We start from the raw sequence: 144,179 nt of genomic DNA on the forward strand, positions 1-144,179 counted from the left end.
TATTTTCGAAAGGAGAAAAGGACAGAAAATGTAATTCTACGAAAAGCAGAATCAATTGATAAAGGATTGAAGGCTTATTTAAAGAATGTGGATAAGCAAATAAAAAAATACGAGAGTGAAGGGCATGTGATAAAGATAAAACCAAGAAAATGTAAAGGTAGGGATGATGTCAAAAAACAATTTAACAAATGGAAAAAGAAGGTCAATTGGAATAAAACTGGGCTAGCCACAGATAGTTTTGAAAAGTAGTTTTCGAATAAAGTTTTGTATAGATGAAACTCGCAGTTTTTTTCCCTGTTTTTTATATTGATCACAGCATTTGATTGATTATTTTACAATTTAATTCTGTAGTTCAGCTTGTACAATTTTACAAGCCATCTTAGATACTGTTTAGGTACAAGTTTAAGTTGACTACACGAAAGAAAAGGCCAAAAAAAAAACAACACATTTTTGTTATCGGTAAATCTTTATTGCAAGAGCAGATACAGTGATTTTAAAATTAACTTAATAACACAATATCTAAGATATTAATAATTGCAGTTAACGGAGAAAAATGTAATGAAAAAAGGTTAAATAAAAATGTAAAGTTTCTTAATAAAAGAAAAACAAATGAAATTGACGTAAAAGCAACACCACCTGTGTTAACTGGAAGCCCGAGCTTCTACAGCTGGAGCTTGATATTCTAGATTCTAGGTTCGACAATCAACATCTATATCTGAATTGTTACATGTACCAAGATGTCATAAAACACAACGTTCATGTAAGAAAAACAAAAGCATGACCAGAAAAATAATCAAATACAATAACTAGTAATCAGCTATTAATTGTCTTATATCAATACATATGGCATGTGCTGTTAATTTATATTGTATGTGCTGTTGAAAAGTGTGCTTGTTTGTCAGTACATCTGTATTCTTGTTATTATTGATATGTCCTGTTTACCAGTAGATGTTATCGTTGCTTCTGATATGTCCTAATTGTCAGGAGATGATATCGTTACCTTGACATGTCTTGAAATGTTTCAATTTCTAGAAATGATTTTACGTCGTCATAAATTTGTAACCTTTTGGCGGCATAACAATACACGTAGTGTGCTTAATGCTTTTATAGAATTTGAATTTGAATAGTATTAAGTTAAGAGTACATGTTCAATATTTATTACGCCATTTGCTATTTATATCAACATGGCCATTTTTGTGTACCTAGGTTTATAATACTGGTTTGATATTTTGAAATTAAATTACGATTGATGCATTCATATAATAAACTCATCTTAGATACCAGGATTAAAATTTTGTGTGCCAGACGCGCGTTTCGTCTACGAAGGACTCATCAGTAACGCTCGAATCAAAAAAGTTAAAAAGGCCAAATAAAGTACGAAGCTGAAGAGCATTGAGGACCCAAAATTCCGAAAGGTTTTGACAAATGCAGCTAAGGTAATCTATTCCTTGAGTATTTCGAAAAATACAAACTTTTATTAACATTTAATTTATGATTTTGACCATATCAATGATAATTCATGTCAACACAGAATGTGTTACCTTGTGACATTACTAGTCTGTCATAAAAGCTTGTAAGTCCTACAGGTTTTGTTGTTGTTGATATATGATTTGACGTGATTTAGGTCCTTTACCGTCATATTTTACAATAATTGAGGTAACATTTGTTACAGTATTTATCATATGTCGTTGCAGCAGTTGACAAATAAAATATTTATCAATTCTATATTATAGATATTGATTATCATGATTAATGTGTAGGTTATAGAGATGTTTTTTATCATACGGAAGTTTAAAGCGATCAGACAAGGCCATGAAAATAAGTTGCAGAGCATCACTTTCTTCTTTCACCTCTTCATTGTCAGATATTGAATACTGTAGATATTGTGCTATTTTTCTGACATTTGAATGGAGACTTATAACCTTGTACCTTGGAATATCATACAATATATCATAAATATTTTCAGTATCGATGTCTATATAACTGAACGGTAAAATTACCGAAAACTGTTCATAGTCTATGAGATTTTGAAACGCATACGGATTGGTTGATTTTGGTATCATTACAGGAATACAACCACTCATCAGTGAATCATAAAAAGATTTTCTGGAGTCTGTGTCACCACGTGGTTGTAGACAAAATACCGAATGTTGCATCCATTGTATGACGTGTTGGGTAATAACTTGGGGACACTCTCTAGTGATATAATGCACTCTATCGAATGTCATGTTAATGTGTTCTTTCATAAAGTAGTCGTAAGATAAATCTGTATAAGTTGTTACGTCTCTTAAGAGTTGACGACGTTTAGAATGCTCATAATATTGTTCTCCAATAGGTAACAAAATGTATATGTTTCTGGATTGTAAGGGATTAGTATAAAGAGTTCTTTCCCTTGAATGTAAAAAATGCCCGTATGAAGGATAAGGAATAACTATTTCAGATAGTGGATCCATTGATTCTATTTGCACTGATTCTAAAGTTAAAAATGTCATCACTTGCTTACCATTCTTTTTAAAATGGGCCCCCAGATTTACGTCAGGAGGCATCCACACGTACAATAAACCAAGTGTTGATATATGAGGTTTTCCACTACTGAAGTAAACATTGTTGGTCAAAAGTTCCCTAAGAATTTGAAACTTTTTACGCGTAGTTTCTTTATAACACAATTCCAGTAATCCAAAATATGCAGGCACGTAAAATAAATCAGCTTCATCCGGATTATACGTCCTTAGCCTATTGGTCTTAAGTTTATTATGGATAATCATCTCTATACTAAACATACTTGTGGCTCGGAATGATATCTCCTCACCAAAACCATCTTGGAACGTTTCTGAACCAAAACCTTTATCTTCAAAGTCAACACACATAAACGGTTGTACGAATTTACAATGTGTTATATTTCTATTCAAAAGTTCAGGTATATCATAAATATAGAATCTAAAAGCTTTCCTTTGTCCTTGATCGGAATCCACATGTTTGGTCACCTCTTTAGGGGTTTCACTCTTAACCGATCTCATGACGTAAGAATAATTACTTTTAGGCATTTTTCGTATAGAATTATTTTTTCGTATGATTTGTAGCGGTTGTTGATTTGGCAGATTTTGCATACACCTGTGGATAGAATAAATGTATATTTCAATGTTGAACTTAAGTAATACAGAAGTTGACTTATCATAAATTTAAACAACTGCTTTGAAAATTGGTGTACCAGTAAAGGGGTAATTTATAGAGTAACACTGAGGAACACAAGATAAGTGACAACCAGCGGCATTGCATAGATAAATTTTCCATAAGCTCAAAACAAGATATACAAGGACAATTCGTTCCATATAGTTGATCGAGTATTTTTTTCCAAATGAGAAATATACAGATTAAGAGCTCAAGATTTAAGTAAGTAAATAAAATACATTATAAAAATAGCTAAAAAGATAACACCAGAAAAGGGGGCACTTTAATTGTTGTTCTTCGTCTATAATTCACAGTGATGCTTTTAACTCAGAACAAAGATCAGTGCAAGTTCAAGTCGGTCACTGGCAACAGTTTGAGCACAAAATTTTAAAAGATTTTTATACGCTACATATTCGCATTGAAGGAGATATATGAACAAATTAGAGACTACAACGGGCAATGATATCTATCAATTACTGACCATATAATGCTATAAACAATCATTGAATTATTGCGTATAACATGTCAACATTATTTATTCAATATCATAGTCGAGCACGGGCGAATACTGAAGAACTGGTAAATTGGCTCCTTGTTCCTATTTTTAAAAAATGGAACTAAGTGCAGGACTTCGCCTGATAATTACAGACCAGTTAGTTTACTGTCCAGTATTAAAATAAGGAGATGTGGTATGACTGCCAATGAGACAACTATTCAAATGAAGAAAACATCGAAATCAAAAACCTTGGCGAAAGAGTATTAAGGTTATTACAATTTCACATTAGAGGGATATTATACCTTCAAGTTAGATTGATCAAGTATATATTACATCTTGACGTTAGAGTGATCAGGATACTACACCTTCACGTTAGAGTGATCAGGATATTATACCTTCACGTTAGAGTGATCAGGATACTGCACATTGACGTTAGAGTGATCAATATATTACACATTGACGTAAGAGTGATCAGAATATTACACATCGACGTTAGAGTGATCAGGATACTACACCTTGACGTTAGAGCGATCAGGATATTATACATTGACGTAAGGGTAATCAGGATATTCCATCTTGACGTTAGAGTAATCAGGATACTACACCTTCACGTTAGAGTGGTCAGGATATTACACCTTCACGTTAGAGTGAACATGATACTTCACATTGACGTTAGAGTGATCAAAATATTCCACATTGACGTAAGAGTGTTTAAGATACAACATCTAGACGTTCAAGTGATCAGGATACTACACATTGACGTAAGAGTGATCAGAATATTACACATCGACGTTAGAGTGATCAGGATACTACACCTTGACGTTAGAGCGATCAGGATGTTATACATTGACGTAAGGGTAATCAGGATATTCCATCTTGACGTTAGAGTAATCAGGATACTACACCTTCACGTTAGAGTGGTCAGGATATTACACCTTGACGTTAGAGTGAACATGATACTTCACATTGACGTTAGAGTGATCAAAATATTCCACATTGACGTAAGAGTGTTTAAGATACAACATCTAGACGTTCAAGTGATCAGGATACTACACCTTGACGTTAGAGTGTTCAGGATACTATAACTTCACGTAAGAGGGATCAGGAAATAACAACTTCACGCAAGAATGATCAGGTACTTCACTTTCACGTCAGAATGATATTACACCTTCACATTAGAGTGATTATGATACTACACCTTGACGTTATAATGATCAGGATATTACACCTTGACTTTAAAGTTGTCAGGATATTAGACATCGACGTTAGAGTAATCAGGATACTACATATTGACGTTAGAGTGATCAGGATACTACATCTTGACGTAAGAATGTTCAGGATACTACACCTAGTCCTTAGAGTGATTAGGATACTACATCTTGATGTTAGAGTGCTCAGGATACTACACCTGGAAGTTAGAGTGTTCATGATACTACACCTTGACGTTAGAGTGTACAGATACTACACATTGACGATAGAGTAATCAGGATACTTACACATTGACGTCCGAGTGTTCAGGATACAGGACATTTTAAGAAAAAATGGTTGGTTGAACCTGATTTTATGGCTAGCCAAACCTCCCGCTTATATGGCAATATTAAAAATACCGCTAAAATGACAACACTACGTGACAGGAATACAGTACAAATAAACGCAAGAACACTCAGGACAGAGAAATACATAAATAAATAATATAATAGTACATTACAACATGTAAACCGCAGAATAATAACGGACACCTCTCACGAATTAACGACAGTACACCAGGACACCACAAACGAAGTATAAACTGCGCGTCACATGAATGTATCAACGCCACAAAAAGTGACGTATTTTTGTGACATAAGAGTGATCATAATACTACATCTTGACGTTAGAGTGATCAAGATACAATACATTGACGTTAGGATGATCATATACTTCTCCCTCACGCTTGCGTAATTAGGAAACTGCACCTTCAATTGAGAGTGTTCATAATACTACACCTTGACGTAAGAGTGATTTGGATATTACATATCGACGTTAGAGTGATCAGGATACTACATCTTGACGTTAGAATGTTCAGGATACTACACCTAGTCCTTAGAGTGATTAGGATACTACATCTTGATGTTAGAGTGTTCAGGATACTACACCTGGAAGTTAGAGTGTTCATGATATTACACCTTGACGTTAGAGTGTACAGATACTACACATTGACGTTAGAGTAATCAGGATACTTACACATTGACGTTCGAGTGTTCAGGATACTACACCTAGACGTTAGAGTATTCAGGATACTACACCTAGACGTTAGAGTGTTCAGGATACTACACCTTGACTTTAGGGTGTTCAGGATATTACACCATGACGTTTTAGTTTTCAGGATACTATACATTGACCTTAGAGTGATTAGGATATTACACCTTGACGCTAGAGTGATCATGATACTACACAATGAAGTTAGAGTGAACATCATACTATAAAGTAATGTTAAACCGTCAGCAACAGTTAACATATGGATCAACAGACTTGTTATCAGTTTTACACTATTCTATAAATTCCTGATTACATACAATGTATTTAAATGAATAATGTTTTTTTTTAAATGAAAATGAAGTTACCTATATTTTCACGTAAAGAAGTTTAATTATAATATTATTTTGCCGCTTCTCGCAGATGATATATCTGTAACTGTTCTTGAAAATATTTTTGTTTTTGTGACTGAAAATGTTGAAAGTACTATAGTTGTGTTTGAAATGAAGTAAATTATCATGAAATGAGAAGTGGTACAACTTGAAAGAACCGGATTTAATATGTTTGTTACCGTAAATACATGTATATTAAAATATTCTTTTCGAATATTCTCAATTCTGAAATCCATCGACTGTTTATGAATATTGAGTACACAAAGCAAAATAATCTTGACCATCATCAAGGCCGGTAAGTGCAAACTAGAAACTTTAGTCTGGGAAAACATGATTTATTTATTATAATTTGTAATTAGCTTGGGACAAGCGTTTGGTTACTAAGACTTCTCTTATATCGGTACTTTGTGTCTTTTGTTTTTATGTTAGTTGGTTTTCGTGTTTAGTACCAATATGTTGAGTAAAGACATTTCCAACTAATTTTATACAGTTTGTTCTTATGTTATCCTGAAACACCAATATCTAATTTTACGGGAAGGATTTAGCGCACACAAACATGTTTAACCAAGCCTCGATCATCCTTACGTGACTGTCCCAAGTGAGGAGCCTGTAGTTCAAATGTTTTCGTTAGTTCATGTCTGTCATATTTATTTTTTTGTTAATTGTTTTGGAGGAGATATGGTATGATTGCCAATGAGACAACTATCCACCCAAGTTCAAATGAAGTGGATCTAAGCAATTATTATATTCAACCGTATATATTTGTTTAAATTTGCAGAAGTAAGAAAAATCACATATTTAAAAGTTCATAAAAGTGGTTGGAGTATATTTAGATAATCCTTTAAAGTGTGTATTTCACTCAGTTTAATAAAAGATGATGAATTGCATCACAGATTCTGTTGTTCAATCCGAGACCTTAATTTTGAAACTTAAAAGAGACAAGGCGATCACCCCCCGATTTGAGTGGGGTTCGTGTTGCCAGTCTTTGGTTTTCTATTATGTGTTTTGTATACTGTTGTTTGTCGTTTGGTCCTTTTTTGTTTTTTGGCCATGGCGTTTTCAGCTTGTTTTCGACTTGTTAGTTTGAATGTCCCTTTGGTATCTTTTGACTCTCTTTTACAAAATATATTCTTTATTAGGGCCCCGCCTAGTGGTGGGTCGCCATATAGTGATCAGTTTGTGCGTCCGTCCGTCCGTCCGTAACAAATTTGTGTAACCTCTATATCTAGAGAACCGTTATAATTTCATACTTTATACTTGACATGTATATCAACCAACACCAGAGGGTGTGTCAATATGTTTGTACAACTTCCTAGGTCAAAGGTCAAGGTCAAAAACTTTGGTTTCCGTTGACAACTGTTATTTACAGCGGGGCCCACAGAGATGGCTCCCATCTCAATGATGTCTAGTTAAGCCTTTGTTGAATGTATTAATATTATGTTTTGTTATCACAATAGAACACTTTGACTAGACAATAAGCATAACTAGACATTTGGCAAACATAATTTGCAATACTGGTTATTTGTAATAGGATAGACAGTACTAGTTACAGGATATAACTTTGTGATATATAGTAAATGAACGTTCTCTGTTACCAACACCATAATGACAGAGGTAAACGATATGTAAGGGGAGTACTTGATGTGGGTTTTATTTGAAAGAGAATGAATTACTGAATACTATAATACTATGATTTGGTATCAGACGTACATTGTTCAACTTGGTTGTCATTTTCACAACTTTTGCAAACCAATTTTTAGAGGTGCTTTTTTTCCGGTACAAAATTTAAAATAATCTATCAATAAACAAATAGAAACTATGTAGATTTTTGTTCTTGAAAACCACTTAATTGTTCATGAAAAACAAGCTAAAAATTTATCCATACATTACAAAATTAATACACGAAAAAGCCTTCTGAAAATGGTAACAGGATAGTCAAAATAGGGCACCATCTATCGCAAAATGTCTCAATACATTCTTGTGTGACATTATTGTATTTTTTATGTTGTGCAAGAAGTATTGTATGTTTTGATTGCTTAGAGAGATTTTGTTTTAAACTACGTAAATGTAATTTAAATTTGTAATTTCAAATTTCGAAATAAAAATAGACCAATATAAGTCAAGTTATTGACATTATATGCAGATCTTTAAAAACTATGTCATTGAATTTCAGAAAAATTGAAGGGCTTTAACCAGTAACCTCTTTGAAATCTATAATAAGGCATATTAAACTGAAGCATTATTAATATCAACTGTATTGATATACTTTATTAAATAAGGATATGTTGTACGATTACGAATGAGACAACTATCCAACATGCTATAACTAGTCCAGACATGACAGAATGTGAAACAGCTCAAACCAAGAAGACAATGGCCCGGTTAATGATAAAACAGCAAACGAAATTTAACACAGCAGACAGCAACCAACGACAACCGCTAAACCACAGGCTCCCGACCCAATATATTTTGACTAAAATCTTAATGCTTAAACTCAAAACCAATGTGCCTTACTTGCATATAATGAGCTAGAGGCTAGTGACGCGCGCGCAATTAATACCAAATCCCTATAACATCCATTTCTGAACGATTTTGTAATAATTATACACTGTCTACCTGGCGATTGTAGGTTTATACAATTTACATGTACATACTATCTTTTACAAGAAGTAATAATTTCTGATGCAATGAATAGAACTTATCAATGTATTACTGAATAGAACAGACACACATATACAACAAAAGTTACAGGGTTTTCTACTTACCAGTGTATTACTGAATAGAACAGACACACATATACAACAAAAGTTACAGGGTTTTCTACTTATCAGTGTATTACTGAATAGAACAGACACACATATACAACAAAAGTAAACAGGGTTTTCTAGTTACCAGTGTATTTCTAAATAGAAAACACACATATACAACAAAAGTATACAGGGTTTTCTACTTACCAGTGTATTACTGAATAGAACAGACACACAGATACACAAAAGTATACAGGGTTTTCTACTTACCCGTGTATTACAGAATAGTACAGACACACAGATACACAAAAGTATACAGGGTTTTCTACTTACCAGTGTATTACTGAATAGACCAGACACACAGATACAACAAAAGTATACAGGGTTTTCTTCTTACGAGTGTATTACTGAATAGAACAGGCACACAGATACAACAAAAGTATACAGGGTTTTCTAGTTACCAGTGTATTACTGAATAGAACAGACACACAGATACAACAAAAGTATACACGGTTCTCTACTTACCAGTGTATTACTGAATAGAACAGGCACACAGATACAACAAAAGTATACAGGGTTTTCTACTTACCCGTGTATTACTGAATAGAACAGACACACAGTTACACAAAAGTATACAGGGTTTTCTACTTACCCGTGTATTACAGAATAAAACGGCACACAGATACAACAAAAGTATACACGGTTCTCTACTTACCAGTGTATTACTGAATAGAACAGGCACACAGATACAAAAAAAGTTACAGGGTTTTCTACTTACCAGTGTATTACTGAATAGAACAGACACACATATACAACAAAAGTAAACAGGGTTTTCTAGTTACCAGTGTATTTCTAAATAGAAAACACACATATACAACAAAAGTATACAGGGTTTTCTACTTACCAGTGTATTACTGAATAGAACAGACACACAGATACACAAAAGTATACAGGGTTTTCTACTTACCCGTGTATTACAGAATAGTACAGACACACAGATACACAAAAGTATACAGGGTTTTCTAGTTACCAGTGTATTACTGAATAGAACAGGCACACAGATACAACAAAAGTATACACGGTTCTCTACTTACCAGTGTATTACTGAATAGAACAGACACACATATACAACAAAAGTTACAGGGTTTTCTACTTACCAGTGTATTACTGAATAGAACAGACACACATATACAACAAAAGTAAACAGGGTTTTCTAGTTACCAGTGTATTTCTAAATAGAAAACACACATATACAACAAAAGTATACAGGGTTTTCTACTTACCAGTGTATTACTGAATAGAACAGACACACAGATACACAAAAGTATACAGGGTTTTCTACTTACCCGTGTATTACAGAATAGTACAGACACACAGATACACAAAAGTATACAGGGTTTTCTACTTACCAGTGTATTACTGAATAGACCAGACACACAGATACAACAAAAGTATACAGGGTTTTCTTCTTACGAGTGTATTACTGAATAGAACAGGCACACAGATACAACAAAAGTATACAGGGTTTTCTAGTTACCAGTGTATTACTGAATAGAACAGGCACACAGATACAACAGAAGTATACAGGGGTTTCTACTTACCCGTGTATTACTGAATAGAACAGACACACAGTTACACAAAAGTATACAGGGTTTTCTACTTACCCGTGTATTACAGAATAAAACGGCACACAGATACAACAAAAGTATACACGGTTCTCTACTTACCAGTGTATTACTGAATAGAACAGGCACACAGATACAACAAAAGTATACAGGGTTTGTCTAATATTCATTGTGTATTGAACATGCTTCAAGTGTTTATATTTTCCGATACAGCAAAACTTTGAATAAATATTGATGACCATGGATAAGTAATAATTGATAACGATAAAAAGAACAATTTTAGGAAATGGACAAACAAATGAGCATTTATATTGAAATTCAGCAACATTTGTTGTATTACTTCGTAATTACAGCATATGTGTACTAGTATTTAGTGAACGCAGTACAATTAAAGGACAATTGATCAAGAAACGCGTTTATTTCTCGTGAATTTTTGTTCTTAAATGAATTGAGCATTTTGACTAAGTTAATGTATGAAAATTACGGAGCAAGTTAGATGCATTCGATAGAGGTAGAGCAAGTTTCCCAGGTTTAAAACCTAAAAGTTACCAAATCCTACTGAAAATTGAATATCAAAGTCTTTACCATAAACTTATAACAATTTTCAACAATTAACATATTATTATAGCAATATAATATTCACTGCTACATATTTATGGTGATACCAAGTTGCAAATTTGTCATTTGTTGTAAAATATACCTCGAAGGACGTCTCTTACAAAAATTAATTGATCAGTTTTCAAAAGATAATAAACAGCAATTATTTTCTTTCCCGATTATTTTGGTTTTGATTAAGAATGTCCTTCATATATATTTTGGGATCAATTGTATAAACTGTGGTTTTGTTACCTGTCTATTGTTGAAGACTGTATGTTGACGTGTCTTTCTGTTACTTTTTCAATGGGTTCGTACCTGTCTATTGTGTCTGATACTTTTTCAATGGGTTAGTACCTGTCTATTGTTGAAGACTGTATGTTGAACTGTCTTTCTGTTACTTTTTCAATGGGTTCGTACCTGTCTATTGTGTCTGATACTTTTTCAATGGGTTGGTACCTGTCTATTGTTGAAGACAGTATGTTGACCTGTCTTTCGGTTACTTTTTCAATGGGTTGGTACCGGTCTATTGTTGAAGACAGTATGTTGACCTGTTTTTCTGTTACCTTTTCAATGGGTTCGTACCTGTCTATTGTGTCTGATACTTTTTCAATGGGTTGGTACCTGTCTATTGTTGAAGACTGTATGTTGATCTGTCTTTCTGTTACTTTTTCAATGGGTTCGTACCTGTCTATTGTGTCTGATACTTTTTCAATGGGTTCGTACCTGTCTATTGTGTCTGATACTTTTTCAATGGATTCGTACCTGTCTATTGTTGAAGACTGTATGTTGATCTGTCTTTCTGTTACTTTTTCAATGGGTTCGTACCTGTCTATTGTGTTTGATACTTTTTCAATGGATTCGTACCTGTCTATTGTTGAAGACAGTATGTTGACCTGTTTTTCTGTTACTTTTTCAATGGGTTGGTACCTGTCTATTGTTGAAGACAGTATGTTGACCTGTCTTTCTGTTACTTTTTCAATGGGTTGATACATGTCTATTGTTGAAGACAGTATGTTGACATGTCTTTCAGATACTTTTTCAATGGGTTGCCGTCCTTTGATTTGTTACTGACATCACTTTTTGTTCATATTTAAAAACAAAATAATAATCCCAAAGCTTTAAGCGCACGAGATGTATTTTGTTATTTTGTATATATTCCCGATTGCCGCAAGGATTTTGATTCTCATCACATACATGGTTGTATTGGTATTTACAGTACTTTCCTTTGCTCTCGATGGGCCCTCCATTGTAATAAAAGTTCTTATTCTTATTGCAATTTGAAGTATTCTTTGTGAGATCAGACAGAAATCTTGAAGTTATGACCATCAATAAAAGATTAATTTTGAGTAATGTTGAGTATGCATGGGGTTATTTTATTCATGTCTTGATTAAAATTGAAAATAGAATTGTGACCATTGACTCATCACTGTATATATTTCAGATTATAACAAAATTAGACGGAACATGAAACTCGAATCGTTGATGACAATGCTCCATGTTAAAGCATCTTTAAAAAAAGTTTCAACTGGTACTTATAACACATTATAAAGGAATGCGGACGAATAGCTAACTGGTTTCTCGTCAACTGGATTCATATGATAAGGCATCAATGTTTGGATTTTTTTTATTTTCAATTCTCTTAAAATTCAATATTGATTTGGACTTTCTTCTTTCTTTTTTATTCTAGCACAACAGACGAGTCTAAATTGTAGACGTGTCTTGTGTACTAAATTATACTTCTGGTATCTTTGATGGTCTTTTTTGGCTAGTCCAGATTTTGAGCACCTTCATTGTATATTCATGTTTCGTATTTGTATATTAAATCACCATACAGATCACATGGGCAGCATCATAGTGGCTTAAATCAAAACTTAATTAACCTATTAGATATTCAAAGATGTAGGGTCAATTTACCCTGAATTTATTTCACAGCAGGTCAAAAAGTCTGTCCTTCAATCATCATTTGTATTCAATATATTACAGTACAATATGTGTACTTTAAGGTTCTAACAATTCTATGACTTATTTTCAGATAGTTAGATAAATTATCAACAGGAAAAATAAGCCAAAAAAGCAGCATTTTTGACCAATTGTGAGTATCGATGCCCAAAATGTATAAAATTGACACCAAACAAAAACGATGCTGTAAATGGGTCATTATCAAAAAACATGCAAATTTCGATGAAGTAATATTTGGAAAAACGATGTCATTGTTTAAAACATTTAAATGTGTCCCTCTATTCTATAGTATGGTAGCAACTATTTTCAGAAATATGCAATGGGAAAAAATGAAGGGTTCCTTCAATTTTAACAATTGCATGTAGGTCATCCTTTGATAGAATCGTGTCAATGGTGTTACCAATTTAAAACATGCATTTAGGTACTAAATATTATTGTTAAACATCATTCAAACAACTGTTCCAATTTGTTGTTAAGGTTTAAATTACTACTTATTGACATTATTCCTCTAGCTATACATTATTTTTAAACATAAATTTCAGAATACATTGTCGTAAAAAAGTTGGCTGTCCTAATTATGGCTGTTGTAAATACTAAAAAATACACTTAAATAGAATATATGTATAATGTATAAGATGAAATGATAAGAATATGCTTAATCCTTCGTATACAACCTAAAAACACTTTCATTTATGAATAAAAATTAAAAAGTATCGCATTTTTATATAGTAACACCACTGACTCTTCAGTAACTCCAATGACACAAAAGTATCACCATTGACAACACATTTCAAATTTTACTTTTATTAAGTACTAAACACAAAACAGAGAACACTGAGCAAAAGAAAAAGAAGAAAAAATAATTCTTAGGCTTAAAAATCTCAAATTATATAACATAATATCAATAACTAAAAATGTCAGTAGTGTTACTAAATAGTGTCATTGGTGTTACCAGCATACACCAGTTTTTGAAAACTTTGTATATGTAATACATGATATTGTTAAAACATTGTTAAATAAGTATTGTTTGTTATAAATAATATGATGTATCGCTTGTTAAACATGAAAGAAACACCAAAAAATGCTGATTGTCATAATATATTCAGTGGTGTTACTAAGCTGGTCAATGGTGTTATTTTATTAAAATGGTCTCACCATTGACAGTAACACCATTGATTTTCAGGTGTATTTTAAGATTTAGTTACAAAATAAGGGCTCCATTCCCCTATTTTATATGGTGTTCCTGGTGCATGTTTCTTCAATCAATATATTTCATAATTCAAAGTTCAGGAATTTAAAAAAAAAAGAAGATTTTTATAAGGGTACACCATGGACACTATTTTCAATTACGATATAGCTTGTACTTACTTTTAATATTTTTTTACTAAATTTTCAACATAAATGTTTGTTTTCTTTTGCATAACATGCTTACAGGTAACATTGCTAAGGGAGAAACTATTGTAAATGCTGAAATATTGAGAAAGATAACTCTTACCCTACCAATTTGTCTTTTGGTTACACCATTGACTTAAAAAATGAGACTTTTCCTTTTGGTTAAATTTTTTATTATAAAACCAACATACACCTTCCAAGTCATTAAAAAAATGTTTGTATGTATCAAATGCAATAAAAAGTGATAATTTCTAATAACAAATTATATGAATAATAGCCCTATTTCAGGTCTGAAGGGATTTATAGTAAAAAATAACAGTTAATTCTGGCTATATCCAAGGGTTTGAGAAAAAATTAAGAATGTTTTTATAACATTTCATACTGTAAACTGTGTATAGTGTATCACAAAACATTCATATCTTTCATATGCAATAGTTATTTTGATACATTTTGATATAGTTTCATGTCTTTTGACTTGAAAAGACCAAATAACATAGTTTTGCATGTTTTTTTGATAATGACCCAAGTAAGGCTATCCATTGTCTTCCGGATACACATGATACATGTATGTGTTGCAATTCCTTTTGGTTAGTGACATCCTTCGAGGCAAATTATGACATAAACTTGTTAAACTGAGTTTTACTGTGCGTTTTGCTGTGTGTTTTTTTATTCTACATTCGCTAGAGGTATAGGGGGAGGGTTGAGATCACAATACATGTTTAACCCCGCCGCATTTTTTCGCCTGTCCCAAGTCAGGAGCCTCTGGCCTTTGTTAGTCTTGTATGTTTTTTAATTTTAGTTCATTAATATGTTTTGGAGTTTAGTGTGACGTCCATTTTCATTGAACTAGTACACATTTATGTTAAGGGGCAAGCTGAAGCCCGCCTCCGGGTGCAGGATTTTCTCGCTGTGTTGAAGACCCATTGTTGACCTTCGGCTATTTTCTGCTCTTTGGTCGGGTTGTTGTCTCTTTGACACATTCCCCATTTCCATTCTCAATTTTAAATTTGCAGTTTTTTAATCAGAATGCTTTCAACAACAATACGTAGCCCTGAATAAGATTTTGGTTTTATGGAAATATGAAAAAATGTGAAACAATATTTTAAGTACAAGCTCTTTAATATTAGATTTCCAGTAAATTTTTGTTTTGACCGTGCGAGTGAAAAAATACAGGGGAGAATGATCCTTTCTCTTTAGTATCGTACAACACGGTTGCAGGTATTAACATTTTTATCAACATAAAAAGAAATTTTATTCAAATTTTATTTTTAAATGTATATAAAATATTATGAATAAATAGGTAAAGCATATGACTAGTAGTAATAATCTGTCCTTTCAGGACTGTACCGAACATTTGAAGGGTATGCATTTCCGTTTATGCGTTGTCTGTTCAGTTGAGCAGGCGGGGGAAAGTTATGTGGATGATTGCCTTCACATTCTAGTATACAGTTGTGTTGTGGCAGGTAGCCTACTTTGTGTCTCGTAGGCGATTGACCTTTGATTTCCCGTGGCCGTTCAGCACCTGAATGTGTATCTAATACGGAAGAGTCACACGGAGAATTCCGAGAATTTGAGGCACTAGGAACATGGTCATACATTGGATTGTGAGCTTGTTTCGGTTTTGGCACTACTTGAGGTTTTCGTTTAGGTTTTTGCACAATAGCATAGTCATCGTCATTAATTTTATAATGCTGAACTCCTTGTTCAGTAGCACCATTCTGATATGCATTGTTCTCTTGATGGTAATATTCATTACTCTGAATTTTTAGTGGAGGGGGTGGAGTTGGGGGTCCTGCATTTTCCAGAAATTCTTGAGGTGGGGGAGGAGGGAAGTCAGCTTCAGTTGTTTTTGATATCGAAGAAGTTTGCATATTTGAACTAGGATTTGTACTTCTACCTTCCTCTGCATCTTCAAAGTCTAAACTATCATATGATGCATACGGATTTTTTACTTTTTGTGGCCTGAAGCTTGATGTTCTATTATTTACCACTGAATTATCATTAGAACAATATGTAGATTTACCCATAGCGGTATATGGTCCTTCTGAAGAAACAGATGTAAACATTCTTGTATTTCGTTTTTCTATATGATTAAAACACGATTCTCGATCGGGAGATTCTTCAATGCCTTCTGAAAAAGTTTGCATAGACGTCCCGCCTGGGTCAGTCCGACGTCCAGAATGTCCAGAGTCTGTATCGGACTGTGTGGCCAATTTGTATTGTCCAGTTTTTCTTAATGTGCAATACCTAAAATAAAAAGTTGTTTTTTAGAAATAAATTAAACCAATAGATGTAAATATGATTTACAAATGTCTACAACAATATCAAACCAACCGGTCTCTTTTGTATATACGATTCAACTACGAAAATATGCACACATCAATCGATATACCGGGATCCTGCAAACAGAAAAGGATCTTCTGTGTAGTTTAATTATTTCCCAACTCCTAACATTTTGTGAATGTCTGCTAACAGGATTCCTTAACATAGTAATATAATTCTGCAGTGAACTATTTATGACTTATTCCTCTTTTGATCAGTTTTTTATAATACAATTTTCATACAAAAAGGATATGGGTTGGGTTCACGATATTTCGCTCATGGTGAGCTAACCCATTTCAGAGAGAGTATTGCTGACGATTTAAAATAAGAAGATGTGGTATGATTTTCAATGAGACAACTCTCCACAAGAGACCAAATGACACAGAAATTAACAACTATAGGTCACCTTAAGGCGGCCTTCAACACAGCCCATACCGCATAGTCAGCTATAAAAGGCCACGAAAGGACAAATGTAAAACAATTCAAACGAGAAAACTAACGGCCTAATTTATGTACAAAATAATGAACGAAACACAAATATGATAGACAGCAACAAACAACAACTACTGAATTACAGGCTCCTGACTTGGGAGAGACACCTACAGAATATGGCGGGGTTAAACTAGATAGATGGCGCCAAACCCTCCCCTAACCTGGGACAGTGGTGCAACACCATGTTTATCTGACCAATTACAACCACCCGTCGGATTTTATATGAATCGAGAACTTGCACATGTTCAACAGGCAGTTCAGACTTGTAGTTGTCAATGCTTAGATTTGGAGATGAAAATCTTGCGATGTGTGTTCTTGTTTTTATACCACAGATATAAACTGAGCGGTCGAATTTATTTATCAATATTAATGTTATCATTGGGAACAGCTATATTCTTTCCAGCTATATAGTTGGTCATGACTATAACTTACCGACAGCAAACCAGACAAATCGCCATTACTAACCAGAAAGCAATAACAAACAGGAAAAAGTTGATAACAACTATTTCTGAAATTAAAAAAAAAGCAGCTAGACGTAAAATTGCAGATCATTTTGTTTTCAGAGTAAATTAATGAGAATACAACATGTACATAGCTGATTATCTGTAAAAACAAATGAAAATGCTACGAATATATATAAATTCATGTAAGAGGCAACACAAACTAAACAATTATAAAAGAGGACCTACAGAAAATGCAACTAAAGGCACACTGAAGAATCGCTTTCTGTAAAAATTAATATGTTTTGTTCGTTATCAAATACTGTATTTATATTATAATTGGCTAGACTGTCAACTTGCAAATTTTTCATTTAAGGAAAACTTACTGAAAATGTTATAAAATCTTTCTGGGTCAAACGAAGATATCGTCACTTCATCTGTGTTATTATCTGAAATAGATTAGAATTATCTCTCTTTGATCCGTCACAAAGTTCTTGGAGGAGCATTATGTTTGTTCTTAATTGAGAAAACGGCCTTATATTTCAAAATTGTATGAAATGGGTCGATTTATTACCGCCGAACAATAAGTAGATTAACTTTAATTGAAGCTTTCCATTAAAGTTACTTCTCAGACTGCAAATCTCCATTCAAAGCATATTATAAAAAGTAACGTGAATTACGTTATAAAAACTCAAGTTTTATTATATTTTTGTAGAATAAAAACTCAAGTTTTATTATATTTTTGTAGAATAAACTGCCATGAAATAAACCCTCTTGTTAAAGAAGCTTTTGCAGTAAATAAGTCTACGTCTGAAGATGGAATATATACTTGGTATACTTTTGCCAAGCATATTTTTAAAGAATTTAATATTGATGAAGAAGAATATGTTGATTTTGATAAACCTTTTAAACTTATAAAAAATTCACTCAATAAAACTTTTAAAAATATTGTGAAGGAAAAGTATAATAACACCACTCTTGAAAAACTTTCAAATATTGATAACAGTTCAAAACTTTATCTTTATAGTAAACTTAAAAATGAAATTAAATTGGAGGACTACTTGCACAATCTAAACAATTTTAATAGTTGTCAACTTTTAACAAAATTACGTGTAAGTGATCATAATTTGGAAATTGAATTAGGACGTTATAAACAAATTCAAAGAGAACACAGACTGTGCAAAGTTTGTAAAATTTTAGATGATGAGGAACACGTTTTCCTTCATTGCCAAATTAACAGTAATGTAAGACATTCCCTTATAAATGCAATTAAAACCCATTATCCTAATTTTAACCAGCTTGACTCAAACTCTAAACTTAAAACTATTCTAGATCCCATTAAAGATATTTTGTCTAGTGTTGTAGTCTATATAAAGCAATCTATGGAATTGCGAAAATAAGGTCCACATTGGTCAATTATTATATATATATATATATATATTATTAATATCAACTTGACTTGTTTAAAACATTTATCATGTATTATGTTTCTTGTCACTTGTGTATACAATGTACTATGTTTGCATTTTAACCCGCCAGGGTTTCATGTTTTGCAATAAAGTTAATGTTATAAGGTTTAGATTTATACTGCACTGTTCTTTACCAAAAAAAGTAAGAAAGAAAAGAAAAACCGTTATATTTATCTTTGAGTTAACCTTATTCATTCCCCTTCCATTTGATTGATTGATTGATTGATTGGTTTGATTTGATTGTTGCTTTACACATACAAAACATGTAAACATGGTTTTATTGTCGACGGTTGTTCAGAAGAAAAAAAAGGTAAACCAAAATTGTATTTTTTATGTGTAAACTTGATCAATCCGATGACAATTAAATGAATTTGTAAGTAAATTGCTCCAGTTTTCATATAAAAATACTGGCAAAAATGTTTTAAACCTTATAGAGTCGGGAATATGAAGACGGGTGAAAACGATCGTATGTTGTCAGATGTGTTCCGTTTAAAAAAAAAAACTTACTTTTTTACAAAGTTACATGCTCAACCACTTATAATAAGATGTACTATGCCCTCAATGCAATGTTTGACAATAAAATAACTTAATTAAAACGTTTCTATGACCTCTGCTATACTAATAAAACATTTGTATGAACTATGAATATTTATTGACTCATTTTACAGTTCATTGTACCTACAGTGAATCGTTACAGACAAAGTAAGATAACTAAGCTATTATCCTATGTTTTCGTTAAGATAAAACAGATATCAAGAATACTAATGTATCTTTGTTTTGCAAATAAATACATGTATAAGTACAAAGCAATTAAGTTATGGCGGTTTTTTTTTAAAAATTTGTCCGTAATTTCTTAATTCTAGACTTTTACATGTTTTTCAATATTTCGGAGATAAAAGATACGGTAGACCATAATGTATTCTTTTAGAAACTAGTATACAGTGTTGGATAGTTCATTTGCTCTTTAATTCCCTGGAATAGTTTCGATCATAGGAAACAGTTCTGAGCAAACTGGTTGATGCTGAAGTATTAAAGATTTATTCCCTAATCAACGTTCTGAAGAAAAATATTTAAAGCAGAATTATACATTTTGTGATGAGGTAGTGTTGATTTAATTGTAGTTAATCAGATCACCACTAATGGATTGTAAATGTTTTATGTAATAGAAATGGTCTCTCTGGTATATAAAGACGATTACGTAGAAATTCATTTGAAGCAAATGTCATGGAATCGTGGTAAATAATCAATATTAATACAATTTTACAGAAAAAAGAACAGCTGCCAATCTGGGTTCACCTGGAAATTGTTATAGATTCAAATGCTGACAGGAACACATTGTTTCAAATTTTTATTAGGCTATAACTCAATGATAAGAGAAACTGCCAACTATCATTTGAAACAACAGCTACTAATTTACCCTGCATTTATTTCATTAATGTTCCTATGTATGTTTTACAACTTAGGGGTATGCAAATTGAGAATTCCAGTGATGCCATCCTGGCACATGCCATTTGAAATATTTTGATGGCGAACAAAATCAGCCAGACACTATTATACATAAAAATTGGATTGTGTGTGCTGTAAAACCAGGTTTTAAAACATCAAATAGACCAATTCAATGGAATTCAATACAGTTTCACACTGTATTGTCATTTTTTAAAATTTTTATATACGTTATCGATTGAGATGACAGCCTTGAAAAAAAATCATAAACTATCAAAATTCATTCAATTTAAACAATAGAGGTTTCGCCTTACGAAATTATGCGTGTGCTACTGCTGTTTAAGATGCCAGACTTTCAGGTTTTAAATATTTAATGTCCCAACGTTAACAATATGGCTACCAGAAACTCCACAAAAAGTAATGAAATTCAATGTTAATTGCAAGACTACAAATGCTGTGCATCTTCTACTTAATCTTTGTCAAAATTATTATTATTATTTTTTCTTATAATATCATTATCAAACTGCTATTTATTTGGGATGTTTAAATACGCAGCCTCTGTTGTAATTACTTTACCGTCGTCAAATTTGGAATATTATACCAGCTCAAATCGGTCAGTGCTTTTCATAGGGAATGTATTTGTACTCAGCCTTTGTTGTAATATTATCTTAACTGTCGTCACCTTTGAAATTTTAGAAATGTCCTAGTTCATATCGCACATAACTATTAGAAGCATATCTATGCAGTCTCTGTTGTAAATACCTACATAACCTACGTCGTTTTTGAAATTTTAGAATTGTACAAGAGTTGTTGTGTTCGGTTTTACTTGTATAAATTTCAAAATTGTTATAGTTAAATCAGAATAGATTGATATGATTCATTTTACATCATAATCATACTGATGAAGGATATCTGTTATCCGAAATATTTATAAATACTTACATTTATTGTTTCCTTTTTTTAATATTGGTGTTGTTTTGTACACTTTTAGCGTTTATATATTATAACTTTTCATTATATATAATATATATATATATATATAATAAATTGCAAATTTGCAGATTTAACATTGATGTGCTGATATTTAGAGTAATTATGAATATAATATGTGTTTTCAGCCGTGTATCACCTTCACTGGTGATCCCATGGATGGATTTGTCGTAGAGTTGTCACTTGTTTAGACGTACTTATTGTATATATACAAGTCTAAATTGAAAACAACGTTCAAACCTATGATTGCGTTGGATAAAAACCGCAATTTTTATACGTGTGCATGCAAAACAAATTTCTTGGTAGAGGGGTCTAAATACAGCACAAACAACATTTTCCAAAAGACCAAAGTGAAAAGGTATATTTTAACAAAACGCATTTGACTAACAGGTCGAACAACTGATGTTCTTAAACCATGCTGACTGCTTTGGCGATTGCCAAATAAACGGATCACAAGATGTAACAAAATGGATCTTAACTATTAATTTAATACCAAACAGAAAACAATAAACTTGCGGAAAAGATGGTATACCGCAAACATGAGGTGCAAAAATTTGTACACCATATCCGGATTTCGACAATTAATGTCTCTTCAGTGATGTTAGGAATCTAAACAGTAATTGGAAGGCCATATAATTTACCTCAATTTAGGATAGACTCTTGAATTTTGAAGAGTAGAAATAGGATGAACGGATCATATAAACCCAAAGGCAAATATAATACAAGCCCAAACGAAAAAATATAAACAAGTCTAAATTGAAAACAACGTTCAAACCTATGATTGCGTTGGATAAAAACCGCATTTTTTATACGTGTGCATGCAAAACAAATTTCTTGGTAGAGGGGTCTAAATACAGCACAAACAACATTTTCCAAAAGACCAAAAAGTGAAAAGGTATATTTTAACAAAACGCATTTGACTAATAGGTCGAACAACTGATGTTCTTAAACCCTGCTGACTGCCATTGGCGATTGCCAAATAAACGTATCAAAGTATTGTATATTTTACCTTAATAATTGGATATTTATATCACAAATGAAAGTTGGTGGGGCAAATCTTGTGCATTTTACTAAATGATCAATGGATAGTTAAATTTGACAAGAATTTGTCATTTGAATAAATTCAATTTTGTAAGAAAACATATCTATGAATTATCTTCAACAGTTGTTCTTAAACCCTGCTGACTGCCATTGGCGACTGCCAAATAAACGGATCACCAGATGTAACAAAATGGATCTTAACTATTAATTTAATACCAAACAGAAAACAATAAACTTGCGGAAAAGATGGTATACCGCAAACAAAAGGTGCAAAAATTAGTACACCATATCCGGATTTCGACAATTAATGTCTCTTCAGTGATGTTAGGAATCGAAACGGTATTTGGAAGGCCATATAATTTACCTCAATTTAGGATAGACTCTTGAATTTTGAAGAGTCGAAATAGGATGAACGGATCATATAAACCCGAAGGCAAATATAATACAAGCCCAAACGAAAAAATATAAACAAGTCTAAATTGAAAACAAAGTTCAAACCTATGATTGAGTTGGATAAAAACCGCATTTTTTATACGTGTGCATGCAAAACAAATTTCTTGGTAGAGGGGTCTTAATACAGCACAAACAACATTTTCCAAAAGACCAAAAAGTGAAAAGGTATATTTTAACAAAACGCATTTGACTAATAGGTCGAACAACTGATGTTCTTAAACCCTGCTGACTGCCATTGGCGATTGCCAAATAAACGTATCAAAGTATTGTATATTTTACCTTAATAATTGGATATTTATATCACAAATGAAAGTTGGTGGGGCAAATCTTGTGCATTTTACTAAATGATCAATGGATAGTTAAATTTGACAAGAATTTGTCATTTGAATAAATTCAATTTTGTAAGAAAAAATATCTATGAATTATCTTCAACGGTTGTTCTTAAACCCTGCTGACTGCCATTGGCGATTGCCAAATAAACGGATCACCAGATGTAACAAAATGGATCTTAACTATTAATTTAATACCAAAAAGAAAACAATAAACTTGCGGAAAAGATGGTATACCGCAAACAAAAGGTGCAAAAATTAGTACACCATATCCGGATTTCGACAATTAATGTCTCTTCAGTGATGTTAGGAATCGAAACGGTATTTGGATGGCCATATAATTTACCTCAATTTAGGATAGACTTGAATTTTGAAGAGTCGAAATAGGATGAACGGATCATATAAACCCGAAGGCAAATATAATACAAGCCCAAACGAAAAAATATAAACAAGTCTAAATTGAAAACAACGTTCAAACCTATGATTGCGTTGGATAAAGACCGCAATTTTTATACGTGTGCATGCAAAACAAATTTCTTGGTAGAGGGGTCTAAATACAGCACACTTGAACAACCAAAAAAGTGAAAAAGTATATTTTAACAAAACGCATTTGACTAGCAGGTCGAACAATGTATATATATATATATATATTTGTGTGCTATAATATCATTACTATATTTGAATTACTTTCAAAGTGCACACATATAATCCAGAAAAGATATAGGTCGACTTACTTAACATGTGACCAAGAACTAAAGATTCATCGAGCTGAGTGGTTTTTTTTTTAATAAACTGAAAAATAAAAAGACAAAAAAAAAACCTAAAACTCACAGGTATTGTCGGACGGTTTATTTGGCTGTCACATGATTTCCTTGATGGTAAAAATAAACAAAGAAACGTTTGCTCGATCGCAGTTTTCTCTTCATGATTTAGTTAAATAATACATACATGTACCACCATCATTGACTAGAAACTTTCTGTCACCTCTGGTTGTATAAGCCGATGTTTGGTTGTGTGTGACATATAACGATGAACATGGTGTCATATAATGTGCATATGATGGACGTAAAGGTCTGTATTTTAGTACTGTAATAGATAGAACAATTAACAATAAAACTCGCTCAAAAGTAAAACAAGGAGCGGGTATGTATCTCATTAATGAAATACTTGTGTATCGATTATCATAATCCACCATTACTACAGGTTAAAAGGAGAAACTGTATATTATATGTCCAATACCCCTTGAGAGAAATATATGTTTCTCGACACAATTTATGCGTGCAAAACACAGAACATTCATTTTTTATGCTGCTATGATTCAATTACTGGTAAGGAGAAAGTGCTATGATATTTTTAGTTCCGTTCTCTAAGGGAATATTTTACCAAGTGTGCAATTCCTTATCCATGAATAAAACATTATTTGCCTTAAGACCTTTTCAAGAAACAGATTAATCGTCCATGCCAAAACGAAGATTACTGTATTTCTGATTTTATTTATACCAAGGGAATTTTAATGCATTTTACTGCATCTGAATAAGTGTATCATGCTTTAAGCAGGGACATTTTCTCATTTACATAGGAAACATATAAGGAATTGATATTTAATGATTCAGTATCCCTTACTCTAATGTTTAATGGCATCACTGCACAAGATGATGTTATAGCAGTTTTGTGTTTTGCACTCCACAATGTGTTGTTATGTTCAAATACCCCTTGTACAGATTACTTGTTCGGTCTTTAGTTTTCTTTGATGTATGTTGTTTTTCTTTTCGTCATTTTTCGTGGTTTTGTTTTGCCATGGCATTGTCAGTTTGTCTTTGATTTATGAGTTTGAATGTCCCTTCGGTATTTCCCGCCTCCCTTTTATTTGAAGTTGATCCCATTGCAGGTCATAAGTGAACGCAACGGCAGTTTTATGACAGTTCCACATTCTGAAGAATATAATTTCATACATGTCATGTACACCGTCCTATTTCGTCAGTGGAAATCAACTTTGGACAAAAAAGTCCGTGATATAACCAAAGGTGTCACGAGATACCCAAATTTTACGCATTTCTGTTGAAAAACACCTAGACCTACTAATATGATTTCTTTGTTATTCTTACTATTATTTCAATACCATGTCCTTATTGCGTATACAAATATTGTATTGTAATTCCGTGCCTTTCTCAGCAAAGTACACATAATTGGCCGATATTTCGGATTTTGATGAAAAATTGTAAGCATGTAGAACTCGTTGATCTGCGTTTGAATATCGAGAAAAAACTCATGGCATCGAAAGCCGAAATTTTAGGCCATTTACTGTATTTGTAAGTAAGCAGACAGATTTTTCAACAACTATCCATAAATCAAAATGTTGTTCAGCGTTATACATTGCTGTTGAATAAGATTTTTATTCCATGATGCAACTTTCACTAGGAAATAATGTGAACTGTTGTATCGAACACTTGCATCAGAAACAAAATCAAGTTTTAATTTGTATCTTAAAGACAATATATAGCATATATGTTGACAGAATTTTTGTTTTGGTAAGGAATGCTCTTGTTGATTTTTTCCAATATATATTTAAAGGGTAGGTACAAGAGATGACGGTACATCATGATCAAAATCTCATGTTGCCTTAGCTTTAAAACGCAAATGATTCAGACTTGCAGTTTTGGGCGATCTTGGAATATTTATGATTTAATAACATGTAAAAAAACCCGCCATCATGTTTTTGCAAATAAAGAAACTACAGTGTAAAATAAATTCAGACAAAATTTGCACTATCCCTTTCAACTTGGATACTTCCCTGAAGACTAGTTTTTTCCTTAAATCTACCATGCCGTTCAGGGTTTGCAAACGCTAAATATGTAGGAATGATCTATAAAGAAACCCTTTTTTGTATGTGCATTTTGCCAATGTTTCTGATCTGGATTAATGATAATACTTTAGTACTGCTTTCTGCAATTTTTTCTTGGATCGGTAAATTACCTTGATATGATATTACAAAGCGATTTCCATGTTCTTCCCCGGCAGGGTATTGGTTGTGTCGGATGTACAATGCACCACAAGACTTTTGTACAATGTTTGGAGTTTTCGTAAGACAACAATAATCTTTCTTTTCGACTTTTTGTGTTGGACAGTCAGTATATGTTATATGTAAAAATCTCGCACTATCGCGTGAGAATAAAACGTGAATTGTAACTTCCACAAATTGATTTCTTCCTGGAACAATTGCCCAGAAACATCCTTTAGGGTTTCCATAAGGATTGCTAGGAAAACCAGGACTTTTTATAATGCCAAATGCATTTGGTAATGTCAACATCTGCCCTGTGCATAAATCGTTTGAAAGTGTCTCTGAAAATATAAAAGCAGAATACAAAACATCAAACAATTTCAATTCAACAGTTCAAGGTCAGTGCATGGTTATTTTCGTTAAACATCAATTTACTAATATAAACGCTAGCTATGAATACTGTTAATTGCTGTAGTGTGAATAAATTGTACGAATGATGATTTTTTCCCCTGTCCAAAATGAATATAATAAATCCAGGAATAACATTAACGGTACCAAATTTACTGCACGGTGACAGGCTGCCAAGTTTTACGCATTTTCATGCTTATTTGGCGGCATTTTCCTTAGATCTATTGTTTTTTCTCTTTGATCTTTACGATTTTGGCCAAATCTCACGCATATGCATTATTAAAAGTTGGCAGAACTGCTGCACCAGATGCGCATTTTGTTAATCAATTTCTCCTCGGTGATGCTAAAGCTTAAAATGTTTGAACATCCAAAGCCTAATACAAACATTGAAGAGCCATAAGTAAAGCCAACCCCGGTCAAGGATGTATCAAAATATTTTACTTACAATAAAACTCTGGTTACTTTGTTTGGTTTTTTTTTATTTTACAAAACGTGTTCTTTCATTATGATTTAACATTTAATCACTGACCAATACAATTGCCTTACCTGGTATGCATATGTAGTCAACTAATAAATTGGCATTCCGTGGAAGACTATTAAGACAGGTAGAATTAGGCATAAACAATTTTAATCCAGACGCATAACATACAACTTTTCCTTCGCAAAGAATGTACAATGTGTGTAGAATATTCCATTTACACTCAGTATCAGGGTTAACACAAAAGGCCTTCCGAATATGAATTACATTTCCAGGTTTACAGAAGAGACCTTCGCTCTCGTCACTGCATAGATTTGTTCTGCATGGATGTGGTGATAGAGCTGAAAAAGAGAATGAGGGTAGTAATGAGCGAACAGCTAACGAAATGATACCTTCGCCTCCACGTAAGAGAATAGCAAGTCTTACACTTTGTCAATCAATCAAGGACCATAACTCATGAACGTCACAAGTGAAAATCGTAAATATCGAATTTAACCTCAATTTTGTCACCAGTAACAGCATTTAAAAATTTGAAAAACATTGATTGAACAGTTCATAAGTTATTGCACGGATACGATATATAGTGCCCTTTTCCAATCGTAAAGGACCACAACTCATGAACGGCAATAGTGAAAATCGTCAATATCGAATTTGACCTCAATTTTGTCATAATCAACAATGTATTTAAATTGGAAACGTATTAGTTGAATGGTGAATAAGTTATTCCGAGGAAACGACATGAAGTTACAGATTAGAATCAATCCAGGCCAGGACCCTAACTCCTGACTAATCAATCCAGGCCAGGACCCTCACTCCTGAACAATCAATCCAGGCCATGACCCTAACCCCTGAACAACAAAAGTGAATCAATCCTGGCAAGGAACCTAACTCCTGAACAACATAAAAGAATCAATCCTGGCAAGGACCCTAACTCCTGAACAACACCAGTGAATCAATCCAGGCCAGGACCCTAACTCCTGAACAACACCAGTGAATCAATCCAGGCCAGGACCCTAACTCCTGAACAACATAAGTGAATCAATCCAGGCCAGGACCCTAACTCCTGAACAACATAAGCGGATCAATCCAAGCCAGGACCCTAACTCCTGAACAACATAAGTGAAGCTCTATCGAACTTAAGTATAACTGTCATGTGCATTTAGTCTGACAAACATATATCTATGACGCAGGTAGTTTCATCGATAACGATCTGGGATCTTGGAAGACCTGATGTCGATTTTTATCAGAAATTTTGAGAATTTGCGGTTGGCCAACGAACAAAAATAAATTTTTAAACATGAAATTGGTCACAATAAAGAGAAATGAGCAATGGGATAGGATAACCATGAAATATATAAGATTGTAGAAAGACAAGTTTAACTGGACGGGCTATAACAACGGGAGAAAGAAGGGAACATAGAGATTCAACTGATTGGACTCACTAGGGGTTACAGAGTTCAACAAATTAGTATCTATTGATGAACAATTAGAGGTTAGGTTTGAAAGCCCGCTGCAGAGTTATACAGCTGCAGTGTACAGGCACAGGAACAGGCTAATGGAATAATCCACGTCCTCTTCCTTTGGTCTCTGTGGTTAGTTGTCTCATTAGCAATCATACCACGTCTCCTTATTATTATAATATACAGGTGAATAATTAGTTGTACCAATTGTTTACATAAGTATAGTTATTTGTTCAGGTAGATTTTAGGCATTTTTGCGCCTGTCCCAAGTCAGGAGCCTCTAGCCTTTGTTAGTCTTGTATTATTTTTAATTTTAGTTTCTTGTGTACAATTTGGAGTTTAGTATGTCGTTCATTATCACTGAACTAGTATATATATTTGTTTAGGGGCCAGCTGAAGGACGCCTCCGGGTGCCGGAATTTCTCGCTGCATTGAAGACCTGTTGGTGACCTTCTGCTGTTGTCTGTTCTATGGTCGGGTTGTTGTCTCTTTGACACATTCCCCATTTCCATTCTCAATTTTATTTAGTCAGCTTCCTAGTTCATAAGGTTACCACTTCCAATGTACCCTCATTTTCCAGTGGCATTCCAAATTTCCCGCCTTTCGTCCCTGTCGACCCCCTATTATAGGATCTATACCCATTGTATTAATTGTTTGCCACTGGACATTAAGCAAACAACAATCAATCTGTAAAAAGACAATGTTTGCGGAATAGGTAAACAAATATAATTTACATGAAAAACTTTCCAGGGGTATAAAATCGCTAAGTGTTTATGATTTGTGCATTAGTTTCGTATGCATGTATAAAACAAAGAAGCTTAGTGAAATAAACCAGGAACTATTTAAATAACCGACAGAGCTGAATGTTCGATTTAATCGCTTTAAAGCTAAATGATGGAAAATAACAAATTGAAAACGATACATGAATATAAAAGATGTCAATGAGAATTATCTAAAACTAACCTCGAACACATCTGTACGATATCATCATCTGTTTGAGGGTAAAACCTTTACAGTAAGACCAGATCTGATCTTTAAGTCCGACAGTTCCGCATGAGTTCTGTCCATCACATATACTGAGGATTCTTGGTTTTTCTGGACAGGTATAATTGTGAGGTAGACAGGTTACATCAATAAGTCTCAAAATACGACCAGGTTCACAAACAAGTTGTTTTCCACTGTTTTTACATGCATCTGTGGTAAGTATGTCGGTTATTTCTAAAAAAAAAAAAAGGAGCTAAATAAATAAATATGTTACATCAAATAACAATAACAAATTCCACATGACAGCCGATTCTTTACTGCAAATGTATATGTACATTCTAGTAATCATAACACAACTAAGTAACTAGTTAAACGAAAACAAAATGGTCATGAAAGTATCAATATATTTGGTACTGCATTAGTGGGACAGAAAAGAGAAATAGAGAATATTATCAATTGTATTTTACGTTGGGCACAACACATCTTTTAGAAAACAAAGCAATGATTTATAACAAAACAAATGCCACAGGAATATTTTCTTGCTGGCTGTTTAGGTAATATTGATATTGATGATAGTAAGATTCAATTCAAAAAGAAATATTTCCCTAAAGCACCATGGTCGGTATAAACATGGTTTGAGTTTTGCTGACAATTAAGAGCATTTATATTGAAAATCAAGCAATAACTCTTACAATTATCTCCATTCTGTTTTGTGTTATGACAGCATAATATAATACTGTGGTGAAATAAAAATCATATCATGAGTTACACAAAGTTTATTAGAAATATATCAACTTTTGAATACCAATAATATTGATTTCGAATATGTACATAATGAGTACTACTAGACATTGGCGGGTTTTTGAAACAAGCGTTATGGTTTCTGAGTTGTGGATCAATGGCAGATAGTTTTCTTTGACTAGTTTTATGAATCCATTTAAGAAGCAAAGTTAGACCTGCTGATTTTTTTCGTGGTGGTAAGTTTTTTGATCACTGTGAAAGACAAATAAAGTCTGTGTTTTAGGAAATTTTAAAACAATATGTGATATATTTTAAGGTGGTCAGGTCTCAGAGTGTTAGCACAGATTTTAAAGAACTAAAGTATATGTTATATATCTATTTGAGGTATACTGTATGTCCGTTTTTTAAACTCTTTAAAAAATGTTGATATCAAGGTATAAGCACATATTTCATGTTTAGTTTAGTTATCTATATGACGTGTACTAACCGTCAACTTTATTAGGAAAGTATACATGAATATAAAGATATGATTGCCAATGAGACAACTGTACAGCAGAGACCAAATGACGTAGAATTTAATGAATTTTCTTATTTCGATCTGTTCTTCAATTCTTCAACTCCTATATATTTTTTACGTTAAAATAACTTATTGGTCAAGCTAAAACAAATAATATCATATGACTTCCGTTCACACACCATGTGTTTCTGGAATAAAAAACATCAGGTTCAATCCGTGTCAACAAATATGTATAATGTATACTAAATGCGCTAATGGATATGTAGAGAAATTGATATACATATAAAATTATTTCTCTAATTCTTCGTCAATTTATCCCTTTCTGTACCCATTGTATAAAAAAAATTTAATCAACGTGTTGTTCGTTTGATCTCATGCAGTTCTTCATTGGTTAAAATCCGATTATGACGTCGAATTTTCTTGCTTTCCTCTGAATTTCCTATTGTGACGGCATGAAAAAAGGCGACCATGCCTGATAACGTCACATAGAAAGAACACATCTTTTTGCAGATCATTCGAAAAGAAGGAATAAATTTGCTTGCGTATTGTTTGAAAATCATTAGAGAAACAGATTCCACCACCAAATCTCGTGTAATACGATATTTATCCACTCTCGACAGTTAAATTTTAAATATTTAAAACGCTCGGCGAGCCTCGCGTTTTAAATTTGAAAATTTAACTGTCTCGAGTGGATAAATATCGTATCACACTCGATGCAGTGGTAGAATCTATATGTATTACAGTTACAGTAACTGCTGTTATGTATAAAATGATGGTTAATATATTGAAAACAAGGTTGCCAGTGTTCTTTAATTGTAAGTTTTGTTTATATCATAGCATCAATTGTTGCCTAATTTATTTTGATTGATGTTCCTTGTTGCTTCAGAGCTTGTAAAGTGCTGTCTGTTTGCCATACGACGGGACAACAACAAATGGTTACTGTAGTGGTTTACATGTTTACTATTTGGTGTTTAATCATGGTCACTGGACGTTAAGCAACCAACAATCAATCATTTAATCATGGTCATGTCTTGTAAATGTAATGCGATATTGACTGTCTGTGTTGTAACTTAATTTCTATTTTACAGAAGAGCAAACAGAATGACATTTCACTAAAAACAGAGTCGATTCCAATTATTTCTGTTTGTTTACATAGAAAGTTAATGTTATTCTGAGTTTTACAGGGAATGATTTTCGTGACAGAATCGATTCCAGTGTCAGTGTTGTAACATGACGTTTACCATAAAAGTCGGAAATTGGTTCTCGAAGTGCCATGCTAGACCAATTTTCTAGAGGATTCACACAAACATTATGTAATCATGAATAACATTTAAAGAAAATGGAGATTTAAGCCCAAATACCAATTCTAAATCAATAAAGTGATAGTTTGCATAATAGACTGAAGAAAAAAACTTCCTATAGCTTTAATATGATTTCATTTTAATATTGCCGTTATATTATGGGGTAAGCGCTGATCAGGTCTTTTTAGCCATTAAAACAGTATGCATTATTTCATATTTTGTACAGATTAACAGGAGTTGAAAATATCATTCATTGTTACAACTAAAAAACCTTTCACTGATCCTTAAGACGACATACCACGACAAAGAGATACTGTCATGCAAATACGACAAAGAGATGCTGTCATACAAATCAGCAGAAGAGATATCACAAATCTTAAGAATAAGAAAATAAATACACTACACAGGCAAATTTTGCTCACGTGAATTTCACACGAATCTCGCGTGAAATTCACGTCAAAAATTTCACGTGAGATTCACATCAAACGAGCTTATATATGAAACTCACGTGAAATTTTCATGTGAATTTCACTTGGATTGAGATTCACATGAATCTGACGTGAACTTTACAAAAAAAAAAAATATTTTTTATAATTTTAATTAAATTTGAAAATTTAGATGTTATTTAAATAACTTTTTTTCTGAAAAAAATTCATGTGATTTTCACGTGAAATTCACATGAGATTCACGTGAAACTCACATGAACTGATTTCACGTATAAACTCGTTTCAGGTGAATTTCACGTGAGATTCACGTGAATTAATATTCACGTGAAATTCATGCGAGTGAAATTTCCCGGTCTAAGAAAATAAACTTTGGTATTTAAAAACTGTTGTAATTACTGAACAAAAAATCAACTTTAATTAATCTAAGCTTCGAGAAAGTTTATTTAACTTTGACCTCATCATTGTTTATCGTGAAACTAATTTTGTATCATCTTTTAACACCCATGCATTACTACTTCTGGACACCACAACTGTTGGACTGTTTTTAATCAAGGGAATCATTCTCCCTGCAGTCAATTGTTGAGACATAAATCATATTTTTTAAGAAATGGTTTGCAAATTGTAACTCATCCAAGTTAACAGTATATTTGAGATCCAGTTTTACAATACAGAATCTATATATATTTTCCCACTTCGGCATATTTGGATAATAAGAAGAATTTAAGTATGGCGTCAACATGGTTATTCGGCTGAAAAAGTAACTTCCTTTCATTACTTCTTTAATATGCTAGTTAAGTGCCAATCGACAGTCAATTACGTCCAAAATAATTATCGTAATAAGACCATGTACTGCCATGAATAATGGGAAACAATTATATATACTGTTGTGCCTTTGAATTATTCACAGTACATGCAGATAATTAAAGGTTTATTGACCACTTACAATGCATGGTTTACTTCGAAGTTAGTATAACTTTTGAGGAAGTTCACGGTACAACGGTACAAAAATACTAATTCATCAATGATCAAACTTTTATAAAATGCTAAGTGATCTATGATTAAGTGTCCTACCTAAACCTTTAGTTTGGTGCGTACCTGATGGCTAATATTACAAACACGCGGCGTCGTGCATACAACTATCGGTATCATTTAAGAATTCAATGCTCCCTTTTGTAATTTTATTGGGATGTAAAAGCGTTGACCGATTCTTATTTTTTTACAGCGCTTCATACTAAATATGTGCGCACGATCAACGCTTTTACAGGCCAATAAAATTCCAAAAAGAAGCTTTTAATTCTTGTGCTATGCAATTACGAGTTTTTATCAAGATTTTGTTGGGTTTTTTGCCTATACATAATAGTGACGTTTTAATTGGAAACACGTGAATGTTGAATTTTATTCAATAGACAATAGACAATACTTTATTATTAAACCTCAGACACATAGGTGTACAAGAGGACATCGTATATACACGTATACACATTTTTATACTCAATACATTTACACTACACATAATAATGCATGCATGCATGGTAAAATACAGCAAAATGTCAATTTACAAATTACCATAACATTCAACTCAAAAAAGACAAATATAAATCATAAGTATCGTGTAAGTATTTTTAAAAATATTGCTAAGTTTTTGTAAAGTTCTACATGACAAAATGTTAGAAGCTGTTTTAATTTGTACTCCGTTGGATTTGCAGTATAAAATTCTGGTATATATTTATTTCTAAGCAGTTTTATTTCCTGTTTTTGACATTTGAATAGATAATGAAATTCATCTCCTATCCCGTTTCCACAGAGATGACAAATTCGCTCATTTTTTGGTATTCTAGACCATCTTCCCGTTTCTACAGGAAATTTTAAATTTGAGCATCTGAATTTTGCTATATAAATCCTGTCACACAGCTTCAACTTTATTAAATAGGTTTCCAAACGAAATTCCTGTTTGTAATGTGAATAAAATGCACCTCTTGAAGAGTTATTCATTTGGGAAAACCAATGTTGGATAAATTGGTCATTCAGTTTTTGTGAAATAATGTTCTTTAAACCCAGTTTATCTAATGAAAGTTGATTTTGCCAAATAAAACTAATTCCATTTTCGTCAAATATGGATTTAACGTACGTAATCCATTTAAATTTTGTGGGGTATTGAAAATGTAATTTGAGCATTAATTTATACATAATGGAAGATAACTTGTTATTCTCCAATAATAAACTATTCCAAAACTTCACCATTTTACGTTTCACAATAATTTCCAAAGGGAATCTTCCGAGTTCCCCATACACCATATAATTTGGTGTACTGCTTCTTAATTTCAAAATATTTTTGCAAAATTGAAGGTGTATTTTCTCAATGCTATCTTTACTTTCAAATCCCCATACCTCTGAAGCATATAATAAAACAGGACTAACCAATGAGTCAAAAAGTTTAAGCTGCAAATCGACGGGAATACATATATTTTTTATTTTTCGGTATAGAGCATACAAAGACTTCTGTGCCTGATCAAGAAGTTTTTTTCAGAAATATTTAATTTTGGAAAGCATCGCAATTGCTTTGAGTCAATCAAAAGTACGGATTCTTAAGAAACATACATATAATGTAATAATAAGTCTATGTAGCGTCCACTGTGGCAATACAACGGTAGTGGACAGTCAGTCCTCGGAGTTATGATCTTTACACAAAACCAAGAAAAAAAATGCACCAGAAACAAAAAAAAAAACGAATTTCAGCATAAAAAAAGCGCAAATTTCATACTTAACGACTAACGTATATTTTCATTCAGGTCAGAGTTTGTGTTCTGCTTAAACGACGAATAAACATGTTTGAAAATAAAATTTGTCAATGGTGGAACCGAAGCAGTAGTAGCAATAGAAACTAATAGTTCCACCCGTGATACGATGATATGTAGGCTTCTGATATAAATTTTAGAAGACACAGAACATATCGGAAAGAAAAAGACAGATGAAACTTATGATGGCAATGAAAATTATTCAGTACTTTATTTAAACGTGTTGTCTAAAATCAAATCAACAGTTGGTTCATGTCTGTCATATTTGTTTTTTGTAAATGTTTTATTATAAATTAGGCTGTTAGTTTTCTCAATTGAATTGTTTCACATTTTTCATGACGAGGCCTTTGGGTTTTTCTCATTGTCGAAGGCCGTACGGTTGCATATAGTTGCTTACTACCACCTCAATTGAACTTTGGTGGATAGTTGTCTCAGTGGCAATCATACCACATTTTTATGAAATAACACTAGAAGAACACTCCCGTGAACATATGAATAGGATTATAGTGTTATTTAATATCATTGTCAACGTATAAAGTAGATTTATTTAGTAATCACTGATGATGAAAGAAGTAAGAGTTCTACTACGTCAAGTTCAACTGCTTCATTACGTTTGTTCTGAACTAAACGTATCTAGTTTTAGATCAATCTTATTTTTATTTTAAAACGATGTGTTATATTGTTTGAAATTCTTGATTGGCATTAAATGGCCGATTTTTTTTATGTCGATACCTTGTGATGCGTTATTGTTTTTTAACTCACGATATGCTTAGATGGAAAACAGGACTATTGTTTTAAATCATAATCGGATAATGGAAAGGACCTTCGGGAATAATTTCCAAGCTATTCTCAAAATAACACCAACCTAAATAATGAAAAGTGAGGATAACAAACAATAGCCTTAGGACACCTTAATTGTCATATCGATTCATTCAGTGTGATAATTAAAGATGCGACAAATAAAAAAAGGCCTCCTCATAGAGTGTAATATAGATTATTGTGCACATAAGAAATGATTTTAAAAACTGTTACAGGAACAGATTACATCTGTAGCTGATGCATATGTTACATGTAAGTTGCGATCAGATATGGATCATCTGATCTATCAAGATTTTTCTCCTCCTGAAGTATGTTTACACAACAGGTCTGACGACCACCTTTTATACTTCTATGTCAGACCAGTGAAATGATCGCCCTAGAAGATGCAGTAATCTTAATTCTTCAGAAGCATTAACATTTGTCACAATATAATTGCGTGAACCCCCTGAGTGGTTCACGCTTATATATATTGGCGAGTTTTGGATGTGTCTATGGGCTAGCCTGGCATCCTGGCCCAATCATATGTAGCGGAGCAAATTAGTAGCCAGGACCCCAGGCTATCTATGGGCCACTCGATATCCTCGGAATCACGATTCTCGGAACGTCTCGAAAATTTTCAATCATTTAAACAGGTAGTTATTTATGCCTTTTCTATGGATAGACTACCACGTGACATTGTATATTTCAACAGTTTCAACAATTAGGAAAGGTTCATTTATAGATTTGAATGTAAAACAATAAAGACTAGGTTGCGTTCTAAAATCATTTATATGTTAGAACCTATTTGCCTTTTGACAAAACATATATGTATTTAATAATGTGCATGTTTATTAAATATCAAGTGTAATGATAACGCAATTATATAATTCATGCCTTTGAGATGGTCCCTCTACGTGTAGTGTGTGTAGTATTCAATACACCTGGGAATAGTTTATTGACATACAATGACCCAGAATAAACTGATTATTTCTAAAAGTTTATCATTTGATATTTAGTATTTCAATCATAGCATGAGAAAATATCGGAAAGCATGAAGAAAGTTAAGAAAACGATATTTCTGTTAAAAATATTTATCTAAGGTCGGAAACACAGTTGTCGGAAAGCAGAAAGGTAATCAAACAAAAGGATTTTTCTGTAAAAAAATATCTAATTTCATTAATAGATACTACCAGACTAAGAGAATATTCATTGTTAAGGTAAAACTGAGAATGAATTTATTCCTAATAACTATAGAATATAATTAACAGACTATAAGAGAATATTCATTGTTCAGGTAAAACTGAGATTGAATTTATTCCTAGTAATTATAGAATATAATTAAAATTGTAATGTATACGTGCATTATGTCTCTCAGGTTTGATCAGTCATAACATTTTTGAAAATTATGTGTAACGTATGAGCACCAATGAGCAGGGATGCGTCCCCAAGTTGAGCTAAATATCTGAATTTTAAACGGTCGTGAATGAAAAAAATACTTGGGTGGTTTCAATTCACAAGGATTTCAAATCCTTGCATTTCACAGAAAAAAACGTAATTAATATTTTACAATAATCATAACAAAATTAATTACTATCCTAATGCCAATTATTTTATACTGTTTTAGTATGGATCTATAAGTCTCTGCTTATATTTTGTATAACAATATATTCATATAGTGGAATGTTAGACATTTGAAAAGAGATTCATTTGATAAATAAAATGTGCATCCGTAAATACTTGACATTTGTGTTTTTTGATAATATATTCAAGCTATTTTCGGAAAAAAAAGTTCACTAACAGGAATGTATGTTTATTATAAAAAAAAATTTTGTTTTTGTTTTATTAGGTAGTTTGACATCCGAATTCAACTATCAGATTAATATATGTGATGACGCAAATGCGTATTCTTATCCAAAGTATCCGTACGTGTGCTTTCTATTTACTATTTCTTGCGCAAAAACAAAAATACCACGTTCATGCATGAATATTGACGTATCTAAATTCAGGACACAGCAGTAAGAGCTTGACATGTGACTTTCAAGCACGGCCATCATTGCTTACGGTATTCTGACCTCTGGCTGTTTCTCTTTTGTTTTCTTTTTTTTTTTTGAGTCACTGTCCTTTTATAAACTTTGACATTTTCGAAATGCCAAGGATTTTCTACCCAAGAAATATATTACTTAACTTCGTACTTTATTTGGCCTTTTCAACTATTTTTATTCGAGCTTCACTGATGATTCTTTGTAGACTTAACTCGCGTTTGATTTACGACATGATAATCCTAGTATCTTTTTATATCTACATGTCTTTTTATATAAATTGGTTCTTTTGGGAGTATATACATAAAACTTCTGAAAATAAGATATTTTCAAAACCAAGTTTCCCTGTAGAATATTTTGATTGATTTAAGTAAAATCAGGAAATCCTTAAGATTTGAGATGTTTTGCGAGACCAAAATAAGTCTCTTCATAAGAGGTCCAAATGAAGCTGGTGTGTTATTCTCAAGACAAATATACGAAATCTTCTTATAAGTTGCATGCCATAGGGTTTCTCTTCACACGTAAAATCATTAAATGGACTTTAAATTTATCTATACAACATCTACCATGAGTACAGACAACTTCAATAACGAGTTGATAATATGAAGGCATCCATGCAGGAAACAAAATATAAAGATATGATAGATAAAATAAATGCATCAAGATTATAAAGCAAACTGAGTGCTACCTAAATTTAAATTGCGATTGGCCAAGTTTGTGCAATTTGCATTATACATCCGGTTTGTAGAAACTGGGATATGCAATAGGATTATAAAAAAATGATGTGCAATCCCAAGTAATAAATGCAATAGTCGAGCTTTAAAATTTATATTCAAATGGTAGCTGTATATACACTTTTCTATTCACTACTACCCAACATTGCTTTCAACTGACTTGTGCAAGAATATACACACTATTACATATTTTTAATAAAAGTAGTTTAACTTCATCAATATCTTCTTCTATTCAAAGTCAATTATTTCAATTGAAAAGCAAACATAAATTCAGCAACTATCTTTTTGTGACCAGTCAGCGGTCTTAGGTTCACGTATTGCTTTTCTTTTTTTTAAAGAAAGCAACTTGTTTTTTTTAAATTTGCAACAACTGAAAACATCTTCAAAATTGTAATGTTAGCATTAAAGTTATAGTAAAGGTTTCCCTGTTATAGTACTGGTTCCATAGATATTGAAAATTATCAATTTACTTTCATTTTCAATTTCAAATGTTAACTTATATTAAATAAGCTACAAAATAGAGGCTATAAACACAAGGAAGTCCTGATGTATAAACTCACTTCAATGGGAGGGAAATTTAAAGTTCATTTGATGATTCAAATTTGATTGCAGTATTCTTGTGCAAGTATTAGAATTATTTCAAAAGGTGGTAAAATGTTATATGCAACTTCAATCTGATTTCGTTAATTTGCTTTTGTCTAACCATAAATATATATTTACATTAGCGTTATTCTCTAAATAAGTTTTATATTCGTAAAACAATATATAAAACAGAATATTTGAAATATAACTAAAAGAGCTGGCTCTGTTTGAAAAAAAAACTGTGACAAGAGAATACATCATTTGTTCTTTATAACGTTTAGAGATTATAAATATTAAAAAAAATTCTGTCTTCCATTTTCTTTGGATTTTTCATTTTTGAAAAAGCAAGACGTTTGAGATGTCATTAAAATATTTTATTGACGGCTGGTGGGAACTCATATTACCCTTACAAATGCAAAAAAACGAACTCTGATGACAACAAGTGATGGGAACCTAGAACTAATTCCAATAGAGTATTTCCCTTGGGTACAATGATCGGTATAAGAATGGATGAGTTTTACTGACAATGACGTGATGTGTTAACTTTGTGAAGATTAGGTAATAATTCTTACATTAAATTTCTTCTTGTCTATGATATGTCAGCTTGATGTAGTATAATAATGTAATAAAAATCATTTCGATGGTTACATAACTCTCTCTGTAAACATCTCAATACCAGAAGAACATATTTAAATGTGTAACAAATAAGAAGTACTAAACATTTGAGATCAATTCAAATTATCCCTTAAATCACAAATTGTCCTTACAATTACAAACTATCTTTACAATCACAAACTACCCATACAATCACACACATCCCGTACAATCACAATCTATCTTTACAATCACAAACTACCCGTACAATCACAAAATACCCATACACCCTACAAGCACAATCATAGATTTGTTGTTATGATTTGCTTGAGTATTCTTGCATGTTATTGAACATCACTAAAACACTTGTATTGTCGACTTATCATCATAGATACCAGGATTAAGATTAACTGCACATCCGTTGCAGAAAATTGATACCTTTAAAGTAATTCTTTGACTTAATTATGACGTCTACATGGTTCTTGTGCAGAGGCAGTTAAATCCTATCATTACTCAGGTAATATACAAGTAATGAGTCAATCGACAGCTAAATGTCCCAGATAATTACTGCAATAGGACCATGTATAATGGGGAACATTTATAGTGCTATTGAATTCTTTACAGTATAAACAGATAATTGAAATATATTGACATTATAAATATGAAATTTAGTGTCCACCGATACCGTTTACTTATGTACACGTATCTAATCATAAAACCAGGAGAAAGGCATATACAAAATCTATATTGTTATTTACAAAAGGTCTACCAATAAAAGTTCATAAAAGAAGTAAGGATAATTCCCTCTGAAATTATTTTACACAATATATAGATAAGCACCTATAGGTCACATTAAGGCCTTCAACAATGAACTATACCGTATACTCAGCTTTAAAAGGTCCCGACATGGCAAAATGAAAAACAATTCAAAGGAGCAAAACAACGGCCTGATTTATGCCAAAACACTAAACGAAAAACAAATATGCCATACTGCAACCACCGACAACCATTGAATCACAGGCTCCTCGCTTGATACAAGCATTAAAAGAATGTGGTTTGGTTAAACATGTTTGTGAGCGCTCAACTCCACCCTAACCTTCGACAGCGATATAACACCAACACATAAGAAGAAACAGAAAACATCAGTTGGCAATGGCTTGCCTTATCAGATGATTTAAGCTTCCAAATTGTAAACTCTCTATTTGTATGTAGTAAAATTAAAGCAGCGCCTGCATATTGAGTATATATCATACAGTTAATAGTAGTACGATATTCCAGAGCTTGTGTTTCCTATCATGATTTAATGATTGCTGCTTACAAGGAAGCTATTAAGCCAAGGGTTCCAAGTGGTAAAGATGATCAGTGTCGTTCATTTGAAAGTTTTACGGACACCATCACAATCATGTTGGTTGACCGTTATGAAATATTTGTGTAACAGATGAACAAGTATATGTTCCTGTTGTCGCAACTACATTAATCCCGTCCTCTCTTCCTCTATTGTGACATCATCGAATGAGACTTACAACCGGATTTGTACTTGGTTGAATAAAGCGACGATAGCCACATGGAGAGCAGGACCTGTTTATCTTTTCGGACACCTGAGTTCATCCCTGGATTTTGGTGGGAGTCGTGTTTTCTATGAAGTGTTTTGTGGACTTCTTTTCGTCGTTTTTTCGTTCTTTTGCCAGGGCGTTGTTAGTTTTTCTTCGACTTATGAGTTTTTAATATCCCTTGCTATCGTTCGCATCTTTTTTTTAACATAAAATCAAAACACACAAAGTACCGATCTAAGAGTGCTCGGAGTTACTGAAAACTAGTTCAAAGTCAATACAATTAATAAATAAATCATGTTCTCCCAGAACAATGACATTTTCCCAGACGTTTCTTGTTCAATCTTCATGTGTGCTTTGAGGGGCCTCGGTGGCCGAATGGTCTAAGTAGTCGAACTACTGTATCACTATCCAGTCAACACTGAGGTTGTGAGTTCGAATCCCGCACGGGGCAGGTGCACTCGACTCCAATCTTTATTGACTAGGATTGTCAGTTTTCCTACCGAACCGAAGACCGGTGGTTCTCTCCGGGCACTCTGGCTTCCTCCACAAATAAAAACTGACCGCCACGAAATAGCACAATAGTGTTGAAAGTGGCGTTAAACACCAATCAATCAATCAATCAATCAATTAATCATGCGTGCTTTGAATTTTTAACACCATTAAATGGCATTATCTTTAAGAACATGTAACCAAACTATAAATGCTTAAAGATGGCTCAACTCTTTCATTTTGAAGGGTTTTGACAAAGAAATTCATCAAATAATTCAATAAGACTAAAATAAACTAAAAACCACTAAAACCAAAATTACACCAAAAGTAAAGTTATGAATTGTCTTTCAAATACAATCTGGATTAAATTACGGATGTACTGCAATGTAACATCATGCAAATACACGTAAAATGCAGATTTTATTAAGACTCTTGAATATAAAATCCTAGTTACGGAACTTTAATCCGGTGAGTGAAAAAATGCTAGGAAAATTGATCCTGTAATTGTTTTCGTAGGTTATGATCTTGAATTAAACAAGAATATTAAAGAAGGAAACATGCAAATGCTATACTTTTCTGTTTATGCGTCCTTGCCTTGAAATCGTGCATTGTTTTGAAAAGATGAATTTTTACTTGTTGTCTTAGTGGTTGTCATTTATATCAAATCTCCTTATTTTTATATTGTTTCATTCTTATAGTACATGATAATTTTCACTATCATTCCTTCCGGTATATTTCTTCTGCTATTGATTAAGCCGTCAAATTCTCACCGAAATGATTGTCTATCAAATTACTACTGACAAATGGAACTTCGTCATTCTACATATTTATTGATTCTTATATCTAAAAGCGAAAATCCATGTACAAATTACGTGTTCAGTACTATTGTGGTATACATGATATTTCATTGGTTTGTAATGAATACAGAAAATCTGACTCTCAAAACACCTTATTTTTCTCATTTATGCAATTTTTCTGTAAAAGGGTTGAATACGAAACAATCTGAATCATTTCGTGATTAATAAGGCATGTACAACTAGTACTCTCTATATAACCCAAGGTGGTAGTCTTCTGACTCTTATAAGTCGATTGACAACCGCTTAAGCTACAATTATTTTTTTTTTATTCAATTTCAGACGATTCTACTTGAATGTTAATTTGTCACCAGATAATTGCTTGTGGACAACTTAGATGAATGATAAATGATAATGCGACAGTGGACATGGTAATAATGTCAAATTGTATCAGGAAATGGTATTCCTGTTATTAGAAGGATGGTTAGTATACAATCAGATACAACAAATTGTCTTGTCTCTGATTTATATGTCTGAAAGTTGTTCAGGCAAAAACCCTTAATGCATTTTTCATTGACAATCGTAATTACTGTAATTCACTCTATGAAATTCTACTGCCCAATATTGGTCGATTGGAATCAAAAACTGGCGCTTACGACCGTGATTTTATGGAACCAAGACCTGGCCGCTTATTACCCTGATTTTATGAGATGAGGATTTCTGGCGCTTAAGACCGTGATTTTAAAAAATGAGAATTTCTGACGCTTACGACCGTGATTTTATGAGATAAGGATTTTTTTTACGAAGTACATTCTACATTATTCCTGCCAAATTTGGTTTGGAATAGCAATTTGTTTCATTCCAGAGAAGAAAACAAAATTGGTGATATAATATGGGGTTCAACGAGAATATGTGTGGCAATATTGCGTCCCTGTACATCACCCGATCAGGGGAACAAAGAAAGATTCTTTGTAAAATATCTCGTGATTATTATTCTTATATAGATACCGTTTAAGATTGATTGATTTCTTGTTGGTGTTAAACGTCAATTTCAGCACTATTGCAGCTGTCAGTTTTTTTAAAGTGATGGAGTAAGCCGGGATTCCTGGGGAGAACCACCGACCTTCTGTTGTTAAAACTGACAATCCTAGTCAATACTCTAGTTCAGGGAAAGCTTGTTCGCGACCTAGAATTCTGAGTGGGTCAAGCGTTTAATTAAAATTCATGCGAGAATATGCGAGATTTGGATGAACTGGGGGCAAAGTCATTTGGTACAAATCAATATTCGATGTTAAGGACGTCCTTTTTTCCCGTTTACCTGTGAAGTCGTTGAGTGTCATCTGTTTTTTTGGTTTATGTTTAATAAAGTAAAAAAAATATTGTGAAGAATTTCGAGACCTAGTGTTTGAAAATTACGGGAGAAAATTGGGAAAGAAATTTGAAGGAAACTTGAAATTTACCTTGCAAATAACCAAAACGAAATGTTTGATAAAGAAGGAACGAGGGCCTACAAGTCCCTGGAAGCTTCTAAGAACTTTGAGGAAGTTTATGTGCAGAAATATCATCTTTGGAGATTGAGAATAATTTCCTGATACATGCTGACGTAATGGCATTAATTGCCAAAACAGTATATCATTCAACGGTGACACTATACATAATTTATTCTCTTTGGCATGTGTCGGGCGGATATAGATAAACAATTTAACCCATATGATTGTCATGTAAAACGGAGCTTTTTGAAAAGTTGTTGCTGGTCATAACACAAAGTCGATATCATGAATGATATTATGCGATGTCACATGATTCAATAAAATATAACCATGGATTCATAAATGTTATGTTTTCAATATTGTATAAATAGTCTGATCGTTTAACCTTGGAACAGTAAATACGTTCCTTGTTCAACCCATAATAAAAAAAGGTTCCCATTAAAACAAACAGCTACAGGTCGTCGTATGGAATTAAACTCTTAGCAAAAAAGCCACACCCACTAATAAGCTGTACAATGTCTTGACTCGGACTGTTGCATTTTGAACAAACAAGTGAAAAGTCCAGCGCAATATAGAACAAAACAGTTTCAACATTCATATATCATTATCATGATCTTGACCTGCATGGATATGCATTTAACTTGCAACTGGACGATTAAACAAAACGGTTATTGATGACTGCATGAAAAACTTTAACCTCAGACAAAACCTGAATTTAGCTGTTAAGGAAAAACGAAATCCATCTAGTAGTAAAATACGGAAAAATGAAAATAAATATTTGCAAAATTTTGCCCTGGATACTGTATTTTGGACATAAAGAAGCTTCTGTCCCAATTTTCCGAAATTCCATTATGTTTGACAAAGATTTTGATGTAAAACAAAACTTTAACCACAGACTGAACCTAAATGCTGACGCAGTCGGCGTTAAGGGCATACGATACAGTAGAGATCCCTCGTTGATTTTTTCTTGAAATTTTTGTACAAGGTCAATTTCAATGTGTACTTTTGATATATGCAAGGAAAAATACACCTTCATGTCTTACTTTTTGAGATAATTTGGTTCGAAATTTGCATATTTGAAGGAAAAACCATGAAATTTCATAAATAAGGACTTTTAAGAAAAGTAACAATACTTTTGAACGAACAGTCATAACTTAACCGGGTTTTATGTAGAGTGTTCCCTTGATCCATGGCATCAACATGCTGTAACAAGTTTAAGGTTAAATCAAATTATTATTGTCTGAATTTATATTACTAATAGTGAAATAAAGAAATTGACAAAATTTTTGCGTCTATTCAGAAGTGCAGAAAAAATTCGATCGTTGATTTTTTCTTAAAATTTTGGCGGAGCGTTCTTTAAACATTACTTGATTGATTGCAAAAGAAAAAGCTGGGGGTCCATGTGCTTGTTTTTTCAATAAAAGCAATAAACCTTGATTTCTAGTGGCAAACGGGACGTTTGCCAATAAGGCGCTAAACTACGTTGAAATAAGTTTTAATCGTTCACAACGTCGTGAAATCATTCCCGCCGTTCACGACTACGCTGTCAAGTTCAGTGGTATAGCCAAGGTTTTTTTTTTCGAAAGCAATGATATAAATTTTCAAAATTTATAATGCTTGTTACTCGTAAAATAGCATAAAGTATTTGCCAAACCTTTATAAATTGTTACGAAACTTGAATAGAAAAAGTATTCTTAGACTAGTTAATTACTTTTAGAAAAGAAATGTTAGGAAACAAAAAAGATAAATGTGATAAAAAAATTAATTTGCATCTCTGTCCGACATTAGTCCTACAATTCATGTAGACAACACAGCTTGAGTATAGTTTTAATTATTCAAAAGGCCCCGACATGACAATATGTGAAACAATTATAAAGTAAGTGGGATAATATAAAAATAAGGACATTTGGTATGATTGTTAATGAGGCAACTATCAACCATAGTTCAAATGACGAAGATAAACGCAATTGATGATGGGAGTTTTTACCGACCTTGACTGGCTACACAGCCCTCGCACGGTCGGTAAACGCAATTAAATGTCACCGTACATGGCCTTCAACACAAAAAAAAAACCAAACCGTATAAAGTCAGCTTTAAAAAGCCATATGAACACAAAACCCAACCTTAAAAAGTGAATATTTAGAGCTGTTTCAAGCAAATTCATGTCGTAATTGTCTCTGTATAGTCCATTACGGTGTAGTATAACATTTCATAGGAAGTACAGCAGTCGGTATTAGAGCATGATTATTGAAATTGCATGATTCTGTATCAATAGATAAGATTGTCCTATGGGTATTTTTTTTTTCTTACGGTACATATAATTATTGACTTACTTGTCTGTATTATACCTCCAATCTAGGAGTGGATGCAACCACATTGATTGTCCGTCCGTCCGGTGGTCCAACAAATATTTTATTTCTTATCTGAGAAACTACCTTACAGTAAGACTTCGAATTTCGCAAACAGCTGACATCAATGAGTTGAAACTTGTGAACACTATTCTGGTCTGTCAGATACCTAATTCCTGTGTGTCGATACTTCGATTTTTTTCTCCCAATATGTACATAAGGGATATGCTTGGCACATCAACGGGTGCGTTTTTGTTTTGTTACGGGGCTTATAACTTTGTCTTTTTAACTGACAGTTTTTCTTCATACACGTATATATTCCACTGGGTTAAATTCTAAAAATGCCGTTAAACTTTTTAATTTACCTATTCAAAGTCAGGAACAGTATGATGCGTTGTCTTTATTTATTATGTTATTTTGTCATTTTGTTGATATTCTCTGTTAAATTTATCCGTACAATTCTCCATACGATTTAGAGTTTGCCAAATGGTGTAGATACTATGTTTTGATCAAGACATTACGTTGATATCTAAATTAATTATTGGGCTTTTTGTGTAGTTGGGTTTCTGTCTCATCGACGTATTATCATTTACATAGCTTTTATTCATTTCCTATATGAAGTAAAACACATACAGTTATGAATGTGGATTTGATTTTTTTTTCACATTTCAAGTTAACACTGTAGACTTCATTATTAATGAATAAATATAACAATTCTCGTGATATGGCCGATTTTCTTAGCAGGTACTTTTCTCAAAATCGCGCAACCGTATTTATGACGTCAGTGGATTTTCCGCAAAAGTGACTACATCTAAAGAAACGTCGCGAAATGTAATCGTCTTTATTAGAAACATCGCGAAATAAGAAGGTTCTGATTAACAACGTCGCGAAAACAACACAAAAAGAAGGATGTATGTCAAAAGATCCAAGTAGGCAGTTATTTCACTCATAAATCTTGAAGATCTACTTGCTTTCGACAAGACGACAATCATTGTTTTTGTTTTGTCTAGAGGGGGGGGGGGGGGGTACTTTTTCCTAAATTAATTGTAATATTACCAAAATTTTTTTCACATTTATTATCATTTTTCTACCTATAAACGTGAATTTTCTGACACAAAAATAAATATACAACAGCACTGTTCATTAAAAGTATGTAATCAAATGCCTAACTATATATATATGCGTGAAAATTTACTTTTTGAAGATATAAAAAAATATATAAAGTATCTTTTATTCTGTTTAAGATCTTATAAAATCTCACTGAAATTAATTAGGTATTCTGCATACTATATAATGTATGCTTCACGATAAGACAAGATAAAATGCTGATCGACCCAGATCCCCCTCCTTTCAAAATTGTCAATATCTGATGCATTTGAATTAAGCACAACAATACCTTTATGTAAATTTAATACACGCATGCAATCAGGGCTAGTATTTTGAACATACGTTTTAACGGTAAATGTCAAACATGATTATAATTATATAAGGGTATATTAATTTTGTCCAACTGTCGCCTGGTGAGATTAATAGTCTAAGGTAAAACTTTATGATACCATATGGCCAAGGTGTTGATTGACTTTTATTTTTATGACCTAAGATATGGTAATGAAATAGCACCCGTAACTTATTGAATATATCTGCTAAGTGTACATCACAGCATGAATCTGTCCATTTTTGCGTGAAGGTGACACGCAAATTCAGGTGACATATCAAACCGTTTCTTTTGTAATTAAGGTTAATTAACATAACAGTCAAAAATAATCTGATTACAGTAATAACGACGCCGATCTGATAAATCAATAAACTGATAATGCCCCCAGTTCATCAAATCTCGTATCTAATCAGTCGATAACGCAAAATCACGATCAATCTTGCACATGCGCATTGTTTCCCTGAACTAGAGTATTGAGAATGGAGTTGAAGGCACCTGCCAAGTGCGGGGCTCGAACTCACAACAACCTCAGTGTTGACAGGATAGTGATAAAGTACATGATCTACTTAGACCACTCGGCCATCAAGGCCCTTACAGTTTAAGAGGGTTTAGCCTAGCAGTACAGAAGAAACATACATTTTAATAATAATCAATTAGAATCAAGAATTCCTTCTTTGGGTCATCTTTTTCTGATTGGAAAAAAAACTCTTCGTAAAGGAACATTCAGACATTCTGTTAAGTATATCGTACAATAAATATATATATTTATTAAGAAACTATCCCTTTACAAAAGGACACATGCAGGCAGGCTACCCAAAAATGCGTATTATAGCATATACAATAAAAGTTTTAAAAAGATATTTCCAAGTGTGATATCCCATAGAGTTTTGGCATTATAATCACTATGTTACCTTTATTGGATGCCATATTTCATATGGTATCCCGAAAATTCATCCGAGTATATATGAAAATGTCTCAGCTTCGAAACGAGCCATCATACACTACCAAGTTTACGATATAAACAGAGGATTTGAAGAACATGTTACTATTACATGTACCGCCTACCTTAAATGAATTTGCGCATATTGATCCAGTTGGGATCTTGTACACGTTCATATTATTACAAATGGTCAAGTGAGTATCGAAACTTAATTTTTAAGGTAGTTACCATGAAGTTGTGGTCACATCAACTTGCAACTTAGTACACATCTTCATTTTGATGTAAAACATTAAATGATATATGCCAAATTAGGGTTTTGACCCGGTGGTAAATTAATTGGTTCACTGATCATAGAAAAGCATCGCCATTTTGTCCTTTGGACGCATATTCTGGCTTTAATGTGTCATCTTCCTATATATCAATGACTTTGAACTAGTGTATAATCTGTTTGCCCAGTCTGTTATCAAGTTGCAATTAAGATTACTCTTGAATGGACTTTTTACGTCAGGCGAAACAACCATTTAGATAAATGTTTTGACAGGAAAATATAGAAATGTCTATTGATAAATACCGAAGTTTTCTTTGAGATTCTTTGTTTACACACATGGTAATGATGTCAGAATATTCACCATGTTGAATGTGGGCAGTATTTAGAAGAAGAAGAAGAAGAATGTGCTTTGATTGATTGTTTGGTTGCACATGTGTTGTTTATTTTCAGTGATAATAATTATCCAGTAGTTTTATGTTAGTACTATGTGTTGATTGTTAAACAGACGATGAAATTATCGCTGACTAGTAATTTACTGTTGTTTTAATTGTTTTGGTCTTTTTATTTCCTTACTTTCAGCATAACATGACTTTGATAAGAGGGTGTCTTTTGTATTTATAATTATTGTGTAATGTTTGATGGATGCAAAATGAATTTCATTATCACATTAAATTTTGTTATTTTTCTTTGTTTATTATTTATTAATATTTCTTTATCTGGTTACGGTTTCAAGTTGGTTAGACTGTTAACAAGAATTAAGCTATAATGGTTCTGCCGTTGATATCCAGAGAATTGTGTCCATTTCAACCATTTATTTAGGCCTGTTCATGACAATATTTTCTGTTGTGTATAGCTCATATCAGATGAATTTACATTTGTGATAAACTGTTTGCTCATTTATTTTTCTTGTCTGTATACTTCTCACAGAAAAATAGATATTTAAAGCATCCGAACTCACTTCAAGAAACGCGATCACTTGATAGATTGTCTATAAAAGCTGTGAATTTGAGGCTGGTTAACATATACACGGCGACTGTGGATATTTTAATGTTTTCGATGATATTTTCAAAATGCATATAAATAATTCTGTTTCTCTGCAAAGAAGTTATGATAATTTCGTTCCTAGTTGATGACTTCAATAAAGCTGTCTGTCCAAGATGACATCTTCTATAAAGCTCATTTTAACAAAAGTGCTTGTTATAAAATGACTAGTAATGTAAGAGCTATAAATGCTCAACACGAGTGTTGATTGTTTCATATCACAGCATTTTGTTATATACTTAAAGATTTTTTGTTTTGTTTTGTTTGTGAGGTTTTTGCTTCTCCTTAACGTGTTCATTTTTTATGGATACATTGTGTAACTGCGTCATTATTAACACGTATACTTTCCAAAGGTCTTGTACGTTGTAATGGAAAAGATACGTTGTTATGTGTATGTGTAAATGATGTTTGATATTGTTTGTAGTTTTCAAGCTATTTTTGGTGTACAAATCATACCCAATTATCTTATGTTAGAAAATGTAAATGTATGATGTAATGCATCTTTACAAATACTCTTGCAAATAGGGTCCTATTCATTCAGATTTCCGGGATGTACAAATACGCAGCCACGTCCGAACTATTTGGGGACAATACATAAACATATAAACATGCATGAGTGGGATAAGAGGCTTTGTAGTTGCTTTTTCCGACAGGCGTCCGTTTGGCTGTGCGGAATGTATAACTACACAGCTATGTCTGTTTTTGTTTGGGTGTATAATATTACACAGCTGCGTGTGTGTTTTTTCGGATTTGAATAGAATATCAACCGCTAAACACACGGAAGCTTTTTGCCCGTTCGGTGCGTTCACTCGCCAAAAAGGTTCACATTGTGGCTAACCATATCGATGAGCAGAAAATCAGAAAATCTATACTTATATGTTCCTGAGATATATGTATGTGTGTTATTGTGACATGCATATAAAAAATCTTTATTTAAGTTATATCTGAATATAGATCCATATTGTCATTTACTGTTTATATATTTGAAACACTCCAGATCAAATAATAAAGACAAAAAGGTGCCATCAACGAAAGGTAATAAATAGAATTCAATTTTCTTCAAACAGACCAGAGGAACATGCGTTCTTGATAAATAACATAACACGTGCGAATCAATTTAAAGAATAGACAAAACCAGATAAAAATGAGTTTAGCTGCCAAGACACAACTTAAAATTCTTTAATAACTACTACTAGGTACGTAAATATGATTCAACCTTCATAAATACTTGATGTGTAATACTTCTAGGGTGGAGCAACACACTTATAAATCTCAAAACAACTCATTCTGTATCACAGTACTTCATGTTAAGTTGGGCAGTTTTATTTTTTTATTCTGAACAACTGTACCGTTAGCTGACCATACGCTTATTCTTCACAAAAAAAAGATAGATGAGTGTTGTCTTTTTCTTACAGGAAAAACCAAAGATGTAATGCTCTTTCAAATATCCAAGTCTTTGAATAGAACCGAATTTTATAAAAAGAAAACAAGAATGTGTCCATAGTACACGGATGCCCCACTCGCACTATCATTTTCTATGTTCAGTGGACAGTGAAATTGGTCAAAACTCTAATTTGGCATTAATATTAGAAAGATCATATCATAGGGAACATGTGTACTAAGTTTCAAGTTGATTGGACTTCAACTTGATCAAAAACTACCTTGACAAAAAAAACTTTAACCAAAATCTTTAACCTGAAGCGGGACAAACGGACGGACGGACGGACGGACGAACGAACGGACGAACGAACGAACGAACGGATGGACGAACGAACGGACGCACTGACCGAAAAACATGATGCCCCTAGGTGGGGCATAGAAAAAAAGAAGGAACGTTTAGATTGTTAACCGTTTCTAAGACAACAACGGTTGCCCAAAACTTGTGTACATTATACAGCTACAGATCATTTGGAATATTATCCTAAACTTCAAGACGTTTTGAATTATTATTATTCAAAACTTGAAAAGAGTCGCAAAGCAATAAAAGAATTAAAAAAACCCACATAAATGATTTATGATTATAAATTATTAACTAAACAAGTGAAAAAAATATATCGAAATCTCCTGTGTACAATTATTTCAATGTCTGGTGATTTATGTCGCTTGATAATATCAGTTAAATAGTTTTGCTAATGAATCATCTATACACTGACGTACTAGAAAAATCAATGATACACAATAACATTTAATTACAAAAACTTAAATACATGTATGAGCTATATATAGTCTTCTCTTAACTTTTGCTGATAAATGATAACACTTTTATGTAAATACTATTATATAAGTCAGTTGGAACATGAGTATATTCGTCACTTCTCTTGGCCAAACAGTGACAAGTAATGAAATGAAGTTATTATTTTGTTTATTATTATTATTATTATTATTATTATTATTATTATTATTATTAGCTTCTTAAAAACTGAACATAAACATTCATTAAGCTTTTTATAAAATTTCCGTAAGTTATATAAGTTAGAATAGATTCACCTTCTCTACTGTTTAAGAATGTCTTCCTTAATATAATATATACAGAAACCCGTGGGCTATGTGTTTGATTCTTCGAAAAAAAAAGTAAAATCACAAAAATACTGAACTCCGAGGAAAATTCAATCGGAAAGTCCCTAATCACATGGCAAAATCAAATGACAAAACACATCAAACGAATGGACAACAACTGTCATATTCCTGACTTGGTACAGGCATTTTCAAATGTAGAAAATGGTGGATTGAACCTGGTTTTATAGCGCTAAACCTCTCACTTGTACGACAGTCTTATCGAAGAGATACTTTCGCCATTTTCAACACAAACACTTGTAAAAGAGAGGCGAAAGATACTGGGCAAAGGGATATTCAAACTCATATGTCAAAAAACAAATTGTCAATGACATGGCAAAAAAAAGGATAATTGATACCAGAGTGAGCTCATGTGCACCGGAATTTAAGCAGATCCTGCTCCACACGGTAGTACCCGTCGTGTTGCTTATATAAGTTTAAAGTCAATGATAGGTCTAATTCGGTAGGTCAGATTCGAGGAAAATAGAACGGTATTGTCGTTACGGCAATTGGAAGATTTCCGTTGTCATCTCTATGAAACAGATTTTACATAACGGTCAATTATATACAGGTTGAAATACTATCATTAAACAATGACACCATTAAAATTGGTTGCATCCAGTAAAAGCAAATTAAACTCAGCATAACAGTTTAATATGTATAACATATTTAAGCATTACAAATCTTTTCATACTTTGAAAATATTTCGGTTTTTTTTACGTATATATTGTATTGAAATGCTTTTAAACAACGTAAGTAACGGAACTGTATCACATACCAATTACAGAACTGAGCTAATTTACGAAGTTACAAAAGGCTTTGATTATTTCAAACCATAAACGAGGACCGTATTTAATAAGAATCACACAATAGACAGTGTAAATGTGTTATACTTAACGACAACATGGATATAATGTAATTGTTTGTCAAATTAGAAACTCTTCTTATCAAAAAGCATGAATACTTTTAAGGAACATGGTAAACTGTATACGGACAAGGCGCTATATTCTATGAACTCTGAAGTCCCTACTGTGAGCTTAAAATTTGGTTTGTCTGTTCGCATAAGAACGTACGCGCAGTTACTTTTTTTTAAAAGTCATTATAGATACCAGACTTATTATTTTAAATAGTCTTGACACGCGTTTGGTCTATACGAGACTATACGAGACTAATCAATGGCATTTGAAATCAAAACAAGTGGAAGACAAAATCAAAGTTGTAGAAATAAAACAAAAGTTGTGTCACATTAAACATCTTAAACCAGCCTTTAAATATAACACTCAGATTTAACTGATCATCAGTTTGGCATAAGAAACCTTTTATATCCTTTACCGTAACAACAACTTAAGTGGAATCTACTTCCAGAAAATTCATTACAGACACATTGCATGATTGACTGATAATCATACGACATTGGAAACAGTAATTACATGGGAACTACATTTAGAAAACTGTTAATGTATAAAGTTTTCATGCATATAACCTTGTGTGTATTAGGCAACATGGAAATTTGTCTCAAAAGTAATGTTCAACCAACTCGTTTGAAATCATATAAAGAAGCAAATATATCTACGTTTATCACTATGTTTTAAATAAAAGTTTGATCGATACAAAATGAATTGGCATTCTGGTCTTGGGAGAAGAAACAAGAGGCTCTCAAGAGCCTGAATCGCTCACCTGTAATTTTTTGCTTAAATCTTTCATCAATGATTATTTTTGCTTTTTAATATATATTAATGAGTGGCTTAACAATTCCATTGAGATGTTCTTTGTATCTGTCATATTTTCTTCAAAAGCAAACAAATACATTTTACCCCTATGTTCCATTTTAGCCATAGTGGCTATGTTTCTTGACGTACAAGAAATAAAATACAAAATTTATACTAGATACTCTGAAACTCATTCAGCCCAAGTTTGGCTGAAATTAATTCAGCAGTTTCAAAGGAGAAGATTTTTTAAAGTAAGCAAACTAGATGAACAAATTGTGAAAAATTGTCTTTAAAGGGCAATAACTCCTTAAGGACACATTTGACAATTTTGGTCATACTAACTTATTTGTAGATCTTACTTTGCTGAACATTTTTGCTGTTCACAGTTTATCTTTATCATTAATAATATTCAAGACAATAACCAAAAAATGCAAAATTCCTTAAAATTACCAATTAAGTGGCAGCAACCCAATAATGTGGACTGTTAGATTCGTCTGAAAATTTCATAGCTGATAGAACTTGGCCTAATGAACATTTTAACCTCTCATCAGATTTGCTCTAATTGCTTAAGTGTTTGAGCTATATTAGCCAAAAGCTGCATTTTACCCCTATGTTCTAATTTTAGCCATGGCGGCCATGTTTTTTTACGAAACAGAAAATAAAACACAATCTTCATTCTAGATACCCTAAGGGTCATTCAGCTTAAGTTTGGTTGGAATTGGTTCAGTAATTTCAGAGGAGAAGATTTTTTAAAGTTAGAAAACATTATAAACAAATTGTGTTAAATTGTCCTTAAAGGGCAATACTCCGTAAGGGGTCAATTGACAATTTTGGTCATTAAACTTATTTGTAGATCTTACTTTGCTGAACATATTTGCTGTTTACAGTTTATCTTTATCATTAATACTATTCAAGATAATAACCAAATACTGCAAAGTTTCCTTAAAATTACCAATTTAGTGGCAGCAACCCAACCATGGGTTATTAGATTCATCTGAAAATTTCAGAGCTGATAGAACTTTACTTTATGAACACTTTTACCTCATGTCAGATTTACTCTAACTGCTTTGGTTTTTGAGATATAAGCCAAAAACTGCATTTTACCCCTATGTTCTATTTTTAGCCATGGCGGCCATGTTTTTTTGACGAAACAGAAAATAAAACATAATCATTATTCTAGATACCCGAAGGATCATTCAGCTTAAGTTTGGTTGGAATTGGTTCATTAGTTTCAGAAGTGATGTTTGAAATAGTTTACACCAGACGGACGACGACGACGGACGACGACGGACGCCAAGTGATGGCTAAAGCTCACCGTTCGGAACGGTGAGCTAAAAACGACAAAAGCAGTTCCGTAAATTTTTAATTAGCTTCCAAAGCTATCATTACACATTGGGGCTCAAGTATATTTGATGAAAAACCAATTAAGACTAATCTACTCATTATATTTGACATATATATGTTACAGTAAATTGGATCCAGAATCCTCCTAGAAGAAATTGAAATTCCAATCCGTACTAGTAGAAGTTGGCATTCTGATTTAAACATACTAAAACCACACTTCAAAGTTTTAGTGCATTTCTCAACGAAAACAATGTTTTTTTTTATATCATATTGTTTTTTCAACTTTTGTATGGAAAGACATCATTAACATTAATAAATTAGTTTGTATCTGATAGACAATATATATAAATACTTTCAATATGTTGTTAAAACTTTAAAGTATCTAATTTGAACTTATGGTACGGTGAATTTTAGTAAAGATTGCAGGACTTCAATGAAAATGCTCTACTGTGAAAACGATCAGTAGATATTGGCCCTACCTCTTTTTCTTTTATTATTCAAATTTATCATTAAAGTTTAGTTTATTCTTCTATTTCATTATGAAGGAGATCAAAATATTTTTATTATTGTGTCGCTTTAAGTAATCGTCTAGTACAATACAGGATCCTATTATTTCAAACCTAGATATCCCAATTTCGACTAGTAGATATTGGAATTCGAAATTGTACTAGGAGGATTACGGATTTTTCTGAATTCCAATTTGTACTGTAACATTATACCCCGTAGATTAGACACCTTAACTCATTGCCTGAATGTAACGTAATGTATTTTTTGTTCTTCCCTAAGCGGGATTTGAACCCTTGTGTCTGACATCGTGGCAACACCGCCTGTACCGTATCCAGCGCCCTAGACCACTCGACCACATAGGGTACATAAAAATATAGCTTTCGGTGGTCGATGTAATGCCTTTCCTAGTCGGCTTTATCTAGGGTTGTAACACAGTACATGATGTATAGTGGCAAGTAGATGGTGTACCTTTCAGATCAGCTATTTTGTCTGTCGTAACGGATGCTAATGTTAATTACCATGCCACCACATCAAAATTTTAATTTTACTATACACGTCTAAACATGTGAGCTTTATGACAGACATTATCCATCGGATAACACCTAGTATATATATATATACAATATATGTACATTGTCGGAAAATATAAAATTTATTTGTATGAGCTTCAGAAACAGGACGAAAAGCGAGGCTCGCCGAGCATTTCTCCTGTTTCGTAGCGAGTACAAATAAATTTTATATTTTCCGACAATGTACATATATTGTTTTTATCCTGAAATTTACACCCAACACTTGAAACATTAGTTGTTAAAATCTAAATCATTGTCTCTAATTTTTCAAAGAAATCGACATAGTTTAAACGCGGACCGCGAAGAGGACCCCAAAATGAACTGGTACGCAAAACGAAATATATCCACATTACCGCTTGCTCAACATGGAAGCGGGGGTAACAGGAGACTTTATTTGTACAAGTACAAATAAAGCAAAAATTTATTTGTGTACCTGTTATTTGTACAATAGTTAGCTAATTGCAGGATAAATAATTCGTCTCAAATTTAACCCAACAACGTTAGATCTTCAAATTTGCGTAGCAAATTTTTTTTGTTCTTCTCTCAGCGGGATTCGAACCTTTGCGTCTGTGACATCGTGACAACACCGCCTGTACCGTGTCCAGCGCTCTAGACCACTCGACCACCTAGGCTACATAAAAATATCGCTTTCGGTGGTCGATGTAATGCCTTTCCTCGTCGGCTTTAACTAGGGTTTTATCTATGTGTATTTATATATACTTGGAAATAACTTGTTTCTCTGATAAGGAACCTTTGTCAAGACGCTGAAGGTGTCTTAGCAAATGACCAATGCTGAGTTTTACAAACATATGGTTGAGTTTTGTATTCTACGTTTTCGCATGGTTTATATATCTATGGATTTTGTTAATACAAAATAACAAGTTGTAAATTTTATTCGACCAAAGGGCTTTTCTGGAACGCTCAAAGCCAAAAGTTTGAAAGCCATTGAGGTATAAGTACCGAAACACGTGGGGAGCTTTATGACCAAAAGGGGCCTACAAAATTATAGCCAAATCCATATAAGGTCAACACTGCATGAAGGAATTTGAACCTAATAGTTCTTTAATAAATCCTTGTCAGTATCGTTCCAAACATTTTCAATGTATTGGTATAAAATGTATGAAAATCTATATACTATACGATATTGGGTAGATGTTACCTTTAAATATGGATCGTAGGGTGAAATTACCTTACAGACTTCATTTTATGTATTCAGATACCCGCAAGTCATTATATAGATTAATACATTTTTTCTGTCATTCTTCCAGTTTCTTTACATCGTATCCCAATATGTTTAAAATTAGCATAATCTAATTTCGATAGTCTGTCGAATAATAACATTTCTTTAGTTTGCATATTTGTTGCTGTAAAATATTCTCCTATCACTTACACTTGATTGACATTTGTTGGCAATTTTATTTGAAATAACAGCAACATTAGAGCTAGCCAAGATTACATCTGAATCCAACAGTTTAATTTGAATGAAAATATTTTAACAGTTCATTTAAAGGCGTGATGAAAAGTGATTCCCAACACTCTATTATTGATTTCAGATTTATTTTATTCTTAGCAATATTAAGTAGAAAATCTGTTCTTTTAATAGTAACACTTTGTCGATACAAATGAGGTCTCAAGCTGTGACTGACATCAAATTCGTAAAAATAAGTATGATTATATTTGAGTTAATGTTTTTATTTGCATAATATTATATTCTTTCTTTCTTTCTCTTATTATGCATGTAGAATATGTTGCCTTTGAATACAATGTTTATGACATGTGGCAGATTGCGAGTGACCCAAGCACGTGGTCATCTGTGAACCATTTTCTTATTGAAACACTGCATTTATCGTTTTCCATGCATTGCACATTAAATATCCAGTCCTTAGTTTAAAATAATTTATTCATAAAAAAAATCGAAAAGAGTTGTAACAGGTGTGACATTTGTACATCAACCGACATAGAATATGGCCGATATCCGGGTACTTCGTGAAGCCAAAGTATCAAATTCAGAAATATCCGCTCATTTGGCGACTGTCTCAAACCATGTATGTACAATAGAATAAAGTATGTTTAACGACTGTCATAGCGTAATACGACAGGCTAAAAGTATTTATATTGACATCGTTTGGTGATGTTCCAATTTAAACGATGGCATTTGTAATTAATATTTGATCTCCGGTTATTGATAAATTAAATACAATGTGGTAACAGGTTAAACCTTTGTACTCTTGAATTAAACTTAGCTAACATTGTGTGACTTCATGTTACAAATGTCTTAATTATCTGTCGATAGTTATTTGATTTGATGATAATTTTGCTTTACGAAGCAATCATCGTTTTATATATGTTTTTAAGGACAGCTACAAATTAACATATGCACATATAAACCAATTTGCTATAAATTCATTTTTTGCAGTTTTTTTTCTTCTTCAATTGGCTTCAATTTTCTGATATTTGATTTTGTATTACCCCATTGCCGATTGGTATGTCGACGTCTCCCCCTTTTTTCTTCAGAGTCGAAAGAAGACAATGTAAAAACACAGTGTATAGATAATATTTATGCAACTTGTTCTTACTGTAGTCTGCCACGCTTGTTTTTTTCACATTACTGAGAGAGTAAAGAGATGGTACATGGAGTAGACAAATTCCTATATTGGGATCCTATAAAGAATCTTTATCAATTCTACCGTGTTAAACCTAAAAATAAAACACTGTTTTCGCAATGTAGTACATGAAGCGTTTAATCAGACTGAATGCGACCAATATACATCCAGAAAGGATAAAGTGTATGATTTTTGATTGTTGTGATAATATCAGAAAATTAGTTAACTACTCTAATAGATAGCAAAATTATCTCCCCTTGACCACTGACCCTTTCCTCATGCATTTGAACTATTATTTTATGTTTCTTTAATCACTCTGAAATGTCTATGTCATGTTGTTATTAATGTTATGCTCTTAATGGGCCCTTTAATTTGGAAAAATAAATATATTGTATTGTATTGTATTGTATTGTATTGTATTGTATTGTATTGTATTGTATTGTATTGTATTGTATTGTATTGTATTGTATTGTATTATTGTATTGTATTGTATTGTATTGTATTGTATTGTATTGTATTGTATTGTATTGTATTGCATGGCATTGCATTGCATTGCATTGCATTGTATTGTAATATCTTATTATTAATGGATAGGTTATTTATCTATATATTTATATAGAACATCCCAGTGAGATCGTTAATACTATATATTATGCACTGATCTTAAACTATCATTCTATCAGAAATCCCATTGTACCAGTAATTTTAGTTATTTATACTTATATTTTCATAAAAGTGTATAAGATGTCCTCCGATATTCGCATTATACTACCTTTCATATATAAAAACAAGAATTATGCGTCCATAAGACACCATTTTATTTTCATGTTCACTCTACAGTAAATGCAAAAACTGGAGAAAACTCGAATTTGGTATAGTTTAAAAAGTTAACATCATGATGAACATGTGTACTAAGTTTCATGTTGACATGAGCACGCCTTCAAGGTTACCCACATTAAGCCAAAATCTTTAACCTAGTACTTTAGCCTAATATGGCATGGGTGGATGAAAAAACAGACGGACTGACATAGTCTTATAAACATTATGCCCGCCTACTACTTTCCCAGTATTTTGTTTCAGACACAGGTTCAGCAATGTTTAAACCTACTGATAAGATGAGTCCATAAGATATTCTCACACACATTTCAAATATATAACATGTTGATCAGCGTAAATTCTATAAATCTAGTGCTGCAATAACTTATTCCTGTGTGTCATGTGTGTAAATATCTGGTGCTAATCAGATAAGCAAATGCATTGTAATCTGTTTTCAAAACTATCAAGTTTATCATTATCAGTATTATTATTATTATTTAATAATCAAGTTAAGTGCATGTTCGATGATAGGGCAAATTATTGCTTAAGCATAATCAAGCTATTTTTTTTATCAATGAAAATATATATCACAATATTTGTTTGATGAGTGGAATTCTCCACAAGTTTTAAAACTATGAAACATGATAAATACATGCATGTACATGTATCTAAATAACATGAAATCAATAAGCTAAGTTATTATAAGATTGATATATGGTATAGGGGGCATGTTTATCATGGAATAGCTGCTGTAACACTGACGTTCTCCCTAAATCTCCTTTAAATTTTATTTACATACATATGGTACAGCATATTGTGATTTCGTCCATCAGTTTGTTATTCACAAATCTGTTTTAGTATGTACATGTAATCATCGACCGGTTATTACACATTTGTTATGCCTTTAGTTAGAATTACGATATATTTATTCTTATATATACTGGTTATGCAGTAAAACATTGAGCATAAAGTTCTTATTTAATCTCGAGCGATTAATCCATAAAATACTGATAAACGTTAATTTTTACTATAACAGATCAATCTAGTATTAATGAACGAATAATGGATACAAACTTTAGTGCATATTAGACATCATTGACGGGTATTATTTTTATTTCCATCATTTCATGAACAAATGATTATGCATCTTGTATTTATTTTAAAAGGAAAACCAAGTTATGATTACACAGTTATCGTGTACATATTGTTTGGAATGCCATATGACTTTAAATACATTCAAAATAATGAAACAAAATTAAAAAACAAAACAAAAAAACTGAATTATTGATTGTTCCTCGAAAAGTTGCGAATCCTTAACCGTTACGTTCTTTTAAAGTTTTAAAACGTTCTATCCTTGAAAATGAGTTTTAAAAAGTTAAATCTAGGAATAGTTTTGTTTTGTAGAAGACAGTGTATTGATTTTCCTGGAAGTAGATTATACACCATGCATATTAAATTTGGTTCCCTAGTATGTCATGTCTTCCTCAAGTATAATTTAATTTTAAAAGTAAATTAACAATTTTCTAAACCAACATTCGCATTCTTTAGTAAGATAAAGATTAAAAAACCTAAGGCTAAAAACGTGAACTTTTGTTTTTTTATCATTTGCAAATGGATTAAGGTAAATTTTCGTATTATTTAAATAGATCACTAGTGGAAATCAAATTGAATTTGAAGTCGTGTAAAAGATCAGATAACTTAATGAAATGCTGGTTTCAAATCTAGTCTGCTGTGATTTTCATCCAAATATTTTTCATTTTACAGTATCATACAGTATCATACAGTATCATATAGACATCCAAGGATAAAATACAACGTTATTATTTAAATTAAGCAGAAGAATAAGTCTATAATAGACGTTATCGTACACCATCATAACATACCGATGAACAACGATACGTATCTGTTTTATGATCGTTAGGGGGACACATTAGGGGAGGTACCGTTAGGGGGACACATTAGGGGAGGTACCAATGGCATTATGCTTTTCATTTTGTTTTCTGTAGAAACAAATGTTTTATTTTTCAACTTAACAGTGATTTGTAAAGTTTACGGATTAATATTGCAGTAATTCCTATACAATTACAGGCTAAGACTCTAGAATACACTTTGTTTATGAAACTTTTAATTCCCCTTTTAAATATCTTAGGTACACATATTTGGCTTCATAACGATATAGAATTTCAATTTTATTTTTTTATTCTTCCTCGTGATTGTCAAAAATAAACATTCTTAAACGATTTACCTGACATCCAGTAAAACATTGTGTAACGATTTACCTCAGGAGATAATATATTGTATTGCTAAGTATCTATAAATTGAATTATTGAAGTTAAACGAGAAGGTTTTTGATAAATGTTATAACTATATTCATAACCTGCAATACCCCATAATGAAATTATCAATGTCACATTATTGTAACTAACAATTCAACAAAACTATTGGCAAATTTAATAGTGAGACAAGAACATCTATTTTGCACGCTTTTCCACAAAATTTGAAGATTCTTTCCAAAAAATCTTCAAAGAAGGATATGTGGACCGAAAGGCTTATTTATAGTTTCATTCGTAATATCGTATTAATACGGTATACATTCTGAATTCGATCATGTAATGTAGAGTGAAATTGATACATTAATGTCAATGATGTAATGTTGAGCGAAATTGATACAATGATGTGGTAATGAGCGAGATCGGTACATTTGATGTCAATAATGTGGTGTTGAGCGAAATTGTAGTTGATGTCAATGATGTAACGTTGAGCGAAGTTGATACATTTATTTCAATGATGTAATGTTGAGCGAAGTTGAAGTTGATGTCAAAGAAGTAATGTTGCGTGAAATTGTATTTGATGTCAATGATGCAATGTTGAACGAAGTTGTAGTTGATGTCAATGATGTAATGTCGAGCGATATTTATAAATTTATGTCAATGATGTAATGTTGAGCGACATTGATACATGTATGTCAATGTTGTAATGTTGAGCGAAATTATATTTGATGTCAATGATGTAATAATGAGCGAAGTTGTATTTGATGTCAATGGTGTATGTTGAGCGAAGTTGATACATGTATGTCGATGATGTAATGTTGAGCGAAATTGATACATTTATGTCAATGATGTAATGAAGAGCGAAATTGATACATTTATGTCAATGGTGTAATGTTGAGCGAAGTTATATTTGATGTCAATGATGTAATAATGAGTGAAGTTGTATTTGATGTCAATGGTGTATGTTTAGCGAAGTTAAAGTTGATGTCAATGATGTAATGTTGAGCGAAGTTGAAGTTGATGTCAATGATGCAATGTTACGCGAAGTTGTATTTGATGTCAATGATGTCATGTTGAGCGAAATTGTATTTGATGTCATTGATGTAATAATGAGTGAAGTTGTATTTGATGTCAATGATGTAATGTTGAGCGAAGTTGATGTCAATTATGTAATGTTGAGCGAAATTATATTTGATGTCAATGATGTGTGTTGAGCGAAATTGTATTTGATGTCAATGATGTAATAAAGTTGGTACATAAATGTCAATGATGTGGTGTTGAACGAAATTATTTTTCTGGTCAATGATGTTATGTTGAGCGAAAATGTATATGATGTCAAATAATGACCTGTTTGCAGTGTTTCTTATTTGCCTATAATTTTTCATTTAACGCACTATAGAGCAAAATCAACGCGGAAATCATAACTATAAACGAATTTCTAATATACATGTTATATTGTGTCGTTGGGTTGCTGCCTTAATTAACGTTTATTCCAAATCTCCATTACTTCATAATATACTATAGCATGTGGTGTACTTATACGATAAGTTTGATAACTAATGTAGTTATAATTGTTGTAATTGGATTTAAAGACTGTGTAATGACATGAAACTCGACATAAGTGTTGCATAATTATATAGATACAACATGCAATCATTTGGGAAATGAATAAAGAAATTGTAAAATTTTGTAAAAAGAACATGATTTTTTCTCTAAATTATCTTAAGCAAAATATTGTTAAAGTCGTTTGTGGTCCACGTTAAATACATATGATATAATTTTTCAGTTTTCAAACATTGGGCACAAAAAAATCTGATTCTCAGCGTTCACTACTCCTTGCATATTTGTTTTTGTATATTCATATGAGAATAACCCAGAAGGACAACGAAACAGTAAATAACAAAAAGGGTGTTTGGTGTCTGGTGGAGAGTTCGTCTCATTGGCAATCATACCCCATCTATTATTTTTATATCTTATCCATTCGAGATCACGTTAGTGTCACAGTTGTTGTGTTGTATCGTTTGATATGGAACGCCGACACTGTCTTATTATGACATTTCTCATTATATGATGTTCATTTACCATTATATGATGTCATTTTACCCTTATATGATGTAAAAATGACATTATATGATGTGCACTTATCCTTATATGATGTACACTTGTCATTATGTGATGTGAACTTGTCCTTATATGATGTACACTTGTCATTATATGATGTGAAGTTGTCCTTATATGCTGTCCAAACACATTTATATGAGGTGCAAACATCTTTATATCATGTCCACAATTCATTGAATGATGTGCTTTTTCCATTATGTTATGTGATTGAGTCCTTATATTATGTGATGCTTTCCTTATACGATGTAGAAACGGCATTATGTGATGTACAATCACCTTTATACGATATGCAATCACCTTTATATGATGACAATTTGACATTATCTGATGTGCAAATTATATTATATGATGTGCAAATTATATTATATGATGTGCAATTTATCTTATATGATGTGCAAATGGTCTTATATGATGTGCAAATTATCTTATATCATGTACAGATGTCTTTATATTATGTGCAAACTTCTTTATATGATGTGAACTTATCCTTATGTTATGTGCTAACATCGTTATATGGTGTGGTTCGGTTTACATCTTTATATGATGTCAGAACATCATTATCATGATGTCGAAACATCATTATGATGATGTGCATTCATCGTCCTGATGGTCAATGAACATGATTACGATTAAAGCGATTACTCACTACGTCAGAACTGATTCCAATCTGCTTCTGCGGAGTAACAATTAATCAGGCTCAAATTTTTAGCTGTCGTTTGGAAAATGGTTGAGATTTAAAAAGAGATAAACCTTAGCATATTAGTACCTCGTTTTAAGATGTAAAAAATCACACCTGATATTGTTGGAAAAATACAAAATATATGAATTGCAACGTTTTGTTTTAATCGATTGGTCTAAAATAATAAACATACGGAGTCTGCAATAATGAACATACGGTTGAAATTATTAAATTTAAGAAATAATTCTTTTATTTCATGCTCTTTGCTCATTTTAACAAGGGAGGGCATTCAGTGGCGTAGCTACCATTGACGCAACGACGCACTTGCGTGCACAAACGAAATGGCCCCAAAAAAAATTATAATTAAAAAATCATAGCAGTCAAAAAAAGAAAGAGTGCGATTGACTGTCACTTTATATATATAGCTGGGATATTAATCCATCTAAGAAACCAGACCATCTCTGTGCAACATTGAAGATGACGCCGAAAGAACTTTGCCCAAATATATTCTGTATTCTGCAAATACTTCTCACCATGCCACCCTCAACCTCTACTGCTGAACGCTCTTTCGGCGCTCTGAAACGCGTAAAAACGTATCTGATATCGACCATGGGACAAGAAAGACTTTCTTCACTTGCACTGCTGCACGTTCATTCTGATTTTGACATTGACACTAAAGAAGTTATTGACACGTTTAACAATGCTAGGCAAATGAAAATGTTACTCTCCTAAAGGACCTCGGTTGTTAACTTCAGTCTTACATACGGTCTTACATACGAACGTCACATTCATATATCACCAAATTAAAAATTGATTGTTTGAATTGCATTGTTTTCGTATGTTAACATATATGTCATGAGATGATCCAGTTCTCTAGCCCTTTCTTTCTTTGAAGCATAATAAATTGGCGAGCGTTGCAAAGTTTTTAGAATTTTTTAGTCAGTTTTAGGTCTTTGATTTGATATACTAGTATAGCAAAACATTCAACTGTGCATACTTCACTTCAAAATTAACCATCTTAGATCGAAAAAAGATTCATTTTCTGTAAAAAAAAAGGGTCCAAAATTTTTGCTCCGCTCGTCAACTTCTGCGTGCAGATCATTATAAGTCTAGCTACGCCACTGGCATTATATTTGTCAATTTCTGTACACCATAAAAAAAAATCTATAAGAAGTTAATACACGAATTTCTAGTATGTACATTAATGTAAATTTTGCCTTGCTGATTATTTTAGCTGTTCGAGTTTCTCTTTATATATTCTCAAGATAGACACAAAAGAATGGGAAAAAAATCGGACTTTGATAGGGTAATGGCTTATATAAGGGACAGTCATTTGTAACCCCAAAAAGAGGGATAGGAAGAAATAAAAGGGGCCTTTAATTTCATCATTTTTTTAATGGAAAGGTGCATTCAATTTTATATAGTTATAGATTTGCGGTATAATGTTATGGCGATGTCTTCAAAATCCGTAGGCATCAATTTTTACGCCTGGTTCCGCTCGCCTCAATTGTTAAAACCTGAATCCTTAGTTTCAACAATTTCACTAGCAGAAAATTTTTCATCTGAAGCTAATATCGAATGAAGGTGTGGTAAATATAAATGAGACCATAACCGGCAAATCTAAATTAAGTTCGTGAAGTCGCAAACAACTTCCACACTTGAAGTTCTAGATTCACTACTGACGCAATATTTTAAACTTATACTGCATTTAAAAACTTAATACGATTTTTTTGTTATTACGAACAAAAGTATTGAAAATGTGTGTATGTGCGTTTGTGTGTAATTGTCCGGTGGTGGCTTTTTTTTTTTTTGGGAAGAGGGGGGGGGGGGGGGGGGGGGTTGAAATTTGTAGGTCTTTGGAAAAGAGGGTATTTATTGACTGTTTTTCCTTCTTCAAGGTGTAGACTTGAAAAAAAATAAGAGAAATTCCACTGTTTCCTCACACGTCACCACCCCCAATGAAAGAAAATTACCATAATTATTACTTATTTATTTATTTTAACATTCCGATATATTGTTACCAAAGAGATTTCTACTTACGTAGCTTTCGTTTTTGACTGGTTACCGATTTATAAATACGGACATTATAGAGTGCAAAATAACATTCCTTATCGCTTGTTATAAGTTTATTTCTTCAATGAATACTCATAAAAAATTATTTTTTTTAGATCACAGATTAATAATATATAATTTGTACCACTACAATATAATAGTTATTACGGTGAGGTTGAATTAACGAACATTTATTCATCATCCACGCACGAACCTGTCTCAGAAAAAAAAATATATCTCTGTACATTAACATTACTTTCAGGTACAGATATGATTTTTTTCTGGGACAAGTGCTTGTGACCATCCACAAGAATTTGCGGTCATCCGATGATCAGTACTTCACTACTTTGATTATATCTGTTCTTGTCTATACCAGTTTTCAAGAAAAGGTTTCTTTATAGATAATTAAGTTATCAAAATAATAGCCAATAAAACAACAAAACTCAAAATTGCCCAAAAAGGACCTGTACTATAGAGTTTACTCAGAAACATTGCACTATTTGTTTTTTTAAATCTATTATAGTTTCCAGGATAAACGCAAAATGTTAAAAGCCGCTGCCGTAAATCTTCACTTTGAAAAATTCAAAATACAACTCTCTATCTGTAAGAGAACAACAGGTCTCAGTAAACAAGAAATAAATGCAGTGTTTAAGTTCATTTAGACACCAATCTGATTAGATTTCAGGTATTGTGTGTTCAAGCTTTGCTTACGCCGATCTGAAAACGCTCAATTCAAGACCATTGGGATTCTCTGGTTTTGTCGGATTGATCCACACCTTCAAAAATATGAAGGCTGAAATTTTATTGGCTGATGTAATATTAACCAGGACAGAAAGTAAAACGAAGTGTTGTCAGATCCTTGTAACCAAAGCTTAGACAGATGATCTGTACATTATATATTAATCATTTGTTAGACACCGTCCGACTGTAGTGTGGGTAGGAGCACGTGTATTTCCTTGATGGACTTTAATAAAAAAGAACATGGTTATTTTTTTTTTAATTTCATTATTGTTTTATTTTTCCCTGATTTAAAATGGAAACAAACTATTTCGCTCCCCTTCTGAAAATATAAAATCTCTTTCAAGAAATTTGGAATCAAACATTTTCCAAAAATGTTGCCCCCCCTCACCAAAAAATTAGCGGCTTCCCACAAAACCTTTTATATTGCGGGTTACTGCATGTGGTGGTGCTTTCGTGGTAGCATGTTCGCATAGAGTGGGAGAGGTCATGGGTTCGACCCCCGGCCGGGTCAAATCCAAAGACTTTCAAATTGATATTTGCTGCTTCCCTGCTAAGCCCGCGAAATTAAGGAATAAGAGCAAAAGCTGGTCGGCTCGGAATCAGAAGAATTTGTCCGGGTCAGGTGACATGTCTTCCTTCGGAAAGTTACCTTGTGAACTAGCATGTTAAAAATCCGGCACAGGGTGTCGGTCTAGTACAAAGCAGGGTTAATATTCATATCACATTACAGCTATTTTCCTAATGCATGTAGTTTAAAGGTTTGATTGGCTTGATTGCTTTGTTTTTATAAATGTTTGCTCATGCATTTTAATTAAGTTTTACAATTCTAATCAACAGATAGGCTGGGTTTCAGCTTGTATGATGTTATTGAATGCTTGAACAAACATTTATACAAACAAAGCAAGCAAGCCAACCAAACCTTTAAACTACATACATCAGGAAAATAGCTGTAACATGTTCTTGTACGAATATGCATATCAATTTGCCGCTGCACATCAAGCATCCATCCATAACCATCTATATTGAAGTTGTGAAATATATGCACGGAAACATAATAAAAAGCTGAAAGCAAATGAAAAACACCGAGTTGAAGTTCATTCCATATCTCCTTTAAAGCATTTTGGATGAAAGAGATGGGCGCTCGCTGGTCGAGTGGTGTGAATAGTCGAACTACTGTATCACTTGTCTGTCGACACTTAGGTGTGTGAGTTCGAATACCGCATGTGGCAGGTAAGCTCAACTCCTATCTTAATTGACCAGAATTGTCAGTTTTCCAAACGAAGGTTGGGTGGTCTCTCTGGGAACTTCGGCTTCCTCCACCAATATAAACTCACCGCCACGAAATAGCATGAAAGTGTTGAAAGTGGCGGTAAATATAAATCAATCAACAAATTAATCAATCAATCATCCATACCGGTATAATTATGGCCTCTAAATCTATATCTTTATTCTCATAAAGTCAATGTATGACATCAGTACAGAGATAACAATAATAACTTTACAATATATACAAAACAAGAGAGAGGTTTCAAAAGTCTTTAGTCAGGAGGATAAAAAATTTAAGATATATTTCTAATTCTCTTTCCAGATCTTCTGGTATAGTTCTGTTAAGTCCTGTAATATTTTTACTCACTAAGAATTTTTTTTAGTCAATCAAAAGTAAAGAAAATAGAAAAGGTGATAAGTTTACTCCTTGTCGAACACCATTGTCACAAGCAAACAAAGTATTTCGAATTATAATTACTAGAAGATGCCAGCGAAAGCGCGGAACAATTGGGCAAGTGTTGAAACAAAGAGTGTGGACACAGTAATAAGGTGGACACAGTAAGGATTTGGACACGTTTAATGCATTTAATTCTTTTTCTTTAAAGAGACGAAAACGAGGAACATAATGCAAAAGACGGGCATCACCCCATTCATCTCTGTTGGAAAATAAAAATATCAAATACCCTAAATTGAAAAAGTGTGGCAAAGTGTGATTTTCAGTGGGTTTTTTTCCCTTTTAACTAAATAACCGTATGAACTACGTAAAGTCCTTTGACATTACCGAAAAGGATCAAAATGAGTACACAATGAAAAAAATCCCATCTAATCGGATGAAAAATAAAATCCAAAACACTTCACCAGGAATCAACCCCTCTGTATCTCAGAAACCGTTGACGCCACTCCAAATCTGTTGTCATACTCAAGTTGCAGAATTTTATTAGCAATTAAAAAAATCTCCATTAAAATAAGTTGAAAATAAACAATCTGTATATTCAAATATGTGAACATTACCCAACCTGACCATTTCGCATTTCGCGGGCAGTACGTGGACTAAGCATGCGGTCTCCAAATTTGGACATTTTGGCTTTTTCTGTGGAAAAAAGATTGTTTCAAAGACAAATTAAGGAAGTACAAAACACTACATGTATACGTCATATCACAAATATTTCCGACTTTGTATGGTTTTGTAGGAGTAACACTACATTATACATCTTACCATTTATATTATTCAATAACATTTTATAAAACAAACCATCTCGCCATATTATGCACGAGTAGATAATTTTATAGCTATTGTTGTGAAATATTTTTAAAACTGACTGTGAGTTCAATGGTGCATTTTGCAATGAATAGAAATAAGAAGATGTGGTATGAGAGCCAATGAGAAAACTCTCCATCCAAGTCATAATTTGTAAGAGTAAACAATCATAGGTCAAAGTACGACCTTCAACACGTAGCATTTGCTTAACCCAAATAACAAGCTATAAAGAGCCTCAAAATTTGTTTTATCATATTTTCGCCACAGCCGCAAATATCTCCAATTAGCTCCTGTATCAATTGATCTTAATCTCCCTCCGAAATGTTTGAAACGTTGATTTTGTTAAATTGCATTGTCTCATTTTTCCTATTAATTGCACTCTCGCTAGCGATAGACACATATTTGAGCTGGGTTTATAGTTTACAGAAGCAGATCGGAATCAGTTATGACGTAGACAGTAATCATTCTAATCGTAATCATGTTCATTGACCATAACGACGATGAAAGCACATCATATAATGACGTTTCGACATCATATAATGAAGTAAACCAAACCACATCATATAAGATTACAAGCACATAATATAATGACACAACCACATCATATAAAGATATTTGCACATAATATAATGGTAACTGCACATCATATAATGATATGTACACATCATATAAGTATATCTGCACATCATATAAGTGTATTTGCACATCATATAAGGATCTTTGCACATAATATAAGTACATTTGCACATCATATAAGAATGTTTGCACATCATATAAGAATGTTTGCATATGATATAAGTACATTCGCACATCATATAAGTACATTTGCACATCATATAAGTATATTTGCACATCATATAAGTATATAAGCACATCATATAAGTATATATGCACATCATATAAGTATATATGCACGTCATATAAGTATGTTTGCACATCATATAATGATGTTTGCACATCATATAATGATGTTTGCACACCATATAATGATGTTTGCACATCATATAAGGATGTTTGCACATCATAGAAAGGTGTTTGCACATCATATAATGACAAGTGCACATCATATAAAGGTAAATGCACATCATATAATGAAAATGGTCATAACAAGACAGTGTTGGCGTTCCATAGTTTGAACTGTTTTATAATATCTTGTCATGTCGGGGCCTTTTATAGCTTGCTATGCGGTATGTGTTTTGCGCATTATGAATGCGTACGGTGATCTGTAACTGCTAACACCCACGTCATTCTCACGGTCTCTGATGGATAGTTGTCTCATTGGCAATACTATCATATCTCCTTATTTTATATAAAAGTAATGAAAAGTTATCATATTGTGTCTAGGTAAGTTTGTTTTTCAAACATTATTTACCAATTCTCTAAATGTGTTTTGATCATCTATTTAGAAATGACATTTCAATTTCTCTTATTTCGTTAACTTATCATGACACCGGTATGGCAAAAACAAAACTTCTTATAAAATCATTGTTTAATTGCCAAATCCTGTAACAGTTTGATATAATAAGTTCACAATTCCTGTTGAGTTGATTGGATGGGACAAAATTCGCGGTTACATGTGATTCAGCTATACTTTGCGTATGTAGAAAATAAAGATACAGATTGGTTGGCCATAACACTTTCTGATTATTATCTCAATTTTTATGACCTCTTTGACACATCTGTAATTACGCTAGGAATGTTTCTTGTGTTATTGATTACGCCGTTACAATCTAATATCGAGTAGTCTTAGAAATAGATGTTCATCAAATTATTTTTGACAAATAGAACACCATCATTTTTATTTTTATTGATTCTGTATCTAAACTGTATAACGCTGTCTGTCCGAGAAAAAAAGAGAATTTATCTGAATAATTACATGTCAACTATCTGTCTATCAGATGTAATTTTATATTTTATAATTTTCATTATCATGTGACTGAAATATAATACTGCCATTTGCGTGACGAAAGGTGGCGATCTTGTCACCTCGTTATGTCCACTTTCGTCTCGGAGACCCAGAATGTTCTCCAGATTTAACCCATCTGTTGTATTAAACTCCTAAAATCAGTTTTACTGGTCAAATAAAGAAATTAATGTAATGTGTTTTTGTGCTTAAGTGAGCGACAAATCTACATAAAATCTCGTTGTTTAAAAGGCCATACGATGAAATGTAGTTGTCTATTGCTTACATCCACGTCCTTTGGGGAATATTTGTCTCAATGGAAAGCTTACTACATCTCCTTTTTATTATATTAATTGCTGGGTTTGTAGCTCCAGTTGTGTCGATGCAGTAGAATGTGTGTCCCCGTGCTTTGTGTATATGTCCTTATTTTTAGTTATGTATTTTTTACTTGTGAGAAGGCTGTGTACCTTTAATTTGTATTATCAGCTCTGTTCTGTTACTTTAAATTTATTACCGTGTATTATCTTTGCCCCCTACTATGGTTTTACTATAAGAATTCTTATATGTTGTGTATTTGCCCTGTGATTGTTAAATGTATGTTTGTGATGTTTTACTCACATCTTGACACCGGGCAGTGTATTACATTAGAGTAATTCTACTGCGCTACCTATCGTCGACATATTCAAAAATTGTGTTCCTCATTCAATGCTACGAATTTGAAAGTATTTGTATGAGTGTATTTATAATATATACTCCCACAACAAGAAAAAAGAACTGTATTCTATAGATATCATATTGAATATATTACGTTACTGTTCTAGTTGACAATGTTATTAACCATGTCGTATATATTGACAAGTACGAACATTTACAGTTTGAATTTAAACATTTTCGACTTTCACTTCAATACCTATTAAGAGATTTAATTCCCTTAAAATTGCATCGTCATTTGTTTCCTAGAACATGTCAACAAGATGGAAGAAATGTATGTTATATACAATGACAAAAGCACATTGTCCAAGGATTAAACTCAGTCCAATAACTTAAATAGTGATAAATATATTAACATAAGCTTTGTTAATGTTTAAGTTAAAGAACTCTTGAAATAGTTTGTGCCACTGGGCGTTTACCAAATAATTATCAACCAGGCAATAGAAATAGTCCAAATCGCCATTTACAACAGTTTTGTGACAAAAATATGATTGAAAGAGCACTGCATGGTGAGGAGAAGAGATCAACTTTTATTGTATCTCATTTAGTAATCTTATCCCATATATGTAATTTCATACGCAAAACATAAAATTAGAAGGTAAAATATGTGGCAGGTGTACTTTTTATTCTAAAAGAATGTAACTTTTTATCGTGTTTTTTTTTCCTGATAAATATTTTATATGGTGTGCAATAATAACTTCCAAAATTTAATAATGCAATTCAACAGTAAATAATTGGTAAGTATAAAGTACCTTAATTTAATATGGAAACGTAAAGTTAGAAATAAAACTTTACAAAAAAGTTAGCGATTGAAAAATGGAAGAGGAGATATGCTATGTAAATCTCATTTGCATTATTAATATAAATAAAGAATTTAATCAGTTATACAGCTGTCTGTTGTCGTTATTTACTTGTTACATAATCGATGGCTTCATAACAAATGGAAAACTGATAGAAACGTGCAATGTTTGTCTAATTTTATATTCATATCAACACGCGCGAGCCTCTTTCAGAGAAAAACTGTCTTAGACAATCAGACGAGTATTGATTGCCAAATAAGATCTTCAGAAATGCTTCTCTGCAAAAGTTGTATAAATGTTATGCAAGTTATTAACGTTTCTAGCACCACTTAACTAACAGTTAACTAACATGCAAGATAATAGACAAATGGCTTCCAAGGACACTAAGCAATCATTCGCCCCTTCACACGTTTTTCAAATTACAAAAGTTCAGCAAAATCATGTTACGAAGTGCAAACATCTTTACTATATCACATTTCCAAATACATGGGTAAAATGAAAAGTAAATTTAAAGAGTAAAAAAATTACAGATGCTACACAAACGGGTTCTTCAGTTATCAGATACAAACTCCATAAAGTCTATACGAACGGTTATTAACAAAATATCACAATACCGAAAACTGGATACATCACAAAGATCAAGATTTACGATATTATTAGAAAACCAAATTGGAAAAATAAGTAGATGACAAATTGAAAGCTCTGGTGTTTTATGTTGATGACAGAAACAAATATTGCATATAATGATAAACATGAGGATCATTGATTCAATGTTTGTGTAGTTTGGAATTAATAAACACAACAAATTCCTCCTATCTATTGAGTAGGAATGGTTCCTGTGGATTTCTGCCATCAGGCCAGATGAATAATGTCTAACACATTTCTTTGCTATTATATTAACGAATTACGTTAAGCTTTGTAAGCTAAGCACGTTCAAAAGTCAGAAAAAGTCCAATACCAACATTGAGAACTTCATTAAGCATTATATTAAGTCATACATTTTGTATGATGTTTTGTAGATATCACACAGCAGAACAGCAGTAGCACGAAGGAAGAAAAGGGGAAATTTATTTGTTAATGGTTTTGTTTTAGAACGATAAGAATAAAGAATTAAAATAAGAATAAGAATTTTATTAATCTAATCAAGAACCCATAAAGGGCATCATTTACAACAATATTATGCACAATGTGATTGGAAAAAGAAAAACTAGATCCTAATATAATACTATCATGTTATGGACAGGATCAGAGCCTAACGCATCATGTGTCTTACATAACTATTACAATTATTCATAATAATTAAATATTATTTTATATATTTTGTATCCAACTGGATCTTATTTCTAAACACTTAATAATATAATTGCCTAGACACATAAGAGTTGGTAAATGCTCATTTGTGAACAGCCAGAAATATTTTTTATCCTTGGGTAATTCTTTAAAATTAGTACAAAAACTGTTTACTTTATCCCATAATAATTTTCTCTGTTCGTTATACAAAGGACAACTTACTGTAAAATGGGTCTCATCTTCAATAGAATTTGAACCATGTGATAGGCAGTGATGACATAGACGCTGAGTTCTCTCTATGTATTTTTTACTATATCTATCTTCCTATATATTAGACCATGTGCATATCATGCAGGGTTTGAATAATGATACGAACGATTAGTTTCGTTATTTATATGTTTATAAAGACTACATCTTTTTGTCTGTTTGGGTTCAACGCCACTTACCATGGTACGGCGGTCTGATTTATCGGTTGAGAGTGGGTTCAACTCCACTACCATGGTTCGGCGGTCTGATTTATCGGTTGAGAGTGGGTTCAATGCCACTACCATGGTACGGCGGTCTGATTTATCGGTTGGGAGTGGGTTCAATGTCACTTACCATGGTACGGCGGTCTGATTTATCGGTTGAGAGTGGGTTCAATGCCACTTACCATGGTACGGCGGTCTGATTTATCGGTTGAGAGTGGGTTCAATGCCACTTACCATGGTACGGCGGTCTGATTTATCGGTTGAGAGAGTAACAGGGGTAAATTATCTTCAGAGAACGAAGTCCAAGACTATCTGTCATCATAAATATTTTCGAACAGACTGAAATATTTGTTTGTTTTAACGATGGATTGTTGAATCGTAAACTATGGTATACTATTACCTATGTATTTGATGATGGGAGTTTTAACGACCTTGACTGGCAGCCCTCGCACGGTCGGGATGTATTTGATAAACAAATTATAATTTTTCAATTACTGCCGACTGAAATTAATGTATGAATAGTCATTCGTCTAGTATTTAATCTTACAGGAACGAAATTGGCTCCTTAAAATTATTCTTTAAGTTAAGTCTTTAATTTTTAATCTCACCATAATGCATTTAAATATATGATACCTTTAAGACATAATTAGTTAAGTTGTGTATAATAGTAAGGATTACAAGTAACGGTCTTGTTCAGTTATTAAAAGCATATTTAAAAAGAAAATATGAAATAGTATAACAATCTCTGAATTCAATGTTAATTTCACCCGAGGCGGGATATGTATATATATTTTAAAGCCAGTTTTGGATTGATGCAATTATAGTTTATATGAGTTAGCTAGATTACGATACGGTGCTCTAAATGGAATGTGTAATCGTGCACCAATTCCTTGTCTTATAAACCTAAGGGATATTCAAACTCATGTGTCGAAAATAAACTGACAACGCAATGGGAGAATGATTTGTAGCAATAATTCTTCCAAGGGAAGTAGGGTGACTTCCTTTTGTATAAGATGGAAGTAGATTTTACTGGATTGGATCGTTATGATCCCCTTGTGCATTATACATCAATAACAGAAGAAAAGAATTATTGATAATTTATAAAATGTCGTCACTTGAGGGCGGGATAGAAGATCTTAAGTCAATAATTGTATTTATTTTTCTCTCAACTCAAATATTTTGTATAACAAAAATCATTATGTCATTAAAATAATTTTTACCATTCGTCAGTCTGTTATTTACAAATGTAAACTTACAAAATATGGCACTTTATAACATAAGGCTCATCCATTTTAATTATGTTGTTTTAATAAGTCATTAGTTTCATTCAAAATTTCTTCAGTCATTAGTTGCAATCGAAATTCTTAGAAGAGAAATAGACACTGTGTAATTATTAGATGGATATTTTAGATTAAAAGGAAAATGTCATAGTAACACCATACACAGTATGGCCAAAACCTGAAACGAGTCAGTGACAACTATTGCAGCACTACGAATAATGTATTTATATACATAAGAACTAAATACACAATTCATCTCAAGTTTTAATTGGGGGTATAGATATATGGTCATCGTTTTAACTGGGGGTATAGACATATGGTCATCGTTTTAACTGGGGTATAGACATATGGTCATCGTTTTAACTGGGGGTATAGATATATGGTCATCGTTTTAACTGGGGTATAGATATATGGTCATCGTCTTAACTGGGGGTATATATATATGGTCATCGTTTTAACTGGGGTATAGATATATGGTCATCGTTTTAACTGGGGGTATAGATATATGGTCATCGTTTTAACTGGGGGTATAGATATATGGTCATCGTTTTAACTGGGGGTATAGATATATGGTCATCGTTTTAACTGGGGGTATAGATTTAACTGGGGGTATAGATATATGGTCATCGTTTTAACTGTGGGTATAGATATATGGTCATCGTTGGATTTTTCCCGTCCGGTCGAAAACCAGAGTTAATTTGGGAGTCGCTAGGCTGTGCGGAATGTATTTATAGCAGGCACGTCTGGTCAAAATGGGAACGTTTAATCCAATGCACCTTGAGTGCCACGCTCTGTTCATGTTAAAAAGCCTTTCGACACTTACGTAGCCTGTTGCAAGGCAAAATTTCTGCCCCTATTGATCTTACCCTAATTTCCCACCCTTCATTCCAGTCGACTTACATTAGAGAATATATCTTGTATTTTAATTGTAAATTTGTTCTCGTCCTGGATACGCATGAACTATTCACCACTGGACGTTAAAAAGCAACAATCAATCAATCAAGCCATTATTTGTTAATAACTGTGTAAAATTATGGCAGAAAGCTTTAAGAGTTTTAACGTTTAACATAATACACTGTTAATTCTACGTGTTTGGGTCAATCTTTTACTGTTAGTGTAAGTTATGATCTTTAAACGAATGGGAGCAAACAACACAGGACGTACATAAATGGGAGAAAACAACACAGGACGTAGAGTAATGGAAGAAAACAACCCAGGATGACAGAAATGGAAGAAAACAAGACATAGTCACACATCTTTGCCTTCGTATGGAATTTTAAGCAGGTTTTCAGTATCTGCTGTTTTATTAGTGTAAAACACCGAAAGTAACTAAAATACACATATTTTACTGTCGAAGCCTTGATTTGGAACTGGCATTTTCAATATCTCCAGATTGTATTACAGTCATCTTTTAATTTTTATACGTGAATTGTGTCGTTTTTCAGAACAAATCCACCATGTTAATTCGTAAAATTATTCGCTCACTATTATTTAGATATTTTGTATATATACATCTTTAGTCCCTACGAGTACACGCAAATTGATATATTTTCATTCAGGCGGAACAGATTGTATCGAAAATTCAAATTTATTCAAATTTAATCATTAAAAATTGATTCCTCGGGTCACAACACAAAAAGCCACGATTCTGATAAAAAAATTAAAACATAACAGAAAGGTACATTTTTACTTCAATGGATAAATATTACAAACATGATGATACACAAGATTCAAAACGCAGTCACTGTTATAATTCATCCTACAATGAATGCATTCAGCCACGAAATGTTCCTTACTCAAGCAGCAAAGCTGTTATAGAAACATTCGCTCACACACTAAATGTGGTCAATTTAAGTGGCTTGATATTGTCCCTATATCATAACAAAAATATACTACACTTCTTCAGAATTTGTGGTTGGAACATCTTAATATTTTACACAATTGCGTCTCCTGCTTCCCCTATTAAAAAAGTGCAAGTAACGAAGGGCTTTAATCATAGATCTCTCTCTTTCTCTCGTTGTATGCTATAATATAATTTACTTAGGGAACTACCATTTGATTTTTATGGGGGGGTGGTGGCTAGGATGAAAAATTTTGTCCTGCATTTTTTTCTAGTTGTAATCTCTGTCCTGCCTTTTTATTTTTCAGTCTATACGGTCCTGCCTTTTTTTTTATTAGTTTATCCTGACTTTTTTTACATAAATTGTCATCCCGACTTTTTTTTTTACACTTCCAACATAACTTTATGGTTTTATATTTCAATGCATGAGCTATAAATTGATATATCTAAGATGTGTTTTGTATTTTATTAGCAGCAATATACATAAGAGGGCCTTATGGGGGATTAGTATTGTACTAACTGAGGTTACCTCTTAAATACTCTTATTATTATACACTATAATTTCTGTTGGATATAAACTAAACGGAACTGACAGGGATGCAAGGTTGGCCAAGGCTCGGGCCAAGGTCTTAAAACGGAGATATCTTAAAGTTATCTTTTTACTATTCCTTTTACAATTCTTGAATATAAAACTCCATTTCCTTTTTAAAACCATTACATGCTCCTTATCAATTAACATATTACTTTTGATCAAATAAGGTGTTATGTAAATAAACGTTCAATACAATCTCAAATATTTCAAATATATGTATGTATGAATGTACGATATCAATGTGTAGAATGTAAACAAAGGTATTTTAAAAATATAAAGGTACGCACACACTTGCAAAAAAAAATATATGAAATTAGACTTCTTACCTTCAGTGGACTGTGATAAAATCCATGTCAATGAAAATGTTAGAAAAATCACGGCAAATTCCATTTAAAATGTGAAATAAAGTTAGAATATGTAGTGTGTTGTTATCCTACTGTTTACATTATATACTGCCCACTCAACTGTACAGAATCGTCCCTTTAAACGGTGAGGCGTGTCGTGATTTTTATAAGTTATACATTTTATATCCCATATTTCCTGGGTTTAATTGAATAAAAAATATCATGGCAATTACATCACCGTCGTGCGATACGGTTATCGCTACACCGCCAGTAAAAGTGCAACAAATGAAACGACAAATTAACGTATTTTCTTTTTCAGTATCTCGTCTGTTTGTTTCCAATATAAGAGTCGTGTTTTAACGATTAGTTTAGCCGTAGCCATTTCCTAAGACTAATAAACACTAAAATTATGGATTTCTGTCATTTAATGAAGCTTAAATACTACATACAAGAGGTGGAAGAATGAATCGTATGCAGTTTTAGTCCGGAATCCTCATGTGTGCAACAGGCTTTACTATGTCACTAACAAGTGCATTCATAATACTTCTTGACTTCTATACCTCAAATTATATTTATTGAATACTATCTTAGTAGTTTTGTTATAAAAACTATACTTTTTATTATAAACTTAAACAATGTTTTACCAGAGAAGAAAAGTGTTTGCAGGTGCACGTTTTCTAATCTAAAATTAATTTCATTTCAGTTCAAAAATGTCATAATGAAACACTTATGATTATACTAATAGATGTAAGCCAGATACCGTTATGTTATGTTGTTTATTAAACCCTCCTGATGTTAAACATATGTACAATTCTTGACTTTTGGTGGAAGGAAGGGGTAGGGGCTATAACACTAAACCAAAACAATTCCCCTCTAGATTCAAACCATGTACATACATCTATCAGACATGTTGTGACAGCAAATATACGTTTACGTTTAACTTATAAAGGAGAAGAATTCGCGGTTTTTCGTTTTAACCGATGCCTAGGCCACCTTAACTCAAAATATGTCTGCCTCTATATACTGAGCCTCTTACCGCACGACGTTAATAAACATTTAAGACATAGCTTATGTTAGTAGCCGAATCAATTTATTCTGAGGTTTCAAACTTAAATAAACTGCGTTCCTTTCAGGGGTAGTTTTGGTTGACAATAATGGTTTGGCAGCTCTAAATTATTTATAAAACGTTAGTATCTACTATAGACGTCAAAATTTCGTTTTAGCTTTTGCTTGATGATATTTATGTTCTTTTTTAGGAGCATCTTTACTGTAAAAGTATTCTGATTTAAACATTGTGTCCTCCTCTCATCGCGTATTGGCTTATGTGCTATTATTGTTCGGCTGGAATACGTAAAGACCCAACAAAAATAAACACCTATAATTTTTCTTTCAAGATTATTACTGGAATCAATGATTCTTTGGTTTAACAGACTTTAATAGATAAAAGTTATACTAATGTTAATGCGAAATTGTTGGGTTTTGTATTTAATTTTGAAAACAAATTGAGTGGTTCAATTCGTATTTTTTTTTTTTATTTTTTTACTGTACTGTAAGTCTGTACACAAATAAGAATACATTATTGTACAAATGCTGTTTTTTTTAACTGTTCTGCTGTTAGAATAAAGGATGCCACGATTTTCATTTTCAGAAGATCCATTATTTTAAGTTTCTTTGGTGCGGTTTTTTTTAGTGTTAATTTGTTTTACTTCTTTCATTTGTCTTCTGTGTCTTCTGTGTATTGTATTAACGATATTGAAAACTTTTTCTGTAATTGTATTTAAGATATTCGAAAGTAAAATGCTTCATATGCGTTCATTTTGTTATTCCGCAGATCGGTAAAAAAAGTTGGAATGTTGATTTATAATTTTTTTAAATGACCCTTTATATGTTTCTCTCAAGATTATTAAAATCGATTTAATATAAAGTTATTGATCTAAATTGAATACAAGGTATTTTTGGTGCATAAACTATAAAAAAATAAAAACAGCCATCGTTAACACTCGTTTCTCGAAAAAAATCGTGCACATCTAGATGGATGCACATATTTAACTATAGCTAAAACTGCCTTTCACGAACCCATTTTAGGCCATGAGCTGACACTATGTTTGTTGAATGATGCTTTTAAATTAGAATGCCATTTGAATGTAAGATATTTTGTTCGTACAAATGCATTTATTTAGAAATTTATTTTATTTTATCACAATTTTGATTTCATTAGTTTCTAAACCCCTGGACGATTCAGCTCAAATACATGTATGAATAATTATTCAATTCTGAAGTGAGAGTTTTCCTGGATCCATATTCTAGTATACGTCTCGATACATTATTTATGCAATGAATCACGAATTAAAATGTCATCATTATGATTGATTATGAAATGATAGTTTAATAACAAAGAAATCGATATCTGCACCTGGAATTACATCTCTCTAAACCGGTACTACAACTTTATCACTAAAAAGCATGCACATTCAACATTGATTCCGTTCGTCCAGATTGGCACGTGCCTCTTAGTGCAGCTGGTTTACTATGATTCATAACTGAGTCCATCATTACAATTATAATTGGTTTTCTGGTACTAGTTATACTGTTGAACACCTCAATAATGAATTCATTTATAGATAACATTTGTTTGACATGCCGAAGTGTTTCACTGTAAATTATATTCTATATATTCAATAATGTAATTTTACTTGGGGTAATTGGTGTTATCAAAGCGATGAATTACTGTAAAATTATATTTAAATGCTGGCTGACGACATATTCAATATTGCGGTGTGTTGAAATAAATGAAATATATTGGAAAATTGTTTTGATGTAATTCGGTTGCCGAATTTCTTGTAGAAAACGTTACTGATTGATTATTTGTTGCTAAACATGAGTTTGTAACTATTTCATGTCTTTCTTATTCGAGATGAAAGCAAAACAATATACATTGATTAATATAACTAGAGGCTCTGAAAAGCCTGTGTCGCTCACCTAGGTCTATGTGCATCTTCGGCAATAGATACTCTCCATCTTTGTGGCCTAGAATAGAATTCACGACAAAAATCTTTTCTTTGTTGATCTAGTCTTGCTGATCATTTTTGCTCATTTAAGTTTCTATCTATCTAATGTAGTTTTTCAGATAGTAGACAACAACACAAAAAAATGATAAACATCGTTATTAAAGAGAACAACTCCAATAAGGGATCATCAGACGATTTAAACCATGTTGACTTATTTGTCTTATTTGTAGATCTTGTCTTGCTGATCATTTTTGCTTATTTAAGTTTCTATCTATCAATTATAGTTTTTCAAATATAAGGCAAAAACGCAAAAAACTGGTTGGAACCATCATTTATGGGCAATAACTCCAATAAGGGGGCGTCAGACGATTTTAACTATTTGACTTATTGGTAGATCTTGTCTTGCTGATCATTTTTGCCTATTTAAGTTTCTATCTATCTACTATACTTTTTCAGATATAAGACAAAAACGCAAAAAAATAGTAAAAATCGTCAATAAAGGGCACTAACTCTAATAAGGGGTCATCAGAGGATTTCAACCATGTTGACTTATTTGTAGAACTTATCTTGCTGATCAGTTTTGCTTTATAAAGTTTCTCCTTATCTATTATAATTTTCAAGATAATAGACAAAAATTTAAAAAGTTGGTAAAATTCGTCATTTAAGGGCAATAACTCCTATAAAAAGTCTTCTGACAGTTTGAAAGTAAATGGACAATAGGTAGATCTCATCATTTCAAACCTTTTTGCTCTGTCAGATTTTCTCTATTTATAGATGTCTACAAGATGATAGACAAAACTTGTATTTTATCCCTATGTTCTATTTTTAGCCATGCCCACCATTTTGGTTGGCAGGCGGAATCATCGGACACATTTTTAAAACTAGATACCCTCATGATGATTGTGGCCAAGTTTGGTTAAATTTGGATCAGTAGTTTCAGAGAAGAAGATTTTTGTAAAAGTTAACGACGACGGACGACGACGACGACGGACGACGGACACCAAGTGACGAGAAAAAAAACTCATTTGGCCCTTCGGTCCAGGTGAACTAGAAAGGGAAATAGAAATGCCGTGGTCTGTGAGGAAGTGCAGAAATTTTGAATTGTCACTTGATACAAGCGCATATACTTTGTAGGTCCCAACATTGAAGAAAAAAGACCTGCATGGCGTGACATTTTAGCGAAAACAATTGGACGTTCAAGCGCCGATATATAACCCATTTTAGCAAAAACAATCGGACGTTCTAGCGCCGATATATAACCCATTCTAGCGAAATAACTATTGCTGGCACATTTTTTCGGAAAACTAAAATTATCAATCGTCGTTTTAGCTACAGAAAGTCAATCCATTTTTATTCATTTTGTAATAGAAATACAGTAGGATTATATTTTCAATGTCAAAGCATTACACTATTAGAACTTTTGCGAAAACTTATACTGTCGATACCCATCTTATCGATAGAAAATTAATCCAATTTACTCATTTATGATATTAAATAGTAGAATGATTTTTAATGCCAAAACAGCACACTATTTAAATGTCGTATTCATAAAAATGCCACACTAAAAGTCTGTGTTCAAAACAATATATTGTGCGCACAATTTAAATACATTGTGCACACAACTTAAACATATTGTGCTTTCACATGGTACGGTGCTTTAATGTCTCCTTTTCAAAGTGACATAATGGAGAAATACATAAGGATTTATTTTGAAATGGGGTTAGATTACATGGAGATACTCGCACTTTTAGCAAAAAAATCATCACTGCATTGTTTCTTATCGACACCTGAAACTAATACTGAAGAAGCTACGTTTATTTCGTCTGAAACTTGGTTTACCAACAGATGCGTTTGAAGCTGCCACTTTGTATCGGTGTTTATTGGAACGGTTTGAAACAGACTTTGTATTAGAGTGATAAAATGGTTTTACCTATTCTCTTGTAACAATTTTAAAACTACTATTGTGCTTATATATTATACTTTATGTCTGCAAATCTCAAGGTTTTGTTTATGTTGATTGACACAAGACTGACATGCTGCTCAATTCACGACTTTGATTTGTTATGCCCCGTCGACGATATAAGATGGTCATTATATTTAAAAGTCTTTGCGTCCGTCCTTTCGTCCTTCTCTTTTTAGGATAAATGTTTTTCTCATAGTAGTTTATGATGAAGTTGTAATGTCATCAACTTAAATAAATTCTGTGGTTTCTCTGAAGATATCATTATCAAATCGACTTAAAACTAAGTACGCGTACAAGTTCTTTATTAAAAGATTACTATGTTTGATCATGTTTAAGTTCTGTTTTGGCCCAAAATTTACTGTTCATAATTGAAATGTGACGGTAGATCAGTCTAAGAAGTTCACCATGAAGTTGTGATCAAATAAAGGTAAAACTGAGTACATATATAAATCAGAAGATGTAATATGAGTGCCAATGAGACAACTCTCCATCCAAGTCACAATGTATTTAAAGTTAACAATTATAGGTTAAAGTACGGTCTTCATCGCGGAGCGTTGGCTCACACCAAACATTAAACTATAAAGGGTCCTAAAATGACTATTGTAAAACAATTTAGATGGGGAAACCAACGGTCTAATCTATAAACAAAACGAGAAACGCATATGAACCACACCAACAAACGACAACCACTAAACAACAGGCTCCTGACTTAGGACAGGTGCATAAAAATGCAGTGGGTTTAAACGTTTTAACAGGCACCAACCTTAACCCTAACCTGATACAGTAGTGTAACATTACAACATAAAAAGACACACTATAAAATATCAATTAAAATGGCTTAACTTATAACATAGACATTACAGGTATTATCAAAAAAAGATGAATAAGAGTGGTTTGTTTAGGTGCATCATTTATTCAAATATCGGTACTTATGGCGCGATTGATCGCGATCGGTGCGATTGTCAATGAGACAACTACATATCCACAATAGCCCATACAAAGAAACAATCAACAAAAACAAATTTGACAGACGGTATCGATGCAAGCCTTGAATTACGGACCCATGACATGAAACAGGCAAACATAAAATGTCATAGTTTAAACATGTTTATGAACGAGCAATCATCCACAAAGCTGTGATAAAGCTGAAACAGCACAAAAAAAGAATAACTTGTAAAAATAGCTGAAAATGGATTTATTCATCAAATGAAGAAAATGCACAAATCTTATAATTAAAAAAAACAAAGTATCGCTGTTCGAGTTCTGAAAGCTAGTTTAAATTCAATTGCAAAAAATGGAAATCATGTTCCCTGGTCTAGGATATTATCAATCAATACACATCCAATTGACTTATCATATATAAGTCTGTATAGACATACTGAAAAAAAACAAGAGTGGACACACTGAAACGTCTCGACTGTTCTTGTGTTCATAATTGAATTTATGTTGAAAGTTAAAAAAGGAAGTTTATACCCCAAGCATTACATCAAATTAACATTATGTTAAATTAATATTTAATTTTCAATGTACATGATGTCGAGGTGAGATAAACTCTTTCTGACAGCCATGTCGGCCATACAATCATTGCGAACAACATATTTAATTAAACAATAGCTAAAAGTTTTTCAGAAACAAACATTATTCGACATACGCGCCTTATAATTATTTCATACATAAAATACAGTTCTACTATATCTTTACTATCGTATCTGAAAAACAGACCAAATCTGAGATATTTAGCATTGACCAATAAACCATGAAAATAAGGTCAAGGTCAGATGATACCGACCAGACAAATATATAAACCTTACAATCATTCCATAAACCAAATATAGTTCACTTATTCCTTATAGTATCTGAAAAAAACAGACCAAACAAGAATAAAATAACATGGACAAATGAACCATGAAAATGAGGTCAAGGTCAGATGACACCTGCCAGTTTGACATTTACACCTTAAAATCATTCCATACCAAATATAGAAGACCTATTGCATATAGTATCTGAGATGTCTACATAACTACGAAAACTTAACCTTGTTCAATGATCCATGAAATGAGGTCAAGGTCAACTGACAACTGTTTTACTTATTTTGTGCGCACAGTATATTATTTTGTGCGCACAGTATACTATGATGTGCGCACAATACATATCTAAACTGTGCGCACAATATATTATGTTGTGTGCACAATATATCTAAATTGTGCGCACAATATATTATGTTGTGTGCACAATATATTTAAATTGTGCGCACAATATATTATTTTGTGCGCACAATATATTATTTTGTGCGCACAATATATTATGTTGTGTGCACAATATATTTAAATTGTGCGCACAATATATTTAAATTGTGCGCACAATATATTTTAATTGTGCGCACAATATATATTTTTTTCTTTGCATGTCTCTAGCGGGGCTCCGTAGATATCTAAAATAATCCGTACTAGCTTAAAATGTTTGTTCAAGTGTTGATACATAATCACTGTGTTTAAACTACCCCGGCAAAAATGTTTAGACTCAATAGTATCTTATATCCGGTACGGTGACGGACCATCAACAGACAGCAAAAAGGTAGGATTTGTGTTTATCTATTTGTTATTTTTATATTATTAAAGAATACAAGACACATATATAACTATTTTCGATTGTGAGGTGTAATATTTTCTACAACCGTTCTAGATCAACGGAGAAACAAGTAAAAAGGTAGGTCAAAATGATGAATTGAGTGAACCTTGCCTTGAATTTGTTTGATTTCTCGTTAAATTGTGCACATTGTACGGAAAGAAAGATTTTAACATGGAGATTACAATACTTGTCACTTTGAACATCTCAATATTTGTCTTAATGTGCATGGAACGAAAGAAATGGGTCATGTCAAAATTGTAGGACCCGGTTTCGTCTTAAAATTTCATAGAGCAGGACCCGGTTTTGTCATAGAAAATAATGCATAATCGTTATAACGTAAATTAAAATCCGTTGTTCATCAAGAGTTTGATGGCTCATTGGAAAACGGTTTTTGAAGAGAACAACTTATCATTTATTTAAATCCGTAAACACTTGAATTCCTGCTTTATCGAAAAAAAAAAATATTATTGCTTTGTATAAAAACGAATAATTTAACGGCGAAATACAAAGTAATTTAGGTTGTAATGCAATTTGAGGTTTAAGCTCTCTATACGATTTTTTATATGAATTATGTAAATTTAAGTGTTCAGACTTGGATAGTGTATATGTAAGGCCTTGAAAATTGAAGGAAGCACATTTGATATGTTATTTCTTAGACAACAGGATGGTTATCTTAATAAATATTCCACTCTACCAATGGGGGTGTTATCTTTCCTATATTCATCTGAAAAGAAAAATTCTGAACACTAAATGTTCATTATATAAAGCAAGAGAATAAGACAAATGTGTATGAATTAAGTTTCATGCGGCGCAATATATCACAATAATCATGTTAAAAATCTGTTTACCCCTCCTTGTAACTATTATACTAAGTATAAATTAGTAAAATAGTCTCAGGCCATCCAGAAAATGCAATAATGAGTATTTTATTAATAATTTCATAAATAAACGGTTCTTTATCTCTCCGTTGTGTTATGATGTTCGTACATTGACAAATGTTTTACATTTTAGTGACTTTGGTCAAGTTTATAATTGCCAATATACAAAGACGGATCCAGGAGCCGATCGTAGCTAGTAGAAATTTTTTGGGACGATTTTATGCTAAAAGAAATCATTTATAAATCGTGAAAAAACATGATATAATAATATTTTGGTCAATAAAGGGGGCGTACGCCCTCTTCGCCCCCTGGATCCGCCACTTATTATTAATTTAACTATATCGTATACCATCTTAAAACTTTATAATAAACGAGAAAACAGAGACATCCGCCAAATCGATGTATGTGAATTGGATTATCATGTTTATTTTCAAAATTCACATTGGTATTTTGGTCTCGTCGGAATGCGAGACCAAGGGATACAAATTCGTGGCGGCTTGAACTATTTGTATAAAACAACAAATAACCCCAGACTAATCATTGTTTAAAGCAGCTTTAACTGCAGATGAGTTTTCATGAATAAGCTCACGAAATGACTCATTTGTTCCCTCATAGTCACATTTAAAGTAATTAAAAAAGATTATTTTGGTGTTAGAAATGTTTAACAATATGGAAAGTTTATACATTTGGGGAAATCGTAATATTATAACCAAGTTGAGTTTTAGTCCCCTCTTCCCGCCGGCCCCCAAAAAATAATCATCGAAATCCTTGCTTTCTTGCCATACATATATGTATATATAATAGTAAGAGGTAATCATAACTAAGATATAACTTTTAACGCCAATCGCGCATTTACTATACAGACTCTGTAATCGGATAAGTTAGGTCATTTTCGACTGATTTTTATAGTTTGTTCTTATGTTATTACGCCACTGTAAGGTGGGGTTGGCGCCAAAACATTCAACCCCGCAATTATGTATGTGCCAGTTCCGAATCCAGGAGCCTGTAATTCAGCGGTTGTCTTAGTTTTCTCGTTTGAATAGTTTTACATTTGTCATTTCTGGGCCTTTAATAGCTTGCTATGCGGTATGGATGTTTCTCATTGTTGAAGGCAATACGGTTACCTATATAGGCAAACTTTTACGTCATTTGGGCCCTGGTGGAAAGTTGTTGCATTGGCAGTTTTCACGGGGTAAATGGCTACTTAGGCTTCTCTAAATAAAACGTAGATATTGTTACGATAATATGCTGCAAACCAACTTTTATTCACATTGAACATACATATATATATAATAGTAATATACATTTATTTCAAATGTTAACTTGAAGTTTCCTTGGAATTTGAACTGTGAAATGTGCCTGCTCAAGTATTTGTATTACCAGAAGATTTGGCGGCGTTGGAATGCATAATGTAAATTTATTTGTAGATCATGTCTTACTGATCATGTTTGCTATTCAAAGTTTCAATCAATCTGTTACACTTTTTACGATAATAGTGAAAAACGCAAAAAGAAAATGGGTATAATCGTCATTAAAAGGCAATCACTCCGAAGTCGTCGAACAGTTTTGTATATAGTTAGTAGATAGTTCTCAACATTCTGAACATTTCTGCTCCTGTCAAATTTTCTTTTTTAAAGCGGTTTTCAAGATAAAAGAAAACACTTGCATTTACCCCTATGTTCTATTTTTTTACATCGGATGTGACCTTGAGAGGTCATACCGGTGTTATGTTGCCGCAGAAATTTCCTTGCGCTTTTGACTGATAACCGAACGTATTTCGTATTAATACGCGGACATTATCGATTGCAAAATAACATTCCTTATCGCTTGTTATAAATTCATTTCTTCAATAAATACTCATAAAAATATTTGTGAAGAACATAGATAAATGATATGAAAATGTTTTGTCGTGAGAAATATATTTATCAGTAACAAATCATGAATACCGAAAGTTTGTGTTAACCGCATGCGCAAGAATATCTCGAGAGATGATCTGATATAAATATATATATAGGTTATTTGTGTTTGTAACTATGTATACTGTATTGTTTATTATATTTGTAAAAATAATATTATAATGATATTATATTATGCTCCAGAACATGTATACTGTGAATTTTTAAAGATTTGTCCAAAATGTATCAAATTGAAATAATTGTATTAAAAAGTTCTATGTGTATCTTCGTCACCATAGTTTCTTAATTAATTGTATAAACCTGGTGAAATGAGAAGTACAAATATTCCTTAAATAGTTGGTCCTAATCGATCAACCGTTTATCTGTAAGAACATTGTAAAGGAGGCCCTACTCCGCGGTGCAATTTGATTGCTATTTTTAACCAGTTTGAGTGCCCTTCATACTATGATCAGTGATCATTCTTTTATTTTGAATATCACTGTCATGTATGTTGTAAAAACAAAGTACTAACGATCCCTGTAATCATTATTTTACTTAATTATCCACACTCTAAATTTATCATAGAAATAGACTTGAGTGTCCCCATACAGAATTACACGTAACCTTGAAAATAAACGGTTTGTTTCAAATTGACGTTATACATCCATAAGCCTGTAAATGTCATAGCGGGTCTTCTAATAATATAATATATAACAACAAACCATATTATACTGATAACAAATGTTTATATCTCTACAATATAATAATCATTACTTTGAGGTTGAAATCCCTGTCAGTCATTTATTCATCATGCACACATGAACTTGTCTCAGAAAAAATATACCTATATACCTTAACCTAACTTTCAGGTCATGTCGGCCATGTAGGTTGGCAGGCGGGGTCATCGGACACAATTTTAAACAAGTAACCCCAATGATGATTGTGGTCAAGTTTGACAGACATTCTCCATCGGAAAAGCCTGGGTAATAAAGGGCTAATGAAGTTTATCGACATGTTGAAGGTATATATATTCTTATGGCCATCAATTGCACCCCTTTAGTAGCAGACTTGTTCCTGTACTGTTACATATCCCAGTTTACGTCCACACTCAGTAAAGACTCGTCTAAATTCCACTTAATCGATAATTTCAACAACACTTACCGTTAGCTGATGATATTATTTCGTTAAATAATCAAGAATTCTCTAAATCTACAGCCGAATTTATCCAAAGGAACTTACTTAAATAAATCAAATATAAACAGCAATAACTGTCCTTTCTTAGATTAAGATACCAGTATTTCAGTTTTACACGGTAAACTCTACACACAAACCTACGACAAAAGAGAACAGTTTTCGTTCCCTATTGTTAATTTTCCTTTTTTTTTGCGATGGTGATGTGCCTTTGGTACCATCTTACAGTGATTATTTATCCCAACTCCTTCTTTATACACTAAATCCTTTGGAAGTTATATGTGGACTGATGGATATGTTAGTCCTAGATATTTTTTTTTGTTATTAGTTGTTACTGGCTTTGGACTATCTTTCAGTAACTGCGAGTACTCTCAAATCTGTACTTTTTGTCTTTTATGTCTTTTGTGTTTTTGTTAGTTGTCTCTGGTGCTTCGTATCGATCTGACGATTGATTTTTATGGTTTGTTGTTACAACACTCCCCCAGGTTAGTGAAAGGTTTGATGTACCCGCAAACATGTTTAACACCGCTACATTCTGTATGGGCCTGTCCCAGCTCAGGAGCCTGTAATTCAGTGTTTGTCATTTGTTACTGTAGATCATATTTGTTTTTCTTTTATGTTTTTTTAATCAGGCCTTTAGTTTTCTCATTTGAATTGTTTTACTTTTGCCATTGTGGGACCTTGTATAGCTTGCTATGCGGTATGGGTTTTGCTCATAGTTGAAGGCCATACGGTTACCTATATTGTTAAATTCTTTGTCATTTTGTCTCTGGTGGAGAGTTGTCCAATCATACCACATCTTCTTATTTTTATATATTCAAAAGTTCCAAATCAATTGTTTTGGTTATTATCAAACCAATATAAAATGGGCTCTTCTATTATTTTTGTCTTGCTATTTTTATCAGAAAAATATTTTCAAAGAAAAAAGATTTATACATACTATAAATCATTGATTCAGTTTGATTTTAATATGTATATATATATATATATATAATATATAAGCTTTCAGATTACCGTAGAACAAAGATTTTGATGAGTTACACAAAAACTAAAAGAAAACTACATTCTACTCAAAACTGTCTAAAAGGCTTACATCTGATGATCCAGCCGACAGTGAACATGTAATATTGGTTAATATCCAAGCATGACTATTGAGGCTCGGAATGGGGAGTCATGTAGTTATAAAATTTAAGAAAATGTTTCCAAGACGACGAAGAAGAAAACAAGATCAATGTTTCATAAAACTTGCTTAACAGACACCACCGTTAATCAACAAATGTATTTTCCATTTTTAAATAACACTATGGTTGATATTTAAACTGTCCTTAGTTAGTTCCGATATATACGAGTGTTAGCAGGGATGTCTCAGATGTCAAAAAGCTTAATATTTTAATTGGTGAAAACAGGGAAAGATTAAATAGCATAAACTAGGGAAAACAAAACATTACGAAATTTGATCAATTTGCCAAGATTTATTCTGGGAGTATGATCGCAGCAGTACAAATTAATTATAAGTTGTTTATTCACATCCAGCCTTTGACGGTTATATCGTTTATAAAGCTATTTTCCTTTAAAAGTCTTTCTTTTTAGCTTCATAGACTTATTCATAAAGGTTATTATTGTACTGGTGTTATTCAATCATTGCGTCTGTCGTTTTTTTTATGAATTGATTGTTTGATTCAAGACTAAATGATCCGGTTTTTTTTGTCTTTATTGTTTTGTATCAGTGTAAATATTTTTAATATTTGGAAAAGACGAAACATTCATCAGATAGTGCTTTTCTTCTCACCAGATCAAAGAAACAAAGAGAGATTACCCAAAACTAGTCAGTGTTCTAAAATTAAACAAGAAAATGTGCTGAATAACTGCGGTTTATATGTACATGTAGATAAAATTTTTATTTACTGAGTTTCGATAAAGTAATACTGATTTAGCCGAAAACACTTACTGAAACTATTGTCGGAAGAGATATTGATACAATAATGTCCAATGATCTAAAATCATTGAAAAATAAATATAATTTATTAGTTTTCATTGACTTTGAATTAGTTTTCAGTAGCTGCGAGTGCTCTTGGACTGATATTTTTATCTTTATGTGGGTTTTTTTTATGCTTCGTGCCAATCTGGTGATTCAAGCCATTTCCAATGTTGGGCTGTTACACCACTGTCTCAGGTAAGGGGACGGTTGAGCGCTCACAAACATGTCTTACCCAGTCTCATTCTTGATGTGTCTGTCCTAAGTCATGATCCTATGATACGGTGGTTTTCGTTGGTTACTGTCTGTCATGTTTTTTTTTTCTTTTATTTTTCTCTCGTACATCATGTGCTCAATTATGTACACATAAATTCAAAATAGATGGAGCCTTTTAGCACATAAACACTTTATGTTTGGTTAAACAAAGTGCATTAAAACATAAACTTTATTTCCGAAACGTATATAAACGAAAAGTAAAAGCTTTAATCATCTCAACACAGCTCAAGTAATTGGTTCTAATTTATTCACTTTATTTTACAAAATGCTTCATATGAGATGCAGCAAATGAATTTACAATATTATGTTTAAAAGGACTATCTGATTTGATAGGAAAATCCAGTTTGATAAGACTGTGTGGTGATGTAGTGTAGTCTCGAAAAGTCATCAGTATCAACCGAATTGAAATTATCACCGAAAGCCCGTTATTTATCTAAAACATCAAAAGAGTTATTTTACACTTCATTTAAGAATTGAATGCTTCTTTTTGTAAATTTATTGGGGTGTAAACGCGTTGACAGAAGTACATTTTGTATGAAGCGCGGAATTACATTTTTTGCTAGGATCACGAAAACACGATTTTTATCAAGTTTTTCTTTCATTTACCTGTGCACTTTATTGTGGAAGCTCGTGTCATCATGAATGTTACATTTCATTTTGAAATTTTGAAATGAAGGTTAATTTCAGAATGACGCGGGATTGCTGTTAGCCAATCAAAATAACGTATTATAATGAAATATGCATGTAATGTAATTATAAATGACTAATTCGTTTGCTTTATATGTTCCTGGTGAAGGTAATCCCGTTAAGTGCTTCGGACGCACGAAATTGCTAACGTGTTATTTTCATTTCCTAGCACTGGGTTGATTCCACTGCTGATGGATTGTTAGTTCCCGATTGTTTCATTAACTCGGTATCCATTGCTTCGGAACGGGTATGATTTAGAACACGCTTTTCGTAAATTCAACGTTTGATGATAAAAGTAATTAATAAAAATCTAGATTTTAACTCCGTCAGGCAAAGTTGACCTTAAATAATTAGGCTATTATTTAGGTCCCTTTTGGTCATAAAGCTCTTCAAATGTTTGGGTTTTAAACATCATTGTCTTCTAATGTTTGGGTTTTATACATCATTGTCTTCAAATGTTTGGGTTTTATACATCATTGTCTTCAAATGTTTGGGTTTTATACATCATTGTCTTCAAATGTTGGGGTTTTATACATCATTGTCTTCAAATGTTGAGGTTTTATACATCATTGTCTTCAAATCTTTGGGTTTTATACATCCTTGTCTTCAAATCTTTGGGTTTTATACATCATTGTCTTCAAATCATTGGGTTTCATACATCATTGTCTTCAAATGTTTGGGTTTTATACATCATTGTCTTCAAATGTTTGGGTTTTATACATCATTTTCTTCTAATCTTTGGGTTTTATACTTCATTGTCTTCAAATGTTTGGGTTTTATACATCCTTGTCTTCTAATGATTGGGTTTTATACATCATTGTCTTTAAATGTTTGGGTTTTATACATCCTTGTCTTCAAATGTTTGGGTTTTATACATCCTTGTCTTCAAATGTTTGGGTTATATACATCCTTTTCTTCTAATGTTTGGGTTTTATACATCATTGTCTTCAAATGTTTGGGTTTTATACATCATTGTCTTCAAATGTTTGGGTTTTATACATCATTGTTTTCTAATTTTTGGGTTTTATACATCATTGTCTTCTAATGTTTGGGTTTTATACATCATTGTCTTCTAATGTTTGGGTTTTATACATCATTGTCTTCAAATGTTTGGGTTTTATACATCATTGTCTTCTAATGTTTGGGTTTTATACATCATTGTCTTCTAATGTTTGGGTTTTATTTATCATTGTCTTCTAATATTTGGGTTTTATACATCATTGCCTTCTAATGTTTTGGTTTTATACATCATTGTCTTCAAATGTTTGGGTTTTATACATCATTGTCTTCAAATGTTTGGGTTTTATACATCATTGTCTTCTAATGTTTGGGTTTTATACATCATTGTCTTCAAATGTTTGGGTTTTATACATCCTTGTCTTCAAATGTTTGGGTTTTATACATCCTTGTCTTCAAATGTTTGGGTTATATACATCCTTTTCTTCTAATGTTTGGGTTTTATACATCATTGTCTTCAAATGTTTGGGTTTTATACATCATTGTCTTCAAATGTTTGGGTTTTATACATCATTGTCTTCAAATGTTTGGGTTTTATACATCCTTTTCTTCTAATGTTTGGGTTTTATACATCATTGTCTTCAAATGTTTGGGTTTTATACATCATTGTCTTCAAATGTTTGGGTTTTATACATCATTGTCTTCAAATGTTTGGGTTTTATACATCCTTTTCTTCTAATGTTTGGGTTTTATACATCATTGTCTTCTAATGTTTGGGTTTTATACATCATTGTCTTCAAATGTTTGGGTTTTATACATCATTGTCTTCTAATGTTTGGGTTCTATACATCATTGTCTTATAATGTTTGGGTTTTATACATCATTGTCTTCAAATGTTTGGGTTTTATACATCATTGTCTTCTAATGTTTGGGTTTTATACATCCTTGTCTTCTAATGTTTGGGTTTTATACTTCATTGTCTTCTACTGTTTGGGTTTTATACATCATTGTCTTCTAATGTTTGGGTTTTATACATCCTTGTCTTCAAATGTTTGGGTTTTATACATCCTTGTCTTCTAATGTTTGGGTTTTATACATCATTGTCTTCTAATGTTTGGGTTTTATACATCCTTGTCTTCAAATGTTTGGGTTTTATACATCCTTGTCTTCAAATGTTTGGGTTATATACATCCTTTTCTTCTAATGTTTGGGTTTTATACATCATTGTCTTCAAATGTTTGGGTTTTATACATCATTGTCTTCAAATGTTTGGGTTTTATACATCATTGTCTTCAAATGTTTGGGTTTTATACATCCTTTTCTTCTAATGTTTGGGTTTTATACATCATTGTCTTCTAATGTTTGGGTTTTATACATCATTGTCTTCAAATGTTTGGGTTTTATACATCATTGTCTTCTAATGTTTGGGTTTTATACATCATTGTCTTATAATGTTTGGGTTTTATACATCATTGTCTTCAAATGTTTGGGTTTTATACATCATTGTCTTCTAATGTTTGGGTTTTATACATCCTTGTCTTCTAATGTTTGGGTTTTATACTTCATTGTCTTCTACTGTTTGGGTTTTATACATCATTGTCTTCTAATGTTTGGGTTTTATACATCCTTGTCTTCAAATGTTTGGGTTTTATACATCCTTGTCTTCTAATGTTTGGGTTTTATACATCATTGTCTTCTAATGTTTGGGTTTTATACATCCTTGTCTTCTAATGTTTGGGTTTTATACATCCTTGTCTTCAAATGTTTGGGTTTTATACATCATTGTCTTCTAATGTTTGGGTTTTATACATCATTGTCTTCAAATGTTTGGGTTTTATACTTCATTGTCTACAAATGTTTGGGTTTTATACATCATTGTCCTCAAATGTTTGGGTTTTATACATCCTTGTCTTCTAATGTTTGGGTTTTATACATCATTGTCTTCAAATGTTTGGGTTTTATACATCCTTTACTTCTAATGTTTGGGTTTTATACATCCTTGTCTTCAAATGTTTGGGTTTTATACATCCTTGTCTTCTAATGTTTGGGTTTCATACATCATTGTCTGCAAATCTTTGGGTTTTATACATTATTGTCTTCTAATGTTTGGGTTTTATACATCCTTGTCTTCAAATATTTGCGTTTTATACATCCTTGTCTTCAAATGTTTGGGTTTTATACATCCTTTTCTTCTTATGTTTGGGTTTTATACATCATTGTCTTCAAATCTTCGGGTTTTATACATCATTGTCTTCTAATGTTTGGGTTTTATACATCATTGTCTTCTAATGTTTGGGTTTTATACATCCTTGTCTTCAAATGTTTGGGTTTTATACATCATTGTCTTCAAATGTTTGGGTTTTATACATCCTTTTCTTCTAATGTTTGGGTTTTATACATCATTGTCTTCAAATGTTTGGGTTTTATACATCATTGTCTTCTTATGTTTGGGTTTTATACATCATTGTCTTCTAATGTTTGGGTTTTATACATCATTGTCTTCAAATGTTTGGGTTTTATACATCATTGTCTTCAAATGTTTGGGTTTTATACATCATTGTCTTCAAATGTTTGGGTTTTATACATCATTGTCTTCTAATGTTTGGGTTTTATACATCATTGTCTTCTAATGTTTGGGTTTTATACATCATTGTTTTCTAATGTTTGGTTTTTATACATCATTGTCTTCAAATGTTTGGGTTTTATACATCATTGTCTTCTAATGTTTGGGTTTTATACATCATTGTCTTCTAATGTTTGGGTTTTATACATCCTTGTCTTCAAATGTTTGGGTTTTATACATCATTGTCTACAAATGTTTGGGTTTTATACATCATTGTCTTCTAATGTTTGGGTTTTATACATCATTGTTTTCAAATGTTTGGGTTTTACACATCCTTTTCTTCTAATGTTTGGGTTTTATACATCCTTGTCTTCAAATGTTTGGGTTTTATACATCATTGTCTTCAAATAATTGGGTTTTATACATCCTTTTCTTCTAATGTTTGGGTTTTATACATCATTGTCTTCTAATGTTTGGGTTTCATACATCATTGTCTTCAAATGTTTGGGTTTTATACATCATTGTCTTCAAATGTTTGGGTTTTACACATCATTGTCTTTTAATGTTTGGGTTTTATACATCATTGTCTTCTAATGTTTGGGTTTTATACATCCTTGTCTTCAGATGTTTGGCTTTTATACATCATTGTCTTCAAATGTTTGGGTTTTATACATCATTGTCTTCTAATGTTTGGGTTTTATACATCCTTCTCTTCTAATGTTTGGGTTTTATACATCCTTGTCTTCAAATGTTTGGGTTTTATACATCCTTGTCTTCTAATGTTTGGGTTTTATACATCATTGTCTGCAAATGTTTGGGTTTTATACATTATTGTCTTCTAATGTTTGGGTTTTATACATCATTGTCTTCTAATGTTTGGGTTTTATACATCCTTGTCTTCAAATATTTGGGTTTTATACATCCTTGTCTTCAAATGTTTGGGTTTTATACATCCTTTTCTTCTAATGTTTGGGTTTTATACATCATTGTCTTCAAATGTTCGGGTTTTATACATCATTGTCTGCAAATGTTTGTGTTTTATACATCATTGTCTTCTAATGTTTGGGTTTTATACATCCTTGTCTTCAAATGTTTGGGTTTTATACATCATTCTCTTCAAATGTTTGGGTTTTATACATCCTTTTCTTCTAATGTTTGGGTTTTATACATCATTGTCTTCTAATGTTTGGGTTTTATACATCCTTGTCTTCAATTGTTTGGGTTTTATACATCATTGTCTTCTAATGTTTGGGTTTTTACATCATTGTCTGCAAATGTTTGGGTTTTATACATTATTGTCTTCTAATGTTTGGGTATTATACATCATTGTCTTCTAATGTTTGGGTTTTATACATCCTTGTCTTCAAATATTTGGGTTTTATACATCCTTGTCTTCAAATGTTTGGGTTTTATACATCCTTTTCTTGTAATGTTTGGGTTTTATACATCATTGTCTTCAAATGTTCGGGTTTATACATCATTGTCTTCAAATGTTTGGGTTTTATACATCATTGTCTTCTAATGTTTGGGTTTTATACATCATTGTCTTCTAATGTTTGGGTTTTATACATCATTGTCTTCTAATGTTTGGGTTTTATACATCATTGTCTTCAAATGTTTGGGTTTTATACATCATTGTCTGCAAATGTTTGGGTTTTATACATTATTGTCTCTAATGTTTGGGTTTTATACATCATTGTCTTCTAATGTTTGGGTTTTATACATCCTTGTCTTCAAATATTTGGGTTTTATACATCCTTGTCTTCAAATGTTTGGGTTTTATACATCCTTTTCTTCTAATGTTTGGGTTTTATACATCATTGTCTTCAAATGTTCGGGTTTTATACATCATTGTCTTCAAATGTTTGGGTTTTATACATCATTGTGTTCTAATGTTTGGGTTTTATACATCCTTTTCTTCTAATGTCTGGGTTTTATACATCATTGTCTTCAAATGTTTGGGCTTTATACATCATTGTCTTCTAATGTTTGGTTTTTATACATCATTGTCTTCAAATGTTTGGGTTTTATACATCCTTGTCTTCAAATGTTTGAGTTTTATACATCCTTGTCTTCTAATGTTTGGGTTTTATACATCATTGTCTTCTAATATTTGGGTTTTGTACATCATTGTCTTCAAATGTTTGGATTTTATACATCATTATCTTCAAATGTTTGGGTTTTATACATCATTGTCTTCTAATGTTTGGGTTTTATACATCATTGTCTTCAAATGTTTGCGTTTTATACATCATTGTCTTCTAATGTTTGGGTTTTATACATCATTGTCTTCTAATGTTTGGGTATGTTTGGGTTTTATACATCCTTGTCTTCAAATGTTTGGGTTTTATACATCCTTGTCTTCAAAAGTTTGGGTTTTATAAATCCTTGTCTTCAAATGTTTGGGTTTTATACATCCTTTTCTTCTAATGTTTGGGTTTTATACATCCTTTTCGTCAAATGTTCGGGATTTTTACATCATTGTCTTCTAATGTTTGGGTTTTATACATCATTGTCTTCTAATGTTTGGGTTTTAAACATCATTGTCTTCAAATGTTTGGGTTTTATACATCCTTTTCTTCTAATGTTTGGGTTTTATACATCCTTGTCTTCAAGTGTTTGGGTTTTATACATCATTGTCTTCAAATAATTGGGTTTTATACATCCTTTTCTTCTAACGTTTGGGTTTTATATATTATTGTCTTCTAATGTTTCGGTTTCATACATCATTGTCTTCAAATGTTTGGGTTTTATATATCCTTTTCTTCTAATGTTTGGGTTTTATACATGATTGTCTTCTAATGTTTGGGTTTTATACATCATTGTCTTCTAATGTTTAGTTTTATACATCCTTGTCTTCTAATGTTTGGGTTTTATACATCATTGTCTTCAAATGTTTGGGTTTTATACATCATTGTCTTCAAATGTTTGGGTTTTATACATCATTGTCTTCAAATGTTTGGGTTTTATACATCATTGTCTTGAAATGTTTGGGTTTTATACATCCTTTTCTTCTAATGTTTGGGTTTTATACATCATTGTCTTCTAATGTTTGGGTTTTATACATCATTTTCTTAAAATTTTTGGGTTTTATACATCATTGTCTTCAAATGTTTGGGTTTTATACATCCTTTTCTTCTAATGTTTGGGTTTTATACATCATTGTCTTCTAATGTTTGGGTTTTCTACATCATTGTCTTCTAATGTTAGGGTATGTTTGGGTTTTATACATTATTGTCTTCAAATGTTTGGGTTTTATACATCATTGTCTTCTAATATTTGGATTTTATACATCATTGTCTTCAAATGTTTGGGTTTTATACATTATTGTCTTCAAATGTTTGGGTCTTATACATCTTTGTCTTCTAATGTTTGGGTTTTATACATCATTGTCTTCAAATGTTTGCGTTTTATACATCATTGTCTTCTAATGTTTGGGTTATATACATCATTGTCTTCCAATTTTTGGGTTTTATACATCATTGTCTTCTAATGTTTGGGTTTTATACATCCTTGTCTTCAAATGTTTGGGTTTTATACATCATTTTCTTCTAATGTTTGGGTTTTATACATCCTTTTTTTTCTAATGTTTGGGTTTTATACATCTTTGTCTTCAAATGTTCGGGATTTATACATCATTGTCTTCTAATGTTTGGGTTTTATACATCATTGTTTTCTAATGTTTGGGTTTTATATATCCTTGTCTTCAAATGTTTGGGTTTTATACATCCTTTTCTTCTAATGTTTGGGTTTTATACATCCTTGTCTTCAAATGTTTGGGTTTTATACATCATTCTCTTCAAATAATTGGGTTTTATACATCCTTTTCTTCTAATGTTTGGGTTTTATATATCATTGTCTTCTAATGTTTGGGTTTCATACATCATTGTCTTCAAATGTTTGGGTTTTATACATCTTTGTCTTCAAATGTTTGGGTTTTATACATCCTTTTCTTTTAATGTTTGGGTTTTATACATCATTGTCTTCTAATGTTTGGGTTTTATACATCATTGTCTTCTAATGTTTGGTTTTATACATCATTGTCTTCTAATGTTTGGGTTTAATACATCATTGTCTTTAAATGTTTGGGTTTTATACATCATTGTCTTCAAATGTTTGGGTTTTATACATCATTGTCTTCAAATGTTTGAGTTCTATACATCCTTTTCTTTTAATGTTTGGGATTTATACATCATTGTCTTCGAAAGTTTTGGTTTTATACATCATTGCCTTCAAATGTTTGGGTTTTATACATCCTTTTCTTCTAATGTTTGGGTTTTATACATCATTGTCTTCTAATGTTTGGGTTTTATACATCATTGTCTTCTAATGTTTGGGTATGTTTGGGTTTTATACATCATTGTCTTCAAATGTTTGATTTTATAAATCATTGTCTTCTAATGTTTGGGTTTTATACATCATTGTCTTCTAATGTTTGGGTTTTATACATCCTTGTCTTCAAATGTTTGGGTTTTAAACATCCTTTTCTTCTAATGTTTGGGGTTTATACATCCTTGTCTTCAAATGTTTGGGTTTTATACATCATTGTCTTCAAATAATTGGGTTTTATACATCCTTTTCTTCTAATGTTTGGGTTTTAAATATCATTGTCTTCCAATGTTTGGGTTTCATACATCATTGTCTTCAAATGTTTGGGTTTATACATCTTTGTCTTCAATTTTAGGGTTTTATACATCCTTTTCTTCTAATGTTTGGGTTTTATACATCATTGTCTTCTAATGTTTGGGTTTTATACATCATTGTCTTCTAATGTTTGGTTTTATACATCATTGTCTTCTAATGTTTGGGTTTTATAAATCATTCTCTTCTAATGTTTGGGTATGTTTGGGTTTTATACATCATTGTCTTCAAATGTTTTGGTTTTATACATCATTGTCTTCTAATGTTTAGGTTTTATACATCATTGTCTTCTAATGTTTGGGTTTTATACATCATTGTCCTCAAATGTTTGGGTTTTATACATCATTGTCTTCTAATGTTTGGCTTTATACATCATTTTCTTCAAATGTTTGGGTTTTATACATCATTGTCTTCTAATGTTTGGGTTTTATACATTATTGTCTTGTAATGTTTGGGTTTTATACATCATTGTCTTCTAATGTTTGGGTTTTATACATCATTGTCTTCTAATGTTTGGGTTTTATACATCATTGTCTTCAAATGTTTGGGTTTTATACATCCTTGTCTTCTAATGTTTGAGTTTTATACATCCTTGTCTTCAAATGTTTGAGTTTTATACATCCTTGTCTTCTAATATTTGGGTTTTATACATCATTGTCTTCTAATGTTTTGGTTTTATACATCATTGTCTTCAAATGTTTGGGTTTATACATCATTGTCTTCTAATGTTTGGGTTTTACACATTATTGTCTTCAAATGTTTAGGTTTTATACATCATTGTCTTCTAATGTTTGAGTTTTATAAATCATTGTCTTCTAATGTTTGGGTTTTATACATCATTGTCTTCTAATGTTTGGGTTTTATACATCCTTGTCTTCAAATGTTTGGGTTTTATACATCCTTGTCTTCTAATGGTTGGGTTTTATACATCATCGTCTTCTAATATTTGGGTTTTATACATCCTTGTCTTCTAATGTTTGTGTTTTATACATCCTTGTGTTCAAATGTTTGGGTTTTATACATCCTTTTCTTTTAATGTTTGAGTTTTATACATCATTGTCTTCAAATGTTTGGGTTTTATACATCATTGTCTTCTAATATTTGGGTTTTCTACATCATCGTCTTCTAATGTTTGGGTTTTATACATCCTTGTCTTCAAATGTTTGGGTTTTATACATTCTTTTCTTCTAATGTTTGGGTTTTATACATCCTTTTCTTCTAACGTTTGGGTTTTATATATCCATTTCTTCTAATGTTTGGGTTTTATACATCATTGTCTTCAAATGTTGGGGTTTTATACATCATTGTCTTCAAATGTTTGGGTTTTATACATCCTTGTCTTCAAATGGGTGGGTTTTATACATCCTTTTCTTCTAATGTTTGGGTTTTATACATCATTGTCTTCAAATATTTGGATTTTATACATCATTGTCTTCAAATGTTGGGGTTTAATACATCAATGTCTTCTAATGTTTGGTTTTTATACATCATTGTCTTCAAATGTTTGGGTTTTATACATCTTTTTCTTCAAATGTTTGGGTTTTATACATCATTTTCTTCTAATGTTTGGGTTTTATACATCATTGTCTTCTAATCTTTGGTTTTATACATCATTGTCTTCTAATGTTTGGGTTTTATACATCATTGTCTTCAAATGTTTGGGTTTTATACATCATTGTCTTCAAATGTTTGGGTTTTTTACATCATTGTCTTCAAATGTTTGGGTTCTATACATCTTTTTCTTCTAATGTTTGGGTTTTATACATCATTGTCTTCTAATGTTTGGGTTTTATACATCGTTGTCTTCAAATGTTTTGGGTTTTATACATCGTTGTCTTCAAATGTTTGGGTTTTATACATCCTTTTCTTCTAATGTTTGGGTTTTATACATCATTGTCTTCTAATGTTTGGGTTTAATACATCATTGTCTTCTAATGTTTGGGTATGTTTGGGTTTTATACATCATTGTCTTCAAATGTTTGGGTTTTATAAATAATTGTCTTCTAATGTTTGGGTTTTATACATCATTGTCTTCTAATGTTTGGGTTTTATACATCATGGTCTTCTAATGTTTGGATTTTATACATCATTGTCTTCTAATGTTTGGGTTTTATACATCATCGTCTTCTAATGTTTGGGTTTTATACATCATTGTCTTCTAATGTTTGGGTTTTATACATCATTGTCTTCAAATGTTTGGGTTTTATACATCATTGTCTTCTAATGTTTGGTTTTTATACATCATTGTCTTCAAATGTTTGGGTTTTATACATCCTTGTCTTCAAATGTTTGAGTTTTATACATCCTTGTCTTCTAATGTTTGGGTTTTATACATCATTGTCTTCTAATGTTTGGGTTTTATACATCATCGTCTTTTAATGTTTGGGTTTTATACATCATTGTCTTCTAATGTTTGGTTTTTCTAAATCATTGTTTTCAAATGTTTGGGTTTTATACATCATTGTCTTCAAATGTTTGGGTTTATACATCATTGTCTTCTAATTTTTGGGTTTTATACATCATTGTCTTCAAATGTTTGGGTTTTATACATCATTGTCTTCTAATGTTTGGGTTTTATACATCATTGTCTTCAAATGTCTGGGTTTTATACATCATTGTCTTCTAATATTTGGTTTTTATACATCCTTTTCTTCTTTCGTTTGGGTTTTATACATCCTTTTCTGCTAATGTTTTGGTTTTATACATCATTGTCTTCAAATGTTCGGGTTTTATACATCATTGTCTTCTAATGTTTGGGTTATACATATCATTGTCTTCTAATGTTTGGGTTTTATACATCATTGTCTTCTAATGTTTGGGTTTTATACATCATTGTCTTCAAATGTTTGGGTTTTATACATCATTGTCTTCAACTGTTTGGGTTTTATACATCATTGTCTTCTAATGTTCGGGTTTTATACATCCTTGTCTTCAAATGTTTGGGTTTTATACATCCTTGTCTTCAAATGTTTGGGTTTTATACATCCTTGTCTTCAAATGGGTGGGTGTTATACATCCTTTTCTTCTAATGTTTGGGTTTTATGCATCCTTGTCTTCAAATGTTCGGGATTTATACATCATTGTCTTCTAATGTTTGGGTTTTATACATCATTGTCTTCTAATGTTTGGGTTTTATACATCCTTGTCTTCAAATGTTTGGGTTTTATATATCATTGTCTTCTAATGTTTTGGTTTCATACATCATTGTCTTCAAATGTTTGGGTTTTATACATCTTTGTCTTCAAATGTTTGGGTTTTATACATCCTTTTCTTCTAATGTTTGGGTTTTATACATCATTGTCTTCTAATGTTTGGGTTTTATACATCATTGTCTTCTAATGTTTGGTTTTATACATCATTGTCTTCTAATGTTTGGGTTTTATACATCATTGTCTTCAAATATTTGGGTTTTATACATCATTGTCTTCAAATGTTTGGGTTCTATACATCCTTTTCTTCTAATGTTTGGGTTTTATACATCATTGTCTTCTAATGTTTGGGTTTTATACATCATTGTCTTCAAATGTTTGGGTTTATACATCATTGTCTTCTACTGTTTGGGTTTTACACATTATTGTCTTCAAATGTTTAGGTTTTATACATCATTGTCTTCTAATGTTTGGGTTTTATAAATCATTGTCTTCTAATGTTTGGGTTTTATACATCATTGTCTTCTAATGTTTGGGTTTTATACATCCTTGTCTTCAAATGTTTGGGTTTTATACATCCTTGTCTTCTAATGTTTGGGTTTTATACATCATTGTCTTCTAATATTTGGGTTTTATACATCCTTGTCTTCTAATGTTTGTGTTTTATACATCCTTGTGTTCAAATGTTTGGGTTTTATACATCCTTTTTTTTTAATGTTTGGGTTTTATACATCATTGTCTTCAAATGTTTGGGTTTTATACATCATTGTCTTCTAATATTTGGGTTTTCTACATCATCGTCTTCTAATGTTTGGGTTTTATACAACCTTGTCTTCAAATGTTTGGGTTTTATACATTCTTTTCTTCTAATGTTTGGGTTTTATACATCCTTTTCTTCTAACGTTTGGGTTTTATACATCCTTTTCTTCTAATGTTTGGGTTTTATACATCATTGTCTTCAAATGTTGGGGTTTTATACATCATTGTCTTCAAATGTTTGGGTTTTATACATCCTTTTCTTCTAATGTTTGGGTTTTATACATCATTTTCTTCTAATGTTTGGGTTTTATACATCATTGTCTTCAAATATTTGGATTTTATACATCCTTGTGTTCAATTGTTGGGGTTTAATACATCAATGTCTTCTAATGTTTGGTTTTTATACATCATTGTCTTCAAATGTTTGGGTTTTATACATCCTTGTCTTCAAATGTTTGGGTTTTATACATCATTGTCTTCTAATGTTTGGGTTTTATACATCATTGTCTTCTAATGTTTAGGTTTTATACCTCATTGTCTTCTAATGTTTGGGTTTTATACATCATTGTCTTCTAATGTTTTGGTTATATATATCATTGTCTTCTAATGTTTGGATTTTATACATCATTGTCTTCTAATGTTTGGGTTTTTTACATCATTGTCTTCAAATGTTTGGGTTTTATACATCATTGTCTTCTACTGTTTGGGTTTTATACATCATTGTCTTCTAATGTTTGGGTTTTATACATCCTTGTCTTCAAATGTTTGGGTTTTATACATCCTTGTCTTCAAATGTTTGGGTTTTATACATCCTTGTTTTCAAATGTTTGGCTTTTATACATCCTTTTCTTCTAATGTTTGGGTTTTATACATCCTTTTCTTCTAATGTTTGGGTTTTATACATCCTTGTCTTCAAATGTTCGGGATTTATACATCATTGTCTTCTAATGTTTGGGTTTTATACATCCTTGTCTTCAAATGTTTGGGTTTTATATATCATTGTCTTCTAATGTTTGGGTTTTATACATCATTGTCTTCTAATGTTTGGGTTTTATACATCATTGTCTTCAAATGTTTGGGTTTTATACATCATTGTCTTCAAATGTTTGGGTTTTTTACATCATTGTCTTCAAATGTTTGGGTTCTATACATCCTTTTCTTCTAATGTTTGGGTTTTATACATCATTGTCTTCTAATGTTTGGGTTTTATACATCATTGTCTTCAAATGTTTTGGGTTTTATACATCGTTGTCTTCAAATGTTTGGGTTTTATACATCCTTTTCTTCTAATGTTTGAGTTTTATACATCATTGTCTTCTAATGTTTGGGTTTAATACATCATTGTCTTCTAATGTTTGGGTATGTTTGGGTTTTATACATCATTGTCTTCTAATGTTTGGGTTTTATACATCATTGTCTTCTAATATTTGGTTTTTATACATCATTGTCTTCTAATGTTTGGGTTTTATACATCCTTGTCTTCAAATGTTTGGGTTTTATACATCCTTTTCTTCTATTGTTTGGGTTTTATACATCCTTTTCTTCTTTCGTTTGGGTTTTATACATCCTTTTCTGCTAATGTTTTGGTTTTATACATCATTGTCTTCAAATGTTCGGGTTTTATTCATCATTGTCTTCTAATGTTTGGGTTATATATATCATTGTCTTCTAATGTTTGGGTTTTATACATCATTGTCTTCTAATGTTTGGGTTTTATACATCATTGTCTTCAAATGTTTGGGTTTCATACATCATTGTCTTCAACTGTTTGGGTTTTATACATCCTTGTCTTCAAATGTTTGGGTTTTATACATCCTTGTCTTCAAATGTTTGGGTTTTATACATCCTTGTCTTTAAATGTTTGGGTTTTATACATCCTTGTCTTCAAATGGGTGGGTGTTATACATCCTTTTCTTCTAATGTTTGGGTTTTATACATCCTTTTCTTCTAATGTTTGGGTTTTATGCATCCTTGTCTTCAAATGTTCGGGATTTATACATCATTGTCTTCTAATGTTTGGGTTTTATACATCATTGTCTTCTAATGTTTGGGTTTTATACATCCTTGTCTTCAAATGTTTGGGTTTTATATATCATTGTCTTCTAATGTTTCGGTTTCATACATCATTGTCTTCAAATGTTTGGGTTTTATACATCTTTGTCTTCAAATGTTTGGGTTTTATACATCCTTTTCTTCTAATGTTTAAGTTTTATACATCATGTTCTTCTAATGTTTGGGTTTTATACATCATTGTCTTCTAATGTTTGGTTTTATACATCATTGTCTTCTAATGTTTGGGTTTTATACATCATTGTCTTCAAATATTTGGGTTTTATACATCATTGTCTTCAAATGTTTGGGTTCTATACATCCTTTTCTTCTAATGTTTGGGTTTTATACATCATTGTCTTCTAATGTTTGGGTTTTATACATCATTGTCTTCAAATGTTTGGGTTTTATACATCGTTGTCTTCAAATGTTTGGGTTTTATACATCCTTCTCTTCTAATGTTTGGGTTTTATACATCATTGTCTTCTAATGTTTGGGTTTAATACATCATTGTCTTCTAATGTTTGGGTTTTATACATCATTGTCTTCAAATGTTTGGGTTTTATAAATAATTGTCTTCTAATGTTTGCGTTTTATACATCTTTTCCTTCTAATGTTTGGGTTTTATACATCATGGTCTTCTAATGTTTGGGTATTATACATCATTGTCTTCAAATGTTTGGGTTTTATACATCATTGTCTTCTAATGTTTGGGTTATAAACATCATTGTCTTCAAATATTTGGGTTTTATACAACATTGTTTTCTAATGTTTGGGTTTATACATCATTGTCTTCAAATGTTTGGGTTTTATACATCATTGTCTTCTAATGTTTGGGTTTTATACATCATTGTCTTCAAATGTTTGGGTTTTATACATCATTGTCTTCTAATGTTTGGGTTTTATACATTATTGTCTTCTAATGTTTGGGTTTTATACATCATTGTCTTCTAATGTTTGGGTTTTATACATCATTGTCTTCAAATGTTTGGGTTTTATACATTATTGTCTTCTGATGTTTGGGTTTTATACATCATTGTCTTCAAATGTTTGGGTTTTATACATCATTGTCTTCAAATGTTTGGGTTTTATACATCATTGTCTTCAAATGTTTGGGTTTTATACATCATTGTCTTCAAATGTTTGGGTTTTATACATCATTGTCTTCTAATGTTTGGGTTTTATACATCATTGTCTTCAAATGATGGATTTTATACATCATTGTTTTCAAATGTTTGGGTTTTATACATCTTTGTCCTCAAATGTTTGGGTTTTATACATCATTGTCTTCAAATGTTTGGGTTTTATACATCATTGTCTTCTAATGTTTGGGTATTATGCATCATTGTCTTCTAATATTGTCTTCTAATGTTTGGGTTTTATACATCATTGTCTTCTAATATTGTCTTCTTATGTTTGGGTTTTATACATCATTGTCTTAAAATGTTTGGGTTTTATACATCATTGTCTTCTAATGTTTGGGTTTTATACATCCTTGTCTTCAAATGTTTGGGTTTTATACATCATTGTCTTCAAATGTTTGGGTTTTATACATCCTTTTCTTCTAATGTTTGGGTTTTATACATCATTGTCTTCTAATGTTTGGGTTTTATACATCATTGTCTTCAAATGTTTGGATTTTATACATCGTTGTCTTCAAATGTTTGGGTTTTATACATCCTTCTCTTCTAATGTTTGGGTTTTATACATCATTGTCTTCTAATGTTTGGGTTTAATACATCATTGTCTTCTAATGTTTGGGTTTTATACATCATTGTCTTCAAATGTTTGGGTTTTATAAATAATTGTCTTCTAATGTTTGCGTTTTATACATCTTTTCCTTCTAATGTTTGGGTTTTATACATCATGGTCTTCTAATGTTTGGGTTTTATACATCATTGTCTTCAAATGTTTGGGTTTTATACATCATTGTCTTCTAATGTTTGGGTTATAAACATCATTGTCTTCAAATGTTTGGGTTTATACATCATTGTCTTCAAATGTTTGGGTTTTATGCATCATTGTCTTCAAATGTTGGGGTTTATAAATCATTGTCTTCAAATGTTTGGGTTTTATACATCATTGTCTTCAAATGTTTGGGTTTTATACATCATTGTCTTCAAATGTTTGGGTTTTATGCATCATTGTCTTCAAATGTTTGGGTTTTATACATCATTGTCTTCAAATGTTTGGGTTTTATACATCATTGTCTTCAAATGTTAGGGTTTTATACATCATTGTCTTCTAATGTTTGGGTTTTATACATCCTTGTCTTCAAATGAAAGGGTTTTATACATCCTTTTCTTCTAATGTTTAGGTTTTATACATTATTGTCTTCTAATGTTTGGGTTTTATACATCATTGTCTTCTAATGTTTGGGTTTTATACATCATTGTCTTTAAATGTTTGGGTTTTATACATCATTGTCTTCAAATGTTTGGGTTTTATACATCCTTTTCTTCTAATGTTTGCGTTTTATACATCATTGTCTTCTAATGTTTGGGTTTTATACGTCATTGTCTTCTAATGTTTGGGTATGTTTGGGTTTTATACAACATTGTCGTCAAATGTTTGGGTTTTATACATCATTGTCTACTAATGTTTGGGTTTTATACATCATTGTCTTCAAATTTTTGGGTTTTATACATCATTGTCTTCTTATGTTTGGGTTTTATACATCATTGTCTTCTAATGTTTGGGTTTTATACATCATTGTCTTTAAATGTTTGGGTTTTATACATCATTGTCTTCTAATGTTTGGGTTTTATACAACATTGTCTTCTAATGTTTGGGTTTATACATCATTGTCTTCAAATGTTTGGGTTTTATACATCATTGTCTTCTAATGTTTGGGTTTTATACATCATTGTCTTCAAATGTTTGGGTTTTATACATCATTGTCTTCTAATGTTTGGGTTTTATACATTATTGTCTTCTAATGTTTGGGTTTTATACATCATTGTCTTCTAATGTTTGGGTTTTATACATCATTGTCTTCAAATGTTTGGGTTTTATACATTATTGTCTTCTGATGTTTGGGTTTTATACATCATTGTCTTCAAATGTTTGGGTTTTATACATCATTGTCTTCAAATGTTTGGGTTTTATACATCATTGTCTTCAAATGTTTGGGTTTTATACATCATTGTCTTCAAATGTTTGGGTTTTATACATCATTGTCTTCTAATGTTTGGGTTTTATACATCATTGTCTTCAAATGATGGATTTTATACATCATTGTTTTCAAATGTTTGGGTTTTATACATCTTTGTCCTCAAATGTTTGGGTTTTATACATCATTGTCTTCAAATGTTTGGGTTTTATACATCATTGTCTTCTAATGTTTGGGTATTATGCATCATTGTCTTCTAATATTGTCTTCTAATGTTTGGGTTTTATACATCATTGTCTTCTAATATTGTCTTCTTATGTTTGGGTTTTATACATCATTGTCTTAAAATGTTTGGGTTTTATACATCATTGTCTTCAAATGTTTGGGTTTTATACATCATTGTCTTCTAATGTTTGGGTTTATACATCATTGTCTTCAAACGTTGGGGTTTTATACATTATTGTCTTCTAATGTTTGGGTTTTATACATCATTGTCTTCAAATGTTTGGGTTTTATACATCATTGTCTTCAAATGTTTGGGTTTTGTACATCATTGTCTTCAAATGTTTGGGTTTTATACATCATTGTCTTCAAATGTTGGGGTTTTATACATCATTGTGTTCTGATGTTTGGGTTTTATACATCATTGTCTTCAAATGTTTGGGTTTTATACATCATTGTGTTTTAATGTTTGGGTTTTATACATCATTGTCTTCAAATGTTTGGGTTTTATACATCATTGTCTTCAAATGTTTGGATTTTATACATCATTGTCTTCTAATGTTTGGGTTTTATACATCCTTTTCTTCTAATGTTTGGGTTTTATACAGCCTTTTCTTCTAATTTTGGGTTTTATACATCATTGTCTTCAAATGTTCGGGTTTTATACATCATTGTCTTCTAATGTTTGGGTTTTATACATCATTGTCTTCTAATGTTTGGGTTTTATACATTCTATTCTTCTAATTTCTTGGTTTTATACATCATTGTCTTCTAATGTTTGGGTTTTATACATCATTGTCTTCAAATGTTTGGGTTTTATACATCATTGTCTTCATATGTTTGGGTTTTATACATCCTTGTCTTCAAATGTTTGGGTTCTATTCATCCTTTTCTTCTTATGTTTGGGTTTTATAAATCATTGTCTTTAAATGTTTGGGTTTTATACATCATTGTCTTCAAATGTTTGGGTTTTATGCATCATTGTCTTCAAATGTTTTGGGTTTTATACATCATTGTCTTCAAATGTTTGGGTTTTAAACATCATTGTCTTCAAATGTTTGGGTTTTATACATAATTGTCTTTTAATGTTTTGGATTTATACATCCTTGTCTTCAAATGTTTGGGTTTTATACATCCTTGTCTTCAAATGTTTGGGTTATATACATCATTGTCTTCAAATGTTTGGGTTTTATACATCATTGTCCTCAAATGTTTGGGTTTTATACATCATTGTCTTCTAATGTTTCCGTTTTATACATAATTGTCTTCTAATGTTTGGGTTTTATACATCCTTGTCTTCAAATGTTTGGGTTTTATACTTACTTTTCTTCTAATGTTTGGGTTTTATACATCATTGTTCTCTAATGTTTGGGTTTTATACATCATTGTCTTCTAATGTTTGGGTTTTATACATCATTGTCTTCTAATGATTGAGTTTTATACATCATTGTCTTCTAATGTTTGGGTTTTATACATCATTGTCTTCTAATGTTTGGGTTTTATACATCATTGTCTTCAAATGTTTGGGTTTTATACATCATCGTCTTCTAATGTTTGGGTTTTATACATCATTGTCTTCTAATGTTTGGGTTTTCTAAATCATTGTCTTCAAATGTTTGGGTTTTATACATCATTGTCTTCAAATGTTTGGATTTATACATCATTGTCTTCTAATGTTTGGGATTTATACATCATTGTCTTCAAATGTTTGGGTTTTATACATCATTGTCTTCTAATGTTTGGGTTTTATACATCATTGTCTTCAAATGTCTGGGTTTTATACATCATTGTCTTCTAATATTTGGTTTTTATACATCATTGTCTTCTAATGTTTGGGTTTTATACATCCTTGTCTTCAAATGTTTGGGTTTTATACATCCTTTTCTTCTATTGTTTGGGTTTTATACATCCTTTTCTTCTTTCGTTTGGGTTTTATACATCCTTTTCTGCTAATGTTTTGGTTTTATACATCATTGTCTTCAAATGTTCGGGTTTAATACATCATTGTCTTCTAATGTTTGGGTTATATATATCATTGTCTTCTAATGTTTGGGTTTTATACATCATTGTCTTCTAATGTTTGGGTTTTATACATCATTGTCTTCAAATGTTTGGGTTTTATACATCATTGTCTTCAACTGTTTGGGTTTTATACATCATTGTCTTCTAATGTTCGGGTTTTATACATCCTTGTCTTCAAATGTTTGGGTTTTATACATCCTTGTCTTCAAATGTTTGGGTTTTATACATCCTTGTCTTCAAATGGGTGGGTGTTATACATCCTTTTCTAATAATGTTTGGGTTTTATACATCCTTTTCTTCTAATGTTTGGGTTTTATGCATCCTTGTCTTCAAATGTTCGGGATTTATACATCATTGTCTTCTAATGTTTGGGTTTTATACATCATTGTCTTCTAATGTTTGGGTTTTATACATCCTTGTCTTCAAATGTTTGGGTTTTATATATCATTGTCTTCTAATGTTTCGGTTTCATACATCATTGTCTTCAAATGTTTGGGTTTTATACATCTTTGTCTTCAAATGTTTGGGTTTTATACATCCTTTTCTTCTAATGTTTGGGTTTTATACATCATTGTCTTCTAATGTTTGGGTTTTATACATCATTGTCTTCTAGTGTTTGGTTTTATACATCATTGTCTTCTAATGTTTGGGTTTTATACATCATTGTCTTTAAATATTTGGGTTTTATACATCATTGTCTTCAAATGTTTGGGTTCTATACATCCTTTTCTTCTAATGTTTGGGTTTTATACATCATTGTCTTCTAATGTTTGGGTTTTATACATCATTGTCTTCAAATGTTTGGGTTTATACATCATTGTCTTCTAATGTTTAGGTTTTACACATTATTGTCTTCAAATGTTTAGGTTTTATACATCATTGTCTTCTAATGTTTGGGTTTTATAAATCATTGTCTTCTAATGTTTGGGTTTGATACATCATTGTCTTCTAATGTTTGGGTTTTATACATCCTTGTCTTCAAATGTTTGGGTTTTATACATCCTTGTCTTCTAATGTTTGGGTTTTATACCTCATTGTCTTCTAATATTTGGGTTTTATACATCCTTGTCTTCTAATGTTTGTGTTTTATACATCCTTGTGTTCAAATGTTTGGGTTTTATACATCCTTTTCTTTTAATGTTTGGGTTTTATACATCATTGTCTTCAAATGTTTGGGTTTTATACATCATTGTCTTCTAATATTTGGGTTTTCTACATCATCGTCTTCTAATGTTTGGGTTTTATACATCCTTGTCTTCAAATGTTTGGGTTTTATACATTCTTTTCTTCTAATGTTTGGGTTTTATACATCCTTTTCTTCTAACGTTTGGGTTTTATACATCCTTTTCTTCTAATGTTTGGGTTATATACATCATTGTCTTCAAATGTTTAGGTTTTATACATCCTTTTCTTCTAATGTTTGAGTTTTAGACATCATTTGCTTCTAATGTTTGGGTTTTATACATCATTGTCTTCAAATATTTGGATTTTATACATCATTGTCTTCAAATGTTGGGGTTTAATACATCAATGTCTTCTAATGTTTGGGTTTTATACATCATTGTCTTCAAATGTTTGGGTTTTATACATCCTTGTCTTCAAATGTTTGGGTTTTATACATCATTGTCTTCTAATGTTTGGGTTTTATACATCATTCTCTTCTAATGTTTGGGTTTTATACATCATTGTCTTCTAATGTTTAGGTTTTATACCTCATTGTCTTCTAATGTTTGGGTTTTATACATCATTGTCTTCTAATGTTTTGGTTATATATATCATTGTCTTTTAATGTTTGGATTTTATACATCATTGTCTTCTAATGTTTGGGTTTTATACATCCTTGTCTTCAAATGTTTGGGTTTTATACATCCTTGTCTTCAAATGTTTGGGTTTTATACATCCTTGTTTTCAAATGTTTGGCTTTTATATATCCTTTTCTTCTAATGTTTGGGTTTTATACATCCTTTTCTTCTAATGTTTGGGTTTTATACATCCTTGTCTTCAAATGTTCGGGATTTATACATCATTGTCTTCTAATGTTTGGGTTTTATACATCCTTGTCTTCAAATGTTTGGGTTTTATATATCATTGTCTTCTAATGTTTCGGTTTCATACATCATTGTCTTCAAATGTTTGGGTTTTATACATCTTTGTCTTCAAATGTTTGGGTTTTATACATCCTTTTCGTCTAATGTTTGGGTTTTATACATCATTGTCTTCTAATGTTTGGGTTTTATACATCATTGTCTTCTAATGTTTGGGTTTTATACATCATTGTCTTCAAATGTTTGGGTTTTATACATCATTGTCTTCAAATGTTTGGGTTTTTTACATCATTGTCTTCAAATGTTTGGGTTCTATACATCCTTTTCTTCTAATGTTTGGGTTTTATACATCATTGTCTTCTAATGTTTGGGTTTTATACATCATTGTCTTCAAATGTTTTGGGTTTTATACATCGTTGTCTTCAAATGTTTGGGTTTTATACATCCTTTTCTTCTAATGTTTGAGTTTTATACATCATTGTCTTCTAATGTTTGGGTTTAATACATCATTGTCTTCTAATGTTTGGGTATGTTTGGGTTTTATACATCATTGTCTTCTAATGTTTGGGTTTTATACATCATTGTCTTCTAATATTTGGTTTTTATACATCATTGTCTTCTAATGTTTGGGTTTTATACATCCTTGTCTTCAAATGTTTGGGTTTTATACATCCTTTTCTTCTATTGTTTGGGTTTTATACATCCTTTTCTTCTTTCGTTTGGGTTTTATACATCCTTTTCTGCTAATGTTTTGGTTTTATACATCATTGTCTTCAAATGTTCGGGTTTTATTCATCATTGTCTTCTAATGTTTGGGTTATATATATCATTGTCTTCTAATGTTTGGGTTTTATACATCATTGTCTTCTAATGTTTGGGTTTTATACATCATTGTCTTCAAATGTTTGGGTTTCATACATCATTGTCTTCAACTGTTTGGGTTTTATACATCCTTGTCTTCAAATGTTTGGGTTTTATACATCCTTGTCTTCAAATGTTTGGGTTTTATACATCCTTGTCTTTAAATGTTTGGGTTTTATACATCCTTGTCTTCAAATGGGTGGGTGTTATACATCCTTTTCTTCTAATGTTTGGGTTTTATACATCCTTTTCTTCTAATGTTTGGGTTTTATGCATCCTTGTCTTCAAATGTTCGGGATTTATACATCATTGTCTTCTAATGTTTGGGTTTTATACATCATTGTCTTCTAATGTTTGGGTTTTATACATCCTTGTCTTCAAATGTTTGGGTTTTATATATCATTGTCTTCTAATGTTTCGGTTTCATACATCATTGTCTTCAAATGTTTGGGTTTTATACATCTTTGTCTTCAAATGTTTGGGTTTTATACATCCTTTTCTTCTAATGTTTAAGTTTTATACATCATGTTCTTCTAATGTTTGGGTTTTATACATCATTGTCTTCTAATGTTTGGTTTTATACATCATTGTCTTCTAATGTTTGGGTTTTATACATCATTGTCTTCAAATATTTGGGTTTTATACATCATTGTCTTCAAATGTTTGGGTTCTATACATCCTTTTCTTCTAATGTTTGGGTTTTATACATCATTGTCTTCTAATGTTTGGGTTTTATACATCATTGTCTTCAAATGTTTGGGTTTTATACATCGTTGTCTTCAAATGTTTGGGTTTTATACATCCTTCTCTTCTAAAGTTTGGGTTTTATACATCATTGTCTTCTAATGTTTGGGTTTAATACATCATTGTCTTCTAATGTTTGGGTTTTATACATCATTGTCTTCAAATGTTTGGGTTTTATAAATAATTGTCTTCTAATGTTTGCGTTTTATACATCTTTTCCTTCTAATGTTTGGGTTTTATACATCATGGTCTTCTAATGTTTGGGTATTATACATCATTGTCTTCAAATGTTTGGGTTTTATACATCATTGTCTTCTAATGTTTGGGTTATAAACATCATTGTCTTCAAATGTTTGGGTTTATACATCATTGTCTTCAAATGTTTGGGTTTTATGCATCATTGTCTTCAAATGTTGGGGTTTATAAATCATTGTCTTCAAATGTTTGGGTTTTATACATCATTGTCTTCAAATGTTTGGGTTTTATACATCATTGTCTTCAAATGTTTGGGTTTTATGCATCATTGTCTTCAAATGTTTGGGTTTTATACATCATTGTCTTCAAATGTTTGGGTTTTATACATCATTGTCTTCAAATGTTTGGGTTTTATACATCATTGTCTTCTAATGTTTGGGTTTTATACATCCTTGTCTTCAAATGAAAGGGTTTTATACATCCTTTTCTTCTAATGTTTAGGTTTTATACATTATTGTCTTCTAATGTTTGGGTTTTATACATCATTGTCTTCTAATGTTTGGGTTTTATACATCATTGTCTTTAAATGTTTGGGTTTTATACATCATTGTCTTCAAATGTTTGGGTTTTATACATCCTTTTCTTCTAATGTTTGGGTTTTATACATCATTGTCTTCTAATGTTTGGGTTTTATACGTCATTGTCTTCTAATGTTTGGGTATGTTTGGGTTTTATACAACATTGTCTTCAAATGTTTGGGTTTTATACATCATTGTCTACTAATGTTTGGGTTTTATACATCATTGTCTTCAAATTTTTGGGTTTTATACATCATTGTCTTCTTATGTTTGGGTTTTATACATCATTGTCTTCTAATGTTTGGGTTTTATACATCATTGTCTTTAAATGTTTGGGTTTTATACATCATTGTCTTCTAATGTTTGGGTTTTATACAACATTGTCTTCTAATGTTTGGGTTTATACATCATTGTCTTCAAATGTTTGGGTTTTATACATCATTGTCTTCTAATGTTTGGGTTTTATACATCATTGTCTTCAAATGTTTGGGTTTTATACAGCATTGTCTTCTAATGTTTGGGTTTTATACATTATTGTCTTCTAATGTTTGGGTTTTATACATCATTGTCTTCTAAAGTTTGGGTTTTATACATCATTGTCTTCAAATGTTTGGGTTTTATACATTATTGTCTTCTGATGTTTGGGTTTTATACATCATTGTCTTCAAATGTTTGGGTTTTATACATCATTGTCTTCAAATGTTTGGGTTTTATACATCATTGTCTTCAAATGTTTGGGTTTTATACATCATTGTCTTCAAATGTTTGGGTTTTATACATCATTGTCTTCTAATGTTTGGGTTTTATACATCATTGTCTTCAAATGATGGATTTTATACATCATTGTTTTCAAATGTTTGGGTTTTATACATCTTTGTCCTCAAATGTTTGGGTTTTATACATCATTGTCTTCAAATGTTTGGGTTTTATACATCATTGTCTTCTAATGTTTGGGTATTATGCATCATTGTCTTCTAATATTGTCTTCTAATGTTTGGGTTTTATACATCATTGTCTTCTAATGTTTGGGTTTTATACATCATTGTCTTCTAATGTTTGGGTTTTATACATCATTGTCTTCAAATGTTTGGGTTTTATACATCCTTTTCTTCTAATGTTTGGGTTTTATACATCATTGTCTTAAAATGTTTGGGTTTTATACATCATTGTCTTCTAATGTTTGGGTTTTATACATCCTTGTCTTCAAATGTTTGGGTTTTATACATCATTGTCTTCAAATGTTTGGGTTTTATACATCCTTTTCTTCTAATGTTTGGGTTTTATACATCATTGTCTTCTAATGTTTGGGTTTTATATATCATTGTCTTCAAATGTTTGGGTTTTATACATCGTTGTCTTCAAATGTTTGGGTTTTATACATCCTTCTCTTCTAATGTTTGGGTTTTATACATCATTGTCTTCTAATGTTTGGGTTTAATACATCATTGTCTTCTAATGTTTGGGTTTTATACATCATAGTCTTCAAATGTTTGGGTTTTATAAATAATTGTCTTCTAATGTTTGCGTTTTATACATCTTTTCCTTCTAATGTTTGGGTTTTATACATCATGGTCTTCTAATGTTTGGGTTTTATACATGATTGTCTTCAAATGTTTGGGTTTTATACATCATTGTCTTCTAATGTTTGGGTTATAAACATCATTGTCTTCAAATGTTTGGGTTTATACATCATTGTCTTCAAATGTTTGGGTTTTATGCATCATTGTCTTCAAATGTTGGGGTTTATAAATCATTGTCTTCAAATGTTTGGGTTTTATACATCATTGTCTTCAAATGTTTGGGTTTTATACATCATTGTCTTCAAATGTTTGGGTTTTATGCATCATTGTCTTCAAATGTTTGGGTTTTATACATCATTGTCTTCAAATGTTTGGGTTTTATACATCATTGTCTTCAAATGTTAGGGTTTTATACATCATTGTCTTCTAATGTTTGGGTTTTATACATCCTTGTCTTCAAATGAAAGGGTTTTATACATCCTTTTCTTCTAATGTTTAGGTTTTATACATTATTGTCTTCTAATGTTTGGGTTTTATACATCATTGTCTTCTAATGTTTGGGTTTTATACATCATTGTCTTTAAATGTTTGGGTTTTATACATCATTGTCTTCAAATGTTTGGGTTTTATACATCCTTTTCTTCTAATGTTTGGGTTTTATACATCATTGTCTTCTAATGTTTGGGTTTTATACGTCATTGTCTTCTAATGTTTGGGTATGTTTGGGTTTTATACAACATTGTCGTCAAATGTTTGGGTTTTATACATCATTGTCTACTAATGTTTGGGTTTTATACATCATTGTCTTCAAATTTTTGGGTTTTATACATCATTGTCTTCTTATGTTTGGGTTTTATACATCATTGTCTTCTAATGTTTGGGTTTTATACATCATTGTCTTTAAATGTTTGAGTTTTATACATCATTGTCTTCTAATGTTTGGGTTTTATACAACATTGTCTTCTAATGTTTGGGTTTATACATCATTGTCTTCAAATGTTTGGGTTTTATACATCATTGTCTTCTAATGTTTGGGTTTTATACATCATTGTCTTCAAATGTTTGGGTTTTATACATCATTGTCTTCTAATGTTTGGGTTTTATACATTATTGTCTTCTAATGTTTGGGTTTTATACATCATTGTCTTCTAATGTTTGGGTTTTATACATCATTGTCTTCAAATGTTTGGGTTTTATACATTATTGTCTTCTGATGTTTGGGTTTTATACATCATTGTCTTCAAATGTTTGGGTTTTATACATCATTGTCTTCAAATGTTTGGGTTTTATACATCATTGTCTTCAAATGTTTGGGTTTTATACATCATTGTCTTCAAATGTTTGGGTTTTATACATCATTGTCTTCTAATGTTTGGGTTTTATACATCATTGTCTTCAAATGATGGATTTTATACATCATTGTTTTCAAATGTTTGGGTTTTATACATCTTTGTCCTCAAATGTTTGGGTTTTATACATCATTGTCTTCAAATGTTTGGGTTTTATACATCATTGTCTTCTAATGTTTGGGTATTATGCATCATTGTCTTCTAATATTGTCTTCTAATGTTTGGGTTTTATACATCATTGTCTTCTAATATTGTCTTCTTATGTTTGGGTTTTATACATCATTGTCTTAAAATGTTTGGGTTTTATACATCATTGTCTTCAAATGTTTGGGTTTTATACATCATTGTCTTCTAATGTTTGGGTTTTATACATCATTGTCTTCAAATGTTTGGGTTTTATACATCATTGTCTTCAAATGTTTGGGTTTTGTACATCATTGTCTTCAAATGTTTGGGTTTTATACATCATTGTCTTCAAATGTTTGGGTTTTATACATCATTGTGTTCTGATGTTTGGGTTTTATACATCATTGTCTTCAAATGTTTGGGTTTTATACATCATTGTGTTTTAATGTTTGGGTTTTATACATCATTGTCTTCAAATGTTTGGGTTTTATACATCATTGTCTTCAAATGTTTGGATTTTATACATCATTGTCTTCTAATGTTTGGGTTTTATACATCCTTTTCTTCTAATGTTTGGGTTTTATACAGCCTTTTCTTCTAGTTTTGGGTTTTATACATCATTGTCTTCAAATGTTCGGGTTTTATACATCATTGTCTTCTAATGTTTGGGTTTTATACATCATTGTCTTCTAATGTTTGGGTTTTATACATTCTATTCTTCTAATTTCTTGGTTTTATACATCATTGTCTTCTAATGTTTGGGTTTTATACATCATTGTCTTCAAATGTTTGGGTTTTATACATCATTGTCTTCATATGTTTGGGTTTTATACATCCTTGTCTTCAAATGTTTGGGTTCTATTCATCCTTTTCTTCTTATGTTTGGGTTTTATAAATCATTGTCTTTAAATGTTTGGGTTATATACATCATTGTCTTCAAATTTTTGGGTTTTATGCATCATTGTCTTCAAATGTTTGGGTTTTATACATCATTGTCTTCAAATGTTTGGGTTTTAAACATCATTGTCTTCAAATGTTTGGGTTTTATACATAATTGTCTTTTAATGTTTTGGATTTATACATCCTTGTCTTCAAATGTTTGGGTTTTATACATCCTTGTCTTCAAATGTTTGGGTTATATACATCATTGTCTTCAAATGTTTGGGTTTTATACATCATTGTCCTCAAATGTTTGGGTTTTATACATCATTGTCTTCTAATGTTTCCGTTTTATACATAATTGTCTTCTAATGTTTGGGTTTTATACATCCTTGTCTTCAAATGTTTGGGTTTTATACTTACTTCTTTTCTAATGTTTGGGTTTTATACATCATTGTTCTCTAATGTTTGGGTTTTATACATCATTGTCTTCTAATGTTTGGGTTTTATACATCATTGTCTTCTAATGATTGAGTTTTATACATCATTGTCTTCTAATGTTTGGGTTTTATACATCATTGTCTTCTAATGTTTGGGTTTTATACATCATTGTCTTCAAATGTTTGGGTTTTATACATCATTGTCTTCAAATGTTTGGGTTCTATACATCCTTTTCTTCTAATGTTTGGGTTTTATACATCATTGTCTTCTAATGTTTGGGTTTTATACATCATTGTCTTCAAATGTTTGGGTTTATACATCATTGTCTTCTAATGTTTAGGTTTTACACTTTATTGTCTTCAAATGTTTAGGTTTTATACATCATTGTCTTCTAATGTTTGGGTTTTATAAATCATTGTCTTCTACTGTTTGGGTTTGATACATCATTGTCTTCTAATGTTTGGGTTTTATACATCCTTGTCTTCAAATGAAAGGGTTTTATACATCCTTTTCTTCTAATGTTTAGGTTTTATACATTATTGTCTTCTAATGTTTGGGTTTTATACATCATTGTCTTCTAATGTTTGGGTTTTATACATCATTGTCTTTAAATGTTTGGGTTTTATACATCATTGTCTTCAAATGTTTGGGTTTTATACATCCTTTTCTTCTAATGTTTGGGTTTTATACATCATTGTCTTCTAATGTTTGGGTTTTATACGTCATTGTCTTCTAATGTTTGGGTATGTTTGGGTTTTATACAACATTGTCGTCAAATGTTTGGGTTTTATACATCATTGTCTACTAATGTTTGGATTTTATACATCATTGTTTTCAAATGTTTGGGTTTTATACATCTTTGTCCTCAAATGTTTAAGTTTTATACATCATTGTCTTCTAATGTTTGGGTTTTATACATCATTGTCTTCTAATGTTTGGGTATTATGCATCATTGTCTTCTAATATTGTCTTCTAATGTTTGGGTTTTATACATCATTGTCTTCTAATATTGTCTTCTTATGTTTGGGTTTTATACATCATTGTCTTAAAATGTTTGGGTTTTATACATCATTGTCTTCAAATGTTTGGGTTTTATACATCATTGTCTTCTAATGTTTGGGTTTTATACATCATTGTCTTCAAATGTTTGGGTTTTATACATCATTGTCTTCAAATGTTTGGGTTTTGTACATCATTGTCTTCAAATGTTTGGGTTTTATACATCATTGTCTTCAAATGTTTGGGTTTTATACATCATTGTGTTCTGATGTTTGGGTTTTATACATCATTGTCTTCAAATGTTTGGGTTTTATACATCATTGTGTTTTAATGTTTGGGTTTTATACATCATTGTCTTCAAATGTTTGGGTTTTATACATCATTGTCTTCAAATGTTTGGATTTTATACATCATTGTCTTCTAATGTTTGGGTTTTATACATCCTTTTCTTCTAATGTTTGGGTTTTATACAGCCTTTTCTTCTGGTTTTGGGTTTTATACATCATTGTCTTCAAATGTTCGGGTTTTATACATCATTGTCTTCTAATGTTTGGGTTTTATACATCATTGTCTTCTAATGTTTGGGTTTTATACATTCTATTCTTCTAATTTCTTGGTTTTATACATCATTGTCTTCTAATGTTTGGGTTTTATACATCATTGTCTTCAAATGTTTGGGTTTTATACATCATTGTCTTCATATGTTTGGGTTTTATACATCCTTGTCTTCAAATGTTTGGGTTCTATTCATCCTTTTCTTCTTATGTTTGGGTTTTATAAATCATTGTCTTTAAATGTTTGGGTTATATACATCATTGTCTTCAAATTTTTGGGTTTTATGCATCATTGTCTTCAAATGTTTGGGTTTTATACATCATTGTCTTCAAATGTTTGGGTTTTAAACATCATTGTCTTCAAATGTTTGGGTTTTATACATAATTGTCTTTTAATGTTTTGGATTTATACATCCTTGTCTTCAAATGTTTGGGTTTTATACATCCTTGTCTTCAAATGTTTGGGTTATATACATCATTGTCTTCAAATGTTTGGGTTTTATACATCATTGTCCTCAAATGTTTGGGTTTTATACATCATTGTCTTCTAATGTTTCCGTTTTATACATAATTGTCTTCTAATGTTTGGGTTTTATACATCCTTGTCTTCAAATGTTTGGGTTTTATACTTACTTCTTTTCTAATGTTTGGGTTTTATACATCATTGTTCTCTAATGTTTGGGTTTTATACATCATTGTCTTCTAATGTTTGGGTTTTATACATCATTGTCTTCTAATGATTGAGTTTTATACATCATTGTCTTCTAATGTTTGGGTTTTATACATCATTGTCTTCTAATGTTTGGGTTTTATACATCATTGTCTTCAAATGTTTGGGTTTTATACATCATTGTCTTCAAATGTTTGGGTTCTATACATCCTTTTCTTCTAATGTTTGGGTTTTATACATCATTGTCTTCTAATGTTTGGGTTTTATACATCATTGTCTTCAAATGTTTGGGTTTATACATCATTGTCTTCTAATGTTTAGGTTTTACACATTATTGTCTTCAAATGTTTAGGTTTTATACATCATTGTCTTCTAATGTTTGGGTTTTATACATCCTTGTCTTCAAATGAAAGGGTTTTATACATCCTTTTCTTCTAATGTTTAGGTTTTATACATTATTGTCTTCTAATGTTTGGGTTTTATACATCATTGTCTTCTAATGTTTGGGTTTTATACATCATTGTCTTTAAATGTTTGGGTTTTATACATCATTGTCTTCAAATGTTTGGGTTTTATACATCCTTTTCTTCTAATGTTTGGGTTTTATACATCATTGTCTTCTAATGTTTGGGTTTTATACGTCATTGTCTTCTAATGTTTGGGTATGTTTGGGTTTTATACAACATTGTCGTCAAATGTTTGGGTTTTATACATCATTGTCTACTAATGTTTGGGTTTTATACATCATTGTCTTCAAATTTTTGGGTTTTATACATCATTGTCTTCTTATGTTTAAGTTTTATACATCATTGTCTTCTAATGTTTGGGTTTTATACATCATTGTCTTTAAATGTTTGGGTTTTATACATCATTGTCTTCTAATGTTTGGGTTTTATACAACATTGTCTTCTAATGTTTGGGTTTATACATCATTGTCTTCAAATGTTTGGGTTTTATACATCATTGTCTTCTAATGTTTGGGTTTTATACATCATTGTCTTCAAATGTTTGGGTTTTATACATCATTGTCTTCTAATGTTTGGGTTTTATACATTATTGTCTTCTAATGTTTGGGTTTTATACATCATTGTCTTCTAATGTTTGGGTTTTATACATCATTGTCTTCAAATGTTTGGGTTTTATACATTATTGTCTTCTGATGTTTGGGTTTTATACATCATTGTCTTCAAATGTTTGGGTTTTATACATCATTGTCTTCAAATGTTTGGGTTTTATACATCATTGTCTTCAAATGTTTGGGTTTTATACATCATTGTCTTCAAATGTTTGGGTTTTATACATCATTGTCTTCTAATGTTTGGGTTTTATACATCATTGTCTTCAAATGATGGATATTATACATCATTGTTTTTAAATGTTTGGGTTTTATACATCTTTGTCCTCAAATGTTTGGGTTTTATACATCATTGTCTTCAAATGTTTGGGTTTTATACATCATTGTCTTCTAATGTTTGGGTATTATGCATCATTGTCTTCTAATATTGTCTTCTAATGTTTGGGTTTTATACATCATTGTCTTCTAATATTGTCTTCTTATGTTTGGGTTTTATACATCATTGTCTTAAAATGTTTGGGTTTTATACATCATTGTCTTCAAATGTTTGGGTTTTATACATCATTGTCTTCTAATGTTTGGGTTTTATACATCATTGTCTTCAAATGTTTGGGTTTTATACATCATTGTCTTCAAATGTTTGGGTTTTGTACATCATTGTCTTCAAATGTTTGGGTTTTATACATCATTGTCTTCAAATGTTTGGGTTTTATACATCATTGTGTTCTGATGTTTGGGTTTTATACATCATTGTCTTCAAATGTTTGGGTTTTATACATCATTGTGTTTTAATGTTTGGGTTTTATACATCATTGTCTTCAAATGTTTGGGTTTTATACATCATTGTCTTCAAATGTTTGGATTTTATACATCATTGTCTTCTAATGTTTGGGTTTTATACATCCTTTTCTTCTAATGTTTGGGTTTTATACAGCCTTTTCTTCTAATTTTGGGTTTTATACATCATTGTCTTCAAATGTTCTGGTTTTATACATCATTGTCTTCTAATGTTTGGGTTTTATACATCATTGTCTTCTAATGTTTGGGTTTTATACATTCTATTCTTCTAATTTCTTGGTTTTATACATCATTGTCTTCTAATGTTTAGGTTTTATACATCATTGTCTTCAAATGTTTGGGTTTTATACATCATTGTCTTCATATGTTTGGGTTTTATACATCCTTGTCTTCAAATGTTTGGGTTCTATTCATCCTTTTCTTCTTATGTTTGGGTTTTATAAATCATTGTCTTTAAATGTTTGGGTTATATACATCATTGTCTTCAAATGTTTGGGTTTTATGCATCATTGTCTTCAAATGTTTGGGTTTTATACATCATTGTCTTCAAATGTTTGGGTTTTATACATCATTGTCTTCAAATGTTTGGGTTTTATACATAATTGTCTTTTAATGTTTTGGATTTATACATCCTTGCCTTCAAATGTTTGGGTTTTATACATCCTTGTCTTCAAATGTTTGGGTTATATACATCATTGTCTTCAAATGTTTGGGTTTTATACATCATTGTCCTCAAATGTTTGGGTTTTATACATCATTGTCTTCTAATGTTTCCGTTTTATACATAATTGTCTACTAATGTTTGGGTTTAATACATCCTTGTCTTCAAATGTTTGGGTTTTATACTTACTTTTCTTCTAATGTTTGGGTTTTATACATCATTGTTCTCTAATGTTTGGGTTTTATACATCATTGTCTTCTAATGTTTGGGTTTTATACATCATTGTCTTCTAATGATTGAGTTTTATACATCATTGTCTTCTAATGTTTGGGTTTTATACATCATTGTCTTCTAATGTTTGGGTTTTATACATCATTGTCTTCAAATGTTTGGGTTTTATACATCATCGTCTTCTAATGTTTGGGTTTTATACATCATTGTCTTCTAATGTTTGGGTTTTCTAAATCATTGTCTTCAAATGTTTGGGTTTTATACATCATTGTCTGCAAATGTTTGGATTTATACATCATTGTCTTCTAATGTTTGGGATTTATACATCATTGTCTTCAAATGTTTGGGTTTTATACATCATTGTCTTCTAATGTTTGGGTTTTATACATCATTGTCTTCAAATGTCTGGGTTTTATACATCATTGTCTTCTAATATTTGGTTTTTATACATCATTGTCTTCTAATGTTTGGGTTTTATACATCCTTGTCTTCAAATGTTTGGGTTTTATACATCCTTTTCTTCTATTGTTTGGGTTTTATACATCCTTTTCTTCTTTCGTTTGGATTTTATACATCCTTTTCTGCTAATGTTTTGGTTTTATACATCATTGTCTTCAAATGTTCGGGTTTTATACATCATTGTCTTCTAATGTTTGGGTTATACATATCATTGTCTTCTAATGTTTGGGTTTTATACATCATTGTCTTCTAATGTTTGGGTTTTATACATCATTGTCTTCAAATGTTTGGGTTTTATACATCATTGTCTTCAACTGTTTGGGTTTTATACATCATTGTCTTCTAATGTTCGGGTTTTATACATCCTTGTCTTCAAATGTTTGGGTTTTATACATCCTTGTCTTCAAATGTTTGGGTTTTATACATCCTTGTCTTCAAATGGGTGGGTGTTATACATCCTTTTCTAATAATGTTTGGGTTTTATACATCCTTTTCTTCTAATGTTTGGGTTTTATGCATCCTTGTCTTCAAATGTTCGGGATTTATACATCATTGTCTTCTAATGTTTGGGTTTTATACATCATTGTCTTCTAATGTTTGGGTTTTATACATCCTTGTCTTCAAATGTTTGGGTTTTATATATCATTGTCTTCTAATGTTTCGGTTTCATACATCATTGTCTTCAAATGTTTGGGTTTTATACATCTTTGTCTTCAAATGTTTGGGTTTTATACATCCTTTTCTTCTAATGTTTGGGTTTTATACATCATTGTCTTCTAATGTTTGGGTTTTATACATCATTGTCTTCTAGTGTTTGGTTTTATACATCATTGTCTTCTAATGTTTGGGTTTTATACATCATTGTCTTCAAATATTTGGGTTTTATACATCATTGTCTTCAAATGTTTGGGTTCTATACATCCTTTGCTTCTAATGTTTGGGTTTTATACATCATTGTCTTCTAATGTTTGGGCTTTATACATCATTGTCTTCAAATGTTTGGGTTTATACATCATTTTCTTCTAATGTTTAGGTTTTACACATTATTGTCTTCAAATGTTTAGGTTTTATACATCATTGTCTTCTAATGTTTGGGTTTTATAAATCATTGTCTTCTAATGTTTGGGTTTGATACATCATTGTCTTCTAATGTTTGGGTTTTATACATCCTTGTCTTCAAATGTTTGGGTTTTATACATCCTTGTCTTCTAATGTTTGGGTTTTATACATCATTGTCTTCTAATATTTGGGTTTTATACATCATTGTCTTCTAATATTTGGGTTTTATACATCCTTGTCTTCTAATGTTTGTGTTTTATACATCCTTGTGTTCAAATGTTTGGGTTTTATACATCCTTTTCTTTTAATGTTTGGGTTTTATACATCATTGTCTTCAAATGTTTGGGTTTTATACATCATTGTCTTCTAATATTTGGGTTTTCTACATCATCGTCTTCTAATGTTTGGGTTTTATACATCCTTGTCTTCAAATGTTTGGGTTTTATACATTCTTTTCTTCTAATGTTTGGGTTTTATACATCCTTTTCTTCTAACGTTTGGGTTTTATACATCCTTTTCTTCTAATGTTTGGGTTATATACATCATTGTCTTCAAATGTTTGGGTTTTATACATCCTTTTCTTCTAATGTTTGAGTTTTATACATCATTTGCTTCTAATGTTTGGGTTTTATACATCATTGTCTTCAAATATTTGGATTTTATACATCATTGTCTTCAAATGTTCGGGTTTTATACATCATTGTCTTCTAATGTTTGGGTTATACATATCATTGTCTTCTAATGTTTGGGTTTTATACATCATTGTCTTCTAATGTTTGGGTTTTATACATCATTGTCTTCAAATGTTTGGGTTTTATACATCATTGTCTTCTAATGTTTGGGTTATACATATCATTGTCTTCTAATGTTTGGGTTTTATACATCATTGTCTTCTAATGTTTGGGTTTTATACATCATTGTCTTCAAATGTTTGGGTTTTATACATCATTGTCTTCAACTGTTTGGGTTTTATACATCATTGTCTTCTAATGTTCGGGTTTTATACATCCTTGTCTTCAAATGTTTGGGTTTTATACATCCTTGTCTTCAAATGTTTGGGTTTTATACATCCTTGTCTTCAAATGGGTGGGTGTTATACATCCTTTTCTAATAATGTTTGGGTTTTATACATCCTTTTCTTCTAATGTTTGGGTTTTATGCATCCTTGTCTTCAAATGTTCGGGATTTATACATCATTGTCTTCTAATGTTTGGGTTTTATACATCATTGTCTTCTAATGTTTGGGTTTTATACATCCTTGTCTTCAAATGTTTGGGTTTTATATATCATTGTCTTCTAATGTTTCGGTTTCATACATCATTGTCTTCAAATGTTTGGGTTTTATACATCTTTGTCTTCAAATGTTTGGGTTTTATACATCCTTTTCTTCTAATGTTTGGGTTTTATACATCATTGTCTTCTAATGTTTGGGTTTTATACATCATTGTCTTCTAGTGTTTGGTTTTATACATCATTGTCTTCTAATGTTTGGGTTTTATACATCATTGTCTTCAAATATTTGGGTTTTATACATCATTGTCTTCAAATGTTTGGGTTCTATACATCCTTTTCTTCTAATGTTTGGGTTTTATACATCATTGTCTTCTAATGTTTGGGTTTTATACATCATTGTCTTCAAATGTTTGGGTTTATACATCATTGTCTTCTAATGTTTAGGTTTTACACATTATTGTCTTCAAATGTTTAGGTTTTATACATCATTGTCTTCTAATGTTTGGGTTTTATAAATCATTGTCTTCTAATGTTTGGGTTTGATACATCATTGTCTTCTAATGTTTGGGTTTTATACATCCTTGTCTTCAAATGAAAGGGTTTTATACATCCTTTTCTTCTAATGTTTAGGTTTTATACATTATTGTCTTCTAATGTTTGGGTTTTATACATCATTGTCTTCTAATGTTTGGGTTTTATACATCATTGTCTTTAAATGTTAGGGTTTTATACATCATTGTCTTCAAATGTTTGGGTTTTATACATCCTTTTCTTCTAATGTTTGGGTTTTATACATCATTGTCTTCTAATGTTTGGGTTTTATACGTCATTGTCTTCTAATGTTTGGGTATGTTTGGGTTTTATACAACATTGTCGTCAAATGTTTGGGTTTTATACATCATTGTCTACTAATGTTTGGGTTTTATACATCATTGTCTTCAAATTTTTGGGTTTTATACATCATTGTCTTCTTATGTTTGGGTTTTATACATCATTGTCCGCTAATGTTTGGGTTTTATACATCATTGTCTTTAAATGTTTGGGTTTTATACATCATTGTCTTCTAATGTTTGGGTTTTATACAACATTGTCTTCTAATGTTTGGGTTTATACATCATTGTCTTCAAATGTTTGGGTTTTATACATCATTGTCTTCTAATGTTTGGGTTTTATACATCATTGTCTTCAAATGTTTGGGTTTTATACATCATTGTCTTCTAATGTTTGGGTTTTATACATTATTGTCTTCTAATGTTTGGGTTTTATACATCATTGTCTTCTAATGTTTGGGTTTTATACATCATTGTCTTCAAATGTTTGGGTTTTATACATTATTGTCTTCTGATGTTTGGGTTTTATACATCATTGTCTTCAAATGTTTGGGTTTTATACATCATTGTCTTCAAATGTTTGGGTTTTATACATCATTGTCTTCAAATGTTTGGGTTTTATACATCATTGTCTTCAAATGTTTGGGTTTTATACATCATTGTCTTCTAATGTTTGGGTTTTATACATCATTGTCTTCAAATGATGGATTTTATACATCATTGTTTTCAAATGTTTGGGTTTTATACATCTTTGTCCTCAAATGTTTGGGTTTTATACATCATTGTCTTCAAATGTTTGGGTTTTATACATCATTGTCTTCTAATGTTTGGGTATTATGCATCATTGTCTTCTAATATTGTCTTCTAATGTTTGGGTTTTATACATCATTGTCTTCTAATATTGTCTTCTTATGTTTGGGTTTTATACATCATTGTCTTAAAATGTTTGGGTTTTATACATCATTGTCTTCAAATGTTTGGGTTTTATACATCATTGTCTTCTAATGTTTGGGTTTTATACATCATTGTCTTCAAATGTTTGGGTTTTATACATCATTGTCTTCAAATGTTTGGGTTTTGTACATCATTGTCTTCAAATGTTTGGGTTTTATACATCATTGTCTTCAAATGTTTGGGTTTTATACATCATTGTGTTCTGATGTTTGGGTTTTATACATCATTGTCTTCAAATGTTTGGGTTTTATACATCATTGTGTTTTAATGTTTGGGTTTTATACATCATTGTCTTCAAATGTTTGGGTTTTATACATCATTGTCTTCAAATGTTTGGATTTTATACATCATTGTCTTCTAATGTTTGGGTTTTATACATCCTTTTCTTCTAATGTTTGGGTTTTATACAGCCTTTTCTTCTAATTTTGGGTTTTATACATCATTGTCTTCAAATGTTCGGGTTTTATACATCATTGTCTTCTAATGTTTGGGTTTTATACATCATTGTCTTCTAATGTTTGGGTTTTATACATTCTATTCTTCTAATTTCTTGGTTTTATACATCATTGTCTTCTAATGTTTGGGTTTTATACATCATTTTCTTCAAATGTTTGGGTTTTATACATCATTGTCTTCATATGTTTGGGTTTTATACATCCTTGTCTTCAAATGTTTGGGTTCTATTCATCCTTTTCTTCTTATGTTTGGGTTTTATAAATCATTGTCTTTAAATGTTTGGGTTATATACATCATTGTCTTCAAATGTTTGGGTTTTATGCATCATTGTCTTCAAATGTTTGGGTTTTATACATCATTGTCTTCAAATGTGTGGGTTTTAAACATCATTGTCTTCAAATGTTAGGGTTTTATACATAATTGTCTTTTAATGTTTTGGATTTATACATCCTTGTCTTCAAATGTTTGGGTTTTATACATCCTTGTCTTCAAATGTTTGGGTTATATACATCATTGTCTTCAAATGTTTGGGTTTTATACATCATTGTCCTCAAATGTTTGGGTTTTATACATCATTGTCTTCTAATGTTTCCGTTTTATACATAATTGTCTTCTAATGTTTGGGTTTAATACATCCTTGTCTTCAAATGTTTGGGTTTTATACTTACTTTTCTTCTAATGTTTGGGTTTTATACATCATTGTCTTCTAATGTTTGGGTTTTATACATCATTGTCTTCTAATGATTGAGTTTTATACATCATTGTCTTCTAATGTTTGGGTTTTATACATCATTGTCTTCTAATGTTTGGGTTTTATACATCATTGTCTTCAAATGTTTGGGTTTTATACATCATCGTCTTCTAATGTTTGGGTTTTATACATCATTGTCTTCTAATGTTTGGGTTTTCTAAATCATTGTCTTCAAATGTTTGGGTTTTATACATCATTGTCTTCAAATGTTTGGATTTATACATCATTGTCTTCTAATGTTTGGGATTTATACATCATTGTCTTCAAATGTTTGGGTTTTATACATCATTGTCTTCTAATGTTTGGGTTTTATACATCATTTTCTTCAAATGTCTGGGTTTTATACATCATTGTCTTCTAATATTTGGTTTTTATACATCATTGTCTTCTAATGTTTGGGTTTTATACATCCTTGTCTTCAAATGTTTGGGTTTTATACATCCTTTTCTTCTATTGTTTGGGTTTTATACATCCTTTTCTTCTTTCGTTTGGATTTTATACATCCTTTTCTGCTAATGTTTTGGTTTTATACATCATTGTCTTCAAATGTTCGGGTTTTATACATCATTGTCTTCTAATGTTTGGGTTATACATATCATTGTCTTCTAATGTTTGGGTTTTATACATCATTGTCTTCTAATGTTTGGGTTTTATACATCATTGTCTTCAAATGTTTGGGTTTTATACATCATTGTCTTCAACTGTTTGGGTTTTATACATCATTGTCTTCTAATGTTCGGGTTTTATACATCCTTGTCTTCAAATGTTTGGGTTTTATACATCCTTGTCTTCAAATGTTTGGGTTTTATACATCCTTGTCTTCAAATGGGTGGGTGTTATACATCCTTTTCTAATAATGTTTGGGTTTTATACATCCTTTTCTTCTAATGTTTGGGTTTTATGCATCCTTGTCTTCAAATGTTCGGGATTTATACATCATTGTCTTCTAATGTTTGGGTTTTATACATCATTGTCTTCTAATGTTTGGGATTTATACATCCTTGTCTTCAAATGTTTGGGTTTTATATATCATTGTCTTCTAATGTTTCGGTTTCATACATCATTGTCTTCAAATGTTTGGGTTTTATACATCTTTGTCTTCAAATGTTTGGGTTTTATACATCCTTTTCTTCTAATGTTTGGGTTTTATACATCATTGTCTTCTAATGTTTGGGTTTTATACATCATTGTCTTCTAGTGTTTGGTTTTATACATCATTGTCTTCTAATGTTTGGGTTTTATACATCATTGTCTTCAAATATTTGGGTTTTATACATCATTGTCTTCAAATGTTTGGGTTCTATACATCCTTTTCTTCTAATGTTTGGGTTTTATACATCATTGTCTTCTAATGTTTGGGTTTTATACATCATTGTCTTCAAATGTTTGGGTTTATACATCATTGTCTTCTAATGTTTAGGTTTTACACATTATTGTCTTCAAATGTTTAGGTTTTATACATCATTGTCTTCTAATGTTTGGGTTTTATAAATCATTGTCTTCTAATGTTTGGGTTTGATACATCATTGTCTTCTAATGTTTGGGTTTTATACATCCTTGTCTTCAAATGTTTGGGTTTTAAACATCCTTGTCTTCTAATGTTCGGGTTTTATACATCATTGTCTTCTAATATTTGGGTTTTATACATCATTGTCTTCTAATATTTGGGTTTTATACATCCTTGAATTCTAATGTTTGTGTTTTATACATCCTTGTGTTCAAATGTTTGGGTTTTATACATCCTTTTCTTTTAATGTTTGGGTTTTATACATCATTGTCTTCAAATGTTTGGGTTTTATACATCATTGTCTTCTAATATTTGGGTTTTCTACATCATCGTCTTCTAATGTTTGGGTTTTATACATCCTTGTCTTCAAATGTTTGGGTTTTATACATTCTTTTCTTCTAATGTTTGGGTTTTATACATCCTTTTCTTCTAACGTTTGGGTTTTATACATCCTTTTCTTCTAATGTTTGGGTTATATACATCATTGTCTTCAAATGTTTGGGTTTTATACATCCTTTTCTTCTAATGTTTGAGTTTTATACATCATTTGCTTCTAATGTTTGGGTTTTATACATCATTGTCTTCAAATATTTGGATTTTATACATCATTGTCTTCAAATGTTGGGGTTTAATACATCAATGTCTTCTAATGTTTGGGTTTTATACATCATTGTCTTCAAATGTTTGGGTTTTATACATCCTTGTCTTCAAATGTTTGGGTTTTATACATCATTGTCTTCTAATGTTTGGGTTTTATACATCATTCTCTTCTAATGTTTGGGTTTTATACATCATTGTCTTCTAATGTTTAGGTTTTATACCTCATTGTCTTCTAATGTTTGGGTTTTATACATCATTGTCTTCTAATGTTTTGGTTATATATATCATTGTCTTTTAATGTTTGGATTTTATACATCATTGTCTTCTAATGTTTGGGTTTTATACATCATTGTCTTCAAATGTTTGGGTTTTATACATCATTGTCTTCAACTGTTTGGGTTTTATACATCATTGTCTTCTAATGTTTGGGTTTTATACATCCTTGTCTTCAAATGTTTGGGTTTTATACATCCTTGTCTTCAAATGTTTGGGTTTTATACATCCTTGTTTTCAAATGTTTGGCTTTTATACATCCTTTTCTTCTAATGTTTGGGTTTTATACATCCTTTTCTTCTAATGTTTGGGTTTTATACATCCTTGTCTTCAAATGTTCGGGATTTATACATCATTGTCTTCTAATGTTTGGGTTTTTTACATCATTGTCTTCTAATGTTTGGGTTTTATACATCCTTGTCTTCAAATGTTTGGGTTTTATATATCATTGTCTTCTAATGTTTCGGTTTCATACATCATTGACTTCAAATGTTTGGGTTTTATACATCTTTGTCTTCAAATGTTTGGGTTTTATACATCCTTTTCGTCTAATGTTTGGGTTTTATACATCATTGTCTTCTAATGTTTGGGTTTTATACATCATTGTCTTCTAATGTTTGGTTTTATACATCATTGTCTTCTAATGTTTGGGTTTTATACATCATTGTCTTCAAATGTTTGGGTTTTATACATCATTGTCTTCACATGTTTGGGTTTTTTACATCATTGTCTTCAAATGTTTGGGTTCTATACATCCTTTTCTTCTAATGTTTGGGTTTTATACATCATTGTCTTCTAATGTTTGGGTTTTATACATCATTGTCTTCAAATGTTTTGGGTTTTATACATCGTTGTCTTCAAATGTTTGGGTTTTATACATCCTTTTCTTCTAATGTTTGGGTTTTATACATCATTGTCTTCTAATGTTTGGGTTTAATACATCATTGTCTTCTAATGTTTGGGTATGTTTGGGTTTTATACATCATTGTCTTCAAATGTTTGGGTTTTATAAATAATTGTCTTCTAATGTTTGGGTTTTATACATCATTGTCTTCTAATGTTTGGGTTTTATACATCATGGTCTTCTAATGTTTGGATTTTATACATGATCGTCCTCTAATGTTTGGGTTTTATACATCATCGTCTTCTAATGTTTGGGTTTTATACATCATTGTCTTCTAATGTTTGGGTTTTATACATCATTGTCTTCAAATGTTTGGGTTTTATACATCATTGTCTTCTATTGTTTGGTTTTTATACATCATTGTCTTCAAATGTTTGGGTTTTATACATCCTTGTCTTCAAATGTTTGAGTTTTATACATCCTTGTCTTCTAATGTTTGGGTTTTATACATCATTGTCTTCTAATATTTGGTTTTTATACATCATTGTCTTCTAATGTTTGGGTTTTATACATCCTTGTCTTCAAATGTTTGGGTTTTATACATCCTTTTCTTCTATTGTTTGGGTTTTATACATCCTTTTCTTCTTTCGTTTGGGTTTTATAATCCTTTTTTGCTAATGTTTTGGTTTTATACATCATTGTCTTCAAATGTTCGGGTTTTATACATCATTGTCTTCTAATGTTTGGGTTATATATATCATTGTCTTTAAATGTTTGGGTTTTATGCATCATTGTCTTCAAATGTTTGGGTTTTATACATCATTGTCTTCAAATCATTGGGTTTTATATATCATTGTCTTCTAATGTTTCGGTTTCATACATCATTGTCTTCAAATGTTTGGGTTTTATACATCTTTGTCTTCAAATGTTTGGGTTTTATACATCCTTTTCTTCTAATGTTTGGGTTTTATACATCATTGTCTTCTAATGTTTGGGTTTTATACATCATTGTCTTCTAATGTTTGGTTTTATACATCATTGTCTTCTAATGTTTGGGTTTTATACATTATTGTCTTCAAATATTTGGGTTTTATACATCATTGTCTTCAAATATTTGGGTTCTATACATCCTTTTCTTCTAATGTTTGGGTTTTATACATCATTGTCTTCTAATGTTCGGGTTTTATACATCATTGTCTTCAAATGTTTGGGTTTTATACATCGTTGTCTTCAAATGTTTGGGTTTTATACATCCTTCTCTTCTAATGTTTGGGTTTTATACATCATTGTCTTCTAATGTTTGGGTTTAATACATCATTGTCTTCTAATGTTTGGGTTTTATACATCATTGTCTTCAAATGTTTGGGTTTTATAAATAATTGTCTTCTAATGTTTGGGTTTTATACATCTTTTTCTTCTAATGTTTGGGTTTTATACATCATGGTCTTCTAATGTTTGGGTTTAATACATCATTGTCTTCAAATGTTTGGGTTTTATACATCATTGTCTTCTAATGTTTGGGTTATAAACATCATTGTCTTCAAATGTTTGGGTTTATACCTCATTGTCTTCAAATGTTTGGGTTTTATGCCTCATTGTCTTCAAATGTTGGGGTTTATAAATCATTGTCTTCAAATGTTTGGGTTTTATACATCAGTGTCTTCAAATGTTTGGGTTTTATACATCATTGTCTTCAAATGTTTGGGTTTTATGCATCATTGTCTTCAAATCATTGGGTTTTATATATCATTGTCTTCTAATGTTTCGGTTTCATACATCATTGTCTTCAAATGTTTGGGTTTTATACATCCTTTTCTTCTAATGTTTGGGTTTTATACATCATTTGCTTCTAATGTTTGGGTTTTATACATCATTGTCTTCTAATGTTTGGTTTTATACATCATTGTCTTCTAATGTTTGGGTTTTATACATCATTGTCTTCTAATGTTTGGGTTTTATACATCCTTGTCTTCAAATGTTTGGGTTTTATATATCATTGTCTTCTACTGTTTCGGTTTCATACATCATTGTCTTCAAATGTTTGGGTTTTATACATCTTTGTCTTCAAATGTTTGGGTTTTATACATCCTTTTCTTCTAATGTTTGGGTTTTATACATCATTGTCTTCTAATGTTTGGGTTTTATACATCATTGTCTTCTAATGTTTGGTTTTATACATCATTGTCTTCTAATGTTCGGGTTTTATACATCATTGTCTTCAAATATTAGGGTTTTATACATCATTGTCTTCAAATGTTTGGGTTCTATACATCCTTTTCTTCTAATGTTTGGGTTTTATACATCATTGTCTTCTAATGTTTGGGTTTTATACATCATTGTCTTCAAATGTTTGGGTTTATACATCATTGTCTTCTAATGTTTAGGTTTTACACATTATTGTCTTCAAATGTTTAGGTTTTATACATCATTGTCTTCAAATGTTTGGGTTTTATACATCCTTGTCTTCTAATGTTTGGGTTTTATACATCATTGTCTTCTAATATTTGGGTTTTATACATCCTTGTCTTCTAATGTTTGTGTTTTATACATCCTTGTGTTCAAATGTTTTGGTTTTATACATCCTTTTCTTTTAATGTTTGGGTTTTATACATCATTGTCTTCAAATGTTTGGGTTTTATACATCATTGTCTTCTAATATTTGGGTTTTCTACATCATCGTCTTCTAATGTTTGGGTTTTATACATCCTTGTCTTCAAATGTTTGGGTTTTATACATTCTTTTCTTCTAATGTTTGGGTTTTATACATCCTTTTCTTCTAACGTTTGGGTTTTATACATCCTTTTCTTCTAATGTTTGGGTTATATACATCATTGTCTTCAAATGTTTGGGTTTTATACATCCTTTTCTTCTAATGTTTGAGTTTTATACATCATTTGCTTCTAATGTTTGGGTTTTATACATCATTGTCTGCAAATATTTGGATTTTATACATCATTGTCTTCAAATGTTGGGGTTTAATACATCAATGTCTTCTAATGTTTGGGTTTTATACATCATTGTCTTCAAATGTTTGGGTTTTATACATCCTTGTCTTCAAATGTTTGAGTTTTATACATCATTGTCTTCTAATGTTTGGGTTTTATACATCATTCTCTTCTAATGTTTGGGTTTTATACATCATTGTCTTCTAATGTTTAGGTTTTATACCTCACTGTCTTCTAATGTTTGGGTTTTATACATCATTGTCTTCTAATGTTTTGGTTATATATATCATTGTCTTTTAATGTTTGGATTTTATACATCATTGTCTTCTAATGTTTGGGTTTTATACATCATTGTCTTCAAATGTTTGGGTTTTATACATCATTGTCTTGAACTGTTTGGGTTTTATACATCATTGTCTTCTAATGTTTGGGTTTTATACATCCTTGTCTTCAAATGTTTGGGTTTTATACATCCTTGTCTTCAAATGTTTGGGTTTTATACATACTTGTTTTCAAATGTTTGGCTTTTATACATCCTTTTCTTCTAATGTTTGGGTTTTATACATACTTTTCTTCTAATGTTTGGGTTTTATACATCCTTGTCTTCAAATGTTCGGGATTTATACATCATTGTCTTCTAATGTTTGGGTTTTTTACATCATTGTCTTCTAATGTTTGGGTTTTATACATCCTTGTCTTCAAATGTTTGGGTTTTATATATCATTGTCTTCTAATGTTTCGGTTTCATACATCATTGACTTCAAATGTTTGGGTTTTATACATCTTTGTCTTCAAATGTTTGGGTTTTATACATCCTTTTCGTCTAATGTTTGGGTTTTATACATCATTGTCTTCTAATGTTTGGGTTTTATACATCATTGTCTTCTAATGTTTGGTTTTATACATCATTGTCTTCTAATGTTTGGGTTTTATACATCATTGTCTTCAAATGTTTGGGTTTTATACATCATTGTCTTCAAATGTTTGGGTTTTTTACATCATTGTCTTCAAATGTTTGGGTTCTATACATCCTTTTCTTCTAATGTTTGGGTTTTATACATCATTGTCTTCTAATGTTTGGGTTTTATACATCATTGTCTTCAAATGTTTTGGGTTTTATACATCGTTGTCTTCAAATGTTTGGGTTTTATACATCCTTTTCTTCTAATGTTTGGGTTTTATACATCATTGTCTTCTAATGTTTGGGTTTAATACATCATTGTCTTCTAATGTTTGGGTATGTTTGGGTTTTATACATCATTGTCTTCAAATGTTTGGGTTTTATAAATAATTGTCTTCTAATGTTTGGGTTTTATACATCATTGTCTTCTAATGTTTGGGTTTTATACATCATGGTCTTCTAATGTTTGGATTTTATACATGATCGTCTTCTAATGTTTGGGTTTTATACATCATCGTCTTCTAATGTTTGGGTTTTATACATCATTGTCTTCTAGTGTTTGGGTTTTATACATCATTGTCTTCAAATGTTTGGGTTTTATACATCATTGTCTTCTATTGTTTGGTTTTTATACATCATTGTCTTCAAATGTTTGGGTTTTATACATCCTTGTCTTCAAATGTTTGAGTTTTATACATCCTTGTCTTCTAATGTTTGGGTTTTATACATCATTGTCTTCTAATATTTGGTTTTTATACATCATTGTCTTCTAATGTTTGGGTTTTATACATCCTTGTCTTCAAATGTTTGGGTTTTATACATCCTTTTCTTCTATTGTTTGGGTTTTATACATCCTTTTCTTCTTTCGTTTGGGTTTTATACATCCTTTTTTGCTAATGTTTTGGTTTTATACATCATTGTCTTCAAATTTTCGGGTTTTATACATCATTGTCTTCTAATGTTTGGGTTATATATATCATTGTCTTCAAATGTTTGGGTTTTATACATCATTGTCTTCAAATGTTTGGGTTTTATGCATCATTGTCTTCAAATGTTTGGGTTTTATACATCATTGTCTTCAAATCATTGGGTTTTATATATCATTGTCTTCTAATGTTTCGGTTTCATACATCATTGTCTTCAAATGTTTGGGTTTTATACATCTTTGTCTTCAAATGTTTGGGTTTTATACATCCTTTTCTTCTAATGTTTGGGTTTTATACATCATTGTCTTCTAATGTTTGGGTTTTATACATCATTGTCTTCTAATGTTTGGTTTTATACATCATTGTCTTCTAATGTTTGGGTTTTATACATTATTGTCTTCAAATATTTGGGTTTTATACATCATTGTCTTCAAATATTTGGGTTCTATACATCCTTTTCTTCTAATGTTTGGGTTTTATACATCATTGTCTTCTAATGTTCGGGTTTTATACATCATTGTCTTCAAATGTTTGGGTTTTATACATCGTTGTCTTCAAATGTTTGGGTTTTATACATCCTTCTCTTCTAATGTTTGGGTTTTATACATCATTGTCTTCTAATGTTTGGGTTTAATACATCATTGTCTTCTAATGTTTGGGTTTTATACATCATTGTCTTCAAATGTTTGGGTTTTATAAATAATTGTCTTCTAATGTTTGGGTTTTATACATCTTTTCCTTCTAATGTTTGGGTTTTATACATCATGGTCTTCTAATGTTTGGCTTTAATACATCATTGTCTTCAAATGTTTGGGTTTTATACATCATTGTCTTCTAATGTTTGGGTTATAAACATCATTGTCTTCAAATGTTTGGGTTTATACCTCATTGTCTTCAAATGTTTGGGTTTTATGCCTCATTGTCTTCAAATGTTGGGGTTTATAAATCATTGTCTTCAAATGTTTGGGTTTTATACATCAGTGTCTTCAAATGTTTGGGTTTTATACATCATTGTCTTCAAATGTTTGGGTTTTATGCATCATTGTCTTCAAATGTTTGGGTTTTATACATCATTGTCTTCAAATGTTTGGGTTTTATACATCATTGTCTTCAAATGTTTGGGTTTTATACATCATTGTCTTCTAATGTTTGGGTTTTATACATCCTTGTCTTCAAATGGAAGGGTTTTATACATCATTGTCTTCTAATGTTTAGGTTTTATACATCATTGTCTTCTAATGTTTTGGTTTTATACATCATTGTCTTCTAATGTTTGGGTTTTATACATCATTGTTTTTAAATGTTTGGGTTTTATACATCATTGTCTTCAAATGTTTGGGTTTTATACATCCTTTTCTTCTAATGTTTGGGTTTTATACATCATTGTCTTCTAATGTTTGGGTTTTATACGTCATTGTCTTCTAATGTTTGGGTATGTTTGGGTTTTATACAACATTGTCTTCAAATGTTTGGGTTTTATACATCATTGTCTACTAATGTTTGGGTTTTATACATCATTGTCTTCAAATTTTTGGGTTTTATACATCATTGTCTTCTTATGTTTCAGGTTTTATACATCATTGTCTTCTAATGTTTGGGTTTTATACATCATTGTCTTTAAATGTTTGGGTTTTATACATCATTGTCTTCTAATGTTTGGGTTTTATACAACATTGTCTTCTAATGTTTGGGTTTTATACATCATTGTCTTCAAATGTTTGGGTTTTATACATCATTGTCTTCTAATGTTTGGGTTTTATACATCATTGTCTTCAAATATTTGGGTTTTATACATCATTGTCTTCTAATGTTTGGGTTTTATACATTATTGTCTTCTAATGTTTGGGTTTTATACATCATTGTCTTCTAATGTTTGGGTTTTATACATCATTGTCTTCTAATGTTTGGGTTTTATACATCCTTGTCTTCAAATGGAAGGGTTTTATACATCCTTTTCTTCTAATGTTTAGGTTTTATACATCATTGTCTTCATATGTTTGGGTTTTATACATCATTGTCTTCAAATGTTTGGGTTTTATACTAGTAGATCATTGTCTTCTAATGTTTGGGTTTTATACATCATTGTCTTCATATGTTTGGGTTTTATACATCATTGTCTTCAAATGTTTGGGTTTTATACTAGTAGATCATTGTCTTCTAATGTTTGGGTTTTATACATCATTGTCTTCATATGTTTGG

At 31.4% G+C, this 144,179-nt stretch overlaps 1 protein-coding gene across 1 annotated transcript; it reads right to left on the minus strand.

The window, feature by feature from the left end:
* Window positions 1-15,856: 15,856 nt before the first annotated feature.
* LOC127730865 (uncharacterized) lies at window positions 15,857-81,067 on the minus strand. The gene is made up of 8 exons (XM_052239475.1): window positions 80,524-81,067; window positions 29,898-30,152; window positions 27,543-27,815; window positions 26,564-26,929; window positions 24,539-24,676; window positions 18,252-18,314; window positions 17,858-17,933; window positions 15,857-16,858 (listed from the first exon to the last, which is right to left on the minus strand). Exons 1-8 carry the CDS (start codon window positions 80,585-80,587, stop codon window positions 15,925-15,927), a joined length of 2,169 nt encoding a protein of 722 aa, XP_052095435.1. The 5' UTR covers window positions 80,588-81,067; the 3' UTR covers window positions 15,857-15,924.
* Between the last annotated feature and the right edge of the window lie 63,112 nt (window positions 81,068-144,179).

The sequence above is a fragment of the Mytilus californianus genome, unplaced genomic scaffold, assembly GCF_021869535.1.
Source record: "Mytilus californianus isolate M0D057914Y unplaced genomic scaffold, xbMytCali1.0.p SCAF_2, whole genome shotgun sequence".
Classification (NCBI taxonomy): Eukaryota; Metazoa; Mollusca; class Bivalvia; order Mytilida; family Mytilidae; genus Mytilus; species Mytilus californianus.

Excerpts from the sequence above, each read along its gene's own strand:
- LOC127730865 (XM_052239475.1), bottom strand. The coding sequence starts at position 80,587 with ATGGAATTTGCCGTGATTTTTCTAACATTTTCATTGACATGGATTTTA. Across the intron at positions 27,816-29,897 it reads ATCGTACAGATGTGTTCGAG|CTCTATCACCACATCCATGC; the intron begins GTTAGTTTTAGA and ends TCTCTTTTTCAG. Across the intron at positions 16,859-17,857 it reads ATTTGTCTGGTTTGCTGTCG|GTATTGCACATTAAGAAAAA; the intron begins GTAAGTTATAGT and ends TTTTTATTTTAG.